The following is a 144,179-nucleotide window of genomic DNA, read 5'->3' as shown; positions in this document are numbered from 1 at the left end:
GTAAATTAGACCGCCTGTTAGATGGCATTGAAGAAGAATATGCCGAGTAGGATTGACTCTGTAAAAATGACATAAAAATGTCCTCTAGCCGGATTGTAGACCGTTTGTCATTGCGGACCTTTTCGCTTCGACCTCTGGACCCTATAGTCTGGAGTGTGTCCGAATGCCCTCTTGGTTATGTAAGAACCGGGAAATGCATGGAGACAAGGCGTAGGGGTCATAAGTGCTTTAGCAGACAAGTGCCCAACTAGTTATGTTATATTACATGGTTAGTAAGAAACATCTTCCAGAGAGAATAGTTCTGTTCGGGGTTCCTTTCCCTGGGAGGCATGCCCTAAAGTACATGTCCGAACTGCCGGAAAGAGCAGAAAAGCATCTCGGGGCAAATGAATAAATACGAAAGATCATCTTTTAGTTCACCGACCGAATATTCCCTTAAGAACGCTAGCTTTCGGCTTCACCCAGTCTAAGTTACACATCCGGCTGACCCGGCAGTAACAATCGCAGAGGTGCTCCCTTTACCACCTAGCCGAATGAACGGGAACATAGAGGTAAGCACAGGAGCCAGGCAACCCAGCTTGGCCAAAACTTAAGTCATATCGATGCATATAATGGTGTATAAAAGGTTCATGCGGAAGAATCACACATGTTTTGGGCATGAGGCCCGTTTTATATAAACTTCTTGGTAGAGAAGCCCCCAGGTATTGTGAGTGCAGGTAGCGCGTCGGGTGCGTGCGAATATTGCACATGCAAGCCCCTAAGGGCTTGTGAGAAAAAAGGGGAGGGAGAAGGAACAAAATCCCGGACTGCCAAAAATAAAAATAAAAAATAAAACAAAGGGACGAGGGAAGGAGACGAACACGGAGTCCGGTGCTAGGCGTAGAACCTTCATAGGCGTGCTGCATTCCATGGGTTCGGCTCGAGTCGGTTGTCCGATGCGCCTCGCAGACGGTACGCTCCGCCGGTCAGTACTTGGTCGATGATGAAGGGGCCCTCCCATTTGGGCTTTAATTTATCCTTTTTCTTGTCCGGCAGGCGTAGAACTAGTTCGCCAACGTTATATGTTTTGGCCCGTACTTCTCTGCTTTGGTATCTTCGAGCCTGCTGTTGATAGAATGCGGAACGAGCCTTTGCCACGTCGCGCTCCTCTTCCAATGCGTCCAAGCTGTCCTGCCGATCGAGCTCGGCTTCTCTTTCTTCGTACATGCGCACTCGAGGTGAGTCATGGATTATGTCGCATGGCAGTACTGCCTGCGCCGTATACCATAAAAAATGGTGTGAATCCGGTAGTGCGATTCGGCGTGGTCCGCAGCCCCCAGAGTACGGAGTCAAGCTCCTCTACCCAGTGCGTGTCAGATTCCTTGAGGGATCGCACTAGTCTGGGTTTGATGCCGCTCATAATGAGACCATTGGCCCGTTCGACTTGACCGTTAGTTTGAGGGTGATAGACTGAAGCATAGTCGAGCTTGATGCCCATGTTTTTGCACCAAAGTTTGACTTCATCGGCCGTGAAGTTTGTGCCGTTGTCGGTTATGATGCTGTGGGGGACGCCGTAACGGTGTACGACCCCAGATATGAAGTCTATCACTGGTCCTGATTCGGCCGTCTTTACAGGCTTGGCTTCTATCCATTTGGTGAATTTGTCCACCATGACCAGTAGGTATTTTTGCTTGTGGGTTCCTCCTTTAAGGGGTCCGACCATGTCAAGCCCCCAGACCGCGAAAGGCCAGGTAATGGGTATAGTTTGTAGGGCGGTAGGCGGCATGTGGCTTTGGTTGGCGAATAACTGGCAACCAACACATCATTGCACTAAGTCCTGAGCGTCTGCCCGGGCCGTTGGCCAATAAAATCTGGTACGGAAGGCCTTGCTTACAAGGGCCCGGGCTGCGGCGTGGTGCCCGCCGAGTCCGGCATGAATTTCAGCCAAAAGGTCTCGCCCTTCTTCTTCAGAGATACACCTTTGAAGGACTCCGGTTGTGCTTTTCTTGTAAAGCTCTCCCTCGTGGACTTTGTAGGCTTTAGATCGCCGCACTATGCAGTGAGCCTCGTTTTGGTCCTCGGGAAGTTCCTGCCTAGTTAGGTAGGCTAGGAATGGTTCTGTCCAATGGGCAATGACTGCCATTATTTCGTGGGCTGACGGTGTTGTTTCGTTGGCGTAGCCCCCAATTGTGTCAGAATGTTCGGTGAGGGGCAGTGTAGTTGTGTCCGGGCTATTGTTTCTGGATTCTCCTTCCCATGATACAGATGGCTTGAACAGCCTTTCTAGGAAGATGTTGGGAGGGACGGCCTCGCGCTTGGCACCGATGCGTGCCAACACGTCTGCTGCTTGGTTATTTTCCCGGGCTATGTGATGAAATTCGAGCCCCTCAAACCGAGCTGACATCTTTAAGATGGTGTTGCAGTAAGCTGCCATTTTTGGGTCCTTGGCGTCGAAGTCTCCATTTATTTGGGATATTGCGAGATTTGAATCCCCGCGGACCTCTATGCGCTGAATGCCCATGGAGACTGCCATTCGGAGGCCATGTAAAAGGGCCTCGTATTCGGCTGCGTTGTTCGAATCCGTGTACATTATCTGAAGTACGTATTGGACTGTGTCCCCGGTTGGGGACGTCAGAACGATGCCAGCCCCCAGGCTAGCCAACATTTTGGAGCCGTCGAAGTGCATGATCCAGTTGGAGTATGCGCCGTATTCTTTAGGGTGTTCGGCTTCAGTCCATTCGGCGATGAAGTCGGCCAAAACCTGCGACTTAATAGCTCGCCTTGGCTTGTAGGTTATGTCGAACGGGAGGAGCTCGATGGCCCATTTGGCAATCCGGCCCGTTGCGTCGCGGTTGTTTATAATGTCATTAAGGGGTACTTCGGATGCCACTGTTATGGAGCACTCTTGAAAGTAGTGTCGCAGCTTACGGGATGCCATGAACACCGCGTATGCTATCTTTTGATAATGCGGGTATCGTGACTTGCATGGAGTTAGCACAGTGGACACGCAGTACACTGGTTTTTGGAGGGGGAACTTGTGTCCGTCCGCTTCTCGTTCGACGACGAGCACCGCGCTTACAACTTGATGGGTTGCCACGATGTATAATAGCATTGGTTCGCCCGTGTTGGGCATGGCCAGGACCGGATTTGTTGCCAATATGGCTTTTATTTCTTCGAGTCCGGCCGTGGCGGCCTCCGTCCACTCGAAGTGGTCGGTGCGCCGCAGGAGGCGATAGAGGGGTAATGCCTTTTCTCCTAAGTGGGAGATAAAGTGGCTTAGAGCTGCCACGCATCCTGTCAGTTTTTGTATTTGTTTGAGGTCCTTTGGGGTATCTAATTGTGACAGAGCTCGGATCTTGGCTGGGTTTGCTTCAATTCCTCTACCGGATACGATGAAGCCCAAGAGCTTTCCGGCTGGTACGCCGAAAACGCATTTTTCCGGGTTGAGCTTAATGTCATATGTTCGGAGATTGTCGAACATGAGCCTCAAGTCATCTACTAGAGTATCGACGTGTTTTGTTTTGACGACCACGTCATCTATGTATGCTTCGACTGTTTTGACGATCTGGTTAGCCAGACATGTCTGAATCATGCGCTGATATGTTGCGTCGGCGTTTTTGAGCCCGAAGGGCATCATGTTGAAGTAGAATGGGCCGTATGGGGTGATGAATGCCGTTGCGGCCTGGTCTGACTCTGCCATCTTGATTTGATGGTAGCCAGAGTATGCATCGAGGAAACACAATGAGTCGTGTCTTGCGGTGGCGTTGATGATTTGATCAATTCGGGGGAGTGGGAAAGGGTCCTTTGGACAGGCCTTGTTTAGATCTTTGAAATCGACACATAGACGCCAAGATTTGTCCTTCTTTGGTACCATCACCAGGTTTGCTAGCCAGTCCGGATGTTTCATGTCTCTGATGAATCCGGCTTCTAGCAGTTTTGCTAGCTCCTCTCCCATGGCTTGTCTCTTAGGTTCGGAAAAGCGCCATAGGGTCTGCTTGACGGATTTAAACCCTTTTATGATGTTCAGGCTGTGCTCGGCCAGCCTGCGTGGGATTCCTGGCATATCCGAGGGGTGCCAGGCGAAAATGTTCCAATTTTCTCGCAGAAAGTCTTTGAGTACGGCGTCTACATCGGGTTTTAATTGTGCCCCGATGGAGGCCATTTTTGTAGGGTCCATTGGATGGACTTGGAATTTTACTATTTCGTCCGCTGGTTTGAAAGAGGTGGACTTGGATCTCTTGTCTAGTATCACATCGTCTCTGTCCATCGTAGAGCGCAACGCCGTCAATTCCTCGGCCGCTAGGGCCTCGGATAATGCCTCCAGGGCCAGTGCGGCTGTCTTCTTTTCAGCGCGAAGCGCTATGTCCGGATCACTTGCGAGAGTGATGATTCCGTTGGGCCCGGGCATTTTGAGCTTCATGTACCCGTAATGGGGTATAGCTTGGAAAATTGTAAATGCTTCTCGCCCTAGCAGAGCGTGGTAGCCGCTGCTGAACGGGGCCACTTGAAACATGACCTCCTCGGATCTGTAATTGTCCGGCGTGCCGAATACCACATCCAGTGTGATTTTTCCTGAACAGCACGCTTCCCGGCTTGGGATTATTCCCCTAAAAGTTGTGTTGCTTCGCTCAATGCGGCTCCAGTCGATTTCCATTTTTTGCAGGGTTTCCTCGTAGATGAGGTTGAGTCCGCTGCCGCCATCCATGAGTACCTTTGTAAGTTGGAAGCCGTCCACTATCGGACTGAGGACCAATGCGGCTGGTGCTCGGGCTGTCCAGAATTTAGGTTCGTCACTGGCATTAAAGGTGATAGCCGTGTCACTCCATGGGTTTATTGTTGCTACTTGGTAGATTTCGGCGAGGTTGCGGAGCGTTCGTTTCCTTGCATTGTTTGATGTGAAGGTCTCGAAGACTGTCGACACCGTACTGGGGAGGTATTCTTCGGGTGCTGGAGTTAAAAGCTCCTCGCCACTTCTGGCTACCTGCCGTAGTATCCAACATGCTCTGAGGCTGTGCGTTGGTGTGGCTTTCCCTGAATTATGAATTTTACAGGGTCCATTGAGCCATCCTTCCAATACGGTCCCGTACCCTGTAGAGGGTTTTTGTTTTTTGATGTTTGGCTCAGATACCTGGCGATAATGCGCCCTTTTGTTTCGGACTCGTGTTATATTCGGGGCCGGATTGTCCCAGAATTTATCTTCGGTTTTCCAAACGCTTTCAGTCGCACAGTACTTTCGTACTATGGATGTCAAGTCGGCAAATCATGTAATTTCGCGGCGACTTATGGCATTGAGGATTCCGATGTCCGTGCAGTTGTTAAAGAAGAGTGAAATTGCTTCTTTCTCCCGGCAGTCCCTTATCCTGTTCATAACCAGGAGGAATCTGGCCCAGTAGTGGTGTACTGTTTCTCCGGACTCTTGTCGTATTAGGGATAAATCCTGTATAGTTGGGTGGGCGGGTGGAAATAAACCCGGAACCCTGCCCGATGTAAGATTCAGGGGCCGAGCGGTTTCCGAATTCGGAAGCTTGCTTTCTCGGATATTATTCAATGAATCGGGCCTGCTGCCTGACTTTAGGTTCAGGGTTCGGGCGACATCCTCCCCTCCGCGGGTATCCGTCTTGGAGGGATCGGGAATCCGGACGCATCTGGTCCTTAGGGCGGGCAAAGACTCGCCGCATTGTTCTTACACCACTTTGACGTGGTGGGTAATCTGGGGAGAGTCAATCTCTCTCTGATCAGGTTTAAGCCCAATCTGGTCGTAATCAGTAGCGACTCCCAGGGCCGCGATGTGATCCAAGAGTTCGTTCAGGGAGAAGAGCTCCATCGGATCTAACTGCTCGGCGAGCTCCGAGCTGATGTGAAGATTGCTTTCGATAGCCCGAGAGGTCATCGTTGGCGCGGCGGCCGGACTGGCGGTCATCAAAAACCTGCCTAGCCGGAGAGTTTGGCCGACAACCAAAGCTCCTTTAGCAACGACGCCGTCTTTAAAGACGGGATGCGGCATCCTTCCTGATGGTGACGACACAATGGAACTCTCAATGAAAGCACCAATGTCGGTGTCAAAACCGGCGGATCTCGGGTAGGGGGTCTGAACACCCCCTAATCTAGGACTCCCTCAATCTCTCTCAAGCAACCCTGCAACCAAATAACAAAGAGTCTCTGGTGTCCCCAACACACCCAATACAATGGTAAATTGTATAGGTGCACTAGTTCAGCGAAGATATGGTGATACAAGTGCAATATGGATGGTACATAAAGGTTTTTGTAATCTGAAAATATAAAAACAGCAAGGTAACTAATGATAAAAGTGAGCGTAAATGGTGTTGCAATGCTAGGAAACAAGGCATAAGGTTCATACTTTCACTAGTGCAAGTTCTCTCAACAATAATAACATACTTGGATCATATAACAATCCCTCAACATGCAACAAAGAGTCACTCCAAAGCCACTAATAGCGGAGAACAAACGAAGAGATTATGGTAGGGTATGAAACCACCTCAAAGTTATTCTTTCGGATCAATCTATTCAAGAGTTCATACTAGAATAACACCTTAAGACACAAATCAACCAAAACCCTAATGTCACCTAGATACTCCATTGCCACCTCAAGTATCCGTGGGCATGATTATACGATATGCATCAAACAATCTCAGATTCGTCTATCCAACCAACACAAAGTACTTCAAAGAATGCCCCAAAGTTTCTAGAATCAAGACGAAAATGCGTGCCAACCCCTATGCATAGGTTCATGGGCGGAACCCGCAAGTGGATCACCAAAACATACATCAAGTGGCACGTGATATCTCATTGTCACCACAGATAAGCACGGCAAGACATACATCAAGTGTTCTCAAATCCTTAAAGACTCAATCCGACAAGATAACTTCAAGAGGAAAACTCAATTCATCACAAGAGAGTAGAGGGGGAGAAACATCATAAGATCCAACTATAATAGCAAAGCTCGCGATACATTAAGATCGTGCCATAGAGAGAACACGAGAGAGAGAGAGAGAGATCAAACACATAGCTACTGGTACATACCCTCAGCCCCGAGGGTGAACTACTCCCTCCTCATCATGGAGAGCGCCGGGATGATGAAGATGGCCACCGGTGATGGGTTCCCCCTCCGGCAGGGTGCCGGAACGGGCTCCCGAGAGGTTTTTGAGTGGCTACAAAGGCTTGCGGCGGCAGAACTCCTGATCTATCTTCCTATTCGATGATTTTAGGTATATGGGAATATATAGGCGAAAGAAGTCGGTTGGGGGAGCCTCGAGGGGCCCACAAGACAGGGGGCGCGCCCAGGGGGGGTGGGCGCGCCCTCCTATCTCCTGGCCTCCTCGAAGCTTCCCTGGCTTGTACTCCAAGTCTCCCGGATCATGTTCGTTCCAAAAATAACGCCCCCGAAGGTTTCATTCCGTTTGGACTCCGTTTGATATCCCTTTTCTTCGAAATACTGAAACATGCAATAAAACAACAATATGGGCCGGGCCTCCGGTTAATAGGTTAGTCCCAAAAGTAATATAAAAGTGTATAATAAAGCCCATAATCATTCAAAACAGATAATAAAATAGCATGAATGCTTCATAAATTATAGATACGTTGGAGACGTATCAGCATCCCCAAGCTTAATTCTTGCTCGTCCTCGAGTAGGTAAATGATAAAAGAAAGAATCTATGAAGTGTGAATGCTAGAGGGTGCACAAGTTTGATCAATGATAATTTCAATCACCTTTTCTAGCATGATTATATGTCATAACAGTAGTTCATCTCATAAAACTTCTCAAGATCAAGTAACAAGCTATTCACATGTTAAAGCATAGACCATAAACTTTCTTGAAAACTAGAAAACTTCATTCTCAGTCATCAAACAATTACAATTCATCTTATTTTCAGGAAGGGTCTATGTCAGAGCTTTGATTTAGCAAACTCCACATACTCAACTATCATATAGTCTTCTACAATTGCTAACACTCACGCAATACTTGTGGTTATGGAGTTTCAATCCGACACTGAGAAAGATAGGGGCTGATGTCTACTACACAACCTTCTTCTTGTAGACGTTGTTGGGCCTGCAAGTGCATAGGTTTGTAGGACAGTAGCAAATTTCCCTCAAGTGGATGACCTAAGGTTTATCAATCCGTAGGAGGCGTAGGATGAAGATGGTCTCTCTCAAGCAACCCTGCAACCAAATAACAAAGAGTCTCTTGTGTCCCCAACGCACCCAATACAATGGTAAATTGTATAGGTGCACTAGTTCGGCGAAGAGATGGTGATACAGGTGCAAAATAGATAATAGATATAGGTTTTTGTAATATGAAATAATAAAAACAGCAAGGTAACAAGTGGTAAAAGTGAGCGTAAACGGTATTGCAATGGTAGGAAACAAGGCCTAGGGTTCATACTTTCACTAGTGCAAGTTCTCTCAACAATAATAGCATAGATAGATCATATAACAAGCCCTCAACATGCAACAAAGAGTCACTTCAAAGCCACTAATAGCGGAGAACAAACGTAGAGATTATGGTAGGGTACGAAACCACCTCAAAGTTATTCGTTCGGATCGATCTATAAAAGAGTTCGTACTAGAATAACACCTTAAGACACAAATCAACCAAAACCCTAATGTCACCTAGATACTTCATTGTCACCTCAAGTATGTGTGGGCATGATTATACGATATGCATCACACAATCTCAGATTCATCCAACCAACATAAAAGTACTTCAAAGAGTGCCCCAAAGCTACTACCGGAGAGTCAAGAACGTGTGCCAACCCCTATGTATAGGTTCCCAATGTCATGAAACCCGCAAGTTGATCACCAAAGCATACATCAAGTGGCACATGATATCCCATTGTCACCACAGATAATCACGGCAAGACATACATCAAGTGTTCTCATAAAAGACTCAATCTGATAAAATAACTTCAAAGGGGAAACTCAATTCATCACAAGAGAGTAGAGGGGGAGAAACATCATAAGATCCAACTACAATAGCAAAGTTCGGGATACATCAAGATCATGCCATAGAGGGAACATGAGAGAGAGATCAAACACATAGCTGCTGGTACATACCCTCAGCCCCGAGGGTGAACTACTCCCTCCTCATCATGGATAGCGCCGGGATGATGAAGATGGCCACCGGTGATGGGATCCCCCTCCGGTAGGGTGCCGGAACAGGGCCCCGATTGGTTTTTGGTGGCTACAGAGGCTTGCGGCGGCGGAACTCCCGATCTATCTTCTTTTCTGGAAGTTTTAGGGTACGTAGGTATATATGGGTGAAAGGAGAACGTCGGTGGAGCTACGGGGGCCCCACGAGGCAGGGGGGTGCGCATAGGGGGGGGGGGGGGCGCCCCCACCCTCGTGAGCACCTCCCGTATCTTCTGACGTGGGGTCCAAGTCCATCAGGTGGGTTTCCTTCCAAAAATAACTTCTCCAGTTGATCTCGTTCCGTTTTGACTCCGTTTGATATTCCTTTTCTTCGAAACACTGAAATAGGCATAAAACAACAAATCTGGGCTGGGCCTCTGGTTAATAGGTTAGTCCCAAAAATAATATAAAAGTGGATAATAAAGCCCAATATTGCCTAAAACAGTAGATAAAGTAGCATGGAGCAATCAAAAATTATAGATACATTGGAGACGTATCAAACATCCCCAAGCTTAATTCCTGCTCGTCCTCGAGTAGGTAAATGATAAAAAAGAATTTTTGATGCGGAGTGATACTTTGGCATAATTCCAATGTAAATCTTCTTAATTGTGGCATGAATATTTAGATCCGAAAGATTCAAGACAAAAGTTCATATTGACATAAAAGTAATAATACTTCAAGTATACTAATCAAAGCAATCATCTCTTCTCAAAATAACATGGCAAAAGAAAGTTCATCCCTACAAAATCATATAGTTATGCTATGCTTCATTTTCGTCACACAAAGATGTTCCCAACTTCTATACCCCCGATGACAAGCCAAGCGCGCCATGGATATAGCACTATGGGTGGAATAGAATATGATGATGGGGATTGTGTGGAGAAGATAAAAAAAGAGGAAGTCTCACATCGACAAGGATAATCAACGGGCTATGGAGATGCCCATCAATTGATGTCAACATGAGGAGTAGGGATTGCCATGCAACAGATGCACTAGAGCTATGAATGCTCAACAAAAGAAAACTAGTGGGTGTGCATCCAACTTGCTTGCTCACGAAGACCTAGGGCATTTGAGGAAGCCCATCGTAGGAATATACAAGCCAAGTTCTATAATGAAAAATTCCCACTAGTATATGAAAGTGATAACACATGAGACTCTCTACATGAAAAGCATGGTGCTACTTTGAAGCACAATATATGAGACTCACTACATGAAGAACAAGGTGCTACTTTGAAGCACAAGTGTGGAAAAAGAGATAGTAGCATTGCCCTTTTTATTTATTTTCTTTTTTTGGGCCTTCTTTTTTTTGGCCTTTCTCTTTTTTTTGATTGGGCAATGCTCTAATAATGATGATCATCACACTTCTATTGATTACAACATAAGGATTACAACTCAAAACTTAGAACAAGATATGACTCTATATGAATGCCTCCAGCGGAGTACCGGGATGGTGCAATGAATCAAGAGTGACATGTATGAAAAATAATGCATGCTGGCCTTGCCACAAATATGATGTCAACTACATGATCATGCAATGACAATATGACAAAAGTAATGTATGTCATGATGATGATGATGGAAGTTGCATGGCAATATATCTCGAAATGGCTATGGAAATACCATAATAGGTAGGTATGGTGGCTGTTTTGAGGAAGATATATGGAGGTTTATGTGTGATAGAGTGTATCATATCATGGGGTTTGGATGCACTGGTGAAGTTTGCACCAACTCTCAAGGTGAGAAAGGGCAATGCACGGTACCGAAGAGGCTAGCAAAGGTGGAAAGGTGAGAGTGCGTATAATCCAATGGACTCAACATTAGTCAAAAGAACTCATATACTTATTGCAAAAATTTAGAAGTCATCAAAAATCAAGTACTACGCGCATGCTCCTAGGGGGATAGATTGGTAGGAAAAGACCATCGCTCGTCCCCGACCGCCACTCATAAGGATGCACAAGCCAGGTACACTTCATGTTTCAAATTTGTTAGACAACTTTAACCATACGTGCATGCTACGGGACTTGCAAAATTCAACACAAGCATTTCCCAAATTCACAATTACTCAACTAGCACGACTTTGATATTATCACCTCCACATCTCAAAACAATTATCAAGCATCAAACTTTTCTTAGTATTCAACACACTCATAAGAAAGTTTCACATATCCTGAATACCAAGTATATTAATATTAAGAAAATTACCATGCTATTAATGACTCTCAAAATAATCTAAGTGAAGCATGAGAGATCAAGAGTTTCTTTAAAACAAATCCACCACCGTGCTCTAAAATATATAAGTGAAGTACTAGAGCAATAAAAAAACTACTCTGAAAGATATAAGTGAAGATCAATGAGTAGTCGAATAATTATGCAACTATGTGAAGACTCTCCCATTTAAAGGATTTCAGATCTTGATACTTTATTCAAACAGCAAGCAAAGCTAAAGAAAACTACATTGCAAGGATAGCACAACTCATGTGAAGAAGCAAAAACTTAGGCTCAACCGATACTAACCGATAGTTGTTGAAGAAGAAAGGTGGGATGCCTACCGGGGCATCCCCAAGCTTAGATGCTCTAGACTTCTTGAAATATTATCTTGGGGTGCCTTGGGCATCCCCAAGCTTGAACTTTTGTGTCTCCTTAATTCCTCTCATATCATGGTTTCTCCTTTTATCAAAAGCTTCATTCACAACAAACTCAACAAGAACTCGTGAGATAGGTTAGTATAAACCAATGCAAAACCTTATCATTTTCTACTGTAACAAATCACTAAAATTATTATTCAACATTGCATACTAAATGTCTCTGCATATTTAGTACTCCTATCCTCAAATAGAATCATTAAACAAGCAAGCATATGCAAACAATGCAAACATAACAGCAATCTACCAAAACAGTACAGTCTGTAAAGAATGCAAGAGTATCCATACTTCCCTGACTCCAAAAATTATGAACTAAAATTCCCACTGTAATAAATTTATCAGAGCTTAATATGAAAACAGATTCAATGTGAGACCATTCTCTTACTTTTCTAGGGAATTTTTGCAACAGCGGTAAACTTTCTGTTTTCAAACAGCAACATGTATACTAGCAAAATAAGCATGGTAAAGGCTATCCTTGACTCTTTTATTTAACCTAAAGATGCAAAACATTATTCTAACTAACAGCAAGAAAAAACTAACAAGATATAATGATGCTCCAAGCAAAACACATATCATGTGGTGAATAAAAATATAGCTCCAAGTAAAGTTACCGATGAACAAAGACGAAAGAGGGGATGCCTTCCGGGGCATCCCCAAGCTTAGGCTATTGGTTGTCCTTGAATATTACCTTGGGGTGCCTTGGGAATCCCCAAGCTTAGGCTCTTTCCACTCCTTATTCCATAGTCCATCGAATCTTTACCCAAAACTTGAAAACTTCAACCACACAAAACTCAAAACAAAACTCGTAAGCTCCGTTAGTATAAGAAATTAAAACCACCACTTAGGTACTGTAATGAACTCATTCTAAATTCATATTGGTGTTAAACCTACTGTACTTCAAGTTATCTATGGTTCATACCCTCCGATACTACTCATAGATTCATCAAAATAAGCAAACAACACATAGAAAACAGAATCTGTCAAAAACAGAATAGTCTGTAGTAATTTGTATAAAACGTATACTTCTGGAATCCCAAAAATCATGAAATAAATTTCTGGACCTGAGAAATTTGTCTATTAATCATGTTCAAAAAGAATCAACCTAAAAGCACTCTCCAGTAAAAAATGGCAGCTAATCTCGTGAGCACTAAAGTTTCTGTTTTTCACAGCAAGATCACATAAACTTCACCCAAGTCTTCCCAAAGGTTCTGCTTGGCACTTTATTGAAACAAAAGCTATAAGACATGATTACTACAGTATCATAATCATGTGGACACACAAAAAACAGTAAGGATAAATATTGGGTTGTCTCCCAACAAGCGCTTTTTTTTAACGTCTTTCTAGCTAGGCATGATGATGACAATGATGCTCACATAAAAGATAAGAATTGAAACATAACGGGAGCATCATGAAGCATATGACTAGCACATTTAAGTCTAACCCACTTCCTATGCATAGGGATTTTTTGAGCAAACAACTTATGGGAACAATAAGCAACTAGCATAGGAAGGTAACACAAGCATAGCTTCAAGAATTTAAGCACATAGGGAGGAAACTTGACATTATTGCAATTCCTACAAGCATATATTCCTCCCTCATAATAAATTTCAGTAGCATCATGAATGAATTCAACAATATAACCTGCACCTAAAGCATTCTTTTCATGATCTACAAGCATAGAATTTTTAATACTCTCCACATAAGCAAAATTCTTCTCATTCGGAATAGTAGTGGGAGCAAACTCAACAAAATAACTATCATGTAATTGAAAATTAAGATCAAGATGACACGTTTCATGGTTATCTTTATTCTTTAAAACATACGTGTCATCACAATAATCATCATAGATAGGAGGCATGCTTTCATCATAGTAAATTTGCTCATCAAATCTTGGGGGACAAAAAATATCATCTCCATCAAACATAGCTTCCCCAAGCTTCTGGCTTTGCATATCATTAGCATCATGGGTATTCAGGGAATTCATACTAACAAGATTGCAATCATGCTCATCATTCACATATTTTATGCCAAGAATTCGATGTAATTCTTCTTCTAGTACTTGAGCACAATTTTCCTTATCATCATTCTCACGAAAGATATTAAAAAGATGAAGCATATGAGGCAAACTTAACTCCATTTTTTTGTAGTTTTCTTTTATAAACTGAACTAGTGATAAAACAAGAAACAAAAAAAGATTCGATTGCAATATCTAAAGATATACCTTCAAGCGCTAACCTCCCCGGCAACGGCGCCAGAAACTGCTTGATGTCTACTACACAACCTTCTTCTTGTAGACGTTGTTGGGCCTGCAAGTGCACAGGTTTGTAGGACAGTAGCAAATTTCCCTCAAGTGGATGACCTAAGGTTTATCAATCCGTAGGAGGCATAGGATGAAGATGGTCTCTCTCAAGCAACCCTGCAAGCAAATAACAGAGAGTCTCTTGTGTCCCCAACACACCCAATACAATGGTAAATTGTATAGGTGCACTAGTTCGGCGAAGAGATGGTGATACAGGTGCAAAATAGATAATAGATATAGGTTTTTGTAATCTGAAATAATAAAAACAGCAAGGTAACAAGTGGTAAAAGTGAGCGTAAACGGTATTGCAATGGTAGGAAACAAGGCCTAGGGTTCATACTTTCACTAGTGCAAGTTCCGTCAACAATAATAACATAGATAGATCATATAACAAGCCCTCAACATGCAACAAAGAGTCACTCCAAAGCCACTAATAGCGGAGAACAAACGTAGAGATTATGGTAGGGTACGAAACCACCTCAAAGTTATTCGTTCGGATCGATCTATAAAAGAGTTCGTACTAGAATAACACCTTAAGACACAAATCAACCAAAACCCTAATGTCACCTAGATACTCCATTGTCACCTCAAGTATCCGTGGGCATGATTATACGATATGCATCACACAATCTCAGATTCATCCAACCAACATAAAAGTACTTCAAAGAGTGCCCCAAAGCTACTACCGGAAAGTCAAGAACATGTGCCAACGCCTATGCATAGGTTCCCAATGTCACGAAACCCGCAAGTTGATCACCAAAACATACATCAAGTGGCACATGATATCCCATTGTCACCACAGATAATCACGGCAAGACATACATCAAGTGTTCTCATAAAAGACTCAATCCGATAAAATAACTTCAAAGGGGAAACTCAATTCATCACAAGAGAGTAGAGGGGGAGAAATAGCATAAGATCCAACTACAATAGCAAAGCTCGGGATACATCAAGATCATGCCATAGAGGGAACACGAGAGAGAACACGAGAGAGAGAGATCAATACATACCCTCAGCCCCGAGGCTGAACTACTCCCTCCTCGTCATGGATAGCGCCAGGATGATGAAGATGGCCACCGGTGATGGGATCCCCCTCCGGCAGGGTGCCAGAACAGGGTCCCGATTGGTTTTTGGTGGCTACAGAAGCTTGCGTCGACGGAACTCCCGATCTATCTTCTTTTCTGGAAGTTTTAGGGTACGTAGGTATATATGGGTGAAAGGAGAACGTCGGTGGAGCTACGGGGGCCCCACGAGGCAGGGGGCGCGCCCGGGGGGGCACCCTCGTGAGCACCTCCTGTATCTTCTGACGTGGGGTCCAAGTCCATCAGGTGGGTTTCCTTCCAAAAATAACTTCTCCAGTTGATTTTGTTCCGTTTTGACTCCGTTTGATATTCCTTTTCTTCGAAACACTGAAATAGGCATAAAACAGCAAATCTGGGCTGGGCCTCCGGTTAATAGGTTAGTCCCAAAAATAATATAAAAGTGGATAATAAAGACCAATATTGCCTAAAATAGTAGATAAAGTAGCATGGAGCAATCAAAAATTATAGATACGTTGGAGACGTATCAGGGGCTTATAGTGTTGCCTCCCAACGTATTCACCTTTGGGTGATGTCAACAATAATAGTTCATGCTAACTTACATCCAATTGGATATATATATATATCAGGATCTTTCCAACACGAGGTGCTTGCCAAAGGATAAAATGAAAAAGGGAAAGGTGAAGATCACCTTGACTCTTGCATAACGTAAAAGACATAAAGTAAAAGATAGGCCCTTCATAGAGGGCAGCAGAGGTTGTCATGCACTTTTATGGTTGGATGCACAAAATCTTAATGCAAAAGAACGTCACTTTATATTGCCACTTGTATATGAACCTTTATTATGCAGTCCGTCGCTTTTATTGCTTCCATAACAAGATCGTATAAAGCTTATTTTCTTCACACTAATAGATCATGCATATTTAGAGAGCAATTTTTATTGCTTGCACCGATGACAACTTACTTGAAGGATCTTACTCAATCCATAGGTAGGTATAGTGGACTCTCATGGCAAAACTGGGTTTAAGGATATTTGGAAGCACAAGTAGTATCTCTACTTGGTGCAAGGAATTTGGCTAGCATGAGGGGGAAAGGCAAGCTCAACATGTTTGAATGATCCATGTCAATATACTTTAACCGAGATGTGAGAAAACATAACCCATTACGTTGTCTTCCTTGTCAAACATCAACTCTTTAGCATGTCATACTTAATGAGTGCTCACAATTATAAAAGATGTCTAGGATAGTATATTTATATGTGAAATCTCTCTTCCTTCAATATTCTTTCATGAATTGTTCAAATGACTAATACAATGCTTGCTAACCTTCAATAAATTTACAACCTATACTTTTTAGATGTGAAGTCATTACTCCCCATGGGATAAGCAAATGAGACATATAAAATTTCAGATTTATGACATTCAACTCATTCAACCATTTACTCATAGGATATAAGTGAAGCACACGAGTAAATGACAAACTAGTCCAAAAAGATATAAGTGAAGATCAATGAGTAGCTAAATAATTATGTAACTATGTGAAGACTCTCCCTCATTAAAGAATTTCAGATCTTAAGTACTTTATTCAAGCAGCAAGCCAAGCAAAATAAAATGACATTGCAAGGATAGCACAACTCATGTGAAGAAGCAAAAACTTAGGCTCAACCGATACTAACCGATAGTTGTTGAAGAAGAAAGGTGGGATGCCTACGGGGCATCCCCAAGCTTAGATGCTTGAGACTTCTTGAAATATTATCTTGGGGTGCCTTGGGCATCCCCAAGCTTGAACTTTTGTGTCTCCTTAATTCCTCTCATATCATGGTTTCTCTTTTTATCAAAAGCTTCATCCACACCAAACTCAACAAGAACTCGTGAGATAGTTTAGTATAAACCAATGCAAAACCTTATCATTTTCTACTGTAACAAATCACTAAAATTATTATTCAACATTGCATACTAAATGTCTCTGCATATTTAGTACTCCTATCCTCAAATAGAATCATTAAACAAGCAAGCATATGCAAACAATGCAAACATAACAGCAATCTGCCAGAAGAGTATAGTCTGTAAAGAATGCAAGATTCATCATACCTCCCTAACTCCAAAAATTATAAGAAAAATACTATGCTGTAGAAGATTTATCAGAGCTCAATATGCAAAAAGTTTCAACATTATATCATGCTCCGAATTTTCTAGGGAATTTTTTCAGCAGCGGTAAACTTTCTGTTTTCAAACAAGCAACATGTATACTAGCAAAATAAGCATGGTAAAGGCTATCCTTGACATTTCTATTGAAACTAAAGATACAACACATTATTCTAAATAACATCAAGCAAATACGAACAAGAGAAAATGACGCTCCAAGCAAAACACATATCATGTGGTGAATAAAAATATAGCTCCAAGTAAAGTTACCGATAGACAAAGACGAAAGAGGGGATGCCATCCGGGCCATCCCCAAGCTTAGGCTCTTGGTTGTCCTTGAATATTACCTTGGGGTGCCTTGGGCATACCCAAGCTTAGGCTCTTGCCACTCCTTATTCCATAGTCCATCGAATCTTTACCCAAAACTTGAAAACTCCACAACACAAAACTCAACAGAAAACTCGTATGCTCCGTTAGTATAAGAGAATAAAACCACCACTTAGGTACTGTAATGAAATCATTCTAAATTCATATTGGTGTAATATCTACTGTATTCCAACTTCTCTATGGTTCATTTTCACGCCCAATATGCGATCCTATCCTAAAGGAACTCAAAGGTCCCACCAAGGATAGAAGCGCATATTGGAGACACTTTTGCAAGGTGGATATCATTACATCGTACCATTACATAATAGTTGGGGGATACATACAAGAGGCATACAATGCCACACGAATACAACATCACAATACATAAGAGAAACATCCGACTACGGATGAAACACAAACAGAAACTCAAACGACATCCACCCTGCTAGCCCGGGCTGCCGACCTGGAATCTATCCCCTGATCGAAGAAGAAGCAGAAGAAGAACTCCAAAACAAGCAAGCATCGCTCTCGCGTCACGATCATCGCATAACCTGTACCTGCAACTGTTGTTGTAGTAATCTGTGAGCCACGAGGACTCAGCAATCCCATTACCATGGGTATTAAGACTAGCAAAGCTTAATGGGTAAGGAAGGGGTAAAGTGGTGAGGTTGCAGTAGCGTCTAAGCATATATGGTGGCTAACATATGCAAATAAGAGCGAGAAGAGAGCAAACGGAATGGTCGAGAAGCTAGAAGCGATCAAGAAGTGATCCTGAAACTACTTACGTTCAAACATAACCCAAAACCGTGTTCACTTCCCGGACTCCGCCGAAAAGAGACCATCACGGCTACACACATGGTTGATGCGTTTTAATTTGAATCTGGTGTCAAGTTATCTACAACCGAACATTAACAAATTCCCATCTGCCACATAACCACAGGCACGGCTCTCGAAAGTTTAAACCCTGTAGGGGTGTCCCAACTTAGCCCATCACAAGCTCTCACGGTCAACGAAGGATATTCCTTCTCCCAGGAAGACCCGATCATTCTCGGAATCCCGGTTTACAAGACATTTCGACAATGGCAAAACAAGATCAGCAAAGTTGCCCGATGTGCCGACAAATCCCGATAGGAGTTGCACATATCTCATTCTCAGGGCACACCGGATGAGACAGGCTACGAGTAAAACCAGACCTCAAGTTTCCCCGAGGTGGCCCCGCAGGCGGCTCGGTTCGGACCAACACTCGAAGGAGCACTGGCCCCCGGGGGGGGGGGGTGTTAAATAAAGATGACCCTCGGGCTCCGGAAACCCAAGGGAAAAAGGCTTAGGTAGGCAAATGGTAAAACCAAGGTTGGGCCTTGCTGGAGGAGTTTTATTCAAAGCGAACTGTCAAGGGGGTCCCATAAATCACCCAACCGCGTAAGGAACGTAAAATCAAGAAACATAACACCGGTATGACGGAAACCAAGGCGGCAAGAGTGGAACAAAACACCAGGCATAAGGCCGAGCCTTCCACCCTTTACCAAGTATATAGATGCATTAATTAAATACGAGATATTGTGATATCCCAACATAATCCTGTCCATCATGGAGCAATCTTCAACTTCACCTGCAACTAACAACGCTATAAGAGGGGCTGAGCAAAGCAGTAACATAGCCAAGCAACGGTTTGCTAGGAAGGGTGTAAAAGGTTAGAGGCTGACATGGCAATTTGGGAGGCTTGATGAACAAGTGATAGGTAGCGCAACATAGCGATAGAACGAAGCAACTAGCATAGCAATGATAGTAATGAGATCCAGAGTAATGGTTATCTTTCCTGAAATCCCACAAGGAAGAAGAATGAGTCCATGAAGAAGATGAAGCCACGAAGATGAACCAAGCGTAGACGAACGAATCCTCACGATCGCAACGAAACAGGAACTAACGAGAAGGAGCACAACCGGAAAGAAGCAAACAACAAGGTAAACACACAACACATAGACATGGCATGATGCTCAACCAAGTATGATGCGTGACAAAGGCTACATGAAGCTACTCATGGCAAGAGATGATGCATACGAGATCAACACATCAAAGCAAGTTTAAATGAGGCCGGAAACAACATATGACAAAACCGGAAAGACCCCATATGTAAATTTAGAATTTGGTCCAGATCTGAATAAACCTTATGTTCAAGTTGTTAAACAGCAAGTTAAAATGCACCAAGTTGATCTACACGAAATTCTAGTCAAGTTACATATAAAGTTCATCTAGTTCGGAGCTACGGCCTAGAAGATATGAGCAAAACAAGTTAAACATGGCATTGATGCAAAATGCATTCAAACATCAAGAAAACACTCTCAAAACAAGGATTAAACATGACAAGATGAAACTACATACAAATCTGAGCAAGTTTCATATAAAGCACACTCAAAACGGAGCAACGGTTCAACACATACACATGAAACAAGTTTAAAGGACAAGCTGTCCAAACAACAACTAGGCATCTAGCAAGCATCAAAACAATATTCTACAGTATGTCAACATGAAAAAAAGGCATGGACATGATGTACAGGTAAAGAATGACAAAACATGAACACTGAGCTATCTCCATAAATCACTAGAACATGCTCAAAAGGTCATGGCAAGATGGCAAATAATAACAGTTTCACAGACTTTGCAGAAATCGCTGGACATGGCAGAAATAACATCAGGTTGCAATGTTTAGAGCTATCAAACAATATGCTACAGGACGTTATCATGGCAAACAAAGGCATGGAATGCTAATACTAAAGACAAAGAACAAAACTCCCTTACTCAACTTATTCCAAAGATCAACAGAAAAGATGGTAGCATCCATGCAAACATGGCAAATGATATGACAGATTCAGAATAACAGTACATGGCAGGAACAACAATAAGTAGGCATGTTGGTGAGCTTGTACAGCTCACTAAAGAGCAAAACATGGCATGAGAAGTCAACCAACAGTAATATGACATAATTATAAAGCTATACATGGCAAGAGCAAGTTCATAGGGTGCATGGATCACTAGCAAAACTCATGGCCAAAACTGAACTTAATGTTAACAGGCTGACAAACATTATTTAGCAATTTGGGAGCAAGATTACAACAAGCTACGTCATGTTATAAATGCAACGAAGGCATGGCTGGATAGAGCATGACATTTATAACAAAACATCCTTAGTGCATATCTCCAGATTATGCATATAATGACTTGTAGCAGCAAGTTTACATAGCATCATGATATAGCAGATTCAGCCTAACAAAACAGTAACAACAAGTACCCTACTTCACGAGCTTGATGCACTCACTACAAGACTCACAAAAATGCATGGTTTGCACCTATTTAAAGACGACATGATGTAGCTCAAAACTCATGTAGACATTAAGCTCATAGGATGCACACACAAAATGCAATTAAAAAGACAAAACAGCAAGTTCTGTTAACAAACAGTAGTTAACATCATTTAGCACTCTTGCAACGATGATTAGGGCATCCAGATGAACTCAAACAAGCATGGCATAATGGAACAAAATGAATAACATCTCACAATGAACACTTTGATATATGATACACATGAATCGGAGCATAGAGCATGCAGTTGTGGCATGATGAACATGGGCACATAATGCAAGAAACTGGGGACTTGGTGAGATTTTACCCCGTGAAAAGCCGGACGAGGATGAACTGGGACGGAGGGATCAGGGCATGGGGAAGCCGTTTGGTTGGAGGAACCGATGGATCTGGTCCCGGTTAGCCAGATCCGGGTGAGGACGGCGGCGGGGTTCTCCGGCGAGCGGCGCAGTGGCCGGAGACGACGGGGACGACGACGGGACAACAGCAGGAACGAGGGCGTGGTGCTCCAGCGAGCAGAGGTGGCGCGCAAGGCGGCGGTCGGTGGCGGTGGAGTTCGCGGGGGGCGAGGCCGGCAGTGCACGCGTCGACCGGTGACGAGGCGAAGGCGGCGGCGGCCGGCGGCGTGGGACTCCAGGCGACGAGCGGAGAAGCGGTAGGCGGCGGACGGAGCTTGGCGGCGGGGCTCGCGGGACACGGCGGAGCGGAGCGCGGGGGCGCGGGGGTGCGACTCAGGCCCGGCGCAGGCGCGGGCGGGCCGGCCGTGGGCCTCGCGGGCCGCGACGGTGGAGGACGGCGCAGGGACAAGTGTCGACGCGGGGTTGGTTTGGGACGGCGGTGCGATTTCGTCCGGCGCGGACGGACATGTCCAGCGGCACAGGGGGGGGGAGTTGCTAGGGTTTTGGACGAAAATTTCGGGGGAAGCACCTATTTATAGGTAGAGGGAGGTAGGAGAGTCCAAATGGGGAGCGGTTTTCGCCCACACGATCATGATCGAACGACCGAGAGCATGGAGGGGGTTTGGATGGACTCATTGGGCTGTGGTGAAGAGGGGCTCAGCTGCAAAGAGAGAGGGGTTTTGGTTAGCTCGGTTAACCGTTGGGGCGTCAAACGACCTCCAAATGGAACGAAATTTGATGGGCGGTCTACCGATGATATACCAAGGCCACCTGGCAAATCTCGGCCCATTTCGAGAACGTTTTTCTCCCGCTCAGGAAACAAGGTCTGGGAGGGGCGATGGGTGCGTGTGAGTGTGGTTGGGCTCAGAACGGACAACGGAGAGAACCCGCGGAACCCGAATGAATGCAAGTTTTAAAAAACATGCAGATGAAATGCAGGTGATGACATGGCAAAATGCAACATGCAAGCAAAATACATGGCAACAACGACGAATAACTGGAAGACACCTGGCGCATCGGATTCAGGGCATTACATTCATACCCTCCGATACTACTCATAGATTCATCAAAATAAGCAAACAAAACATAGAAAACAAAATCTGTCAAAAACAGAACAGTCTGTAGTAATCTGTATCAAACGTATATTTCTGGAAGTCCAAAACATCTACCAAATTAGGAAGTCCTAAGCAATTTGTGTACCAATCCAGAGCAGAAATAATCAGATCAAAAGCAGGTTTCTTTGAATTAACAAAACTAATTTACTGGGTGCAAAAGTTTCTGATTTTCAGCAGGATCAACACAACTAGCACCATAAGCTATCCTAAACGTCTTACTTGGCACTTTATTGAAACAAAAGCTATAAAACATGATTACTACAGTAGCATAATCATGTGAACACACAAAAACAGTAGGGATAAATATTGGGTTGTCTCCCAACACGCGCTTTTCTTTAATGCCTTTCTAGCTAGGCATGATGATGGCAATGATGCTCACATAAGAGATAAGAATTGAAACATAATGGGAGCATCAAGAAGCATATGACTAGCACATTTAAATCTAACCCACTTCCTATGCATAGGGATTTTGTGAGCAAACAACTTATGGGAACAATAATCAACTAGCATAGGAAGGCAAAACAAGCATAGCTTCAAGATTTTCAACACATAGAGAGGAAACTTGACATTATTGCAATTCCTACAAGCATATGTTCCTCCCTCATAATAACTTTCAGTAACATCATGAATGAATTCAACAATATAATCAGCACCTAAAGCATTCTTTTCGTGATCTACTTGCATAGAAAATTTACTACTCTCCACATACGCAAATTTCTTCTCATTCGGAATAGTCGGAGTATCATAAGAGACTTGAACACTAAAAATTGTTTCCACATTAAAAGAGTAATGTTCAGAAAAAGGGTAATCATAATCATGACAAATTTTATAAATATAATCATCACTACTTTTTATAGCATAGGTTTCATCACAATAATCATCATAAGTAGCAACTTCGTTCTCATACTCAATTGGAACCTCTTCCGAAATAGTGGAATCATTACTAAATAAAGTTGACACTCTTCCAAATCCACTTTCATGTTCATCACAATAAGATTCAATATCCTCCAAAATAGTGGGATCAATACTTCCTAAAGTTGACACTCTTCCAAACCCACTTTCATCAATATAATCATCATAAATAGGAGGCATGCTTTCATCATAACAAATTTGCTCATCAAAACTTGGGGGACAAAAAATATCATCTTCATCAAACATAGCTTCCCCAAGATTGTGGCTTTGCATATCATTAGCATCATGGATATTCAAGGAATTCAAACTAACAACATAGCAATCATGCTCATCATTCAAAGATTTAGTATCAAACATTCTATAGATTTCTTCTTCTAGCACTTGAGCACAATTTTTCTTATCATCATACTCACAAAAGATATTAAAAAGATGAAGCGTATGAGATAAACTTAACTCCATTTTTTGTAGTTTTCTTTTATAAACTAAACTAGTGATAAAAAAAGAAACAAAAAGATTCAATTGCAAGATCTAAAGATATACCTTCAAGCACTCACCTCCCCGGCAACAGCGCCAGAAAAGAGCTTAGTTAACGGGGTGTGAGTGCCTCTTACCTAGCCTCCCCGGCAACGGCGCCAGAAAAGAGCTTGATGTCTACTACACAACCTTCCTCTTGTAGACGTTGTTGGGCCTGCAAGTGCACATGTTTGTAGGGCAGTAGCAAATTTCCCTCAAGTGGATGACCTAAGGCTAATCAATCCGTGGGAGGAGTAGGATGAAGATGGTCTCTCTCAAGCAACCCTGCAACCAAATAACAAAGAGTCTCTTGTGTCCCCAACACACCTAATACAATGGTAAATTGTATAGGTGCACTAGTTCGGCGAAGAGATGGTGATACAAGTGCAATATGGCTGGTAGATAAAGGTTTTTGTAATCTGAAAATATAAAAACAGCAAGGTAACTAATGATAAAAGTGAGCGTAAACGGTATTGCAATGCTAGGAAACAAGGCATAAGGTTCAAACTTTCACTAGTGCAAGTTCTCTCAACAATAATAACATACTTGGATCATATAACAATCCCTCAACATGCAACAAAGAGTCACTCCAAAGCCACTAATAGCGGAGAACAAATGAAGAGATTATGGTAGGGTACGAAACCACCTCAAAGTTATTCTTTCGGATCAATCTATTCAAGAGTTCGTACTAGAATAACACCTTAAGACACAAATCAACCAAAACCCTAATGTCACCTAGATACTCCATTGTCACCTCAAGTATCCGTGGGCATGATTATGCGATATGCATCACACAATCTCAGATTCATCCAACCAACACAAAGTACTTCAAAGAGTGCCCCAAAGTCTCTACCGGAGAGTCAAGAACGTGTGCCAACCCCTATGCATAGGTTCATGGGCGGAACCCGTAAGTTGATCACCAAAACATACATCAAGTGGCACGTGATATCCCATTGTCACCACAGATTAGCACGGCAAGATATACATCAAGTGTTCTCAAATCCTTAAAGACTCAATCCGACAAGATAACTTCAAGAGGAAAAGTCAATTTATCACAAGAGAGTAGAGGGGGAGAAACATCATAAGATCCAACTATAATAGCAAAGCTCGCGATACATCAAGATCATGCGATAGAGAGAACACGAGAGAGAGAGAGAGAGATCAAACACATAGCTACTGGTACATACCCTCAGCCCCGAGGGTGAACTACTCCCTCCTCGTCATGGAGAGCGCCGGGATGATGAAGATGGCCACCGGTGATGGGTTCCCCCTCCGGCAGGGTGCCGGAATGGGCTCCCGAGAGGGTTTTGGGTGGCTACAGAGGCTTGGGGCAGCGGAACTCCTGATCTATCTTCCTATTTGATGGTTTTAGGGTATATGGGAATATATAGGCGAAAGAAGTCGGTCAGGGAGCCTCGAGGGGCCCACGAGACAGGAGGGCGTGCCCAGTGGGGGTGGGCGTGCCCTCCTATCTCCTGGCCTCCTCGAAGCTTCCCTGTCTTGTACTCCAAGTCTCCCGGATCATGTTCGTTCCAAAAATAACGCTCCTGAAGGTTTCATTCCATTTGGACTCCGTTTGATACTCCTTTTTCTTCGAAATACTGAAATAGGCAATAAAACAACAATATGGGCTGGGCCTCCGGTTAATAGGTTAGTCCCAAAAGTAATATAAAAGTGTATAATAAAGCCCGTAATCATTCAAAATAGATAATAAAATAGCATGAATGCTTCATAAATTATAGATACATTGGAGACGTATCATGTATTTGGCTTGGTTGATGAAGGTTCATTCTCTTCTTTGCTTGATTTCAAACCCGAGAAAAATTTCAACTCTCCCATCATAGACATCTTGAACTTTGAGGTCATGAGTGAGGCAAATTCTTCATTGAAAGCTTTGTTAGGGGAACCAAAAATAATATCATCAACATATAGTTGGCATACAAACAACTCCCCTTTGACCTTCTTAGTAAAAAGAGTGGGCTTGATTTTCCCGATTTCGAGTCCACGATCTTGTAACAACTCCATAAGATGCTCATACCACGCACATGGGGCTTGTCTAAGGCCATAGAGCGCCTTGTGGAGTTGGTACACGTGATCGGGGAAATAGGGATCTTCAAACCCAGGGGGTTGTTTGACATATACCAACTCAATAATGGGACCATTAAGAAAAGCACTCTTCACATCCATTTGTTGCAACGTGAAATTATGATGAGAAGCATAAGCAATCAACAAATGAATAGATTCAAGGCGAGCAACGGGAGCAAAGGTTTCACCATAGTCGATACCCTTGACTTGGGAGTAGCCTTGTGCCACCAAACGAGCCTTGTTGCGAACAATGATCCCATGAGCATCTTGCTTGTTCTTGAATATCCAATTGGTTCCAATGACATTATGATTCCCGGTTGGCCTTGGCACTAATTTGCACACTTGGTTATGCTCGAAGTTGTTGAGTTCTTCATGCATGACATTGAGCTAATCTGGGTCCCCGAGCGCCTCATAAACCTTTTGGGGTTCGACACAAGAAACAAACGCATGATGTTCACAATAGTTTGCTAATTGTCTACGAGTGTTTACCCCCTTTCTTAGGCTTCCAACAACATTCTCCATAAGATGACCCTTGGTGGTGAGCTTGGAAGCGATCTTCATGGCACGACGCTCTAATTCCTACTCGGATGTGAAAAGAGGAGGGGTAACTTGATCATCTTGAGCACCGTCTTGAGCTTGTTCTTGATCTTGAGCTTGCTCTTGATCTTGAACTTGCTCAAAGGGGAGAACTTGACCTTGGGCATCATTCTGTGGTTCACCACCATCTTGAGGTTGATCTTGCCCTTGATCTTGTTCATGAGGTTGAGGGCCTTCACTTTGTTCTTCGGAAGCGTGTGGGTCTTGGGTTGGTGATGGCTCCAGTTGAGTGGAGCATTGTCCTTCTCCTTCGGCCACAAGGGGTTCCTCAATGGGTAGGATATGACCAACACCCATTCTTCTTATGGCTTGGGGAGGAATTTCATCACCTACATCACAAGTACCACTTTGCTCCACTTGGGAGCCATTATTCTCGTCAAACTCTACGTCACATGTCTCCTCAATGAGTCCGGTGGACTTGTTGAGAACACGGTAAACATGAGAGTTTGTAGCATAACCAACAAATATGCCCTCATAAGCTCTAGCCTCAAATTTAGACAAACGAACACCTTTCTTGAGAATGAAACACTTACACCCGAACACCCGGAAGTACTTGAGGTTGGGCTTGTTACTGGTAAGTATTTCATAAGGAGTCTTGTTCAAGCCTTTGTGGAGATAGAGCCGATTGGATGCATGACATGCTGTGTTGATGGCTTCAGACCAAAAGTTGTATGGAGACATGAATTCTGCCACCATGGTCCTTGCCGCATCCATCAACGTCCGGTTCTTCCTCTCCGCGACACCATTTTGTTGAGGGGTATATGGTGCAGAATATTGATGCTTGATCCCCTCATCACTAAGAAACTCATCCAAGGTGTAGTTCTTGAACTCGGTGCCATTGTCACTTCTTATTGTCAAGATCTTTGCATCATATTGACATTGAGCTTCATTTGCAAAGTCGATGACAGTTTGTTGAGTCTCACTCTTCCTCTTGAAGAAGTATACCCAAGTGTATCTTGAATAATCATCCACAATCACCAAGCAATACTTTCTACCTCCAAGACTATCAAAGGATGGAGGCCCAAAGAGATCCATGTGAAGAAGCTCCAAGGGTCTCTTCGAGTAGACGATAGTCGTGGGAGGGTGAGCCTTCTCATGAAGCTTTCCTTCGATACAAGCACTACAAGCACGATCTTTGGCAAAACTAACATTCTTTAGTCCACGGACATGGTACCCCTTGAGAATACTTTAGAAAGATCTCATATTGACGTGGGCTAAACGGCGATGCCAAAGCCATCCCACATCAACTTTAGCCATTAGGCATGTCGCGGTCTTAGTGGGTCGCTCCAAAAAGTTAATCACATAAATAGCATTCTCGACATGCCCAACAAAGGCTACTCTAAGAGTCTTGCTCCACAAGAGGGCCACGGTATCAATATCAAAGAAAGTGGCGAAGCCCATGAGTGCAAGTTGACGAACGGAAAGTAGATTGTAAGCAAGGGACTCAGCAAGCATGACTTTCTCAATCGTTAGATCATGATAAATGACAACCTTGCCAAGACCCAATACCTTAGAAGACGAGGCATCACCCAACTTGATGTTGGTGGGCATAGAAGGGATCTTGTGCACGCCCACCACCAAGTCCTTGCTTCCGGTCATATGATTTGTTGCTCCACTATCGAGCAACCATGATCCCCCACCGCAAGCGAACACCTACAAGATAGGTACCCATTTTGTAATGGGTCCTTTGATGTTAGTAACAAGGGTCTTAGGAACCCAAATAGACCATTCAATGTACTCATAAGGAGAACCAACAAATTTAGCATAAACATGCCCATCACTAGCACGACACAACACATAAGAAGGGTTAAAGTCGCCGGCTTTGTTGGAAGGAGTGGCATTGCCCTTTTTGATATTACCACCATTCACATTGTTCTTCTTCTCCTTAGGAGCACCATCTCCCTCCTTCACAAAAGTTTGCTTGAGAGGGGGAGGTCATTTGGCATTGTCATTCTTCTTCTTGTTCTTGGACTTAGGTACGAACCCAACTCCCTCCTTGGCAACAACTTCCTTTTGATTGCTCAAAAGGTCATTGAGGTTCTTATCACCTTGTATGCACGTCACAAGGCCTTTCTCAAGTTGCTCCTTCAACTTGGCATTCTCCTCCACAAGATGCACATGCTTGCAACACGGGTTAGTGGTATTTGCATTATCAATTAATACCATATGAGGAAAGGTGGTCTTTTCTTTGGTTAGCTTAACTTGGAGTTGACCATGAGACTCCTTGAGGCTAGCATGAGCACCCTTCAAGACCTTGTGGGCCTTGTCGAGTATATCAAACTCCTTCTTGAGTCTAGCATGGTCAACGCCAAGTTTAGCCTTCTCAAAACTTAGCACACGAGACACAACAAGAGCATGATCAAGATCTTTATTTAACTTAGGATGGTCATCGTTGTGTGACTCCTCAAGAGCCAAACGATGCCCACGCTCTTCCTCAAGAGCATTAGAGAGATCTGATATCTCATCAGCATAGTCACGAATATGACCTTCCATCTTAGAGATGGTTTCTTCATGAGCCTCGATCATGTCATTGGCTTCACCAAGTTGTTCCAAGAGAGCAACAAAGTGCTTCTTGGATTTGCCCTTGAGCTTACTCATAAAATACTCAAATTCATTCACTTCCTCATTAGACCCCTCACTTTCATCAATGCCATCCGTCAAGGAGGGATTATTAATGATGGTGGTTTTGATGTTGGGGGTTACCTTGTTGGTGGCTTTAGCCACGAGACACTTGGCGGTGATGTTCTCATTGGGTGAGTCGAAGAGGGACACCCGTGGAGTTGTGGCAATGGCAACGGAGGCCATGGACATGACTTCACTATCTTCATCATCATCGTCATCCTCATGGTATTCTTCTTGAACCACCAACCCTCGAGTAGGAGTCTTTTTGGTGAAGTTGTTCTTGTTGGGGAAGGACTTGGCTTTGTCTTTTCGGATGAGCTTGCCACCATTGTCTTCCCACTTCTCGTAAGGGCAATCCACAACAAAATGGCTCACATTGCCACAATTGTAACATGTTATCACACGTTGCTTGCCCTTGAACCCACTTGAGTTGTTCTTGTTGAAGCTGGGCCTTGTGTTCTTCTTTCTCCAAAATTGCCTTGAAGCAAGAGCCATGTGCTCATGATAATCATATTTAGTATCTTCGGGGTTTCTCTCCTCATCTTCCTCTTCTTCCTCTTCTTCAACAATAACCTTGGCCTTCAAGGCAAGGTTGGGCTTCTTTGCCCTTTGAGAGTGCAACACCGCGTTGTCGGCGGTCTTGTCCAAGATCCTCATTGCCGCAAACTTATCCAACACTTCATTTGAGGTCAAGGGGTGAAAGTCCGGTCTTTGACGGATGACGGAGGACAAAGCTTTGTGGTAGGGCATCATTGCTTTGAGGAACTTGCGCTTGATCCAATTGTCATCCGTGTCCTTGCTCCCATGATCTTGGAGTGAGACCGCAAGTTTGGTTACTCTCCGAAAGAGCTCACGAGGTTCTTCATCTTCTTTCATTACAAACTCATCGGCTTCATCTTTCACCACTTCATAGCTGGAGCGTTGAATGGTTGCGCTTCCCTTATAGTGGGAAACAACACAATGCCATGCATCTTTGGCCATGGCGAAGGGTCGAAGATGAGGGAGATCTTCGGGTAGAACTGCATCTTGAATGATGAAGAGAGCATTCTCATTGAATTTATTATCCACGACTTCTCTAGGGGTGAAGTTGCTTTGGTCATGTGGATGGAAACCTTCTTCAATGATTCTCCAAAGATTATTATTCACATGATTTAAATGGCGCTTGAAGCGATAAGCCCAAGAATCAAGGTCCTCATTTTTCACAATCTTAGGAGGAGGGCCGACATGATTTAAATGAGTAGAAGGAATCGGTCCTCCAAAAATTGGAGGTTCCACATGGGCAAAGATGCCGGTACCATTCCTACCACTAGTAGAAGGACCCTTTTCACTAGTAGCTCCCCCTTATCGGAGTTAGCATCCGTCACCTTGTCAGTGGGATCACCCACTTTCAACGGCGAGGTAGATAGTTTAAGTCCTTCTAAGAATTTATTAAACATGCTTTCAACCTCATTTGTCATGGAGGTTTTCAATGTGTCCAAAGCCACATTGAATTCCTCAGGAGACACCGTGGTTCCCCCATCACCCGTAGACAAGCTCGGATTCACACCAGAGTGCTCCTCCCTACCGTCTACGGTGTCAACCATACTCTTCGGATGGCAAAGTCCTTAATAAAGAGACGAGGCTCTCATACCAATTGAAAGGATCGATATAGTTGACTAGAGGGGGGTGAATAGGCAACTAACAATTTTTAGCTTTTCTTTACCAATTTAAACTTTGCATCAAAGTAGGTTGTCTAGATATGCAACTAGGTGAGCAACCTATATGATGCAACAACAACAAGTACACAAGCAAGCAAGGGATACAACACAAATAAGCTTGCGCAAGTAAAGGCACGAGATAACCAAGAGTGGAGCCGGTGAAGACGAGCATGTGTTACCGAAGTTCCTTCCTTTTGAGGGGAAGTACATCTCTGTTAGAGCGGTGTGGAGGCATAATGCTCCCCAAGAATCCACTAGGGCCACTATATTCTCCTCACGCCCTCACACAATGCGAGATGCCGTGATTCCACTATTGGTGTCCTTGAAGGTGGTGATCAAACCTTTACTAACAAGGTTGGGGCAATGTCCACAACTTAATTGGAGGCTCCCAATGACACCATGAAGCTTCACCACAATGGACTATGGCTCCGTGGTGACCTCAACCGTCTAGGGTTCCCAAACACCCAAGAGTAACAAGATTCGCTAGGGATTAGTGGGGGTATCAAATTTCTCTTGGTGGAAGTCTAGATCGGGGCCTTCTCAACCAACCCCGAGGAAATCAACAAGTTTAATTGGCTAGGGAGAAAGATCGGGCGTAAATGGATCTTAGAGCAACAATGGAGCTTGGGGATGGAAGAGCTAGTAAACTAGAGGAAGAAGACATCCCTTTTATAGTGGAGAGACAAATCCAACTGTTATCCACTTACTTAGCCCGCAACCTGCGGTACTACCGCTCCAGACATGCGGTACTACCACAGGGGCTCACGGTACTACCGCGGCGTACCGCGGTAGTACCGCTACTACGGCAGGAACTAGTCAAGGCCAGAGCCGCAAAGGTTGAGGGCGGTACTGCCGCTGATGCGGTACTACCGCTCCCCCTTGCGGTACTACTGCAAGGCCGGAATGGACTAGCCTGGGAAGGGTGCGGATGAATAAAAATACATCTGTGCCTACTTCCGCTGAAAATCAAATAGTGCAAAAATCCGACATGGTACTACCGCACCTGGCAAGCGGTACTACCGTGCAGGGAGCGGATGTAAAAAATTACATCTGCCCCTACTTCCGCTCGTTTTGCTGTGCCAGACTAGGACTCACGATACTACCGTGCACATGGTGCGGTACTACCGTGTAGGGCGCAGATGTAAAAAATTATGTCCGCCCCTACAGCCACGCGAGTGGCTGAGTCCGGTCTGAGGCCACGGTACTACAGCTCCTTAGGAGCGATACTACCAAGGGCACCTACGGTACTACCTCAAAGGCATGCGGTACTACCGCGGGGGCCTGCGGTACCACCGCTCCTAAGAGCAGTACTACCGCATGCCTCAGATCAACAACACTATTAATCCTTCTCTTTGCAAATATATGAAGAAAACGGAGGAAGCTCCAAAGCGCAAAGGGAAAGGCGGTGCAGAGGGAGTAAACGTGTACATGATGATTCCACCCGAACCTTTCCAATGTGGACCCCTCTTGATAGTACGGCTTTCCTACGACTCAATTTGACCGAAAATAAACATAGAAAAACACCGTCTCCAATAGTCTTCGAGGGGCACCAAATTGTCTTGTGCCTAGTGACGGAACGTCTGAAATACTCAAGGCACACGATTAGTCTGCGAAAGCATTGTCATCAATCACCAAAACACCTTAGGGATAAATATTCCCTGACAATATCTATTAATTTTCTATGTGCATGTGTGAAGTCTCGGGGAACAGTTTGTCCGTTTCAGTTCATTTTACAAGGTGCATGCTAAAAAAATCTGCAATGCATGTTCTCTTACATATTTTGTGAGCTGACTACCATCTTTCTCACTCTAACTTCTGCTATGACCCTTAGCTACACTTGTTGGCATTGGTGTGTCATTGATCTGATTTTCTCTACATCATGACTTCAACAAAATGGGAACTAGTGAAGAATATTCATCATTTTATGTATTAAAGCTGTGTGTTTCATCTTAATGAGTTGGAAAGTGTGCTTATTTATGTTTCTATGACTAACTGGCCCTTTACCAGATATAACAATGCGTACTTCATATGTACTACATGACATGTAAATTAAATGTCTTGGTGTGTTTCATGGTGCTAGTATAATCTTACAAATGAAATGGTGCTAGCAAATTATCAAGTATAAATCAGTTGGCTTGTTAAGCTGACATCTTATCCTATGAATGTATTAAGGCATGGCAAAGAAACAAAGACAGAAAATAGCAATTCAAGTATGCAGAGTGTATGAACTTGAAAGAAATCATTTTAATACTATGAATCATTTTTATGTTGTGTGATCAAAAAGGAAGAGGAGACACCAAAGAACAATAGACATGGGTGGCAACATGAAAACTCAAAACAAAGCCTCTTCCAGTGTTAGATGAGGAACTGATGTTTTTAGCCTTCCATCATGTTCCCATGCTCACCTCTCTTAGGCCCTATTTTTTTCCAATTTATGTCTCATAGTGGAAATCTCATATAACCTAAATATATGCACATATATGTGTTCTTTCCAGCTAAAGAAATTTAACAAGCAAAAAGGAAGAGGAAGGAGCGCATAAGAACGATAGGAATGAGAGGCATCAAGGAATACCAAACAAAATTTCCACCACAACACAAGAGATTAAGAACCAATAAGTTAGGCTTTCCTCTATGTTCTCATTCCCATCGCTCTTAGGCCCTCTATTTCTTCCTCTTCCTAGCTTTCTTTTGAGATCTCACATCGAATATGTGTGCATATATTTTATTTCTATGCTAACGCGACCAAGCAAGCCAAAGAAAAGGAAGGAGTGCTAGAGAACAATAGGAGCAACCAAGCAAGCCAGAGAAAAGGAAGGAGTGCTAGAGAACAATAGGAATAGGAGACATCGGGAAACACCAAACTAAATTCCCACCTCCTACACTAGAGGTGGAAGCAAAACAAGCTAGGGTTTCCTCCATGTTTCCATTGCCTCTGCTCTCAAGCTCTCTTTTCTTCCTCTTCTCGACTAGCCTTGTAGATCTCAGGTTATCTAAGTATGTGCACACATATTTATCGTTTGTGGATTAATCTATTGCACAAGCGAAAAGGAAGAGGAAGGAGTGCTCAAGAACCATAGGGATGGGAGACATTAGGAAAGCACACAACTAAATATTTGCACCTGCAACACTAGAGGTGAAAACATAAGAGTTAAGCTTTCCTCCATGTTCCCATTCCTAGTGCTCTTATGCTCTCTCTTTCTTCCTCTTCCCTGCTTACTATTGAGCCTACAAAAGCTGAAAAAAAAGTACCAGACAATAGGCTTGAAATTGCTGTACTAAGTCTTTCAGCTTTGATGTATAAATAGATGCTCTATGCACTATGTAGAGAACCATAGAAAGATCAACTAATTAATACACCCGATGCATAGTATCACTATACAACCAATGACAACGGGGCCCATTTCCTTGTGCTATACATGTAGATCATGTGAAAGGATATCTTTTGCATTCATACAGCAGGAAATAATTTAGCATTCACGACAGAAAAATAAAAAGATACTCTCCTTCGCCCTGCCAATTACTAGTAGTAGTTGCTACCACCTAACGATGACAATTAACAAACAACTTGGCACGCATATGCACCTCACCTGCCCTCGTTGATGATGGAGGAGAACATCGGTGACGGGTTCCCGGTCGCCGGCATGACATCCCCACCCGCAGCAGGGTCGGCGCTGAAATACTGCTGCATGGTTGACAACGACAGATCGGCCTAGCTGCTCGTGCCCGTGTAGTTGCTGCTGCTCCCGGCCTTGACCTGCCACTCCGTGATGTAGCTCGGCTTGATCACCTCCTCCCCAGCCATGTTGGCATCTCCTGTGAGCATCGACACCACCCTCAAGATGGACAGCCGTCTGTGGGGCGACCCCTGTGTGCAGATGAGCGCGACGCGGATCACCCGGAGCACCTCCTTACTGTTGAATTTTGAGAGCTTGGGGTCCACAAAGTGGAGGGGGGCCCTGCCGTTCTCGTACAGGCCCCACACCTAAAAACATCCAGAGTTTTAGTGATCGTAGTAAAAATTTCAACTGTAGATTTTGCCGACAGCACACCGACCAAAGCACAGTTGTGGCTTTACTTTCTAATATATACTGTGGATTTTAATGACCTTACCTTTTCAAATAGTATAAGTTGTATCCTCTTATTCACCAGCAACAATCTCCAGTGCTACCACACTGAATGCAAACACATCAATCTTCTCAGCCACGTGGCCTCTCATGGCGTACTTAGGTGCAAGGTAGCCACTAGGAGAAGGAAAGCCAACCAACCGCCATGAGAAAATTTACATTTTTGGACAAACTCATGAGAGAAACATCGATGGAGACAAATTAAGACACAATCTAGGAGAGTTAGTGTGAACATCTTAGGATTCCAACAATCAACTTTTTGCATCCATTGGAGAACCTTTATATCCACAGTCTAGATTTCACCGCTTAGCATAGAGGTAAACTGCCAAAGTTTAGGAAGGAATTAGAAGAAAGGGACCTCAGTATTTTCATGTGAATTTGTGATGACAATGATGTTTGAATATTGTGAAGACTGATTTTTACATTGTGAAGGCTGATTTTTACCCAAAGTGTGTGCTCTAAGTATGAACTGCTAGCAACTTGATTAGATTTTTGATACTTCTCCAATGTATCTATAATTTATGAAATATTCATGCCATGTTCACAACAATTTTATATGGTTTTGACATGATTTGATTAAAACTAACTCGGACTAATGCTGTTTTCAGCATAACTACCGTGGTGTCATTTTTATGCAGAAATAAAAGTTCTCGAATTGGCTGAAAATTTATGGTGATTTTTTATGGATGAAAAGAGACCCCCGAAAAGCACCAGAGCTGGGCTAGGAAGTGACCGAGGTGGCCACAAGCTGCCAGGGCGCGCCCTGGGGGGTAGGGCAAGCCCCTACGACTTGTGGGGCCCTCGGGCACCTCCTTGACGTGAGACCCATGCCAAAAATTCTTATAAATGCCAAACCCCCCAAAAAGAACCCTAGATCGGAAGTTCCACCGCTGCAAGCCTCTATAGCCATGAAAAATCAAGCTAGGCCCTCTCTCGCACCCTTCCTGAGGGGGCCATCATCACCAGAGGCCATGGAGGAGGAACTCGGAGGGGCCCATCATCACCATGGAGGCCAAGGACCAGAGGGAGAACCTCTCCCCATCTAGGGGAGGCCATGGAGGAGTAAGCACAAGGGGGAGACCCTCTCCCCCTCTCTCTCGGTGGCGCTGGAGTGCCACCGGGGGAACCATTGCCATGGTGATCATCTTCATCAACATCACCATCTTCATCACCTTCCTCATCTCTTTTAAGCGGTCCACTCTCCCGCACCCCGCTGTCATCCCCTACTTGAACATGGTGCTTTATGCCACATATTATGATCCAATGATGTGTTGCCATCCTATGATGTTTTGAGTAGATTTCTTTTATCTTTTGGGTTGATTGATGATCTAGATTGGTTTGAGTTCTATGTTTTATTTTGGTGTTGTCCTATGGCGCCTTCTGTGCCGCGCACACATGAAGGATTCCCGCTGTAGGGTGTTTCAATACATTCATGATTCGCTTATATTGGGTTGCTAGAGTGACAGAAGCTTAAACCCGAGTAAGGGGGTTGTTGCGTATGGGATAAAGGGGACTTGATACTTTAATGCTATGGTTGGGTTTTACGTTAATGATCTTTAGTAGTTGTGGATGCTTGCTAGAGTTCCAATCATAAGTGCATATGATCCAAGTAGAGAAAGTATGTTAACTTATGCCTCTCCCTCATATAAAATTGCAATAATGATTACCGATCTTTTTAATAATTGCCTCGAATAATTACACACACTGATGCATCACTATTCCACTCTTGCTATTTGTAATATATTATAATGTATTCTAACTTTATGTTAATAACACCTATTTTTTATATTTTAGTTCCCCGATATCATGCAAAGTTATCCTCTTCATACCCACAACATAGTTTTATTTCTCATTTCTAGATGGAAGCAAATGTTCGGTGTACGTAGAGTCGTATCAATGGCAGATAGGACTTGCCAGCATATTGATCTTACCTTTTGCTCCTTATGGGTCCGACACTCCATACTTATCACTTCCACCTTTGGAAATTGCTACAATGATTCCTTGCACTTGGGGATTATCAATTCTACAGTATATTAGTAAACTATAAGGTGAAGTGTTCTGTTCGCGCTTGGATGTATTCCTTGCATCATGATTCTGCCTAGTAAAACCCAATCGGTAGAGAGCGGGGAATGATCAGTAGAAGTAGGGAGTAATAGTCGGCCACTGTATACATGATTTTGCGATCACCAAATTGATAGGCACCATTCATTTATTTTAATTGATTGTTTTGCTTGACAACTCAACTAATACAAATGTAAGCAATTGACCTCTCCAGAGAGAATGAAATGAACTCCCTTGACAAGTCAATGAATGCAACTATTTAGGTTGTTTAGTCCTTTATTTTAGTTTATAATCATAACTTTTTCAATTGTGAACCGATGAAGGCAATTTCCCCTCGCTCTCGGGTTTGGCAGTGGTCTTAATTTGTTTTTCTAAAAGCAAATACCCCTTTTCTTCAAGGTTCATCACTCGTGATAAAATAGCGTTTTGTCCCTCGTGCGCTCATATTTGTTCGTCATCCTATTTGAGTTGATCGTCGTACTGTAATGTTTTACCATATCATTTGGTTATGCATTTAATTTATGAATCATGAATCGTTTCCAGGGAAAGTAGTCTTTTGAGGTTTTGATCAAAATCTTGTCTCAGAGGTACAGTAACTAATATCCACCTAGTAACACCTAAAAGATTAAATCTATGTAATCATGTGACGTGTTGAGTTAAATGTACATAGATATTGTGATTCCTAACGAAGCAACTTCTCTATTGTCATTTCCATGTGCAGAATCTGAACCTAGCAGCTCTAAATTTGAGGTTGAATCAGTAGATGAAATACTGTAGCTGCCAATGGTGAAGATGGTACAACAACTGCAACTTCAACCGTTCCCTTTAGAGTTTCCTCCATGTTCCCATTCCCACTGCTCTCAGGCTCTATTTTCTTCCTCTTCTTAACTACATTCTAGATCTTAGATTATCTAAGTATGTGGACATATATTTATGATTTATGAATTAATATATTGTGCAAGCAAAAGAGAAGCGGAAGGAGTGCTCAAGAACCATAGGAATGGGTGGCATCGGGAAAACACCAAACATAATATTTGCACCCCCAATACTAGAGCTGAAAACAAATAAGTTCGGCTTTCCTCCATATTCCCATTCCTAGCGTCTTAAGATATCTCATTCTTCCTCTTCACAGCTTACTCTCAGTGCTCATGAAACTCTCAAAGAACTAAACACCGAGCTTAAAGTGTTGGACAAAGTGTTTTAGACTATAAATAGACTTTCATTCTATAGAGAACCTTAAGAAGGGCACGCATGGAAGACTCATGGTGCATGGGGCACCATTCTGTAACCAATAACAACGGGACACACAATAACATGGCCTTGTCCTATTGTCATGTACTCTTAATTCATAGCACATGCAGGAAGATCTTTTGCTTACCAACATCCGAAACCTGATATATCATTCTATCAAATTGTGCACTAATATGGAACTAAATGTTATGGGTAAAACATAAGAATAATATGCAGCAAACAAGGTAGCAAGCAAAAGTTATGATGTAAAAGAAAATATGAACTTGTACAAATTAAACATACAAAAACATGAAAGGACAGAAAAGAACATTTCGGTTACAATTGGTACACATGCACTTCATATATTAGCTATACTAGAATAGATGATAATGTGATCAACCCATGATTAAACAGATTACGCAATAGCAAAACTAGAACGGTTGTACAAGTCATTTCGAGATGAAACAATATACACGTTTGTTGTTATGTAAGTAATTTGGAATTCAAATTATGTAGGTTGCACATAGATACATAGAAGGAGATATAGGAAAACAAGAATCATCAGCCACGATCCCTTGGTGGAAGCATATTGGTTGAGTATTTGTCTAAACTCACTATCCACATCAATTCAGCACGGTTCACTTAGGCAATACGCTGCACCACCTAGTATTTTTGGAACAAGGTTCAGACACGAAGGAAGAGTGAGATCCTCAAGATAGCTCGGTACTTCTTCCAGCCGCAATGTACTTCACAGTTACAACCTTGTGGCTCGGCCACCATCCCTTGGATCAAATCACCCAAGTTGTGATGTGAACATGCATTGAGGTTCGAGAATGGGGAAAATAAGTTGTGCGTCTAAACAATATATTAAAAACATAGTGTTATGATCAAGTGTACAAATTCCATTGGAGTTTAGAGTATGTGAAGGTGTTGATGAATTATTTCATATTTATGGTTGCTTCTTGCTAGTATGTGTTACTTATCCATTTTCTATGCCCAAGTGTGAACTCTATAGGAATAGTTTATGCAATTGAAGATCATTTTACAGGGTGGAAGCTAATTAATGTTAAAGGTAATCCGAAATGCATATAATTTACAACTTAAGGGAACAAGTGAAGAATATGTACCATTGCATGTGTTAAAGTTGTGTGTCTCATATTTCTTACCTTGCTAAATTTAAAAAGGTGCTAGTGTATGTTTCTCTAACTATGTGGATTTTCAGATCTAGATGTATATTTAATTTATAATTAATTGCCTTGGAATGATATGGACTCATGTGCAGAATAATCTGGGGCTAAAACACGTTTTGTTCTACTTGTAGAATCTGAAATGTAGTTTAGTATACTATATTATATTTTAAAGTATAAACTTACCATACCATGGATTAAGGAATGCTAGAAAACACCAAAAAATAACACTCCTACTACGTATAGTATATGAACTTGAACCAAATCATGTTATACTATTAATCCTTCTCGTGTTGTGTGATCCAAAAGGAAGAGGAAGGAGCACCAAAGAACAATAGGCATGGGAGGCATCAGGAACAATCAAACCAAAGCATCCTCTAGTGTTAGACGAGAAACGATAGCTTTAGCCTTCCATCATGTTCGCATGCACACTGCTCTTAGGCCCTCGTTACTTCATCTTCCTGTCTCATAGTGGACATCTCATATCATATGAATATATCAACATATATGTTTACTTTATTGCTAAAGAGTCTCACAAACAAACAGTAAGAGGAAGGAGCACCTAAGAACAATAGGAATGAGAGGAATCGAGAAAGATGAAGTAGGATTTCCACCTCAACAAAAGAGGTGAAGAGTAGGTTAGGTTTTTCTATGTGTTATCATTCCCATTGCTATTAAGCTCTGTCTCTTTCTTCCTTTTTCCTAGCTCACTTTTGATATTTCACATTGAAGATGTGCATACACACATATTTGGTTTCTAATCAAAGCAACCAAGAAAGCCAATTTTGTGTGCCACTTACCACCTTTCTCACTTTTATTTCAGCTCATATCTAAGCTACAAAGGATAGCAGTAGTATGTCATTGATGTGGTTTACTCTCCAACATGATTTCAATATAAAGAACCATCCTACGTGTTAAAGTCGTTTGTCTCATCTTGTTAATTCTGAAAATGTGCTTGTTTATGTTTCTACAAAGGCCCTTTTTGGATATAGAGATGTATCTTTATATATATATATATATATATATATATATATATATATATATATAAAATTCCTGATAGGTAAATTAAATGTCTGGACTTGGTAAGGACTCTTCTGCGAAGCCTAAAAAAGGACCCATATGCGGAATAATCTAGAGCTAAATGTGTGTGTCGTTATTGACTAAGGGATGCCAACAAACAAATAAACACAGAAAATATCAATCCAACTTTGTAGGGCTAATGAACTTGAATCAAATCATATTGTACTATGAATTATTTTCATTTTCTATGATCCAAAAGGAAGAGGAAGGAACACCAAAGAATAATAGGGATGGTAGGCATCAGGGAAAGTCAATGAAAGCATCTTGCTTTGTTACACAGGAACTGGGAGGTGAGAGCTTTAGCCTTCCATCATGTTCCCATGCCCACCTTTTGTTCCTCTTCATGTTATGCATATTCATATTTTTGCTAAAGTGATTTAGCAAACAAAAAGGAAGATGAAGGAGTGACTAAGAATGATCGAAATGAGACGCATATGGAAATACCAAACTAAACGTCTGATCCACCTCAAGACTAGAGGTGAAGAACCAGTAATTTAGGCTTTCCTCTATGTTATCACTCCCACTGCTCTTAAGCCCTCTCTTTCTTCTTCTTCCTAGCTCACTATTGACACTCCCACATCAAATATGTGCACACATATGTTTGATTTTTAAGCTTCAACAACCAACCAAGCCAAAAAGGAAGAGGAAGGAGTGCTTGGGAACAATATAGGAATGGGAGCCTCGAGAAACATCAAAGTGATTTCTCACCTCCAACACTAGAGGTGAAAACAAAGCAAATTAGACTTTCCTCCATATGTTCCCACTCCATTGTTCTTATGTTCTCTATTCTAACACTTCTCAGCTCGCCTTCAAGCTCTCAAGTTAACCAAATATGTGGAGTCATGTCTATTGTTTCTCGATCAAAGATTTTATAAGACAAAAGGAAGAGGAAGGGGTGCACAAGGATAATACGAATGAGAGGCATCAAGAAAGGATCCATGCGAAATATTTGCACCTCCAACACTAGAGGTGCAAAAAAACAAGGAGGGATTTCCTTCTCTTCCTACTTACTGTTAGAGCCTTACAAATCTAACCAATCAAAAACTCTCAAAAAACAAGCTTATATTGGTAGACAAATGTTTCATCTTTGAGGTATAAATAACAGGGGGTGCACCATATGGAGAACCATAGGGGAGTGCATGAGGCATAATTGTATTGTCAATGATATTGGGGCCTCATAATCACGGCGCCCTGTCCTATTGTCCTCTACTCATAAATTAGAGCAAGTGAATGAAAATCTCTTTTGCTTACCCTATTACCCATATCTAAAACTAATACATAATATCCATATCGGCATGTGCATTTATACAGTATGAAGAAGTGTAGCAATAAGAAGTCATGAGATAAAATAATATGTACCTGAACAAATTAAACAAGTAAACTTGAAAACAATATAGAACAATGGGGGGGCACTGAAGTGACAACAAATTTTTACACAAGGTATTTCAGAGCTGAGGTACACCATTATAGATGGAAAAATATGATTAGTCCATGATTCTAGAGATATCATATTAGTAAAACCAAATGTACATACGCCGTTTTATCAAGAGAGAAAATGTGTATATGACAATTCTAAAGGGCTATTGTTCTATAAGCAATTTAGTATCGAAATTCTAAAGGTTGTACACAACAACATACATGGAAGGAGGGAAAAAGGAAAATGTATCTCCAAGGAAATCATTAGCCACAACCCCTATGAGGAAAATACATGAAGGTAAAATGATCATATATTCAGTCTAAACTCATTGTAGACAACGGTTCAACATGGATCACCTAGGCAACATGATGAACCACCTTGTATTTTAGGGACAACTTTAAGACATAAAGAACGAGATCCTAAGATATTTCATTACTTCTTCCACCCATCGAAGGACTTCCCAATTACAAACTTGTGCCATGACTTGAAGGATCAAATCTCTATTGCAATGCAAACACCCGCCGAGGTTCAAGAGTGGGGCCTTATCCCGCACATATAAACAATCTATAAAAAACATCATTTTATGAGTGTGTAAAAATTCCATTGGATTTTAGAGTTTTTGAAGTGGTTGTTCCTTGCTAGCCTACGTATATATCCATTAGTTTGCTATGTGCATGTGTGACGTCTTAGGAACAGTTTGCTGATTTAGATCATTTTACAGGGTGGATGCAAAAACAAGCTGCAATGCATGTGTTGTTACATGTTTTATGAGCTGACTATCCTCTTTGCCACTCTAATTTCTGCTATGACTCCTATCTACAGTGGTCGGCATTGGTGTGTCATTGATACGATTTTCTCTACATCATGAGTTCAGTATAAGGGAAGTAGTGAAGAATCTGCATCATTGTATGTATTAAAGTTATGTGTCTCATCTTAACAAGCCTAAAAGTGTGTTTATTTATTTTTATACAACTAACTGGCCCTTTTCCAGATATAGCGATGTGTACTTCATGTATGCACTATCTGACAGGTAAATTAAATGTCTTGGTGTGTTTCATGGTGCAAGTAGAATCTTAAAAATGAAACAATACTACCAAATTATCAAGTATAAAGCAGTTTGCCTGTTAAGATGACATCTTATCTTGTGAATGGTTTAAGGCATTCCCGAGAAATGAAGACAAAAAATAGCAATCTAACTATGCAGGGTGTATGAACTTGAACGAAATCACTTTAATACTAGGAATCCTTTTTATGTTGTGTGGTGAGAGCAAGTAGAATCAAAGAACAATAGGCATGGGTGCCAAGGTTTAAAAAATTGGCATGTGTGGCAACACGAAAACTCAAAACAAAGCCTTTGTTAGACAAGGATCCAAGATCTTTAGACTTCCATCATGTTCCCATGCTCACCGCTCTTAGGCCATTTTTTTCTTCCACTTACTGTCTCACATTGGACATCTCATATAACATGAATATATGCACATATGTGTTTCTGTTTTCTACTAAAGCAATTTAGCAAACAAAAAGGAAGAGGAGGGAGTGCATAAGAACGATAGGAATAATAGGCATCGGGAAATACCAAACCAAATTTCCATCACAAAAAAGAGATGAAGAACCAATAAGTTAGGCTTTCCTCGATGTTCTCATTCCCACCGCTCTTAGGAGCTCTCTTTCTTCCTCTTCCTAGCTCTCTTTTGATATCTCACATCGGATATGTGCGCACATATTTTGTTTCTATGCTAAAGCAACCAAGCAAGCCAAAAGAAAAGGAAGGAGTGCTTGAGAACAATAGGAATAGGAGGCATCGGGAAACACCAAGCTGAATTCTTACCGCCTATACTAGAGATGAAAACAAAGCAAGTTAGGGTTTCATCCATGTTCCCATTCCCACTACTCTCAGGGTCTCTTTTCTTCCTCTTCTCGACTAGCCTTCTAGCTAGATCTCATGTTATTTAAGTATGCACATACATATCTACAATTTGTGCATTTATCTATTACGCAAGCCAAAGCGAAGAGGGAGGAGTGCTCAAGAACCATAGGAATAGGAGACATCAGAAAGCACAAAACTAAATATTTGCACCTCCAACACTAGAGGTGAAAACAAAAGAGTTAAGCTTTCCTCCATGTTCCCATTCCTAGTGCTCTTGTGCTCTGTCTTTCTTCCTCTTCCCTGCTTACTCTCGGAGCCTACAAAATCTGAAGAAAAAGTATCACGTAACAAGCTTCAATTGCTAGACAAAGTGTTTCAGCTTTGATGTATAAATAGATGTGATGTGCACCTACAGAACCATTGGAAGATCAAGTAATTAAGACACCGAGTGCATAGTATCACTGCAAAGTCAATGAGAATGTGGCCCATTGTCTTGTGTTGTACATGTAGAGCATGTGCAAGGAGATCTTCTGCTTACTAAATCTGGGAAGCTATTGCATTCATACAGAAGGAAAATAATTTAGCACTCGCGGCAGAAGAAAATAAAAATACTCTCCTTCGCCCATACTACCACCTGACAAGGACAACTATGTAACAAAAACCTTGGTGCACGCACGCACCTCACTTCCCCTCGTCGATGATGGAGGTGAACATCGGAGAGGGGTTTCCGGTCACCGGCAGGGCATTCCCGCCCACAACAAGTCTAGTGCTAAAAAACTACTACTTGTTCGACGATGATGACAGACCGGCCTGGCTGCTCGTGCCCATGTAGCTGTTGCTGCTCCCAGCCTTGACCTGCCACTCCGTGATGTAGCTCGGCTTGATCACCTCCTCCCCGGCCATGTCAGCGTCTTCCGTGAGCATTGACACCAGCGTCGACATTGATGATTATCGGTTGGGCGACCCCTGGGTGTAGATGAGCGTGACATGGATCACTCGGAGCACCTCCTCGCTAGTTAATTGCGACAAATTCGGATCCACAAAGTCGAGGGGGTTGTCGTTCTTGTACAAGTTCCACATCTAAAAAACCCAGAGTTTCAGTGATCGTAGTAAAAAATTCAACTGTAGATTTTGCTGACAGCATACCGACCAAAGCACGTTGTGGCATACTTTCTAATGTACTTTGGATTTTAATGACCTTACTTTTCGAATATAAGTATAGTGTGATGGTTTGATTCACCAGCAACAATCTCTACCGCTACCATGCCGAACGCAAACACATCAATCAATCTTCTCAGCCATGTGACCTCTCATGGCATACTCAGGTGCAAGGTAGCCACTAGGAGAAGGAAAGCTAGCAAAACACCGTGAGTACATTTACAGTAAAATTTACAAACTCGTGAGGGTGACGTCGATGGAGACAAATTAAGACACAGGCTGGGAGTAAGTGTGAATATCTTAGGACTCCAATGATCAACTTTCTGCATCCATTGGAGAATCTCAATATCCACAAGCTGGATTTCACCGCTTAGCACAGAGGTAAAGTGCAAAAGTTTAGGAAGGAATTAGAAGAAACGGCCCTCAGTATTTTCATGTGAATTTGTGATGACAATGATGTCTGAATATTGTGAAGACTGATTTTTACCTGAAAATTGTGAAGGCTGATTTTTACCCAAAGTGTGTGCTCTAAGTATGAACTGATAGCAATTTGGTTAGATTCTATAGTATATTAGTAACTATAAGGTGAAGTGTTCTGTGCATGCTTGGATGTATTCCTTCCACCATGATTTTGCCTAACAAAATCCAAATGACAGAGAATAGGGAATGATCAATAGAAGTAGGGAGTAATAGGCGGCCATTGTATACATGATTTTGCGATCACCAGATTGACAGGCATCATTCATTAATTTGAATTAATTGGTTTTCTTGACAGCTCAACTGATACAAATGTACACAATTGACCTATCCAAAGAGAACAAAATGAACTCCCTTGAAAACTCAACCGATGCATCTATTTAGGTGCTTTAGTCCTTTATTTTGGTTTATACTCATAACTTTTTTAAATGTGAACCGCTGAAGCCAATTTCCCCTGGCTCTCAGGTGTGGCAGTGGTCTTATATGTTTTCTAAAAGAAAATGCCCGTTTTCTTCAAGGTTCATCACTCGTGATAAAACAACATTTTGTCCCTCGCGCGCTCATACTTGCTTCATCATCCTATTTGAGTTGATCTTCGTACTATAATGTTTTACCATATCATTTGGTTATGCATATAATTTCTGAATCATGAATCTTTTCCAGGGAAAGTAGTCTTTTGAGGTTTTGATTAAAATCTTGTCTCGGAGGTCTAGTAACTAATATCCACCTAGTAACACCTAAAATATTAAATCTATGTAGTCATCTGATGTGTTGAGTTAAATCTACATAGACATTATGGTTCCTGACGAAGCAATTTCTCTATTGTCATTCCCCTGTGTAGAATCTGTACCTAGCAGCTCTGAAGTTGAGGTTGAATCAGTAGATGAAATACAGTAGTGGCCAATGGTGAAGATGGTACGATAGCTGCAACTTCAACCGCTCCCTTTACGGTTTCCTCCATGTTCCCATTCCCACTGCTCTCGGGATCTCTTTTCTTCCTCTTCTCAACTAGCATTCTAGATCTCAGATTATCTAAGTATGTGCACACATGTTTATGATTTATGAAATAATCTATTATGCAAGCGAAAGGGAAGAGGAAGGAGTGCTCAAGAACCATAGGAATGGGAGGCATCGGGAAAACACCAAACGTAATATTTGCACCCCAATACTAGAGGTGAAAACAAATAAGTTTGGCTTTCCTCCATATTACCATTCCTAGCTTCATAAGATCTCTCTTTGTTCCTATTCACAGCTTACTCTCAGTGCTTACGAAACTCTCAAATAAGTAAACACTAATCTTAAAGTGTTGGACAAAGTGTTTCAAACTATAAATAGACTGTAGGTCACTCTATAGAGAACTTAAGAAGAGCAAGCACCGAAGACATGGGGCACCATTCTATAACCAATGATAATGGGTCCACACAACAACTGGGCCTTGTCCTATTGTCATGTACTCTTATTCATATCACATGCAGGGAGATCTTTTTCTTACCAACATCCGAAAGCTGATATATCATTTTATCAAATTGTGCACTTATATAGAACCAAATGTTATGTCTAAAACATAAGAATGATATGAAGCATAAAAGGTAGCAAGCAAAAGTTATGATCTAATAGAAAATATGAACTTGTACAAATTGAACATAGAAAAAAGATGAAAGGACGGAAAAGAACATTCCGATTACAATTGGTACACATGGATTTCATATACTAGCTATACTAGAATTGATGATAATGTGATCAACCCATGATTAAACAGATCACACAATAGCAAAACTAGAACTGTTGTACATGTCGTTTCTAGAGGAAACAATATACATGTCTATTGTTCTATAAGTAATTTGGCATCCAAATTATGTAGGCTGCACACAGATACATAGAATGAGATATAGGAAAACAAGAATCATCAGCCACGATCCCTTGGTGGAAGCATATTGGTCGAGTATTTGTCTAAACTCACTATCCACATCGATTCAGCATGGTTCACCCAGGCAATATGCTACACCACCTAGTATTTTTGGAACAAGGTTCAGACATAAAGGAAGCGTGAGATCCTCAAGATAGCTCGGTACTTCTTCGAGCCGCAAAGTACTTCACAGTTACAACCTTGTGACTTGGCCACCATCCCTTGGATCGAGTCACCCAAGTTGTGATGCGAACATGCATTGAGGTTCGAGAGTGGGGAAAATAAGTTGCGCGTCTAAACAGTATGTTAAAAACACAGTGTTATGATCAAGTGTTCAAATTCCGTTCGAGTTTAGAGTTTGTGAAGCTATCGATGAATCATTTCATAGTTATGGTTGCTTCTTGCTAAAATGTGTTATCCATTTTCTATGCCCATGTGTGAAATCTATAGGAATAGTTTATGTGATTTAGGATCATTTTATAGGGTGGAAGCTAATTGATGCTAAAGGTAGTCTGAAATGCTATAATTTACATGTTATGTTTGCCAATTAAAATCTTTCTCACTCTGATTTCTACTCCTATACTTAGCTTCAATGGTCAAGAGTGGTGAGTCGTTGATCTAATTTATATGTACCATCGTATGTGGTAAAGTAGTGTGTCTAATCTTTCTTACCTTGGTATAAAAAGGTTCTAGTGTATGTTTCTTTTACTATGTGAATTTTTTTCCACATTTAGATGTGTATTTAATTTATAATTAGTTGCCTTGGAATGATATGGACTCATATGCAGAATAATCTGGGGCTAAAACATGTTTTGTTCTACTTGTAGAATTTGAAATGTAGTTTAGTATAGTATACTGTATTTTAAAGTATAAACTAGTTAGCAATCCACAATCTTACCATACCATGGATTAAGGAATGCCAGAAAAACACCAAAAAATAACACTCCTACTACGTAGAGTATATGAACTTGAACTAAATCATGTTATACATGAATCCTTCTCGTGTTGTGTGATACAAAAGGAACAAGAAGGAGCACCAAAGAACAGTAGGCATGGGAGGCATCCGGAAAACTCAGACCAAAGCATCCTCTAGTGTTAGACGAGGAACAAGAACTTTAGCCTTCCATCATGTTCCCATGCACACTGCTCTTAGGCCCTTGTTACTTCCTCTTCCTGTCTCATAGTGGACATCTCATATCATATGAATATATCAATATATATGTTTACTCTATTGCTAAATAATCTAGCAAACAAACATTAAGAGGAAGGAATGCTTAAGAAAAATAGGAATCATAGGCATAAGGAAATATGAAATGGGATTTCCACCTCAACAAAAGAGGTGAAGAACCGGTAGGTTAGGTTTTTCTATGTGTTATCATTCCCATTGCTATTAAGCTCTCTCTTTCTTTCTTTTCCTAGCTCACTTTTGATATTTCACATTGAAGATGTGCACATACACCTATCTGGATTCTAATCAAAGCAACCAAGCAAGCCAATTTTGTGTGCCACTTACCACTTCTCTCACTTTTATTTCACCTCATACTCTAAGCTACAAACGATATCAGTAGTATGTCATTGATGTGGTTTACTCTCCAACATGATCTCGATATAAAGAACCATCCTATGTGTTAAATTCATGTGTCTCATCTTGTTAATTCTAAAAATGTGCTTGTTTATGTTTCTACAAAGGCCCTTTTTGGATATAGAGATGTATACTTCATATATATAATGCCTCATAGGTAAATTAAATGTCTTGACATGATAAGGACTCATCTATGGAAGCCTAAAAAAGGACCCATATGCAGAATAATATGGAGCTAAACATGTGTGTCGTTATGGAATAAGGGATGCCAATTGTCAGTGGGAAACGACACCTATGGTATCACAAGAATCCCTACTACGGTTGCGGGGTGCGGGGTTGTGAGAAGAGCAGGATTGACAATTGACATGAGGATCATTTACCTAGGTTCGAGCCGCGAGGATGCGTAAAACCCTAGTCCTGCTTGGTGGATGTATTAAGCGTTCTTGAGCCCTCGAACTAGATACGGATGCTGTGTGGTTCGAAAGAGCCAAATCCTTTTCCTGTACGCCATGGGCCTCCTTTTATAGGCGAAAGGGGTGCCACAATGGCACACAAGAGGTGGAAAGGCCTACAGTATTGCGAGCTTATCGCTCGTATTACAGGACAAGATGCATTTAATGCATGGCTTAGATGTCCCCCACTTTATCGGGACCAGGAGCAAGGCCCGTCCCATCCGTCGCTGCTCCTCCTCGCTTTGACACGCGCCCTGGCCAGCGATGCGTGCGGTGCCATGTAGGCAGGCAAGCAACTGAGGTGGCGCGGTGGTGGAGCCTCCACGAAGATCTGCATGCCGCCATGCAGGTGTGTGCTGAGTTGGCCTGGAAGCTGCATGTTGCCACGCAGGTACCTGCCCAGCTGGTTGGGCTGGCAGCTTCATGCGAGCGGCGGCGGGGAGTTGGTAGGTGCGGGCCTAGCAGTGGCCCTGCTGTCACCTCCGGCAAGGGTCTTGCCGGGTGGCCCGGCAAGGGTCTTGCCGTGGCACGCTGGCGTCCCCGGCAAGGATCTTGCCGGGTGTCTTGTGTATTTCTTCGGTAAGGATCTTCACTGGGAGTGTCGTCTCCCAATCCTCATCTGATCTTGAGCATTCTATGTCTTCACAAAGATCTGCATGCCACCACGGAGGTGCCTCCTGAACCCTGGCCCAACATGGCTATTGATGTTGGAGGCCGTGGGTCCAAGGGTGGCTTGCTCTGCCGGTGTGGACGAGCTCACCCAGCAAGGGCCTTGCCGGGGCTGCTGAGGTTGCCCCCGACAAGGATCTTGTCAGGGAAACGTGCTTCGTCCATTTGCACTTTGTGGCCTTGGTCCTCGACGTTGCTTTGTTTGTCTCGAGTCTTCAGCTTCTCTCCGGCTTCCCTCCTTTGCCCTGCTATGTGCATCCATGGCGCGTGGCTCCGACTGCCCGTGCACAAGTAAAGGGGTCAAAAGCAGAGCCCCTACTTTTGTTCACCGATAGGAGCCCCCGGGCCTGGGCCATACATAAGCGTGACACGTTGTTGGGCCAGGCCTAGAACGGTGCATGGGCAGGCGGGGCGGATTTTACCGCGATAACTGCTCCATCCACTGCGCTTCCCCATGACTCACGTTGAATGCGCGACGTGGGGGTCGCACGCGTGTGCATGACGGAAGCATGCTGGCGTCATCTTGTGGTGGACAGTAAAGAGGCGGCTTGCGTGTCTCTTCGAGACTGGAGGGCCGCTGCTCATTTACTTCCCTCGCTTGGGAACCGTCGCTCCACGCGTCCCACTACACCCATCCCTTGCGCCACGTTCGCTGCATGCATGATGCAGGGTGAATGACAGGCGCACGGGATGTGGGAAGTCGCGCGTGCGCGTGGGTCGATTCCCACGCGCCTTCAATGGAGCGGGGAGGGCGGTCGACGGCCCCGCTTGCTGTCACTTGAATGGGACGGATTGGCCGAGAGGGGCGGCCGAGCCCCACCCCTACCTCTTTATAAAGAGGGGGGCGGGAGGAATGGCGCCTCTCAATCCTTCGCTATCTGCCTCTCCCCATTCCTGCTTCCTTCTTTCTTCTGCCATGGCGAGGGGGCATGGCGATGCTTCATTAGTGGCGGCGAGGGTTTCGGCTAGGCAACGCATCACCCCTCCCCAAGAGCTCGCCTGTGCCAATGGCCCCTCCTCCGATGGAGGGCCACGTCGGGGACAACCATTGCGAATTCTTTGTCAGGCCTCATGAGAAGTTACGCTTTGAAAAGCTCAACCTTGCGCAAGAGCATGAGTTCTTAAAGGCAACCAATGATGATCTTCGCAAGAAAAGTTCTTCTTACATTGCCAAGCATTTACTCTTATCCACTTACATGCCTTGAGTCAAGTCTAGTAACAATAACAAGGAAGATTCTTCCTCTAGTAGTAACAATAATCATGCTAAATCCAATGTTGTTGCTTCTAGTAGTTCTCTTGATTCCACTAATGATTCTCTTAGCCAAGTTACACTTGAGCAATAAAATAGCTTATTGAAGGGAATTATAGAGAAAGGTGTTTACAAGAGCCTTGCCGAGATTAAGCAATTCGAGGAAATTGTACGCAAGCAAGGAAGTCACCGGAAGAACCAAGGTGTTGGTTTTGAACGAAAGTTCAATGCCAATGGAGTTGAGTGGGAAGAAGATCAATACCCCAAGACAAAGTTTGTTCCTCAGCAAGAGAAGTATGATCCTACTTCCTTCAAAGGGACACAAGCTCAAGATGATCTTCCACCACAAGACCACAAGCAAAAAGGCAAGGATAAGCTTCAAGAGGAGATTGATGCATTTGAAGAAGCTCCTAAGGCCTTGGTCAAGTGGGTTCCCACGACTACATCAAGTTCTACTTCATCAAGTACGACTACAACTCCAAGGATTCCCATCAAGATGATGTGGATCTCGAAGAAGAAGAACTAAATAGTTCTTGAGGGTGACTCCTCCAACATATTTCACTCATATCATTTTGGCAAGGACAAGTGCAATCAACTTCCACATCTTGCACTAGTTCATGGAGTCACAAACCCTCTTGTTGGTAAGACAAGGGACAAGGTAACCTAATGCTTTCATGGACATCATCTTGTGTGTGCATCACTCTATGTCTATGGATATCCTTGTTTGTTCCTTGTGGGACTAACCCGTGTAGGTATTGAAAGTGCAACTCACTCCAAAGGATTGCTCCAAATGATCTACATCAACATTGAGCATCCACATCTTCAACACCTACATGAAGTCATCATCGACAAAACCCAAGGTTAGTTCATCGCTCTTTGGGGAGATCTCACATCTAGGGGGAGCTTTACTCTAAAAATTGAGCTAAAGCAACTCTAATGGTGTGAATACAACAATGCTTTATGTAAAAGTGGTAACCCCACTTGTGCTTAAACGCTGAGTATGACCTATGATCAAATGTTCTCATTTGACTCCTAAGTCAATATACTCAAATATAGATGACCTAGTCATCGCTAAATTGCTTGATAGATGCTAGAATTGGTTGTGCATGCTTTGCCACATATTTCATTTGCCATTTTATTGCGTGAGCATGTTGGTTGCATAATTTACTCATTCGAGGACATCCACTTGTTGCTTTGATTGTTTGGTTTATTTTCTTTTGCCAAGTGGATGGACAAGAATGCCTAAGAACCTTCTCTAGCTATCTATGCTTTTATTATCTCAAACTCTATTCATGCTACATCACAAAATTTGATGAAGTCAGATTCGAACCACTCTGTGTGAGGAGCACTCGGAGTCCCTGATTCGTCATAGACTTAAACTTCCAAAACTTCTTTGTGCGTTTCGGTCTGACCGATTCATCCATTTCGGTCATACCGAGATCAGTAAGTCGATCTAGGTTTTCAATCTCGGTGCAACCGATTTGAACTCTTCGGTCACACCGAGTTGTAGTAACTGCTGGCAGTTATGCATCTCGGTGCCACCGAGTTGTTCCACTCGGTCACACCGACAGGGTCAGGCTATATATATCCCCGAGCAAAAATTTGGAAATTTCTCCAAACCCCTTCGCCCGCACTCAGCCTGCTCTGCGCCCTGGGTCTCCGGATCGTCCTCCTCATCGCCAGCTGCCTCCCGCCGCTGGTCTCTGCTGTCGTCAACGGGAATCATCTCCGCCGTTGCCGCCGTAGCAGGTCCATCACCGCACTTAGGATATGGACTTGATCCTTGTGCTAATCTCACTCCGATTCCTAGCACATTGTTTTGGCATGTATCGTGCCATGATTGAGATCACCCTATCCAGTGAAATCACTCCATAGTTTAGTTGTGATTGAAAATTTAGGGTTAGGTTTCCACCGAAATCACCTCGGACCAACCGAGTTGAAGAAATTGGTTCCACCGATTTGGCTCAGGCTAGTGCACATGTGATTCTCGGTCTGACCGAGAATTGCAAATCGGTGTGACCGAGTTCAGGACTTTGTGAAACCCTTCCAGTCTCGGTGCCACCAAACTATGACTCGGTCTGACCGAGTTCACTAGTTTAGGTTCCAAAAGCTGCTTCGGTATCACCGAGTTTTCAAATCGGTGGATCCGAAATGTTTTCTGTGGAAAACTAAAACTAAGTTTTTGACTCATTCTTTTGCAAAAACCTCTGTATTTTGTGATGCTCATCCTATCTATCTGATCTATATCTATTCACAGGGTCTGCTGTCAGTGTTTGCATCATGTCAGATCAGAGTGACAATCAGAGAAATTTTGAGGAGCAGGTTCAGATGAGTGAGGGCACTAGTCCCTCTAGCAGCTATGATGATGGTAGCAGGAGCACACCCAACAACTTGCCAAAGGCAGCCACCAGGGCCAGAAAGAAGAGAACCTCAGATTCTGAGGATGAAGACTATGTGGCTGTTGAGGATGAGGCCACCTCAAAGAAGAAAGTCCTGAAGAAGGAATATGGCACAACTGCTTCCACTAAGCCAGGAATGCAGAAGAAGGCACCTGCAAGACGGATTCCCACTTCCAAACCTAGGAAGGTTGCCACTGGTGAAACCATGAAGTTCACCATTGAGTCTGAAGATGAAGCTGCTGGCCAAGACAAGAAGAAAAAGAGAGTCAGAACTACCATTGCCAAAGTACTTGGCAAGCCCTCTATGAGGAGAGACTCTGAAGATGAAGAGGAAGAGGTTGCTGCACTAGCACCTAAAGCTCAAAAGCTTATGGGAGATGCTATCAGGTCAGGGGCTGCTCCATCAAAGCCCAAAGAAGCTCCCAAGGCAGCTGCTCCAAAGCCCAAAGTTGCACCCAAGTGGAATACAAGGAATATTCCTACTGGAGAGAAGAACAAGGCCCCAGTGCCTGAAGCTGCTATAGAAGAAGAAGAAGATGATGATGAGTCACATGTCTTGAGGAGGTTGAAGCCCAAAATTCTAGATCACAATGATGTTCATCCAGTAGCTGAGGACATGAAGCTCAGGAAGGATGCAGGACTCAGACAGTGGAGATTGATTGATCCCTATGCAGTTAGGAGAAGAACTACTGTGGACTAGAGGTTCCATACAAAGGAACAACAGGACTTCTATGAGACAGTGTTTCTTGACAAGAAGCCTATAGTCTGTGATATGAGATGGGTGGAATGGAAGTACATCAGGGAAAATGAAGAGCATTATCCTGGAGTCTAGGATAGTTTCAAGTCTTGTGGAGTAGAGGACTTTGTTGGGCAGAAGCTCACAAAGTGGAATGATGAGCTTATTATGCAGTTCTACTCCATAGCTCACTTCTACCCAGATGGAAGGATTGTCTGGATGTCTGAAGGTACTAGGTACCAATCAACAGTTGAAGAATGGGCAAAATTGATCAATGCTCCTAAGGAGAATGAGGATGACTTGGATGTCTATGCCAAGAAGAAGAAGGATCACAACTCCATGGCACATATGTACAGAGAGGTCCCAGATGCTGCTGTTGAGACACACAAATTTGGATCAGTACATTACCTTCTGTCAGGTTTGCCGACAATCAACTGGATCCTTAGGCATACTCTATTGCCAAAGTCAGGTGATCACAAGATGATCAGAGGCCATGCAATTAACTTGCTTCACATATTTGATGTGCCTCAAAAGTTCAAAGTCACGAGCCTAATAGTGGAAACTATAAAGATGACAGCTGCAAATCAGAAGAGAAGTTGTGGGTATGCCCCACAGATCCAGGAGCTAATCAACTCCAAGATGGGCACTGGCACATACCTTTTGGACAAGGAACACATGCCCATCTACCCAGACTTCGGGGACAACACTGTGGTAATGGATGAAAATGAACCATCTTCTGTGCAAGCACAAGAGAAGAAGGAGAATGCAAGGACTGAAAAGGCTGCAAAGATGCCAACCATTGATGAGGCATCTCAGTATTTCCTAAAGAGCAAGCAAGATCAGCTTGGCTACTTGATTGCCTCACCTCTGAGGATTGAGAAGGGATTGGCCACCCTGACTCAAAACCAGGAGAGCTTGGAGAGGATCATGGAGCAGAAGTTCTATGATTTGGATGTGAAGGTCACTAAGATATAGTCAGTTGTTGAGCAACTTCAGGATGAAGTGCAGGAGAAGAAGGGAAAGTCTACCACTGATGCTTTTGCTAGAGTGCCCAGAGTACAGAGATCAGCTATAGTGCCTGTTCTAGACACCAGAGCTACATCATCTGCACCAGCAACAGCTTCAGTGCATCCAGCTCCAGCACCCACTCCACCTGCTCCATCTACATCAACTGATGCCTTCGTCCTTGGCGTTTTATCTACACCACCACCTGAAGACCAAGCCTGAGAGTCGATCTAGCACTATGCATTTTTATGGACTTTTTGGTAACTTGTTTCCAAAGGGGGAGAAAATGTATAGATCATAGGCTTCGAAAGAGAGTGTTGCTTTTTGTTCTCTCTTGTTTTTGGTGGTTGAACTTTGTTATTTGTGCGCTTGATACTTTATGCTTTTGTGTGATACTTGGATGATCATGTGGTTGATCATATACGATGCTACCTTAATGCTTATTGGATGACATTATCCTTTTATATCTCTATATGATCATTCACTTTGCTTGGTGATGAGTGCATGCATTTAATTATTATCATTTTGAGTGCTCCACCAAGATGTATGTGACATGGAAGAGTAACCCATGATCCTAACTCATTGTCCATTTGCATTCCAAAGCAAATCTTAAACTATGCACAAATTTAGGGGGAGCTCTTGCTTTTCACATACTTCTCAAAGCGACAATATTTTTCACTCTTATCATTTGCTGAAGCTTTGATCTATATGTTGTCATCAATTACCAAAAAGGGGGAGATTGAAAGTGCAACTATCCCTAGGTGGTTTTGGTAATTCCTAACAACATATGGCTCATTAAGCTAATGCTATTTCAAGATAAATATTTCAGGAAAGCTCAATGATTGGCATGGAATGGATGAGAAAAGTGGACCCCTCAAAATGCTAAGGACAAAAGGATTGGCTCAAGCTCAAAGCTCAAGACTCTACATTTCCTATTTTAGTGATCCAAGATCACATTGAGTCTATAGGAAAAGCCAATACTATCAAGGAGGGATGAGGTGTTGCTTAATGGCTTTATTGCTCAAAATGCTTAGTGATATGCTCCAAAGCCCTCAACTACTTTTTCACATCCACATATGACCTAAACCAAAAGTCAAACTCGGCCCCACCGATTCTTTCTATCCGGCGCCACCGAGTTCAGATGTCATAGCCACTGCCACAAACCCTAGGCAAATTGGTCTCACCGCTAGGGATCTCGGTCTCACCGAGATGGGATTGTAATCTCTCTGTTTCCCTTTGTAACATTTCGGTCCCACCAAGATTGCAATGTAAACTCTCTGTTTCCCTTTCGTAACATTTCAGTCTCACCAAAATGAGCGAATCGGTCCCACCGAGTTGACCTGACCAACTCTCTGGTTAGCTTATTACCAAAATCGGTATCATCGAGTTTGTGTAATCGGTCTCATCGAGATTATGTTATGCCCTAACCCTAACCATACGGTCCTACCGAGTTGCATGTCGGTCCCACCGAAAATCCTAATGGTCACTAGATTTGCTGAATCGGTCCGACCGAGTTTCTCAATTCGGTCCCACCGAGATTGGTAAGTTGTGTGTAACGGTTAGATTTTGTGTGGAGGCTATATATACCCCGCCACCTCCTCTTCATTCGTGGAGAGAGCCATTAGAACGAACCTACACTTCCAACTTACATTTTCTGAGAGAGAACCACCTACACTTGTGTTGAGACCAAGATATTCCATTCCTACCATATGAATCTTGATCTCTAGCCTTCCCCAAGTTGCTTTCCACTCAAATCTTCTTTCCACCAAATCCAAATCCTGTGAGAGAGAGTTGATTGTTGGGGAGACTATCATTTGAAGCACAAGAGCAAGGAGTTCATCATCAACACACCATTTGTTACTTCTTGGAGAGTGGTGTCTCCTAGATTGGCTAGGTGTCACTTGGGAGCCTCCGACAAGATTGTGGAGTTGAACCAAGGAGTTTGTAAGGGCAAGGAGATCGCCTACTTTGTGAGGATCTACCGCTAGTGAGGCAAGTCCTTCGTGGGCGACGGCCATGGTGGGATAGACAAGGTTGCTTCTTCGTGGACCCTTTGTGGGTGGAGCCCTCCGTGGACTTGCACAACCATTACCCTGCGTGGGTTGAAGTCTCCATCAACGTGGATGTACGATAGCACCACCTATCAGAACCACGACAAAAACATCTATGTCTCCTATTGCGTTTGCACTCTGCAAACCCTTCCCTTTACATTCTTGTAAGTTGCATGCTTTACTTTCCGCTGCTCATATACTCTTTGCATGCCTGCTTGAATTGTGTTAAGATTGCTTGACTTGTCCAAAGTTGCTAAGATCTGCCAAGAACTAAAGTTGGGAAAAGTATAAGTTTTTATTTGGTCAAGTAGTCTAATCACCCCCCTCTAGACATACTTTAGATCCTACAATGGCTCGGTTGGGTTACCCATACCCGTATTGATGAGAATACCGTTATAAGGGGACACGATCTCTGCTTCGACAAGACGCGTCAAGAGAACCGCCTCGCATTACGTGCGGTAGCTGGTTGTGAAAAGCGGTTCGAATAATGACCGGACTGTGGCATGATGTCATGCTATAAAAAGCTGTCAGAAGATTAGATTTGTGGAATATTATAGTCTCTATGGTGGAATATGGAATTTGTTTTGCAGAGACGGACACGATCTTTGTGTTCTAACTCTCTTACGAAGAATTTGGAGAAGGAACCCACCTTGCAATGCCGAAGACAATCTGCATGCCGGACTCATCGTCATTGAAGCCTGGTTCAGGGGCTACTGAGGGAGTCCTGGATTAGGGGGTATCCGGTCAGCTGGACTATATACTTTGGCCGGATTGTTGGACTATGAAGACACAAGATTGAAGACTTCGTCCCGTGTCCGGATGGGACTCTCCTTTGTAGGGAAGGCAAGCTTAGATATTCAGATATGTAGATTTCCTTCTCTGTAACCGACTCTGTGTAACCCTAGCCCCCTCCGGTGTCTATATAAACCGGAGGGTTTAGTCTGTGGGACAAGAACAATCATAATCATAGGCTAGCTTGTAGGGTTTAGCCTCTACGACCTCGTGGTAGATGAACTCTTGTAACACTCATATCATCAAGATCAATGAAGCAGGAAGTAGGGTATTACCTCCATAGAGAGGGCCCGAACCTGGGTAAACATCGTGTTCCCCGCCTCCTGTTACCATTAGCCTTAGACGCACAGTTCGGGACCCCCTACCCGAGATCCACCGATTTTGACACCGAAAGTTGGCGATGTCATTCTGCGTCCGAGGGACATGCTCTGCTTGTATACCGTCAAAGCGCTCCTCCAGTTTCCTCACCTCATCTACATAAGCTTCCATCAATGGGCTTTGATAATCTTTGTTAATCTGCCTGACGATGAGTTGTGAGTCGCCCCTGACGATGAGCTTTTTGACTCCGAGGTCCGCCGCGATCCTAAGACCGGCAAGCAAACCCTCGTACTCGGCGGTGTTGTTAGTTGACATCTCCCGGGGCAAGTGCATCTGGATGACATACTTGAGGTGCTCTCCGGTGGGTGCGACAAGCAGCACACCAGCACTGGCGCCTTGCAGCAAAAAGGCCCCATCAAAGTACATGATCCAGTTGCGGCTTGTTTCCTTGCCGGGGAGAGTGGTCTCCTGCACCTCTTCGTCGGGCGTCGAGGTCCATTCCGCAACAAACTCTGCCAAGACTCTGCTCTGAGTCGTCTAGGTACTTTCAAACTTTAGACTGAAACTTGACAACTCCAGGGTCCATTCCACGATCCTTCTCGTCACATCTGGGTTATGCAGTATCCGCTGCAATGGGAGGCGGGTGACCACCGTGATCTCGTGTGCTTGGAAGTAATGGCGCAGCTTCCTCGAGGCCATAAAAAGCCGAAGAGGAGCTTTTGCACACCTGAGTACCCCGACATAGCCCCCTGCAGGAGCGAGCTGACGAAGTAAACTGAGTGCTGCACCATTTTCTTCTTCTGCGCCTCTTCACCCGGTCGCGTGGGCCCTGTTGCACTGGCGTCAGCCTCTGCCGGGGACCCAGTCTTGCCGGGATTGAGCCCTGCCGGAGAGGGTTCCGGCTTGCCATCTGTTGACTTTTCCACTGCTGCTGCTTCCTCGTCGACCTCTCTCTGCGCCACTAGTGCGACGCTAACCACCCATTTGTTGCCGCTAGATACATTAGCAACGGTTCTTGTGGTTTAGGCACAACTAGCACTGGGGTAGAGGAGAGGTATTTCTTCAAATATTGCAGCACTGCCTCGGCCTCCGGGGTCGACTCCACTGGCCCCGTTTTCTTCAAGATCTTGAAAAAAGGAAGGGCACGCTCTGCGGACTTGGAGATGAATCGTCTCATGCTGGCAACGCAGCCAATGAGCCAACGCACGTCCTTGATCCGTTTGGGTGCCTCAATCTGCTCAATGGCCTTGATCTTATCTGGGTTTGCTTCAATCCCGCGCTGGGACACAAAGAATCCGAGAAGCTTGCCAGACGGGATGCCGAAGACACACTTCTCAGGGTTCAATTTGAGATTGATCTTGCGCAGGTTTGCAAATGTTTCCTCCAGATCTTGCACAAGTGTTGCTTTGTCCATGGTTTTGACCACTATGTCATCCATATAAGCTTACATATTTCTATGTAGCTGGGGCTCAAAACCAATTTGGACCGCTCTTGCAAAGGTTGAGCCAACACTCTTCAACCCGAAAGGCATCCATAAAAAGCAATACATACCACATGGGGTGATGAATGCTGTCTTCTCCTCGTCCTCTTTCATCATGAAGATCTGGTGGTACCCTGAATAGGCGTCGAGGAATGATAACAGGTCACACCCAGCCGCGGAGTCAACAATCTGGTCGATGCGAGGTAAAGGGTAGGGATCCTTTGGACAAGCCTTATTGATGTCTGTGTAATCAATACACAGTCTCCACTTCCCGTTTGCCTTGCGCACCACTACCGGATTGGCCAACCACGTTGGATGGAGTACTCCTCTTTCTGATCTCCTCCGTGATGAACTCCTGCCTTTCCAGAGCTTGCTTCTTGACCTTTTTCTTGACAGGCCGCGCATGAGGATAGACAGCAAGATGGTGCTCAATCACTTCCCTGGGAACACCGAGGATGTCGGAGGCTTGCCATGCAAACACATCGACATTCGCCCGTAGGAAAGTGACGAGCTCACTTTCCTATTTTGCTGTAGAGGGTGGAGCTTATGGTGAAAGCTCCCCCTGAATCGTCCTCCTTGACGGGCACCTTCTTGGTCTCTGGTGGTGCAGCTCTGGATTTCTTACTCTTGCCGGATGTTGGTGGGAAACGACACCTATGGGATCACAAGAATCCCAACTACGGTTGCGGGGCGCGGGGTTGTGAGAAGAGCACGATTGGCAATTGACACGAGGATAGTTTACCCAGGTTCGGGCCGCGAGGATGCGTAAAACCCTAGTCCTGCTTGGTGGATGTATTGAGCATTCTTGAGCCCTTGAACTAGCTACGGACGCTGTGTGGTTCGAAAGAGCCGAATCCTTTTCCTGTACGCCATGGGCCTCCTTTTATGGGCGAAAGGGGCTGCCACAGTGGCACACAGGAGGTGGAAAGGCCAATAGTATTGCGAGCTTATCACTCATTACAGGACAAGATGCATTTAATGCATGGCTTAGGTGTCCCCCACTTTATCGGTGCCGGGAGCGAGGCCCGTCCCGTCCGTCGCCGCTCCTCCTCGCTTTGACACGCGCCCTGGCTAGAGATGTGTGCAGTGGCATGTAGGTAGGTAAGCAACTGAGGTGGCGCGATGGTGGAGCCTCCATGAAGATCTGCATGCCGCGAGTTGGCTTGGAAGCTGCATGTTGCCACGCAGGTGCCTGCCCAGCTGGTTGGGCTGGCAGCTTCATGCGAGCGGCGGAGGGGAGTTGGTAGGTGCGGGCCTGGCAGTGGCCCTGCTGTCACCTCCGGCAAGGGTCTTGCCGGGTGGCCTGGCAAGGGTCTTGCCGTGGCGCGCTAGCGTCCCCGGCAAGGATGTTGCCGGGGGTCTTGTGGATTTCTTCGGTAAGGATCTTCACGAGGAGTGCCGTCTCCCAATCCTCATCTGATCTTGAGCATTCTATGTCTTCACAAAGATCTGCATGCCACCACAGAGGTGCCTCCCGAACCCTGGCCCAACGTGGCTGTTGACGTTGGAGGCCGTGGATCCAAGGGTGGCTTGCTCTGCTGGTGTGGACGAGCTCCCCCGGCAAGGGCCTTGCCGGGGCTGCTGAGGTTGCCCCCGGCAAGGATCTTGTCGGGGAAACCTGCTTTGTCCGTTTGCACTTTGTGGCCTTGGTCCTCGACGTTGCTTTGTTTGTCTCGAGTCTTTGGCTTCTCTCCGGCTTTCCTCCTTTGCCCTGCTATGTGCGGCCATGGCGCATGGCTCCGACTGCCCATGCACAAGTAAAGGGGTCAAAAGGAGAGCCCCTACTTTTGTTCACCGACACCAACAAACAAATAAACATAGAAAATAGCAATCCAACTATGTAGGGCTAATGAATATGAATCAAATCATATTGTACTATGAATCATTTTCATTTTGTACGATCCAACATGAAGAGAAAGGCACACCAAAAAATATAGGGATGGTAGGCATCTAGGGAAGTCAAACAAAGCATCTTGCTTTGTTACACGGGAACTGAGAGGTGAGAGCTTTAGCCTTCCATCATGTTCGCATGCCCACCTTTTGTTCCTCTTCATGTTATAATGCATTTTTTTGCTAAAGCGATTTAGGAAACAAAAAGGAAGAGGAAGGAGTGACTAAGAACGATAGGAATGAGACACACAAGGAAATACCAAACTGAATTTCCACCTCAAGACTAGAGGTGAAGAACCAGTAAGTTAGGCTTTCCTCTATGTTATCACTCCCACTGCTCTTAAGCCCTCTCTTTCTTCCTCTTCCTATCTCACTTTTGACATTCCACATCAAATTTGTGCACACATATGTTTGCTTTTAAAGCTTCAACAAGCAACCATGCCAAAAAGGAATAGGAAGGAGTGCTTGAGAACAATATAGGAATTGGAGCCTCGGGAAACACCGAAGTGAGTTCTCACCTCCAACGGTAGAGGTGAAAACAAAGCAAGCTAGACTTTCCTCCATGTTCCTACTCCCACTGTTCTTATGCTCTCTTTTCTAACACTTCTCGGCTCGCCTTCAAGCTCTCAAGTTAACCAAATATGTGAACTCATGTCTTGTTGGGGATATGACCCCAGGATATACTAGGGTCGGGTCACCAACGGCGACTTACAAGGAGCTGGGCCAGGTGGGCCGTATTCTACTGAAGATCATCAGGAGGAGGATGAGCCGCCCTCCGCTGGGCCGGCTCATCGCACTACAAAAAAAAGACACATCCGTGACATTTTGGGCCAAACGAGTTTTTTTTCTGTCATACATATGACACTTCTATGACGATAATTATGACAAAACTCGGTATCATCATTGATGTGGTGGGCTCCTACTTCTATGACAAAAAATCATGACAGAAAATGGGCTTTTTGTCCTGGGCGGGCGGGAGACGCAGCTGCATGACATTCGTTGGGCCGTCCATGACGGAAAAAATCATGGTAGAAGCGAGGGGGAGGAAAATTTTGGGGAGTTGCTGGTTACGGTGGGAGGTCGGGGGCCAAGCGATGCATGTTTCTCTCATACACGTGCGAGGCGTTGGCTCTAACTGAACCCGAGCGAGGCGTTGGGCTCTAACTGAACCCGAGCGATTACACTGCAGGCTACGCGTTACTGAACCCGAGCGATCGACCGATGGCTGTTAACTGAACCCGATGGAGCGATTCCTTCGCTACTGCTGCTAACTGAAGCCGATCGATTGGATGAACAGTGAGCGTTGCAGGGGGGGGGTTGGATGAACAGTGAGCGGTGGCGTTGCCTCTGGATGAACATGACCCCGTGGTGTGGAGGGTTGGATGAACAGTAGACGGTGGAGGGGTGGCCGTGGAGGGGTGGTTAAACAGGAACCCGTGGTGTGGAGGGCTGGATGAATAGTAGACGGTGGAGGGCTTGATGAACAGTAGACGGTGGAGGGGTGGTTGAACAGTAGCCGGTGGAGTAGTGCACGGTGGAGGCTGGATGAACAGGAGCCCATGGAGGCTGGAGGAGGTCGACGGTAGCCCGTGGAGGCAGGAGGAGGTCGACGGTGGAGATGAACAGTATCCTGTGGAGTCCCGTTTTACGGTACGCCACACCCCTCCCGATGAACAGGACCCCTGTTTCGACCGTAGCGCTCCAACACAAGTCCGTTTCGTCTGTTTTTCGGTATGCCACACCCCTCCCGATGAACAGGACCCCCGTTTCGACCGTAGCGCTCCAACACAAGTCCGTTTCGTTCGTTTTGCGGTATGCCACACCCCTCCCGATCAACAGGACCCCCGTTTCGACCGTAGGAGGTCCGTTTCCTCCGTTTTGCGGTACACCACACCCCTCCCGATCAACAGGATCCCTGTTTCGACCGTAGGAGGTCCGTTTCCTCCGTTTTGCGATACGCCACACCCCTCCCGATCAACAAGACCCTGTTCTAAATGTAGGAGGTCCGTTTCCTCCATTATGCGGTACGCCAGGCCTCGTTTCCATCGCCTGTTCCGTCCAGGCCGGTTGGCTCCCACGCGTTCCGTTGCCTCCCGATGAACACGATGCATTCCGTTGCCTCCACATGAACACGACGCATTCCGTTGCCTCCCCATGAACACGACGACGACGTTGTTTCTCCGTTCCGACCCAGCCATGTACACAAGCCCTGGCCATACGTATGCGCAAGTAGGCATTCGAGACCCTGCCAGTATGTACGTACGTGGCCGTATTTTCTTTCTTGCACCCTCGCCGCTGTATGTACGTACACATGCTACGTGCGCGCCTCTACTACGACACGTGCACGCTTCTACAATGACTAGTATGTTCGTGCACGTTCGCGACTAGAATGACAACTCTACATACGCTTCGACCAGGTGGGTCCCGACTGTCAGGCACTTCCTTGCATGTGAAGATGTAGCTGGTGGGTCCCAGCAGTCAGGGGGGCGAATCAGTTTTTTTGCCCGGACGCACTTCCTTGCGTGCGAAGATGTAGTTGGTGGGTCCCAATAGTCAGTTGGGCGAATCGTTTTTTTGCCCGGACGCACTTCCTTGCGTGCGAAGATGTAGCTGGTGGGTCCCAGCAGTCAGGGGGCGAATCATTTTTTTTTGCCCGGACACACTTCCTTGCATGCGAAGATGCAACTGGTGGGTCCCAGCAGTCAGGGGGAAACGTTTTTTTCACGAAATACGGTGGCCCGTCCGGTGGGTCCCCGTTGTCAAGTGGAGGAATAATTATTTTCTTCGTAATAAGGATGCACTTCCTTGCTGCGACTGTGGACCCAGCTGTCAGCCTCTCCACATACAGTCCACGTCCGATGGAAGTCGTTCCTTGACCACGTTGACCACGCCGCGCCGAGAGCACCAGGGCGGTGGACAACAGCGAGGCCTAGGAAGGGGACGACAGGGAGCCAGGGAAGACGCGGCAGTGGAAGCCCGCATGGAGAGGAGTACGGGGGTTCACTGGTTCGGCTGCGGTGTGAGGCTGCCGTCGCCGCAGGGCCTGGCCAGCGGTGGGAATAGTAGGGGGCGGTGAGGCCTCCACGGCAGCACATCCGGCCACGGGAAGCAGGAGCATGCGGCACGATCGGCGTTGCTTTGGGCGGCTGGAGCAAGAAGACCAGAGGTTGAAGAAGCACTACGGCCTCCGTCCCCGTCAACTTAGTAGGCCCACAAGCCAGCCTCCCACAAAGGTGGGTCCCAGCTAGCAGGGGGTATTCATTTTTTTGTGCGTAATAAGGAGGCACTTCCGGTGGCTCTGAGCTGACAGTAGGGGGAACGTTTTTTTTGCGAAATACGGTGACCCGTCGGGTGGGTCCAAGCAGTCAGGGGCAAACGTTTTTTTCGTGAAATACTGGTAGCCCGTCCGATGGGTCCCTGCTGTCAGGTGGAGGAATAATTATTTTCCACGTAATAAGGAGGCACTTCCTTGCGGCTGCCGTGGACCCAGCTGTCAGCCTCTTCACGTATAGTATTCTTCCGATGGAATTTGGTCGTTGACCACATTGACCACGCCGCGCCGAGAGCACCACGGCGGTGGACGATGGCGAGGCCTGGGAAGGGGATGACGCGGAGCCGGGGAAGACGCGGCAGTGGATGCCCATGCGGAGAGGAGTATGAGGGTTCACTGGTTCGGCTGCGCTGCCGTCGCCGCAGAATAATAGGGGGTGTGGGTGAGTGGAGTGGAGGGATGGCCTGGCCAGCGGTGGGAGTAGTATGGAGGCGGTGAGGCCTCCGCGGCAGCACAGCCGGCCACGGGAGGCAGGAGCAGGCGGCACGACCGGCGCTGCTTTGGGCGGCTAGAGCAAGAAGACCAGAGGTTGAAGAAGCACTACGGCCGTTGGATGGACATCGTACGGTCAGTCGAGATACAATCGTGCATATTGACTAAGTTGACAACGCCCTTCGTCCCCGTCAACTTAGTAGGCCCCGTCAACTTAGTGGACATCGTATGGGGAGTATTCTTTTTTTTGGGCGTAATAAGGAGGCACTTCCTTGCGTGCGAATATATAGCTGGTGGGTCCGAGTTGTCAGCGGCGGTAACGTTTTCTCCGCGAAATACAAAGGCCCTTTCGGTGGGTCCCAGATGTCAGGTGGAGGAATCATTATTTTGCGCGTAACAAGGAGGCATTTCCTTGCGTGCGGCCGTGGACCCAGCTGTCAGCCTCTCCACGTACAGTCCACTTCGGATGCATGTCGGTCGTTGACCACGTTGACCACGCCACGCTGAGAGCACCAGGGCGGTGGACGACGGTGAGGCCTAGGAAGGGGACGACATGGAGGCAGGGAAGACTCGGCAGTTGTTTCCCACATGGAGGGGAGTACGACTATACGAGGGTTTACTGGTTCCTCTGCAGTCGTCGGAGAATAACAACAGGTGTGGGATTGTGGGTGAGTAGAGGGATGGCTAGGCCCGCGATGGGAGTACGGTGGGGCGGTGAGGCCTGCGCGGCAGCACAGCCGGCCACGTGGAGGAGGGAGCAGGTAGTCCCACCGTTGCTTGTTTGAGCGGCTGCAGCAGGTAGAGCAGAGATTGAAGAAGCACGACGGCCGTTGATTGGACATCCAACAGTATACAGGCGATCTGTGGAAAACTTCAAATCGGTGGAAAATAGCATACAGCCCATCTGCCATTATTTCAAATAGTTTACAGCCCATTTGCTAATTCTTAAGGGTTTTTTTGGAGCCCATATTCTTTTTGTTAGCATTACAGCCCATATTGTGGCCACAGTTAAAAAATTATATGAAATTTTGCATATGTCGGTGCGGTCTGAACTGTTTTTAATCCCGAAATTTCGAGTCACATTCAGACTGATTTTCAAAATAAATGTATATCAATATAAAATCCAATACATTGTCCACGCATAAAAATCAATGCAATTTAAAATCTCAAAATGAAAAAAGATATTTGAAACTAATTGCCGGTTTGATGTGTTTTAAAAATGCACGGCCCATTTCTCATTACTGATTGGCCATTTTCTCGGCCAACCGAATGAAGCTCTCCTTGTCTTGAAAGATTTGCAGCCCAACAGGCCTGATATAGCGACTTAGTTGACAAATCACAAAAAAACTGGGCTAGCCATTTTCCGAAAGAAAAAAAACTACTGGGCTAGTCTATGGTAAACATAAAAGAAAAGGCTGTCTAGACAGGCTGGAGTGTCCCGCACAGCCTAGTTGACACCCTGCTTCCATCTCAAAAAAAATTATATAAATGCCACTCCAATTATGGCGATTCATAAAAATGCCACTGCAATTTCCAAACTTTGAAAAATGCCACTGAAATTTTTGCAAACTTTGAAAAACGCCACTGCAGTTTGCAAACTTTGAAAAACGCCACTCCAGACTTCAAAAAATGCCACTAGAAATGGCATGAAATGGCATTTTTCAAAGTTTGGAAATTGCATTGGCATTTCTCGGAGGCATTTATCAAATTAACCCAAAATAAAAATAAATGGGCGAGTTGCTGGGTCCCTGGTGTCAGCCGCTCGTTGTGCAATTCTCTCGTTTATTGACTACGTTGACAATGGCATGGGACCCAGATGTCAGAAATCCACTAGGAGCCATTTTTTTATTGGCTTGAAATAAGGAGGCACTTGCTTGCGTACTGCCATGACCTTGGCAGGTCCCTGCTGTCATCCTCTCCATGTACAATCATCTCCTGATTGTGTATGCATCAACTTGCTAGGCCCACAAGTCAGCCTCTAAACCCGTGGAGGACAAATACAACCCATTTAAAGAAATAACAGCCCATTCCATACGTTCAAACGGAAAGTTCAACATTCAGAGCAAAGTAACAGGTCTGATCCACATATAGAGTACTAAACTTCTATGTTGACAACCATCATAGCCAAGTTAACTATCTACTCCCACTAGACAAGTTCTAACTTCATCTTAGCTAACTAGACGATGCCGACCGCCATCTGTGGTACACACTAAAAGCCGGCACCGGCGTCATGCGCCTCGCCTCAGCCTTGCCAGAGGTGCGATACGGCGCGTTGCTCGCGCGCGTTGGCCCTTTCCATGCCGGCGTGGTCCACCGAAGCTCAGCTTCCAAGCGGGAAACCCACTTGACGAGCTGGTAGTAAAAATCGGCATCGCGAACGCGTGCATGCCCGACAGCCTCCAGGGCTATTTGCCAGGCACCGACCTCCACGTAGTGGGCCCAGTTGCGGGTGCTCTACTCGCGACTCAGAGCGTCGGTGCGCTGCTGCTCCATGTCCCGCTGGCGGCGCAAATCGGTGATACGTTGCTCCTCCGCCAGGTGGTCGCGCTCCAACAACTCCTGCTCCTCCGCCATGCGGTCGCGCTCCAACAACTCCTCGATCTGCGCATTGCCATCTAAAGACAGATAGAATGCCTCCTCCCTCTATCTGCCTTCCGGTGAACAACCGAACACTAGTTCCGGCGGTGACCACCTCCGGCGTTGCCTACCGCGAACGGGCGGGGGCATGGCGGATGTGGCGAGCGACATCGGGCCGGTGGGGGCTTATGAGGATATGGCGTGTTGGGTCACGGTGGCACCGGAGAAGGCCGGGAAATAGTAATTATAGAGGGAAGGTAGCGCGACGGTTATCGGAATTCAATGCATAATGGCTTAGCGCGCCAGCTTGTCGTGGAAAACTAGGGAAACTGAAATTATGACTGTGCCGTCCCGTCCCGTCTGGGTCGCATGCCGGCATGGCGGTCAAACAAGTGCACTCGACTCATCTCCCTCCTTGCAATAATGATTCCACAGATTTAAAAGGCCCGCAACAATTAAAGCGTATCATTTTTCGCCTCAGTTAGCTGCCTTAATTACGGCCGGCTGCATGCAGGCACTCAGAATCGCTCGCAGGCAGTACGCGAAGCAGCATGCAACGAGTCGTAGCCGAGGGCACACATGCAGCCACTTAAATCGCTGGGATTAATTAGGCTTAAACTTCTGCTTGCCGTTAATTATTGCCATGCCTTGGTCTTGCTGCTTTGCTCACGGGACTAATAAACCCAGACGGAGGGAGTACCTTGGTTGGTGAGAGGTTTGAATTAAGCCCTGCAAACCGAAAAGGAGGTACTAGTACGTGCGTGATCCGCTATTTATTCGTGTAGGATCGAGTAGGTCGTCTCTTGAATTGAGCCCTGCAAACCGGAAAGGAGGTAGTACGTGCGTGATCCGCCATTTATTCGTGTAGGATCGAGTAGGTCGTTTCTTGAATTGAGCCCTGCAAACTGGAAATGAGGTAGTACGAGCGTGATCCTCTATTTATCCGTGTAGGATCGATAGTGTAGCTTGTCAGTTTCTTCAGAGGTAGGCATTTTTATCCATGTAGGATCGATAGTGTAGCTTGTCAGTATCTTCAGAGGTAGGCATTTTTATCAAAAAACTGCCACTTCGCATCTTGCGTCGCAAATAAAACTGCCAGGAGCGCATTTGTAGGCTAGCTAGCGATCGATCAGTAACTTGTAAACACTGAGCGAACAGAAATAAGTAATTGTTAATGCATCTCAATGATTCACAGATCATATACAAATATGTAGCTCCAAAAGCAAAGATTAGCCACTTCGGATCTTGCGTCGCAACTAAAACTAACTAGTACGATTCCCATACATAAGATCAACATGTTAATGCATCTCAATGATTCACAGATCATATACAAATATGTAGCTCCAAAAGCAAAGATCTAGAAAAAACATCTGTTCTTCCTACTAACATGGATGCTTCTATTGGCCAACATTCAGTACAGACTGAAAGACAAATTTGTTTGTGAAGTCTACAATTCCTCTTGCAAACGTAAGTGGTTTCACCAACAACTGGAACCATGAGAATGAACCACACATGATGGAGGAACATCCACTGCAATATGATTTGGTCTTCTCTCGATCACACCGCGAGACTATTTTCGGAATACAAACTTTAACTTAGGAAAAATGATGCCCATTGTATAATCAGACCAAAGCAATGAAGCACCAACTGTTGGCCAGTAAATAGTACAGTACTACTTTTCTGCAGTCCATGAAGTGACTATCCAATCTTTGTGTCTATTTTCAAATGGCACTGCATGCAGTGACTATACTATTCTCTTGTGCAGTTCAACCAAAATTGCGGACACTTTGTTTGTTTGCCAAATAGCAACGGGCAGACATCTCTGTCTGCACAAATATCAAGTAGCTAGTAAACATATCAAGCAGCTAGCAAATCACTAGTATTACTATCTAATGACAGTACAAAAAGAGTAGCAAGATAGTAGCAAACCATGTACCTTCGTAATGAATAGCTCATAGTGCCACCAATTGGATATAAAGGTTTGGAAAAAACATGCTCCTAATGTTGAACCAGTTGGACTTTTTGTGCAGCTCCACTAAAATCCAGCATCCATGTTTGCATAGATATTGAAAGTGTGATTACTATAAAAGTGGCACTAGTTGAAGCATAAACTCACAAATATAAGCATTCCAATTTCTTAATGGGAAAAAGTAGCAAGACTGTTTCTAACAATCTATTTGAAGGAATAAATAAAGCAACATCGGCTGATGTCAGGAAGGCATACATAGTTTTTTCTGAAAAACTGAGCCAGTCCTGACCTTTCCTCTTCTTTTAAGCAAATTTTGTGCAGTTCTACTAAAATAAAATGCTATCACCGCCTTGACAATTTAGTGACACTGTACAAAAGGAAATGACTTAACATTACATCATGATGTCAGGTATGTAGTCGAGAGGCATTAGAGACAAACATACAGACCTCCTCCGATAACATAATGAACATTAATTTTAACAAAGGTGTGACTAGCTTTACCGGGATAATTTGAGTGAACTCTACACCATTCGAATACTACAAATATACACTAATCCAGTGGCTAGTGCAACAGTAGAGTAGTTAGTTTATTACATGGTACAGTACAATGGTTTTACTGAATAGATTTCAATAAACTCTAGCACTGGAAGGTTTCTATAAGAATTAACAATACAAAATGTAAAGGTAACAAGTTTCAGCATTGGTATACTAGTGGCATTAGACAAAATGTAAAGGTAACAATACATCCACAATCAACAGCGGACCCTGAAATAATCCACTGACATTAAATGGCATTGCTTAAATTTATCGGTGTCATTAGACTGAGAGCGGCATTAGTTAAATGTGGCTTCACTTTAGTAGTAGCATTGCTTGACTTGACTGCTGGCGTTATACTAACAGCAAAAAATGGCAATAAGAGCATGGGACGCCCATTCGGACAGTGGGCGCACCAGTACGATGTACCTCCACGGACGCAGAGTGGTGAGGGCGGTATGGTTGCCCAGAGCAACAAATATCCAGGCAGCATATGTGGATTACATCCCATTTTTGTTCTCTTTAGCCACCTTTTTCCTATGTGAGGACAACAAACCGATCGACCTGGTCATTCTCTATTGTGTTGTCATGCCTTTCTACCCTTCTTCAACCAAGAGACACGAGACTCGTTCCTTAGCTACTTTTTTTTTGAAACGGACGTTCCTTAGCTACTGATTTTGCCCTTTTCAACCTAGATGCAGGTTCGATGCCTACTTTCTTGGACAGTACAGTCTCCCTTCCTTTCCTTATTCAACCCAGACATGGATTAGTCTGCATGAAGTAGGGTTTCCTTTAATAGTGCAAATTACGGTTTTCGTCTGCGTGGCCAACAGAGCAGAGGATAGCAAATTGGGAAGATGGTGGAGTGGAAAAAAGATCCACATGCAACGACGTGGTAGATGGGGCAATAGAACAAGGGTATAGTTCGAAAATATGTAGCATACCTGAGGGTCGACGGTAAGTGGCTTCGCTCGTGGTCTTCGTCCTCCGCACACACTATGGCAGTGAGCTTAGGGACGAAGGCCATCCCGTGCGGGCGCTAGGTCTGGGAGGATGGCCTTGTCGTCAGTGCGTGACCTCGCTCGCCGACGATGAGTGCGTCAACGCTGCACGTCCTTTTCTTCCCCGGAGGATCTATGACTGTAACGCCCCGAGACCGACGCTCCAGATGCCTTCCTTGTATTCCGAGATTCGTCGTGTGATTCGTTTTGTTCGTGGCATTCACCCTTGCATCATGAGCATTGCATCATGTCATCATGCAACCCCTTTTTAAAACTCAACTAAATAAATTGCATAGATCATTGATCTAGTTAAATTGTGGGAACTCACATGGTGTTTTCTCTTTATAACATATCCTCCCAATATTATTAGGGAGCTATAACAAAGCATTCCATTCTTTGGGAATCACCATAACACACGTGCAAAATAAATCCCATGCCTTTTCTGCTCCGAGTTGACCTCAAAACCTTGTCAATAATTCTTTCTCTGTTTATCGGAGCCCCACCAAGAATCTCAACATTTTTGGACACTTCAAAAACCTAGTCCTAGTTCAAACCCATTTGAATTTCAAATGAGTTTGAATTTAATTCCTGCAATCATGTCCATGCCATTTTTCTTGGACCAAGCGCATTTTTGCGAGTGTGGGAAAATTAACCGCATGCCCAAATTCTTCCTCTAAACCTTCTCTTCTCTCTTTTCCTTTCTTCCAGTTCTCTGTTAATGAAAAGAGTAGAGAGGGAGAGAAGAAGCCCAGCAGCCTTGCAGCCCAGCAACCAGGCCAGCCCATTTGCATCATGGCCCAGTCGCTGCCCTGTTAACCCTAGCCTCCCCTCCGCTTGATCCCCAACTCCCATCGATCATTCCCCCTCCTCATTGTTCCTCAGCGCCGCACTCGATCCCCATCGCACGCACACCCACATCGCTGGATCCCCATCTCTTCCTTCCTCCTCCAGCGCCGCCAGCGCCCGATCCCCTCGCCCACGCTCGATCTCCCTCTCCCCTTGATCCATCTCTCCCTCCAGCACGGCCTCAGCCTCCCTCCTCCTCGATCCCGAGCCCGAGCGTGTCGCCCTACCCGGCACTGCACCTCCTCCTCTGCGTCACAGCCTCGTCACCGCCGGATCCGTCTCCCACGGCCGCACTGTGCCCTGGCCTTCTTCCCTGCCTCCTTGCCTTGGCCGCGTGCCACTCGAGCCAGCAGGCCGCTGCCCTGCGTCGTCGCGCCTGAGCCTCCTCGTGGCTTGCTGCAACCGCGCCAGTAGAGGAGCTCACGCCCGAGCTCCCTGCATCATCTCTCCATGGCGCCCGGCCTCCCGCGCCACCGCCGAAGCAGTCATCCCCGCCCTGACCATGAGCCATCCGGCCATCGCGTTTCCATCTTCCAGCAACCTCACTGCCTTCCTGCACACGCGTGCCCGCTGCTGGTCTCGTGTGAGAGACCCTCCTCATGGTCATGGCGTCCGTCATGGTTGTTTAGTGCCCGCACGTTGCTGCTGCTTCGTCGCCCGCCTCTTCGTTGACCGCCAAGACCAGATGTTGTGCTGCTTCGTTTGGCTTCCCCCAAGCCTCGGTAGACCCGGGGTCTCATTGCACTTGACCGTCGTCGTTCTATTTCTTCTCCGTGAAGACAGAGACTGCCAAGTACATGGACCGCCAAGTTCCGCTCTGAACGTGTACGACTACACCCGGTGATGCGACTAGTACCCCGACAACATGTACATCTACACCACCAAGACCGGACCGACAAGTACCCTGACGTCGTGTGTACAACTACCATCGCTCGGATTCGACAAGACAACATGTACCCCTACCGTCGCCTAGTACGACTACCGCACGGTTACGCCAAGTTCATCTACGAAACGTGTACAACTACTTCCACTACGACCCACGAGTACCACTACTTCCCTCGATGACTCGAACCGCTCCGAAAACGCACGCTTTGAAGGTATAACCAACGAGACGATCACCCGTGGATCGAATGCTTTGTTGTATGAGATGCTCGCGTCTGCACCGTGTCCGAGTTGTCTCTTGCGCGTTCGTTGTTTCCATGCCACCGACATGTGGGACACCCGGTAATCGAGATCACCCCACCATCCTTGCATGACACGCTCTCGTCACACTACCTTTTGCACCGGTATCTCCGTGAGCTATCAGAACCGATATGTTGCTGTGGCATCATTTTCGGATTCGTTGCCGTGGCACCCTTTTCGTTCCGCCATGGCGGCCAAATGCTTCATAACATGCTCATGTCAACATTTTCATAAAATTGCATAAAACTTGCATATGTCATCCGCATCATGATAACAACATTTAAAATGTTTAAAATTGTTGTTTGCATTAAATTGCTAAATGACATGGGGATTTTTCGGAATTGTAGTTTGTTGTTCCAGCCTCATTTAAACTTGCTTAAATTGTTAGTTTAATTATGCGTCACCTCTTGCCATGTTTAACAACATTTAATATTGATGAGTAGCATAAACGAGAGAGAACTAAATGATTGATTGTGGTGTTCCGTCAATATGCAACTCGTTGCATATTGAGCTCCACTTAACTTGTAGTATTGTTTGTTGCACTTTGCCATGCCATGCCTCATTAAACCGGACATGCATCATACTTGATTGTGTATCATGACATGTTTATGCTTGTGTGTTTACCATGTTGTTTGCTTCTTTCCGGTTTGCTTCTCTCGTTAGCTTCGGTTTCGTACCGGAGTTGTGAGGTTTCGTTTGACTATGTCTGTTTGTCTTCTTCATGGACTCGTTCTTCTTCCTTGCGAGATTTCAGGCAAGATGACCATTACCCTCGATATCACTTCTATCTTTGCTTGCTAGTTGCTTTGTTATATCGCTATGCTGCGCTACCTATCACTTGTTTACCATGCCTCCCATATTGCCATGTCAGCCTCTAACCTTTTCACCCTTCCTAGCAAACCGTTGCTTGGCTATGTTACCGCTTTGCTCAGCCCTTCTTATAGCGTTGTTAGTTGCAGGTGAAGTTGAAGATTGCTCCATGATGGCCAGGATTATGTTGGGATATCACAATATCTCTTTTTAATTAATGCATCTATATACTTGGTAAAGGGTGGAAGGCTCGGCCTTATGCCTGGTGTTTTATTCCACTCTCGCCGCCCTAGTTTCTGCCATACCGGTGTCATGTTCCTTGATTTTGCGTTCCTTACATGGTTGGGTGATTTATGGGACCCCCTTGACAGTTCGCTTTGAATAAAACACCTCCAGCAAGGCCCAACCTTGGTTTTAACATTTTCCACCTAAGCCTTTTTCCCTTGGGTTCTGCAGACTCAAGGGTCACCTTTATTTTAACCCCCCCGGGCCAGTGCTCCTTCGAGTGTTGGTCCGAAACGGGCAGACTACGGGGCCACCATGGGGCAACTCGAGGGCTGGTTTTACTCGTAGGCGGACCTATCCGTTGTGCCCTGAGAACGAGATATGTGCAGCTCCTATCAGGATTTGTCGGCACATCGGACGGCTTTGCTGGTCTTGTTTTACTATTATCGAAATGTCTTGTAAACCGGGATTCCAAGACTGATCGGATCTTCCTGGGAGAAGTAATATCCTTCGTTGACCGTGACAGCTTGTGATGGGCTAAGTTGGTACACCCCTGCAGGGTTTAAACTTTCGAAAGCCGTGCCCGCGGTTATGTGGCAGATGGGAATTTGTTAATGTCCGGTTGTAGAGAACTTGACACTTGACTTAATTAAAATGCATCAACCGCGTGCGTAGCCGTGATGGTCTCTTTTCGGCGGAGTCCGGGAAGTGAACACGGTCTTGGTGTTATGTTCGTGCGTAAGCAGTTTCAGGACCACTTCTTGATCACTTCTAGCTTCTCGACCGTTCCGTTGCTTCTCTTCTCGCTCTTATTTGCGTATGTTAGCCACCATATTTGCTTAGTGCTTGCTGCAACTCCACCTCATTACCACTTCCTATCCATAAGCTAAATAGTCTTGATCTCGCGGGTTTTGAGATTGCTGAGTCCTCATGACTCACCAGATACTATCACAACAGTTGGAGGTGCCGATGATACCAGTGTAGGTGATGCAACCGAGCTCAGATGGGAGCTCAACGAAGATCTTGGTCGTTGCTATGTTTCGTTTCATGTTGATCAGTAGTGGAGCCCAGTTGGGACGATCGGGGATCTAGCAGTTGGGTTATCTTCTTTTCTTTTGGCTTCGTCCGTAGTCGGACTATGTGTGTACTCTGAATGATGTATGATTTATTTCAGTACTTGTGTGAAGTGGCGATTGTAAGCCAACTCTTTATCCCAGTCTTGTTCATTACATGGGATTGTGTGAAGATGACCCTTCTTGCGACAAAACCACAATGCGGTTATGCCTCTAAGTCGTGCTTCGACACGTGGGAGATATAACCGCATCGCGGGTGTTACAATGACCACCCGTGAGGAGGGAGAGAGGGGCCGTCTTTTTTAGATCGGGAGAGAGGGTGGTAGTGTGAGAAGCAAGTGGGCAGCCCTTGGCAAGAAAGCGCTGAAGCTCCAGCCTATATATCTTTTTTATACTACTAGTACTAGAGGTGGAGTAGTGGTAGAGTAGTTTATATTTTCTCTGCGTACAGTACCAGTTATTCGTGCTTCAAAACTGAACGACACGCCATTAAAAAAATAAAGGTCGATAACTAATGCGGCACCTCGGGCCAACGCGGCCAGATCGCATTTTCCACGAGAAATTACACACCGTGTTTCGTTGACATGTGGTCCCGTTTCAACATATCAGTGAGACGACGGCGAGCAGTAAGACTGTAGGAGTATTTCCGAACGTACGTGTAGGCCGGGGCACCTCTTCGTGAACCGTGGCAAATTGGCAACCATGCACCGACTCTTCACCTTTCCCTCTCGATTTGGAACTGCTGTCGCACGCTCTTCCTCTCCCTCCTCCATTTTCCTTTAGCCCTTCACCCTTTCGTCTGCCATTGTTTGATCGTCTTCTCCATGAAGAGAACAGGCCGGAAACGACCCCGTTATTCTTGCCCCGATCTGAAAGATGACGTGGTGGAGGAACTCATTGATTGGTGCGACGTCATCACCTCGGCTAGCATGGCAGGTTCGTTCAAACCCATTCTCGACTCAACTAATAACATCATTACAAGGAACCCAAGAGTCAAGGAGCGGTTTGATCTCCCCTATCTTCTTCACCGTGACCCTGATGCCTGGCGCCGGCACGACGGAGGCCTCACCCTATGCAAGTTGATGCCGCTTGATAATGATACGTGTGATGTTAAGATGCCATCGCTTGAGGGCAAGGCTTGGGCAGGTGCAAATGGAGATTGGGTTGTTTACATTGGGTCCAACTGCGAGTGGGAACTTGTGAATGAGTACACTCGTGACCGGGTTCCACTTCCAAAAATCTCAGCAGACTGCCCAGAGGTTGAGCACACCGGTATTGTACACACATTCAAATACAATCATGGTGACTGTCTTCTATGGAAGATAGCAATTTGTCGAGTTCCCAACCGCTCTTGGAATTACAACAACTATGAAGTTGTTGCTATCTTCGACAAGCTTGTTACCGTCCTTGGTGGTTTGACTCGATGGATATTGCTCAAAAATCAGTTTTTGTACATGGATGAGTACTGTGATGCAATTGAATATGAGGGCCTTGTGTTTGTTGCCACCACTCATGGCACTATTTTTGCATGGAATCCTCGTAGTTTCGGTATGTTTGTCTTACACCGTAGTTATAAATTTTTTCATCCACATGCATGCGGGTTAGCAAGTTTCCCTTTACTAATTAACCTTATTCTTGTGTTTCCAAGGTCCTGTGAACATTCCACCACCCATACTTGAAAAAATTATAACCAAGGGGGAGATGACGATGGTGATGATCACGAGCATGAGGACGAGCAGCGCCCATATACTTTGTGGCGCCTAGCAACTAATTCCGATGGATCACCTCTTCTTGTGTGTATACAGCCCACTGATGATGTTACTGCTAAGGAAGCAGGTGTAGTCTCCCACGGTCGCACTCTCCGGACCTATTCAAACACCCGTTGCATGGTATTCGGGATGGATACTAGTGTGCTAGCGCCAACTCCTTCTCCCTAGTATAGAATTGATAGTCTTGGAGAAAACTTGCTCTTCCTTGGACAAAACTATCCAATGATGGTGAAAGGCGATCCAACTGCTATTGACACAACGTTACTACCATTTATGAGAAGCAACTGTGTCTATACCTCGGACATTTGGGTGGTTCCCTACCCTGGTACTGATATAGTAGGTCGCTTCAGCCTGGATGATCAGTCCTGCGTTGGTCTCTAGATCGATGGATGGCCCGTCCCAAAGAATCACTTGTGGTTCAAAGTAAGCGTTTCCAACGCCGAGGAATGGTTGAGTTGAAGTTCATTTCATTGCTTGTTATTTGTTGTGTGGTGAAAACTTTAGTATTTATAATGTATCCTCGTTGTCGATCGATGTGGGTTGATGACCTGTTGTATGTAATGAAATGATATGCATGTGATAAACTTACTAAATTTATGAATGGCTTTCGAGTCGCTTCTGTGAGTGAGTGGTGCGACGAGGCAAAAAAATATTTTCCGAATACATAATTGTACGTGCATTGCAACAGGTTATCGGATGAGGCCAATCAACAATAGTAGTACACTATTTGTAGTAGCTTCACATGCTTCGCGCGTCGTGCGGGTGTTTTTACTGTAGCCATATTGTACTATGTAACCAGCACCTCGAATCCTCGATACTAGTAGTACTATATAGTAAGTAGTAGGAGTAGTAGTGTGTCATGGGCCAGAACAAGCATTCACATCCAGGAGTACGGCACACGCCACCAGCACGACTTCCATCTGACACCATATTTCTTGGAGTCCATGCTAGAGCAATCTCTTCAAACCTCATCGTTTCTCTAACTCAGCCATCGCACGGCGGGCGAGGTGGGGGTTTGCCGATAGTCGGTTTGCTTAACTGCAGTCCCACTTGTAAGGCCAACTGCAACGCACGACCCCAAACGGACCTCCGTTTTGCACGAACTCCAACGATAATTTTGACTACAAAAGCAAGACCAAAGAAAACAAGAACCACAAGAATACATTTTACTACTCCTGTAAGTTGGATTAGTTCCTTCTCGATGCATTCATTGTTGATCTGCAGAGGCTCGATCTTGCGTGCTTCTTTCTTCTTCGAGTGTAAAGAAGTAGACGTTGCTTCCTCGCATCTAGTCTCATGTCTAGCCTCTATTCTAGTACTCCCTCCGGTCCGTTTTTCTCTGTGTCTAAGCAGCAACACGCATACCAACTAGGAGTATCAACAAGTGCACTAATCTCATCTATAGCCTCTATGCTAGCTAAAAGTGATAGAACATCTACTAAATTGCGCTCTATCAATATATGGATGTACTCTTCTTCCCAATACAAAAACTTGCATCCATTCTACTCCCTCCGTTGCACAATACATGCCTTCTATTTGTCAAAAATATATATGTATCTAGACATGTTTTAGTATATAGGTACATCCATTTTTGGAAAAATGGAAGTCAAGTATTTTGGAACGGAGGGAGTACACAATAAATTTTTTAAGTTAGCACAACTAGTCTAATCCGAGAGGACAACTGAAGATTTGGTCGGGTTCTTCCTCCTTTTGCCGACACGTGGGACATCCAGCATCCAGGTCGTGTCATGATAGAAAATAGAGTAGTAGTTGAAGCCACGAGATGTGCATCTTGGGTTAAACTATAAGTAGAATCTTACTACTCTTGAGTAACTCCAAAAGCGGCCACCGAAGATCTTTCTTGGATTTGTTTTTCATCACCAGCACGTCAAGGTGAAAGATGTGCAGGTTTAGTGGGTCCGCTTGCATTTTCACTGACATGCGGGACCGCATGTGAGCAAACAGATGATGGGCTCCGCGCATCCGCTGGCTGGCTGAGAAGAGAGATAGAGGAGGGTTGAGCACGGACTGCAGGAAATTTGTTCTATGTACCTTGATATAGGCTCGATATAGTGGGCTGGCATGGGCCATAACTAGCATTCACGTCTAGCAGTACGGCACACCCCACCAACACGAGTCCCATCTGACACCAATTTTCTTGGAGTCCATGTTACAGCCATCTCTTCTCCCTCCTGTTTTCTCAGCCATCGCGCGGTGGGCGGTGTGGGGGTTTGCTGATAGTCGGTTTGCTCAACTGCGGTCCCACTTGTAAGTGAAAATGCAACACCGCACGCATTCCCGCTTGAGCGGCGTGCGGGACCAACCGTGTGGGGGTGCGACGCGAACACGACAGGCTTTTCCTTTTGAACTCATAACTTGTAAAATTTGGTTCTGCTCCATGGCGTGATCGATAGATAGAAAATAACGATTTTGCCTAGAGTAATGAGAAGTATGGTTCTGGCGCTGTTCATGCATAGAGTACGTACGAAAATTATGAAGTTGATGTGAAAGGTAAGATAATTACTGTAGTATCATATACTACTACATGGATTTGACGGAAAGATAAAAATACATACGGATCCATCAACTACATCCTCACGCCCTAGTGCGCTGGGTCACCAACCGACGTGTGAGGAGCAGCAGCGTTGGCGGCGAGCTCAACGTGCTTCTGAATAGTGCCATCCAAGGTTGCCCTACGGTCCAAGAAGGCCAGCGTCCTATCGTCCTCCTCTTGCTTGTAGTAGTCCTTGTGGATGATTTTCGCGTAGACGTGGGTGATTATGTCGATGGTGTCTTGTTGTGCCAGGCGCTGCGCGGCGAGCGCGACCTCGAGGTGGACATTCTCCGGCGCGACGGCGGGCTGTCGCACGGCCACCAGTGCGTCAAAGAGGTTGTCACCATAGTGGCCGTTGAGGGTGGCGGGCATCGCAGAGCCTGGGTGCATCGGCTGGAGGCTTACGTCAAAGTCATCCGCGAGCTTCTTGACAACGATGAACTTGTCGAGGAAACCGATGAGGACCTCGTTGAACAAGGAGACGAAGCTGTCGTCCAAGCGACACCTCGCCCTAGTGGCCTCAAGCAATACTACCTGGAGACGTTCCTTGTTGCGGGGCCGCAGGCTGGCGTCATGGACCATCTGGCACAGCCGGCTGATGCTCGCGTTCATCATCTCCATGGGTCAACTGCTCTACCGATTCGAGTGATCACTCTTGCCTTTGGTTAGCATGCGTAGGTGCATACGATTTTGTACTACTCCTTGTCCCTCTACTGCACCTGCCTTTCGCTGTATGATAGGTGGGCCAGCCACCCCCTGGGCCCACATGTCATTCACCCAAAGGCAGATGCCGTAAGTCAAAGAAGTTGTGTCCCCCTCTGTGCCGGTGCAGTATAGTCATCTCACCGGACCTCTAGTTGGGTCCAAACGAGAGATGTTTGATATTTACTAGTTTATTGGTCCCCTTTGCATTTTGCGCCAAGTTTTGACCTTTGATTTAACTAATAAAATGTTAATGCATGTAAACAAAAATGTTGTGTAAGTCACATTATGAAAACCAAATAATCCCAAAACACTAGGCATGGTGCATTAACTCCCTCCTTGTTTCTTATTTTGTGACATATCAGCCAATGAGAGATGTGGGCCGTGCATGCTTTCAATGACTTGAGACTACCAAACATGACATGCAGGGGTTGTTTGGTTCTAGGCCTAGCATTGCCACACTTTGCCACACATTTTTGCCAAGCTTGCTAAGGTTAGTTCATCAAAATGAGAGCTACAAGTTGGCAATCCTAAGGGAATCTTGCCACATTTTTTATGTGTATGCCATGTGGGGCCCAAGTGGGGCTTGCCTAAGATGTGGCTTGAACCAAACACTCACCTAAGTTGGTCAATCTTGTCTAACTTTAGGTGTGGAAAGCTTTGGCAAAGTTAGTCACAAACCAAACAGGCCCACAGTGTTTAGTTCATTGCATGTAATCCTATTAGTAGTTAGCAAAAAAACATTAAGTTCTCTCGCCGATAGGAATAAAACACCATGTATTTATTTACAAAGGGAGTAGTACATTTTTTGTGACATGCATTACTACTAGATATTGCTAGTCAAATACTAAAATCCAGATGGACGTGGTAGTACTCCTAAATCCAGACGGTGGTGCTACTAGTACTAGCACTGTACTACCCGTTGGTCAAATTATTACGTGCTGCTCCTCACAGTAAAGTGACAAGACCCTGCGCCGGAGATGACACCTGAGTATAGGCGTCGTTTTTGGCATATACCATAGTCAGCCTCACCGTCTGCAGTCACTATCATCATGGCTGTAGAGCTAGCCTGCTTACAACTAGCCCTGTTCGACATAATTTCCCGTGCGTACATGCCCATGCATTGCACGGAACACCAAGATTGGGGGTGGACGGCTCCGGCAGCGGCCATCGCGCCAGATTTTTCCACCGCCTTCTAGATGTGGTGGGGAGGAGATAAGGTTGATTGTGAGAGACAAGGAGTTGTTTGTAAATAGGGAACAAGTACGGGCATCTTTTTGAAAAAATGGAGAAGCTTGGTTTGTATGCGTCAGATCTAGATCCGACGGCTATTGGTGAAAGATGGGAGGCACAACATCATCACCAACTTAGGACCTGCTTGATTCGCAGGATTTTGAAAACGCAGGAATAGGACATGGCAATATTACAAGTTTCAAACTGATATTACAAATGTTAGGAGTAATGCTACACCTAGGAAGAGGGAATTACTAGGAAGTTTACGTAAGAACTTTCGTTACTTTAGGTGGATGTAGCATTATCATACAAACTAAAATCCACCACCCTGACAAGTTACTAATGGGCAAATAAGTTTTCGAGTCCCTGACCACTTGATGTTTCAAAAAAAAAATCAGCTTCTACGGAGACTTTGTCATTTAAGCTTAGATGCTTGCAGTGATCAGCACGCCATTCATTGTTGCACCAGAGATCGCCAAACCTCATTACCTTGAGCACACTTGCCTCCAGAACAAAGAACCTGGCCAATTTAATCTCAGATGTGCTGCCTCGGTAGTCGATCAAATCAATTTCTGTAAGATGGAGATCAAGGCATTCGATGAGATTGTTATAGTGCAGCACATTTTTCACTTTCGGGTCTTTTTTTATCTGCAAAAGAAGAGAACATATTAGAGCAGCTGGCTGCATAAGATTGTCGTGTCATCAAGAGGTACCAATATCATTCGCTCATACGATAGGGTTGGCTGGCTAGTGATATTTTTTCACTCTCTCTCTCTCTCTCTCTCTCTCTCTCTTTCTGTTTTCTCTCATTTAACTAGGAGCACGTGAAGAGCTTGGGCATTTGTTGCCTTCCACTATGTGGCCGATGCCATATTTCGCAAAAGTATGCCACATAATACGCATCGATGTCAAATCAAAAGATTTTGGCACCGCTCTAGCGACATGAGAGAGTTGGCACCGCTATGCACACAGACCCACATGTATAAACAAATCAATCAAACCAACTACACCAGCCTCTCACTCTCCCAAACAAGTGTTTTTATTGCCTCAGTCCTCTCTCTCTCCCACGCAGTGCTTTTTCATTGCGTGAGTTTATTTGAAACCGGAGCAAAGTAGGTGATCCAGATTGGGGCACCAGGTGAGCAATGGAGGGGCATCGATGCCAAATGCATCACAAGTGAATTTGGCACATGTTTTGGCCTACATAGCCCACTTTTGTACTCCCTCCGTCCCAAAATTCTTCTCTTAAATTTGTCTACATTTTAGTGTTAGATACATCTGTATCTAAACAAATGTAAGACAAGAATTTTGGGATGGGGGGAACTCATATTTAGTATAAAATTTTGACCATAGATTTGCCTAAGAAAATGCCAATGCATGTCACTAAAAATTACACCATTTGAAATTATGTTCAAATATGAATCCAACGATATAGTTCTTAGTGACATGCATTAACATTTTGTCAGTTAAATCTATGGTCAAATTTTGATACTACAAAATTGGAAGAGTAAACCAGGACGGAGGTAGTACTTTCTCTTAGGGTAACCATAGAGTTACTGGAGTAGTCTAAGTTACTTTCCACTATGACTAGCCTAGGCTACTATAGTAGTAGTACAGCATAAAAACGATGCAGGTGATCACGCGAGAAAAAATACTAAAAATATTTCTTTCGGTGCAGTGCGTAGATGCAGTTTTGAACACTACACTTGTCATCGTAATTTGGGAAAATTACGAAAGAAATGAGCTATGTTGTGATTACCATTTACTTATAGGAAAGAAGTTTCACCTCGATGAGTAGCTTCTCCGTGCATGGAAAGCATGTAAGGAATCCAACAACTTGATCCAGATTGGGGCCGACAGTTTTTAGTGCTAAGATCTTCACTGTGCGCATGGACTGTGTCAAGCTTGTGGGAATCATTTTCTGGAAGATGGTCGTAAATACATCAAGAAGAAATTTAAAAATGTGAATTTCAAGAAGACGGAGAAGAAGCTGAGTGCTGTACCTGAACGATTACGAATCCAATAAAGAGTTCGGAGAATTTGGCAGACGAGTACACCAACGCTGTCAATTTCGGCGCGTCAATGACCCTGATTTTTGTTGGACCTTCTAGATCTGATACAAGCAATCTCTCAAGGAAAGGCGCATTCTCAATGACCATAATGTAGAACAGCTGGAATGATCTCTTCCCAATTGATGTCTTCTTGCAGGGCCAGCAAGACACATAAATTCATCGGAGATTCGTCAAGGCGATGTGGAGGCTAATGAACCAGTGGATCTGCTCAAGACGAAGGTACTCCAGCGCAGTACAACTGCGGAGCAGGTGCTCCATAGCCTTCTTCAAGATGACAACATCGAAGAGGTCGAGCTGCTTGAGTTAAGGGAGAAGAAGGGTGGGCGCGGCATTAATCTGGGGAAGATAGCAGGAGCTGAAGCTGGCGCGGCGCAGCGTTGGCGTGAGGTGGAGCGCGGACAGCGGCAGAGAGCGACATCGTCCAGCTTCAAAGCTGAGCTCCTCGAGCTGATCTAGGGCGGGGGATAAGAACCACTCGTCGAACTTGGGTTGGACCTTGCAGTTGGTATTGAACATGCGGATGTCAAGGTGTGTGGCTGGCCCAGGGTGCGATGAAAGGATCTTGGAGACTACGGCCATGCGTTTGCAATCCCCATCGCAGAGGCAGCTGTCGATGGTGAGGTTGAGGGGGACGCAGCGCCAGAGGGGGCACCACCGCCGGGAGAGGAAGGCGGTCCGCACGGCAGATTTGGTGGGGAGGAGGCCGATGATGACGAGCAGCATATCATCGGGGAGGCTGCTGATGAAGTCCAGGCTCGCCGGATGCGGTTTTGGCTCGAGCCGCCTCTGCTTGTTGGCTGCCTCACCGTCCATCTCAACCGGCGGCGACGCCGTTGTACACGTGTGCTGGTGTGTGTTGTGTGCTAGGTGTGCACGAGTGCGTCCTTCTGTGCATGCCGCCGCGCAGTGGTGAATTGTGTGCGAGTGCGTCCCTCGCGTGCAAGAAGTTTGTCCTCAGTGCGCCCTCAATTTACTTGCGTGCGGGGTGCTACCCCGAGTGGTTTCAACTTTGTTTACTTCACCGCGTGTCAGATGGGCCTCTAGTTTACTTATTTTCACCCACTGCCACATGGGCCAGCACACCAAGATACAGAACACGAGCTAACAACACAGCATGTGGATTGGTTGACCGGTCAACTAAACAATATACAGAGCTATAAGCTGACGCGGTGAGCATATAATCCGTCGGTATAGAGAGTTCGAGTGAGAGGGGAGGCCCGTGAGAGATAGCAGAGAGAGAGAAAGAGCTACTCCCTCCGCTCGATAATGTAGTTACAACATTTTTTTAAGTCAAACTTTTGAAACTTTGACCAAGTTTATAAAGAAATTACTTATATCTACAATACCAAAGATAAATGATAGTATGAAGTAAGTACATGTTGTGATGAATCTAATGATCGTTCCAGATGTAAATGTTTTTCTCCACATATACCTAGTCAAACTTTTCTGAGGTAACTTTTCAAAAAATCCATATGCTTATGGACGTGACACAGTCCCTAGAGAGAGAGAGAGAGAGAGAGAGTGAAAAAAGTGTGTGTGCATGTGTGAAAGAGACATGGACAACACATGATAAAAGTAGAGAAAAAGCATGTGTGTCTTATGCAATCATATCACACATGCATCTGCGACAACAGAGGCAAGGTAATGAGATAGTGTGTGGTTGTTTGGAACCGGGAGAGGAAGACCCCTAACACGTGGCCAAGAGGGGTCTGACAAACAAGGGAGAGAGGTCGAGAGAGACGTACAGAGAAAATGCAGACATGGGGAGGAGAGAGTGTATGTTTGTCATAGAGAGATCCCCTGGAGATCGTGATGGGACTACATGGGTGGGAGATCGAGTGACAAGGTGTGTGCGCGATAGAAGATGCCCTGATAGATATCGAGATAGACGTATGGATGGAAGGAGACAATACGTGTGTTCCTGATGGCTAGTAAGAGATAATCGTACTTAGGAGGGGGGGAGTGCTTGCGCCTATGGCCCTGTTTGGATACTCTAACTCAGTTAGAGGTTAGAGTTAGATCCATACCCTGAACTAACTCTAAGTAAAGAGGTGTTTGGATGGCAGGGTTAGATGGAGCACGGACATGGCGAGGCACCTTCACGGGCGGTGCGAGAGGGAGGGAGGGAGAGGACGAGAAGCTTCGAGTAAGTGGGGAGGGATCTGCTGCGGGGAGAGCGAGAGAAAAAAGTGTTTATTAGTGGTCCCGAGAAGAAATAACCCAAATAAGCACCTCTTGGATGGGTTAGTTTTTTTGGATGGGTTAGATGCATGTAACCTAAACTAAGCCTCCTGTTTGGATCTTTTTGGGTTAGTTGACTCCAAACTAACCCAAACTAACTCTAACCCATGGATCCAAACAGAGCCTATGATGGAGTGAGGGATTATGGTACTTAGGGGGTGCGTGTCACATGGAGAGAGAACAAGGGCGGAGAGTGTTGGATGGGTCTATATGTATAGCGCGAGCGAGACATGTGTATGTGTGAACCAGGGAGATATAAGGCCAGTTTGGCTTGCGTCGTGAGCATCTTTTGCGTGGCCTGGGGTTGTGGCTGGATTTCATGCACGCTTGTTTGGTTGCTACCCTGTGAAAAAGAAAGCCCGCCTGGGCTGGGTTCCCTTGCACTTTAATTAGCCTGGCTGAACTCCTGACACTGCAAGTAGCCTGGCCCAAGCGACCGATTTGAACGCCTGGCCGTGCCTGGTTGTGCGGCCACGAGGCTAACAGCAACATGGATGGATATTAGCATTAAATAATTGATGCATGGATTGATTGATGGGACATTGATGCTTTGCCTGGCCCAGGCATGAACCAAACGCTTCAGCACCACACAAGCCTGGCCAGGCAGAAATATTTTACATCTCACGTCCACACCAGGCAGCACCGGCCATCAAGGCATGAGGGTCAGGTCACGAACCAAACTGATCAATAAAGTTTGAGAGAGATTGAGGAGCCCTGATAAGGCTAAGTGGTGCGTCAGATAGCTAAGAGGGGGAAAGATATATTCCATCTGCTCGATAATGTAGTGCATGTAAATTTTTTAGAAGTCAAACTTTGGAAACTTTGATCAGGTTTACGCAAATGTTATTTATATCTACAATACCAAAGATACATCATACAAAACTACATCTCATGGTGAATCTAATGGTATATGTTTGCCGTACTAGATGTAATTGTTTTTCTCCATGCACATGGTCAAACTTTGTGATGTTTGAGTTTTCAATAAATCTATATGCTATGGACGGAGGAGAGTGCCTCAGTCGAGACAGATCAAGTGCGTGTGAAGGAGAATGATTAAGTGTGCAAAAAGAGTATGTGTGTGAAAGAGAAAGTGACAACAAACGATAAATTAGAGAGAGTGTGTGTTTTTTCATTTCTTATGCAAACATATCACGCATGCATCTCCGAGATGGAAAAGTGAGGCGAGGACATACACGAAGATAGCTAGTGTGTGATTGTTTGCAACGGAGAGACACACCCCTGTAGCACATGTCCAATAGAGGTCTGGCCAACAATGAAAAAAGGTCGAGAGGGACACATGGATGGCATGGACGCATGGGGAGGGAGAGAGGGTGTATTTGTGATAGAGAGATCCCCTCGAGATCGTGAGGGGACTATATGGGTGGGAGATCGAGGGAGTGTGTGCGTGATAGAAAGATGCCCCGAGAGAAATCGAGATAGAGCATGCATATGTTTGTGACGGAGACTAAGATTAGCTAGTCATATACATATAGGGGGGACTACGTGTGCCTACAATTGAGTGAGAGACCATCATACTTGGCTAGCTGGGCATGAGATTGTGTGTGTGTGTGTGCGTGTGAGATGGAGAGAGAACAAGGGAGAGAGATAGAGTTTTAGATGGGCCTATCGAGAGCGAGTGAGATATGCATGTGTATGTGTGACCCAGGTGGATGGAGAGTTTGAGAGAGGGGGGGGGGAAGAGCTCCGAGACGACATAGTGGTGCGTGAGAGAGTTACGGGCAAAGAGCCAAGGAATTTGTGTGCGTACGATGAGTGCACCCAAGATATCTAGTTTGGACTAGCTAGAGTATCATACATAGTGTGCGAGAGAGACTTATAGATGGTGTATATATGAATGCGAACTAGAAAGACCCCCCCACACACACACACAAAGAGAGAGATGGAGAGAGAGAGAGAGTGACGATGTCCTGGACTAGGGGGTACTCAACGTGTTGTCTCCCGATCAGTTGGATTGGGCCGAGGACCCCCATGGCCTTATACTCATGGGCCAGTCCGGACAGCTGCCGCATACAAGGAAGAATCCACAAGACTTGGCGATCAAGACAAGGACTCCTCCCCCACCGGCGTATTCGGCTAGGACTCTTGTTATCCTAGGCCTATGGTGCATTATATAAACCGGGGCCAGGCTAGTCGATAGACATACAACAACAATCATACCATAGGCTAGCTTCTAGAGTTTAGCCTCTCTGATCTCGTGGTAGATTAACTCTTGTACTACCCATATCATCAATATTAATCAAGCAGGAGTATGGTTTTACCTCCATCGAGAGGGCCCGAACCTAGGTAAAAACATCGTGTCCCTTGTCTCCTGTTACCATTGATCCTAAGACGCACTGCTTGGGACCCCCTACTCGAGATCCGCCGGTTTTGACACCGACATTGGTGCTTTCATTGAGAGTTCCGCTGTGTGTTCGGCAAAGGGTCGATGGCTCGCCTGCAGATCAACTGCGACTTCGGCATCTTCGTCACCAGCTCGGCTGGTCACCTTGGTTCGACCAAGGACTTCGCCCTGCCTCCGATCGTCATGTTCGGATGAGGGCCTTCATCAACATCAACTCCGATCTCTATCAAGATCATGGAGGAATCATCCAGGGAGCCCGGGGGCTCAACGTCAACACTGTCCTCAGGCGACCGTGTTGTTTTTCTGGACAGCAAACTTGTATCCGCCGCCACCGCCTTCTTGAGTGTCTCTTAAACGGTTACTTCGGTGAAATTATGCGGAATTAAGTCTACAACAACCCTGCAAAAATTTCGTCGAGTTCCGATGGAGGAATCTCCGGCAATCTCCGATATACCGGAGCCCTGTTGAATCTGGACACGAATCCGGACGAGTTTAGGGCGTGGTATCCAGCATCTAGCTCGGATGTCCTTTGGAGGATCCAACTATTGATTTGCTTCGTAATTCCCATATCTACCACCTGCCAAAAATTCAGCTCGATCCAACTGTCCAAACTCCGGGAAACTTCTGATTAGTGCATCACTTTTTGGATCTGTTTTCTGCGCGTGAACGAATCCGACCCGAATTCATGTTCTTTATGAACGGGATCTCGGGCATCCTTTTTGAAGGAAGTTTTCGTATGGGGTGTTGTGTTTTATTCTCAAACACATCCCAGTAGTATTAAAAGTATTCTTACAATATGAACTTCACCGTCGCGCCGTGTCAAACCAGCCCAACAACATCACTCCACGGGCAGCCGACCTGCGTTAGACACGTCGTCGCTTTGTTGAGCCGAGCTCAATTTCTTCGAATCATCATCTCGGCCAGCCGAACAATAGTTCGGCATCGCGAAGGATAAATCGTCACCAACATCGTCGCCCCACGGATTACATGGAGCGGGCACACCTGCATCGCCACACGGTCACTTCATCAAGTGGGCATCGATCACGTCACGACCTGCATCGCTGGACCGGGGGCTTCATCATCTCTTCATCAACCTACTCTGGAGACTTTGACGTCGCTGGCCGACCAGCTCCGTCACGTTAGCTAGACCGAGGGATTTTCCTTGGTGAGCCAACCTTTGCCAGCATCGCCATGCCGTTGCTTTATCGCCCATCAGGCGATAGGTGTGCGGATCGAGTCCCAATTTTGGGAATCACCTTTCTTCGGATTGCTACAACAAATAAGCCAGGTGCTATTAATCCTAGTATTTTTTGCTTGTTAGGGTTCATTTTTTCCAATGAATTATTACTCTGGTTTGTCCGTCATATGTACGCAGGTCTATCAAATGGTGGCCGCATTAACGACGGTCGCATGGTGGTTCGGTCAGTTTCTGTACATAGTCCGGCGAAAGCCGCATCCGGAACTCGAACCGACCTGTGAATTCAGGCCTTGCCATGCCTTTACCGCATCACGCCGCCGCCCTGCATCGGCATTGACTTCGGCGCCAGGCCATATTTCTTTTATTACTCACTTTGCATAAATTATTTGTTATGCAACGAATTTTTTTATTTTTATTATTATTACTATTATCTCCGGTTTGCACTATTTTTTGTGCACAGGAAAATGATCCAGCCGGACTATATCCTTTGGCGTCACCTCGGCTGGACGGGGGGCTTCGTCAACATTTCATTACCCCATGTTGGGGACTTCGGCATCACCCTGCCGTCCTGCATTGACCATGCTATGTCACCACTTCGGAGTGCCGAGCTCTTTGCTCCGCCACCTCAGGACCGGCTCGGGGATGGAACCTTGTCCCGCATCAAGCTCGGACCGCGTCATCAATACTGAACACATTAACCAGCTAAGTTGTCTTCATGCTCAAAGTTTTAATTGACTTGTGTTCGGCTCGGCCAAGCATTATACTTTTTTGGAAAAAAATTGCTTGTAAAAATTTCCTTGTCCAAACTTTGTTTGTGACGTGCAAATTCAAATACCCCGTTTACTTGGGGGCTTCCTTCATGAAGCTTTTTCCTCTTGCATATGGTTATACTTGTACGGCTTCGTTCCTTGTTCGTGTATTACGCCACAATATGCACCATATTGACTTAAGCGATTTGCAAGCTGGGTTGCCTGGCTCCTGTGCTTACCCCTACGTTCCTGATTGTTCGGCTAGGGAGTAAAGGGAGCACCTCTGCGATTGTCACGATCGGGTCACCCGAGCCGAACGTCAGACTGGGTGAAGCCGAAAGCTAGTGCTCTTATTGTTTTCAATCATGGTCTGCACACAACGGAACTCATGAGTAAAAAAAACTATTGCACAAGTCTCATAATAACAATGAGCATCGAAGAAAGGTATCGGTGGGGGTACTATTTTCTTCGAAGATGCTTCTTACACTTCGTAGTAATATAGCATAAGTTCCCTGAGCGCGCTTTGTCTGTTATGGCCTTATGGCCTAATTTCCTGGTTATTGGAAACACCGTCGATATTCTCGACAGATGGAGTACATAACACTTTTCGGTCCTTGACCGAAGAGGGAGAAGACGACAATCGGTTAAGACGCGTTTAAAGTTCGGTTGAACATAGATATGATATAAGTACTTCGGTACATGCAATCATTCTTTTACCCAAGTCACTTGGGGGCTCTTAAATTTATATGAGTCATTTTATGTAAGTGTTTTTTCTTCTTAGTCGTTGCAAAGTTTTTATTATTATTTATCACTCCTTTTTCGACACAAGTGTGCGGTCACTAGCCGGGGAGCCTAATTTCTCTCTCATAGCCGCTAGAGTTTAGTTTACTAAACTGGCCTAGTAAGAAGTACTCCGCCTTCAGAATAGGAGGTTGAAGCCGTAGGCTGACCCGCTTGAAGTTTTGAGATAGGATGTGTCATGTTAAAGCACGGCAGAAGCACCTTTTTTTTCTAAAGTCCAATTTTCGGATTGGCACCGAACACTTGATCTAGTTCGGACATTAACCTTTTGAATAAGTTTTTTGGCTTTTCGAACCCATGGCACTTTTAAACTATTTGTGTGTTTTCAGCACAAGTCTCGCAGTGCAACGCCGGACACCTTTAGAGATTCGGCAAAAACATTCGCGGATATTGCTATATATGCATCGGTTTCGAATTGTGTCTTCGGTCAATAGTTGGGTTGCCCGGCTACTGCGCTTGCCTCCTATGTTCCGCTTTGTTCGGCTAGGTGTGCAAAGCGAGAACCACTGCGATTGTGCTTCTAGCTCACATGGTTAAGCACCTCAGTGGAGAAAGCCCAAAACTGACTGTCACAATAAGCGTAAACTGGTCGGCGATCCGATGACGGCGTTAAACGAGGGCCATTCATAACAATGGCCGAAGTGTTTACGGCTTGACCTCGACTATCGCCGAACACTACCGGGGGCTATTAACTGGCCTCCCAAACTAAATCCTCAATATTTTGCTCTTACATTGGAGCTGAGGTTTCATGATCATGCTTAGAATGACAACCCAAAGAAAGGAACCGATAGCGGGACTATTTTCTTTGGAAGACATTTCTTCTGTTAAACAGTAATATAACATGTCTCTCCATGTACCTTTGTTTATAAAACCGTATGGCCAGATTGCCTTGTTTGTTGTAAATCTTTGCCCTCATAAAGGCTTTATAAAGTAGGACAAACACTCCTCGGCTATTGGTCGAGGAGGTGGAAGCCGATGGTCGGTCAACAAAGTTTTGTACAATGCGGATCCGAGCATTAATGACGTAAAGTACTTGGATACATAGAGTCATTACACATAATTTGTGATTTTACTATGGATATCGATCCTTAATTCGGCCTCCCATGCCCGCATTAAGGCTTGGGGGCTACTGGGCTTCGGGCTTATTATTTACAAATTTTAAAGGGGCACATCAATCCCCTGATCTGGTGTTGCCACCCGACCAGTGTCTCGGGGGCTACTGCATTGCCTGTTCTATGCAGAAAATTTTAAGTGCAATACAGTTTCCGAGGAGATTTTGATCCTCAGGTTGGTCGGCCGCACCCAACCTGAGTCTCGAGGACTGAGCACGCCGCTTTTTGTGTCCCGAAGTATTCTGCTGAGCTAGGACTTGATCCTCAGACCAATTTTGCAAATCAACCTGAGTCTTAGAAGCTACGGGGATCAGCGGTCTTATGTCATCCTTCATGTGCATCTCGGGTTTTAGACCGATACCCACCTTGAGGGCTACTGGCTATGTATCTCGGCAGAGATAAATTGCACCAATAAAAAATATTGACAAAAATTGGCCCACATTCAGGGAGGTGCACCACCTCGGAAGCAGTCCGGCATAAAGCTCGGGCGCTAGTGGCTGGCTCCATAGAGGGCATTTTCGGCATTAAGCTCGGCTAAACTCCTTCAAACTTCTTTGAACCAAGGTGATTTACGACACCTCGGATACAGTCCAGCGTTGGAGCTCGGATACATAGTCCGGCATTGGAGCTCGGATACAGTTTGGTGTTAGAGCTCGGATACATAGTCCGGCGTTGGTGCTCGGATACATTCCGGCGTTAGAGCCGGGAAGCAGTCCGGCATTGGTGCTCGGCTGCGAGAGATACCTTGAATGCAGTCCGGCGTTGGAGCTCGGATGCAAGAGGACACTGCCTCTCGGGAACAACTCCGAACCCGAGGTGTGGCATAAAAATAACAAGGCATTGATAAAGGCTGGAAACTTAAAGGGGCTCCTCAGATACCCGACGTGTAAACTCATCGAATGCATTTCGGTGATCCTCAAGATAGAAGATGAGAAGATTTGTTGAACCAGTTTTCAAGACCGGCAACCGAAGATGAAGAACAGCTCGGAAGAATCAAGGAGTGTCCCTAACTTGAAGACCGGTTCATGGGGCTACTGACGGTGTCCTGGACTAGGGGGTACTCAATGCGTCGTCTCCCGATCAGTTGGATTGGGCCGAGGACCCCCATGGCCGTATACTCATGGGCCAGTCCGGACAGCTGCCGCATACAAGGAAGAATCCACAAGACTTGGCGATCAAGACAAGGACTCCTCCCCCACTGGCGTATTCGGCTAGGACTCTTGTTATCCTAGGCCTCTCGTGCATTATATAAAGGGTTATTTAAATCTATGCGCCTCGTCTCTTAGTTGTGCTCACTTTTCCCCATTCGTTAACTTTTTACTCACTTTTCCCCATGACTCAAAATTTTTGCCTTCACATTTTCCTCACCTTTGCCCCTGAAAAAGTGCTCAAAACCAAGGCAAAAGATTAGCTAGTCATATACATATAGGGGGGACTGCGTGTGCCTACAATTGAGTGAGAGACCATCATACTTGGCTAGCTAGTCATGAGATTGTGTGTGTGTGTGTGCGTGTGAGATGGAGAGAGAACGAGGGAGAGAGATAGAGTTTTAGATGGGCCTATCGAGAGCGAGTGAGATATGCATGTGTATGTGTGACCCAGGTGGATGGAGAGTTTGAGAGGGGGGGGGGAAGAGCTCCGAGACGACATAGTGGTGCGTGAGAGAGTTACGGGCAAAGAGCCAAGGAATTTGTGTGCGTACGATGAGTGCACCCAAGATATCTAGTTTGGACTAGCTAGAGTATCATACATAGTGTGCGAGAGAGACTTATAGATGGTGTATATATGAATGCGAACTAGAAAGACCCCCCCCCCACACACACACACAAAGAGAGAGATGAAGAGAGAGAGAGAGAGTGACGGTGTCCTGGACTAGGGGGTACTCAACGCGTTGTCTCCCGATCAGTTGGATTGGGTCGAGGACCCCCATGGCCTTATACTCATGGGCCAGTCCGGACAGCTGCCGCATACAAGGAAGAATCCACAAGACTTGGCGATCAAGACAAGGACTCCTCCCCCACCGGCGTATTCGGCTAGGACTCTTGTTATCCTAGGCCTCTGGTGCATTATATAAAGGGTTATTTAAATCTATGCCCCTCGTCTCTTAGGTGTGCTCACTTTTCCCCATTCGTTAACTTTTTACTCACTTTTCCCCATGACTCAAAATTTTTGCCTTCACATTTTCCTCACTTTTGCCCCTGAAAAAGTGCTCAAAACCAAGGCAAAATGAGCGAGTGGGGAAAACTGAGCACAACTAAGGAATTGCGGGCACATATGGAATAATCCCTTATATAAACCGGGGCCAGGCTAGTCGATAGACATACAACAACAATCATACCATAGGCTAGCTTCTAGGGTTTAGCCTCTCTGATCTCGTGGTAGATTAACTCTTGTACTGCCCATATCATCAATATTAATCAAGCAGGAGTAGGGTTTTACCTCCATCGAGAGGGCCCGAACCTGGGGAAAAACATCGTGTCCCTTGTCTCCTGTTACCATTGATCCTAAGATGCACTGCTTGGGAGCCCACACCCGAGATCCGCCGGTTTTGACACCGACAGAGAGAGATAGAGAGAGAGAGAGAGAGAGAGAGAGAGAGAGAGAGAGAGAGATGGAGAGAAAGGGAGTGGGACCAACAAGGTTTTTGTGTTGGATGCATGCGACAGAATTGAAGATTGTCGGCGAGAGAGTGAGAGAGAGAGAGAGAGAGAACAGGTGTCCGGGAGAGGGGGACGTCGCGTTTTATGCATCAAAGACTGATATAAACCATGTTTCGATATAAACTTGCATGCAAATATTTAAATTGGAGAACATGTTGTCTGCAATCCACACATGAACGGATATATGCGTATATCAAACAAGTTCATTAATTTGACTTTCAACATGTTCATGGAGTACTATAATACTGTACAACATGCTACTCGATTGAGGTGTTCAATTTTGGATTTAGTTCACTATTTTGACCTACTGAACGAGCTAGTTCATTGAATTGAGATATTTCATTTTGGGTTTGATTCGCGTTTTTGAGTGGGTCAACTATGTGTCATATAGTAAATCGCTAGCAACGAGCATGTAAAAACACATTACTCCCGAGCATCATCTCTCCATCTAAAAAAGAAGTGGCAAGCTAATATTTCAAAATTTGATTCGAATCGACTTGGTAAGGTAGACGTGGATGCTCGTTCTCCCAAAATTTGAACGAACCGTTAAACATCCTCTCTGCTTGGTGCAATTCGCCCGAGCAAATAAATGGGAGACGCGAAATTACCGTCCTATGTGGGTCACGCATCAATTGGCCCGTTGTACATCGAGGGTAGGTTCGTAACTTCATCCAAGTGCGCCTTCTCCTCGGCCAAAATGACATGTGCCGAATAATTCATAAACCATGGTCGGCAAAACACGCTCTCCTCGCCCGAAATAGCTCGCGGTCACTATTTCAAAACACGCTCTCCTCGCCCAAAATCGCTCGCACCCACTATAGTTCAAAACATGCCCTCCTCGCCCGAAATCGCTCTCGCTCACTATTTGGGGAGAAGCAAAGTTACTCTACTATCCCTGACCCTCAGTACACAAACCCAAGCCGAGAAGCCTATAGGAAAGGGTAGAACTGTAACTCCCCCTCACATTTCAGACAAATGCGTCAGTAAGACATGGTTCCACTCCCCTCCCAATCTCCCCCCCCTCGCCCCCCCCATTCATACCTTGTGGGCGCCAAATCACCTTCTCCCCGAGAAGCTCCCTTCTCCCGAGCCGCGAAACCTCAACCCCACCTCCATGGCGCCCCCACCGCACCAATTTCACAGCCGCCCTCCTCCCTAATGCCGGAGACGCTGTACTTTTGTCGTCGTGCACTGGGATGTGTGCCTCTTACTCCGTGCTGCTGGTGCTGCCTCGACGACGGCCGCGTGAACCATACCGGAGCCGATTCACCCCCGCCGTTGTTCACGGCGCCGGAGCGGCTCCAACTTCGGATCTGTCCAGAGTCCTGGCGCTGCTTCCGCGTAGCCGTCGACCGTCGCGACATCGCTCTTTCCCTGCCGCCGGTCGCCACAACAACCGCGCCGGCCTCACCGACTCGGCAGCTGGACTTGCCTACTTCACCATGCCGCTAGATAGGTCACACCCTCATCTCAAATCACTTTATTTAGGCGTCAGTTGTCTGAATTTTTATTGTGGGCCAATTGATTCCCAATGGGAAGCAGCACCCCTCGAGGCGGCGGAGCTCCTAGGCTGCCGGTTGGCTGGTGTCTAACGTAAGGGTGCGGGGCCGCAAGTTCACCGTGGAAGCAGCGCTTAGATGGCTATCTTTTAGAGTGGCGTGGGTTGAAGGTACTGCCGCCGCCGGATCTGTATGACGGGGAGTCTTTGTGGATTGGCCCGGGGGAGGCGCAACCACGGCAGTGCGGTGGGGCGGGGAGCGGAGTTTTGGCCGGGGCCACAGACGACAGAGGCAGGCTGCTCAGCCGTTGGTCGCTGGCTCTTCGGGGAAGATTCTGAATAGTGTTAGCCGGGAGGCACAAGACGGCCATCAAGCCATCCGGCGTAGATCGGACAGTACCAAAATAAAATAAAATCATGTGACCGCAATTTAGTCTTCAGTCAACAGACGTGTGACCACTCTCGTACCTTGCTGTTGATCTCTTAGTGTATTTCTTCAGATCAAAGAGATATGTCGTTCTTAACATTATGCGTTATCTGCATCTTCAGACACACCGTCTTCCGACTCACCGCAGCTGCTCCAACAAGGGAAGCATACACCAGAAGGGAGCTATAGTCCCCACTCAATAGTTCCCTGCATCGAATGCGCGTGCCCGACATGGACAGCCACAACAACTGCAGGGCCATCGACAAGTCAGCACATGATGCTCACTCCTATGGATGGCAGCCAGATAGGTTGTACCCTCATCTTACTTGTGTGCAACATTTATGGCTTTGTTATTCATCTAAGCATGGAAAATAGATCATCACATTTCACTGTATATTCATGCTGATCTCTTACGGGTCTTGTTCAGGAGTTCACGTTGTTCCATAGTTCAGCTAAGATACTTGTTCTTTAGGTAACACTGTTCCATAGTTATCATCCATCAGCCAAGGCTATCCCACAGGCTGGTGATTATAGTATTATACCACTTCTAGTATTACCTATGTTGTTCTTTAATACTTTTGTGTGCCATCTAGTTAATCTCGAGTACAAACGATACATATTCTGTAGCTTTCATCTGTGTTCTCCCTTTAGTTTATGAGACCTGTTGCTGCTAGTTAACCCCAGTCCTACTATTTATGTCGTCTCCTACAGGCACTCATTACATAAATCTAACTACTAGTTGTCTTCCATGCATGTCAGATATAATTGCACACACTGATATATCCACAAGAACCTCACGGAGCAATGTAAAGGCCAATAAACTTGATGTCAATGATACCCAATATGATGGAACATGTAAAGGCAGTTCTTCAGAAGACTTGCAGAAAGATGATGAATCCTCTTCACCCCACAAGGTCCTTGCTCTAACTTGGCCTGTGATATGGGTACAACATGCATATAATGTCCTGGAGTGTATCTACTCTGTTGCAATGCCATGTGCTTAGCATGCTGATCATGCATGTAAATATGTCATGCCTTCCTGTTTTTCAGTACCTATTCCATTCATGATAACATGTTTTCAAATTCAAGTACTGTCATTCTACTCTATCGCAATGCCATCTGCTTAATTTGGACATCATGCTTCTGAATATCTTATGCATTGTTATTCATCAGTATGTACTTCATCTGTCTGCCATACCATGTTTTTTTACATTGAAGTGTTGTTCTAGTGCTCTGTTGCAATGCCATCTTATTTTCCCAATCATACACGTGTATGTTGCCTTAGTTATTTCTGTACGTATTCCGCTAGCATATAGTTTTACATTCAACTAGTGTTTTTTTGCTGTGTTGTCCTGTCGTATCCCTAGCTCTTACACCATACTCCCTCCGTCCGGATTACATGTTGCCGAAATGGATAAAAAAGGATGTATCTAGAACTGAAATACGCCTAGACCCATCCATTTTTTTCCGGATGGAGGGAATACATGTCAATATGTCATGCCTTTCTATTCTTCAGTACCTATTCCATCTCTCTGCTGTCGCATGTTTTATAATTAAAGCACCATTCTTCTATACAAGGCATGCAAGGGGAAGACGACTATGTTAGAATCTGAAGGGTTACAAACAAGGCCTTTGCAAAAGATCCAAACGCCAGGAGATAATAAACCAACTCCAGTTTTTATAGATACTGCTCCAGCACAGAGAAACCCAACTCCTACTGATAATAAGCAGATTCCAGTGGCCAAAGAACTAGTCCGCTCCAGTCCAGCAAAAATATGTCAACTCAATTCTAAGAAGCGTGTGCGTATCCTTGCATCATGAAATTTTATAGCATGCTGATCATATTTTCTACATGTTTCTTACCCATCTCTCTTTTAGAAAATAAGCTTAACAGATAGAAGAATTTCTGCAATGGTATCGTTTATGAGGAAAGATTCTTGCAGGAATTCTCTGTGCTCCAATGTAGATGTAAGTACCTGTTGTATATCACTATATTTTTACATCAGCATGTATTTTGTTAATCGGCGTGAATCCAACCTTTATCTGATCTAAATTTAGTTGTAGCAAAATGTATGATTAAAGGCCACAATGTTGATTTTTGTAAGGAAAACTGCCTGGTAGTTTTGCATCCTGAGCTGCATGAGTGTACTATCTCATATCAGTGGGTTTGAATACTTTGGTTCTGCAGTGGGTTTTTCAGTGTTTTTTTACTGTGTTGTCCTGTCGTATCCCTAGCTCTTACATCATACTCCCTCCGTCCGGATTAAATGTCGCAGAAATGGATAAAACTGGATGTATCTAGAACTGAAATACGCCTAGACCCATCCATTTATTTCCGGATGGAGGGAATACATGTCAATATGTCATGCCTTTCTATTCTTCAGTACCTATTCCATCTCTGCTGTAGCATGTTTTATAACTGAATCGCCATTCTTCTATATAAGGCATGCAAGGGGAAGACGGCTATGTTAGAATCTGAAGGGTTACAAACCAGGTCTTTGCAAAAGATCCAAACGCCAGGAGATAATAAACCAACTCCATTTTTCATAGATACTGCTCCAGCATAGAGAAACCCAACTCCCACTGATAATAAGCAGATTCCAGTGGCCAAAGAACTAGTCCGCTCCAGTCCAGCAAAAGAATGTCAACTCCATTCTAAGAAGTGTGTGCGTATCCTCGCATCATGAAATTTTATAGCATTCTGATCATATTTTCTACATGTTTCTTACCCATCTCTCTTTTAGAAAATAAGGTTAAACGATAGAAGACTTCCTCCATTGGGATCGTATTCGAGGAAAATATCTTGCGGGAATTCTCTGTGCTCCAATGCTGATGTAAGTACCTGTTGTATATCACTATATTTTTACATCAACATGTATTTTGTTAATCGGCGTGAATCTAACCTTTATCTGATCTAAAATTAGTTGTAGCAAAATGTTAAAGGCGCCAATGTTGATTTTTGTAAGGAAAACTGCCTGGTAGTTTTGCATACTGAGCTGCATGAATGTACTATCTCATATCACGCACATTACTGAATTGTAGTGCTTCTCTGGTTGCCCATTCATTCATTGTGTCAATGTTGCTTTCGTACTACCTTACCTGGCTGATGATAGTTGTGCCATATTGTGTTAATTTGGTGTAGGCTAGTTGCCCAAACGTTCGTTGTGTCAATGTTGCTTTCCTATTATCTGACTTGGCCAATGATAGCAATGCTAGTGTGTTAATTTTGTGCAGGCTGCTGAAGATAAGAAGACAAACTCTGAAAACAGCAAGGCAACCCCATTGTTTCTTTCCAGTAAATCTAGGCCAGGTAATATGGCAATAACTCATGATTAATCTGTTTGGTTCCCGTCCTAATTTATGTTATGATGCAGTGGTCGAGACACTCTCCACTATCAATAATACAAGCCTGCCAAAATCGCCATCTGAATCTGTTCAGTATCCTCTGTCTCGAATGCAACGGAATAAATGTATGTTTGTGAACCAATTAATGGCTGAAGCAATGATGGAAATGGTGGATGAATCAGAGGTGCAGAGTCGTGCGACACAACAACTGATCAATGTTTTCAGAGACAGTGTAGCAAAGCAGCAAGAACTTGCCCACATGCTTATGGGCGTCATCTGTGCTGAGGTTGCAGATTGTGACGTTGTAGATGGTTAGGTTCTGCTCATTTATTTGCACTGGCATCAATCTTTGATTGCCCAGTGGATGTAATTTCCTGTAATATATGCTGGATGTGCAACGTTATTCCCTGTATGCCGTACCTTTGCTTGATCGGTTTTGGTCCTGTGCATAATTGCTCGTCGTAATGGGCTCAAATTATCTAATTTGGCCTAAAGACATGTACGAACTTTAGTGGGCCCATTAAGTTAATGGGCCGTTACTAGGCCGAAAGTTAATGGTCGGCCCTCTTACCTCCCGGGTCGTTAACAGGCCGACATCGAAGCGGGCAACAGGTGGCCCCAATTTATTTCACGGGCCGTTAACAGGCCGTTACTAAGTTTGGGCTACATATGGCCCAACTATACTGTAGGCCTTTAGCAGGCCGAAAGAGACAGCGTGCTTGTACTGGACCATGAAGAGCATGGGCCGCTAAGAGGCCGAAAGTCAGGCCGTATTGTAAATGGCCCAACTGTGTTGTGGGCCTTTAGTAGGTCGAAAGAGAAACCGGGCTGGTATTGGATCATGAAGGGCATGGGCCGTTAAAAGGCCAAAACTAAGGTCCGGCTGCAAATGGCCCAACTCATTTATGGTCCGTTAACAGGCCGAAAGGCACACAGGCCGGGAATTTGCCCAACACTTAAATGGGTCGCTAAAGGCCAAAACTCAGGTCCGACTACAAATGCCCAACTGATTTATGGGCCGTCAACAGGCTGAAAATGACACCGGGCCAGAAATTGTCCCAACACTTAAATGGGCCGCTAAAAGGCCGAAACTCAGGTCCGACAACAAATGGCCCATCAGATTTATGGGCCGTCAATAGGCTGAAAGACACACCGGGCCGGAAATTAGCCCAACATTTAAATGGGTCGCTAAAAGGCCGAAAGATGTACATCTTGAAGATTGGCCCATCCATTAAATGGGTCGTTAACAGGCCGAAATCTCATCGGGCCGATATTGAGCCCAAATATATAGCGGGCTGTTAATGGGCTCAAACTGATGATGGGCTACAATGGTGTCAAATCTTTAACGGGCCGTTGATGGGCCGAATTAGCACATCTCGTATGGGCCGTGGGCTTAAATGGACCTGACACAAGTAGGCCTTATATGGGCTGGCCTGCTAATTTTTACTGGGCTGGCCTTTTCAAAGGAATGGGCCTCTATTGGGTCATGCCACGTGTCGACGTATCATAGGCGCCTTCCATCCAATGAGTGGATGACATCTGTCCCAACGATGAGCCGACACGTGTTTCCTCCAGCCAATGATGATTTTACATGTGGAAAATCCTCATTGGTCGGGGCTGTTAACGGGTTATCGGTTCAAAACCCGACCCGATAGCTTAACTGCGTTCCGTTACGGTGGATGCCACGTGTCGGTCACCCTTGACGAAAGCACTTCTGTGACGCGCGATTTATCGTCATGGAAGTGGACACTTCCGTGATGATAATTTTGGTAATGTCATGGAACACTTCTACGACAGCACATGTATCACTATCTTGATTCTGTCATAAATTTGTCATGGATGTACATGCATGACAAAAAACGCGACCTACTGTGACAAACACGTATCATCACGGGAGTGTATTTTTTTTGTAGTGTCACGTGCTGGCCTAGGCTTGTTTGTAAACTGCCATGTATGTGTTTTCTTTACTTAGGGAACAAGTTGTAGACTCGTTCTCAGCTTAGATTCTCATGTACGACCCGGGCCTCTACCTATATATAGAGGGGAGCCCCATGTTGGAGGGGTCAACTGACAATCTCTCAAGCTTTAGGGTTGGCCTAGCGCACCTGAGCCTTGAGATCATAATCGATACACCCAAAATAGGACGTTGGCTTTTACCTCTCCACGCAGGGCCAAACCTGTATAAACCCTCGTGCCCTTCGTGTCCACTTAACCCCTTCGATCTACCACTTGACGTGATGGCCTCGCGACTAAGTTCTATGAGGACATTTGCTTCTGAAATACCACGACAGTTGGCACCCACCGTAGGGCTGTCGCACGGTGGTTTTGAGTTTTTAAAGGGCCCTCCTCCGGAACTCAAATGGTACATCATCGACCGCATGACCAAGAGTCATCGCGGCAAGCTCTACATCAATGATTCAACTTGGGGCCCCGAGGCCGACTCAATCGAGTATGGGTACCGGGTCCCCTTTGGCAGAATCCATGTCTTCATCGGCAAGCGTGGCGGATCTAAGCCTTAGCCGGATGCCCCCGACGAGATCATCGAGTCGGCCCGCGTTCACGACCCGCCATTGCTAGGGCTGCTGAGAGACCCATCGTACCTCACGCGATTCACAGATCCAAACCTGGGCCGGATGTCTTCACCAACCTCATCAAGCCGGCTCAGGACAAGCGACCCGCTCGACCGAAGTGTGTGTTTGTCTGCTTTATCCAAGGAGATGATAACCCCGATGGCTCAGCTTCCAACGGCGACACGCTCATCCACTCTAAAGAAGATTTTGCCTCGAGCGATGGTGAGTCAATCTTCCCGCTCCACGATGGTCTGCTTGGAGGGGGTGTTGGAGGCGGAGCGACCCAAGACTCTCCTGACCCACCCTCTCGATCCATGGACTAGATGGCAGGGGCAACTCTCATGGTTGACCCAGAGGCGGCGGCCGCCACGGCCGACATGAGAACCTCTAACCCTGCATAAGTGTCATCGCCGGTGCATGCCTTGACGGGGCTGGCCGCGTCTCTCACCGCGCTCCTCGCCACGCCAGTGACGCCTGAGAACCAGGCCGAACGCAATGCCGAGATAACCAAGCTTCACGATCAGATGACCAAGATCCAGGCTAACATCGACGCAGAGAACACTCGCCTGGCGGGTGTACAGTCTGAGATGAGGGCTGAGGCCGAACGACTAAGGGCACTAGAACAACACCGGAGTGCTTTGAAGGCGGTTCACAAGCGGAGGCATCGTCACCTTCCACCTAGCCTCGAGCCCACTCAACTGTTTGCCACCCCTCAAGATACGTGCCTTCGTGACCAGGAGGATGACGCGTCGAGGTCACCCGCCATGCGACAAAACCCTGGAGTTCATCCCACAGCATGCCGCGCTGCCCAACAAACGCTGCAGCCACAGCGGGAGCCTGATAGGTCTCCAACATATCTATAATTTATGAAGTATTCATGCTATTATATTATCCATCTTGGATGTTTTAGATGCATTTATATGCTATTTTATATGATTTTTGGGACTAATCTATTAACCTAGAGCCCAGTGTGTTGGTTGAAAATGACACCTATGGGATCACTGGAATCCCTACTATGGTCGGCAGGCGCGAGGTTGTGGAAAGAGAGGGTCTAGGAGTCAGCACAAAGATCGTTTACCCAGGTTCGGGCTGTGAGGTTGCGTAATACCCGAGTCCTGCTTTGGTGTATATTTGAGTGTTCCTGAGTTCTCGAACTAGCTACAGTGTGTGGCTTGTTCAAAAGATCTGAATCCCTCCTCAGTATGCCTTGGGCATCCTTTTATAGTTTAAAGGGGACGCCACAGTGGCACACAAGAGGAGGAAAGTGTATACAGTGTACAAGCTTATTTCCTGACATCACAGGACAAAACACATTAGCTACTTAGGTGTCCCCTTGCTTTATCGGGGATGGCAATGAAGCCCGTCCCATCCGTCACCGCTTCGCCTTGCTTCAACACGCGTCCAGGCCAATGAGGCATGCAACACCATGTAAGCTGGCAGGCTGCTAAGCTGGTGTGGTGGTAGGGTCTTCACGAAGATCTGCATGCCACCACGCAGGTGCTTGACTGGTTGGCTTAGGAGCCATGTACTGCCACATGGGTACTTGCTTATTTGGTGGGTCGGTCGCTGAGCTGGGTCAGCGACGGGGCGGCAAAGCCTTGCTGCGGTCTTGCTAATATTCTTGGCAAGGGTCTTGCCGGGGCTTTGCGAGCGCCCTCAGCAAGAGTCTTGTCGGGGCCTCGTGGGTATTTTCGGCAGGGGTCTTGCTGGGGCCTCGTGGGCATCCTCGGCAAGGAGTCTTGCTGTCGTTTTGTCTTTTGGTTCCTATCTAGGCCTTCCAGGCCCTTTGTCTTCACAAAGATCTGCATGCCACTATGCAGGCCCCCTCCCAAGCTTTGGTTCCAATGTTGTCGATGGTGTCGGAACTCTCAGGCTCAAGGGTGGCGGCCTTGCTGGCATTGGGTAAGTTGCCTCGGTAAGGCTCTTGCCGGGGCTGCGTAGGCCGCCCCGGCAAGGGTCTTGCCGGTGGAAGCCCATCTTGTCGCTTTACCTTTTGCGCCCCTGGTTTGAGCGCCGGTTTGGTAGTCTTGTACTTTTGCTTCCTTCCTCTGCCCCGCTAAGCATGGCCACATGTGCGGCTCTGACTGCCCGTGTACAAGTAAAAGGGGTACCAAGAGGGCCCCTACTTTTGTACACCGACAGGAGCCCCCGGGCATGGGCCATACATTAGCGCGATGCGTTGTTCGGCTAGGCCCAGAACGGTGCGCGGGCATGCATGGCAGAGTTTTACTGCAGTAATTCCATCGCCAGTTGTGCTTCTCCACGACCCATGTCAAATGCGTGACGTGGGGGTCGTGCGGGGGGTGACCGCAGCATGCTTGTATCAGCCCGTGGTTAATAGTAAACAGGCGGTCCGCATCCTCCCCATAAAAATAGAGGAAGCCGCAGGGGCGTTGCTCATTTACTTAGTGGACTCGGTCCGTGGCCATTAAGGCACCCGCACCCCATGATCACGGGGCGTGAAACGGCCGTTCCACTTGCCATCTGAATCCTAGCTTGCCCGCCACGTGTGCTCCATGCCTCGGGGAGGGCAGGCGCTGGACACAGAGGGTACGGCTTTAATGTCGGGGCGGGGGGCCAGGCGCCGCCGATTGGAGCAGCGGGTCGGTCATGTCTCCTTGCGCCCCTGGCGGCTGGATTGGTTGATTGGGGCGGTCGCCTTCAGTGCCGCTCGGCCCCATCTCCCTATAAAAAGGGATGAGGGACAATGTCTTCCCGCATCCGTATTCTCCAGTTTGGTCGCTTTTCTTCCCTTGTCATGGCGAGAGGGCGCTGTTGTGGTCGTCCCTCTATGGAGGCGATTAGGTCTTCCTCTCGCCAGAGAGCCGTGGTGGTTAAGGAAGAGCCGGACGCCCAAGGTGAAGGCCACGCTCGAGGCGGAGGCGCCAGACTGGGTCGCGGCCGGCAAGGCGGTCGAGGCAGAGGTGGGCGCGGAAGGGGGATACCCGCGTCGCCATCGTCTTTGTCGCCATCTCCTCCACCATCTCCTCCTGCTTCATCGAATGGCCATGTTGGGGACACGACGCTGGAGTTTATCCTGCAGTTGCGTGAGCCGCCGCGCAGCCGCCTTCATCTTCCCGAGGCGTTTGCGAGGGTGCTAGAGATTGACCAGCCACCGACGTTGAGGCTTCACATGAAGGGGTGTTGCAATGGCAACATGTGGGTGAACACAAGGTTCCCCGTCCCTCACGTGATGCTCCTCCATCGGGGTTGGAAAACCTTCGCACGTGCCCACTACTTGATGAAGGGGCGCGTTCTCCACTTCAAATTAGTGGAGATCGATTTGCTCTCCGTCAAGGTCTTTGGGCGCTCTGGAATCAGGTTAGGGTGCTGCACGGAGAGCTCGACCGACGAAGAAAGCTCCTCCTCGAGTGATAGAGACGAGGAGGACACCGGTGGGGAAGATGACGAGGACGGGTCCGACTAGGCATCGGACACACTGTCCTCGGGCGATGCCGGTAGCACCATCATCTGCACCTGGTCTTTCCCCCGGCAGAGCGATTTGCTGGGGGCGGGGATAGCTCCTTGAACTTCTCGGGATCGCCTCCTTGGGCGGATGGCGTGGGAAGGCCGGAGAAGAAGAAGAAGGCGGGTGGCGGACCGTCAAGTCAGAGTATGATGGCACCAATGCCTTCGTCTCGTATTGCTGGCCTGCTGCCTCATCTTTCGGCTCTTCTTGCGGCACCATCATCACCAGCCCTCTTCCGGATGGCCACCGGGATGTTCTCTTGGTGTCTTCTGCTGCTCGTACCTCGCCTAGGCACTCTTTTTGCCCTCCTGCCATCTTGTTCCATTTCCTGGGGAGAGGGACAAGAAAGGGATTACGGGCACCTTATCTCTTTTTACTTTTTAAGCCTACGGGCACTTGTCAGATTTGAACCTTGTAATCCCCTTGGTCATGTTTACATTCCGTACGAACTGTAACTATATGGGACATATTAATGAAAAAAGGGTGCTTACCGGGCTCTTTGTGAGTGAGCGAAGCCCATGCCAAGGAATGAATCCTTGTTATTTTTAAGATAAACATCATCGCCTAGTAACAGGCCTTGCCGTCCCCTTACTTCATTTGACCATACTCACGCTCTTGGCGGAGGCAGGGAGAAGTAGCATTAGGCCCTTCATATGCTACCTTGTCACCGCGACTACAACCAAGTTCCGACCCAGGGGATAGTTCTTGGGTACGGGAAAAGGGGAGCACGGTAGCCTAGGAATAAAACGAGGTTACATATGTCCCAATTCCATACGGAAATGCACAACAGGGGATAAAGGACTTATCTGAATCTGCAGCCCCCCGGCAACCTTGGCTTGTCGTGGTTGGACCCTTGTGTCTGCAGCCCCCGGCAACCTTGGCTTGCCGGGACCGGAGCGCCGGCTTGTTCTCTTTCTTCCAAATAGCTCGGCAGAAATGTCCATGTACCCTGTGAACCAAAGAGGACGGAAAGGAACAGAGAGACGCACACTCAACCTCTATGCTAGGGGTTAGTCGCCGCTAAGCACTATCAACCCTAACCGAGGGAGAGACTCAACCTAGCATGCATGCTATAACTTAAGGCGTCGGCGCTTCATTTATTTATGCTCAAGGTCTGCACCTAGCTTTGTACAGAGGGTTACATGCCTTGCTGGCAAGTCTATTACAAAAGGTGGTCTGCCGAGGGGCCCGGCAACCGCGTATTATGGGTAAAACTTGCAAAGATGTTCGATGTTCCAGGAGTTACTCACTGGAATGGCATCTTCGGTATCCAGGCGAACTGCGCCAGGCCTAGTGACTCGTATTACCTGATAAGGGCCTTCCCACTTTGCGCCAACTTGTTGGAATTCCTGGCTGATTGAACGCGCCGAAGAACAAGGTCGCCTTCCTCAAAGCTCCGGGCATGAACCTTGCGGCTATGGTAGCGGCGCAAGGCTTGCTGGTAGCGTGCTGCTCTCACAGCCGCCCGGAGAAGATCTTCCTCGAGGAGTGTTGCGTCATCTTGCCGCAATCGCTCTTGCTCAAGGTCGTCATAAGTGAGCACTCGAGGTAACCCGTATGTGAGTTCTATGGGGAGAACTGCCTCTGCCCCGTATACCAGGGCAAAGGGTGTCTGGCCAGTGGCTCGATTTGGCGTCGTTCCGATCGACCAAAGAACCGTCGGCAACTCATCAATCTAGCGCCTTCCGCTCTTGTACAGCCTGTCAAAAGTCTTTGTCCTCAGGCCTCGCAGTACTTCAGCATTTGCCCTCTCCGCCTGGCCATTGCTCCATGGGTGCGCCATGGAAGCGAAACAGACCTTGCTGCCGAGGTCTTGGGTGTACTGCATGAAGGTGTGGCTTGTGAACTGCGTGCCGTTGTCGGTGATGACTCTGTTTGGCACACCAAAACGGCAGACTAGCCGCTTGAAGAATTTGACGGTTGACTGTGTTGTCACCTTCCCCACTGCTTCCACCTCCGACCACTTTGTGATCTTGTCGATTGCAACATACAAGTACTCCAAGCCCCCGACATCGCGGGGTAAAGGGTCTCGTATGTCGAGCCCCCAGACCTAAAATGGCCAGGAGAGAGGGATTGTTTGAAGGGCTTGATCTGGATGATGAAGCTTCTTTGAATGGAACTGACATGCTTCACACTTGGTTACTAGTGACATTGCATCCTGGAGGGTAGTGGGCCAGAAGAAACCTTGCCGGAAGGCCTTGCCGGCAAGGGCCCTCGACCCTATGTTGGAGCCACATATGCCTCCATGTATCTCCGCCAACAACTCCAGTCCTTCCTCCACGGGAATGCACTTCAATTTCACACCGTTTGGTCTTATTCTATACAGAACATTGTCAACAAACTGATACATGGCAGACCGACAGGCTACTTTCTCCGCTTCTTCCTTCTCCTCGGGAAGCTCCCCTGTTTGAAGGAATCGAACAGTATGTTGTGCCCATACTGGAGCCTAGGGCTCGATGGCAAGGACTAAAGGAATTTCCTCTGCCATGGGAGTGGCTGTCTCTACGGCCAGAGCTTGACGCCCTGTTGGCGTCGGTTGCCCCATGGCAGGCTCAGTGTCCATGGCAACATCTCTGCCAGCGGCTCCTGGGAGCTTGCTGGGGAAGTACTTATCGGGGCCTGAGTTCCTCTGGTCGATGGTCCAATGGATGGTTGAGTTAAACGAAGCACAAAAGTACATGGTTCCATAGGTAGTTTGAAGGCAGCACGCTTCGACAGGTAGTCGGCGATGGCGTTCTCCACTCAGGGAATGTGCTCCACCTATATACCATCAAAACGCTCCTCTAGCTTCCTCACCTCATATACGTAGGTATCCATCAACGGGCTTTGATAATCCTTGTTGACTTGCCTGACGACAAGCTGTGAATCACCCCTGATGATGAGCTTCTTGATCCCGAGGTCTGTCACGATCCTGAGACCGGCAAGCAACCCCTCGTATTCAACAGTGTTGTTCATTGACATCTCCCTGGGAAAGTGCATCTAGATCACATACTTGAGGTGCTCTCCGGTGGGTGCGATGAGCTGCACACCAGCACCGGCGCCTTGCAGTGAGGAAGCCCCGTCAAAGTACATAGCCCAGTTGCGACTTGTTTCCTTGCCGGGAAGAGTGGTCTCCTGGATCTCTTCGTCGGGCGTCGAGGTCCATTCTGCAATGAAATCTGCCAAGACTCTGCTATGGATCATCGAAGTAATTTCAAACTTCAAACCAAAGCTCGACAGCTCCAAGGCCCATTCCACAATCCTCCTGGTTGCGTCCGGGTTATGCAGGATCTGTTGCAACGGGAGGCAGGTGACGACAGTGATCTCGTGCACTTGGAAGTAATGACGCAGCTTCCTCGAGGCCATAAGGAGGCCGAAGAGCAATTTCTGCACACCGGAGTACCTTGACCTAGCCCCCTGCAAGAGGGAGCTGACAAAGTAAACCGGGTGCTGCATCATCTTCTTCTCCACCACTTCATTTTGTTGCGCAGACCCTGTCCTGCCAGCGTCAGACCCTGCCGGGGGCCTCGCCTTGCCGATACCAGGCCCTGCCGGGGGGAGCTCTGGCTCGCCATCCGCCAGTCCTGTCATTGCCACTTCCCCTTTGTCGACCTCCCTCTGCGCCACTAGCGCGGCACTGACCACTTAATTCGTTGCCGCTAGATACAGCAGCAGTGGCTCTTGTGGTTTAGGCGCAACCAGTATCGGTGTGGAGGAGAGGTACTTCTTCAAATCCTGTAGCGCTGCTTCGGCCTCTGGGGTCCATTACATTGGGCCCGCCTTTTTCAAGATTTTAGAAAAGGGAAGGGCATGCTCAGCAAACTTGGAGATGAATCTGCTCATGGAGGCAACGCAGCCAGTGAGCCGACGCTCGTCCTTGATCCGCCTAGGCGCCTCAATCTGCTCAATGGCCTTGATCTTGTCTGGATTCTCCTCGATCCCACATTGTGACACAAAGAACCTGAGAAGTTTTTCATACGGAACACCGAAGACACTTCTCAGGGTTCAGCTTGAGGTTGATCTAGGCGCAAATTTGCAAACGTCTCTTCCAAATCTTGCACAAGTGTTGCCTTGTCCTTGGTTTTCACCACTATGTCATCCATATAAGCTTCCATATTTCTATGTAGCTAGGGCTCAAAACCAATTTGGACTGCTCTTGCAAACGTTGAGCCAGCACTCTTCGACCCGAAAGGCATCCGTAAAAAGCAATACGTACCACACGGGGTGATGAATGTTGTCTTCTCTTCATCTTCTCTTGTCATGAAAATCTGGTGGTATCCTAAGTAGGCATCAAGGAATGATAACAAATCACACTCGGCCGTGGTGTCAAAAATCTGGTCAATGTGTGGCAATGGGAAAGGGTCCTTTGGACAGGCCTTATTGATATCTGTGTAATCAATACACAGCCTCCACATCCCATTTGCCTTGCGCTCCACCACCGGATTGGCCAACCACGTTGGATGGAGTACTCCTCTCACCAAGCCTGCCGCTTCCAGCTTCCTAATCTCCTCTGTAATGAACTCCTGCCTTTCCAAAGCTTGCTTCGTGACCTTTTGCTTGACGGGTCGCGCATGAGGACATACAACAAGATGGTGCTCAATCACCTCCCTGGAAACGCAGGGGATGTCGGATGCTTGCCATGCAAACACATCGACATTCGCCCACAGGAAAGTGATGAGCGCGCCTTCCTATTTGCTATCGAGGGTGGTGCTTATGGTGAAAGCCCCTCCCGTGCCATCCTCCTTGATAGACACCTTCTTGGTCTCTGGTGGCGCAGCTCTGGATTTCTTGCTCTTGCCGGTGGAGCTCTCTGGCATGTCCACGACGGGAGCACAACACTCCGAAGAGGTGCGCTTGTCGGAGTGGGTGCAAGAGGTCTTGTCGGTCTTCTTCCCTCCCGGGGCTTCGGCGGCAGGAGCAAGTGCCTTGGCGGCAGTCGCCGCAACTGCTTCTCAGTAGAGTTAGTCAGCACAGATCAGCCTGTCCTTCTTGTCGAAGGGGACAGTGATGATGGTCATCGGCCCAGGCATCTTCAGCGTGTTATAGGCATAGTGTGAAGCCGCCATGAACTTGGCTAGTGCTGGGCGGCCAAGGATCCCGTTGTAGGGCAAGGGGATCTCGGCTACATCTAAGACAGTCCTCTCCATCGTGTATTTCAACTAGCCTCCAAACGTCATGGGTAGCGTGACCTTACCTTTCAACTGACTCCTTCCCGGGTTGACCCCTTGAAACGTGCCCGTCTCTTCGAGGTCTCCGTCAGGAATCTGCAGCCTTTTGATCACAACAGGCGAGATCAAGTTCAAACCGGCCCCGCTGTCAACTAGCATCTTCGTCACCTTGAGGTTGCGTATTGTTGGTGAAACCAACAACGGCAGACACCCGACTGCGGTTGTGCGATCAGGGTGGTCCTTAGTGTCAAACATGATAAGCATGCTAGACCACTTCAGTGGCTTCTAGGCATCGAATGATGGCTCCGCTGCTGCGATCTCACGCGCCCATTGCTTGAGCTGGCATTGAGAGGTGTGCAGCGAGGCACCACCATCGACGCACATGGCCTCCGTAGCTTTCTGAAACTCATGCTCGGCGGACTCCTCGTCCTTGTCATGATCATCGTCTTCCTGCTTCTTGTCGCGGCCCCGGGCAGGCCTCTCTTGCTGGTTATCCTTGCCGCGGCGGCCTCCTTGGCCGCCACGCTTCTTGCCGGATCCTTCGTCACTGTTGTGACCCTTCTCCTTGTCCCGCCTCTCATACTCAGCTTTTTGTTTCTCAGCAAGCAGCTCAACTTGTCGGAAGTTCTGGAGGTCATGGCCCTTGGTGCGGTGGATCTTGCAGTACTACTTGTCGGAGCTTCCTGGCTTGTCGGCAGCCGCCAAGGCCCGGCAAGTGGTGCACCCGGCAATTTCCTTGTCGGGGTCGCTTGCCTTGGCCTTCTTGGCAGCGCTGGCGTCGTCGAATTCCTCAACGGCAAGCACGGCCTTGCCCTTGCGCTTTCTGTTGCAGCGCCAGCCCTTCTTTGTCGGGGCGTCGGTGTCCTCATCTATGGACTCAGTTTCCGCACCAGCATCCTCGCCGGGGTACTTCCTCCCCTCTTCAGCTCGAGCGCACCTATCGGCCAGAACATAAAGTTCAGCCACATCCTTGACCTTGTTCATCGCCAGCTCTTCATGCATCTTGCGGTTGCGCACATTCTGATGTAAGGCGCTGATCATGGTGGTGGGGTGAATGTCTGGGATGTTGTACTGCACCAAGCTGAACCTCTGTATGTACTTGCGCAGGTTTTCACCTTCCTTCTGGGGGATGATATGCAAATCGCTTGCCTGGCCATGAGCTTGATGGCCCCCGGTGAGGGCGCCAACGAACTCATGACACAAATCCGACCAAGAAGAAATTGAATCCGCCGGAAAGTGCATCAACCATGACATGACATTGGGCTTAAGTGCCAACGGGAAGTAATTGGCAAGCACCTTGTCATCGCGGGCTCCAGCAGCTTGCATCGCAATGGTGTAGATGCTAAGGAACTCCGACATTGAGTCTTCCCATTGTACTTGTCGCCAACGTCGGGCTTGAACATGTGGTGGGAGGGCCACTGGAACCGCCACAGCTCACGGGTAAAGGCTGGGCAAACCACCTCATAGGGTAGGCCACCATAGCCTCCCAGTGCCAGGTGGTCCATAGTGGGCCCTGGCCACCTATCTGACTAGTGGCGCGCTTCATGCCGTCGTTCGATGGTGGTTCGAGCGTCTTCAAGGGCTCGCTCCCGAAGAACTTGGCGCTGATCGCGGTGGGTCCGTGGGTCGGACGACGCTATGGAAATGTTATCACAAGCGTCATCACAATGTACCGACACCCGTGGTAACTGGCGTGGGGGAGGGCTGCATCACCTCCGGCCCTTCACCACTGGCATGCAGTGGCTCGATGGAGCGTCGGCCTAAGGTCCCCACTGGTCGCGGCTCATCATTGTTGACGACGCCAACGAGGCTACGGATGGTGGCTCTCCACTCATCGAGCTTTTCCGCGACAGGAGGAAAGTCGAGGAGCAGCTGCGCGCGTGCCAAAGCTTCTGCTGGCGTGGGCGGCGGTGAAAGCTGTGTGGACCGTGTCGCGCTCTGACTTCTAACCACATTATAAGGAGCTCTATCATGGCCTTGCGACTTCAGCGTGAATGCTGGCCTCCTTCGTCCCCCGAAGGATGCACAGGACTCTTCCCACGGCGGCGCCCGGGGTCACCAGCGTGGTGACACTGCTCATCATGCACAACTTGGGAAGGGCACGTCATGGGCACCGGCGTAGGTGTCTTGGAGGTCGCCGTGCCGCCCTTCGAGGGTCCCGCGCCTCCTGCGGGGGGCCCAGCTCCGTCTTTGGATTTAGCGGTGTGCGGCCCATCGTCTTGCGCGCGAATGAGGCCGCTCGCCAGGCTTTGACTGCCAGAGCGATGTGGGTGTTCGCGGGACGCGCCTCAACTTCCATCCGCAGCTGCCCCGCTACTTGTCGGCACTGGTACGGGCCGTCCGGCTCCAGATGAACCGATCACCGTCGTCATCTTCATCTTGGGAGCCATGTCGATGAATAACTTCCAAACTAGCTGGTAGACCGGATTTTCACAACTGTGTCCCCTACCTGGCGCGCCAAAGATGTCGGTGGAAAACGACACCTATGGGATCACTGTAATCCCTACTACGGTCGACGAGCACGAGGTTGTGGAAGGAGCGGGTCTACGAGTCAGCACAAAGATCGTCTACCCAGGTTCGGGCCACGAGGATGTGTAATACCCTAGTCCTGCTTTGGTGTATATTTGAGTGTTCTTGAGTTCTTGAACTAGCTATGGCGTGTGGCTTGTTCAAAAGATTCGAATCCCTCCTCAGTATGCATCGGGCCTCCTTTTATAGTTCAAAGGGGTGCCACAGTGGCACACATGAAGCGGAAAGTGTATATAGTGTACAAGCTTATCGCCTGACATCACAGGACAAAACACATTAAATGCGCTACTTAGGTGTCCCCATACTTTATCGGGGATGGAAACGAAGCCCATCCCATCCATCGCTGCTTTGCCTTGCTTCGACACGCGTCCAGGCCAACGAGGCGTGCAGCACCATGTAAGCTGGCAGGCTGCTAGCTGGTGTGGTGGCAGGGTCTTCACGAAGATTTGCATGCCACCACACAGGTGCTTTGACTGGTTGGCTTAGGAGCCACATACTGCCACGTGGGTACTTGCTTAGTTGGTGGGTCGGTTGCTGAGCTGGGTCGACGACAGGGCGGCAAAGCCTTGCCGCGGTCTTGCTAATATTCCCGACAAGGGTCTTGCTGGGGCTTTGTGAGCGCCCTCGGCAAGAGTCTTGCCGGGGCCTCGTGGGTATTTTCGGCACGGGCCATGTCGGGGCCTCGTGGGCATCCTCGGCAAGGAGCCTTGCTATCGTTTTGTTTTCTGGTTCCTATCTAGGCCTTACAGGCCCTTCGTCTTCACAAATATTTGCATGCCACTATGCAGGGCCCCTCCCAAGCTTTGGTTCCAATGTTGTGATGGTGTCGGAACTCTTAGGCTCAAGGGTGGTGGCCTTGCTGGCTTTGGGTAAGTTTCCCCGGCAAGGCTCTTTCCAGGGCTGTGTAGGCTGCCCCGGCAAGGGTCTTCTCGGGGGAAGCCCATCTTGTCGCTTTACCTTTTGCGCCCCTGGTTTGAGTGCCGCTTCGGTAGTCTTGTACTTTTGCTTCCTTCCTCTGCCCCGCTAAGCATGGCCACAGGTGCGGCTCTGACTGCCCATGCACAAGTAAAGGGGTACAAAGAGGGCCCCTACTTTTGTACACTGACACAGTGCCAGTTTCTATTTTTCCTTGTTTTTGTGTATCGCAGAAAAGGAATATCAAACGAAGTCCAATTGATCTGAAAATTTATGGAGATTATTTTTGGACCAGAAGAAGCCCATGGAGCATCGGAGATGGACTAGAAGAGTCCTGAGGCCACCACGAGGTGGAGGGCACGCCCTACCCCCGTAGGCGGCCCCTACCTCATGGTTGTCTCGTGGACCCCCCTGACTTGTTCCCAATGCCAACACCTCTTATATATCCCCAAACTTCCAGAACAGAACCTAGATCGGGAGTCTCATCGCCGCAAGCCTCTGTAGCCATGAAAAACCAATCGGGACCCTGTTCCGGCACCCTGCCGGAGGGGGGGGGGGAATCATCACCGGCGGCCATCTTCATCATCCCGATGCTCTCCATGACGAGGAGGGAGTAGTTCACCCTCGGGGCTGAGGTTATGTACCAGTAGCTATGTGTTTGATCTCTCTCTCTCTCTCTCATGTTCTTGAGATGGCACGATCTTGATGTACCGTGATCTTTGCTATTATAGTTGGATCTTGTGATGTTTCTCCCCCTCTACTTTCTTGTAATGGATTTATTTTTCCCTTTGAAGTTATCTTATCAGATTGAGTCTTTAAGAATTTGAGAACACTTGATGTATGTCTTGCATGTGCTTATCTGTGGTGACAATGGGATATTCACGTGATCCACTTGATGCATGTTTTGGTGATCAACTTGCGGGTTTAGTGACCTTGTGAACTTATGCATAGGGGTTGGCACATGTTTTCGTCTTGACACTCCGGTAGAAACTTTCGGGCACTTTTTGAAGTTCTTTGTGTTGGTTTGAATAGTAGAATCTGAGATTGTGTGATGCATATCATACAATCATACCCGTGGATACTTGTGGTGACATTGGAGTATCTAGGTGACATTAGGGTTTTGTTTGATGTGTGTCTTAAGGAGTTATTTTACTACAAACTCTAGGGCTGTTAGTGACACTTATAGGAATAGCCCAATGGATTGATCGGAAAGAATAACTTTGAGGTGGTTTCATACCCTACAATAATCTCTTCGTTTGGTCTCTGCTATTAGTGGCTTTGGAGTGACTCTTTGTTGCACGTTGAGGGGTTGTTATATGTTCTAATTATGCTATCATTGTTGAGAGAACTTGCACTAGTGAAAATATGAACCCTAGGCCTTGTTTCAAAGCATTGCAATATTGTTTTCGCTCACTTTTGTTACTTTCTACCTTGCTATTTTTTATAATTTCGGATTACAAAAACCTATATCTACCTACCATATTGCACTTGTATCACCATCTCTTCGCCGAACTAGTGCACCTATACAATTTACCATTGTATTGGGTGTGTTGGGGACACAAGAGACTCTTTGTTATTTTTTTGCAGGGTTGTTTGAGAGAGACCATCTTCATCCTATGCCTCCCACAGGTTGATAAACCTTAGGTCATCCACTTGAGGGAAATTTGCTACTGTCCTACAAACCTGGCACTTGCAGGCCCAACAATGTCTACAAGAAGAAGGTTGTGTAGTAGACATCAAGCTCTTTTCTGGCGCCGTTGCCGGGGAGGTGAGTGCTTGAAGGTACATCTTTAGATCTTGCAATCGAATCTTTTAGTTTCTTGTTTTATCACTAGTTTAGTCTATAAAAGAAAACTACAAAAAATGGAATCGAGGTTGTCTCATATGCTTCATATTTTTAATGTCTTTCGTGAAAATAAGGATTCCGATAATTGTGCCAAAGTGTTAGAATAAGAATGCATTAAAATGTTTGGCACTAAATCTTTGAATGATGAGCATGATTGCAATGTTGTTAGTATGAATTATTTGAATATCCATGATGCTAATGATATAAAAAGCTACAAGCTTGGGGATTCTATGTTTGATGAAGATGATATTTCAAGTCCCCCAAGTTTGGATGAGAAAATTTATTATGATGATAGCATGCCCCCTATTTATGATGATTATGTTGATCAAAGTGGTTTTGGAGAGGTCATGACTTTATTTAGTGATGAATCCACTATTTCGGAAGAGGTTCCAATTGATTATGATAACAAAGTTGCTACCTATGATGATTATTGTGATGACATGTATGCCATAAATAATAATGATAACCATGAAACTTGTCATCATGATTTTAATTTTCAATTGGATTATGCCTCACATGATAGTTATTTTGTTCAGTTTTCTCCCACTATTCTGAATGAGAATAGTTTTGCTTATGTGGAGAGTAGTAATTTATATGCGTGTGCATCATGAGAATAATGCTTTATGTGATGGTTATATTGTTGAATTCATTCATGAAGCTACTAAAAATTATTATGAGAGAGGAACATGTTCTCTTACATATTGCAATAATATCAAGTTTCCTCTCTATGTGTTGAAATTCTTGAAGTTTTGCTTGTTTTACCTTCCTATGCTAGTTGATTCTTATTCCCATAAGTTGTTTGCTCACAAAATCCCTATGCATACGAAGTGGGTTAGACTTAAATGTGCTGGTCATATGCTTCATGATGCTCCCATTTTGTATCAATTCTTATCTTTTATACGAGCATAATAGAAATCATCATGCCTAGCTAAATGGCATTAAAGAAAACCACTTGTTGGGAGACAACCCAATATTTACTGTAACATCCCAAAATTCTAAATTTTGGAATGTTATAAACAAATAGATTGTTTTGATTGATTGTTTGATTGTTGTGTGATTGACTGAAATTTGAAACTTTTTGAAAGTTAAATGAGAGGGAATAAAAGGACTTTCCCAAACTTTCATTTTTTTGCTTTTATGATCCTCATCATTTCAAATTCTTTTCATCACAAAAACCCTGGAGAGAAGATGACATGACTTCTTCCATTTATTAAATGACAAGGGGTGTTGAAAATATTTGAATGTCATTTGAGAATATTTCCAATTCATAAACCTCACGCAACTCAATGATTTTCATGAGAGAAGATAAAATGACTTCTTCAAAACATATGAAATATGAGTTGGGAGTTTAAAAGAATTAAATTCAAAGTTCTTTTGAATTTATTTTCAATTTAGAGTTATTTGAGTTGTATTCAAACTATTTTCTCCAAAAATAAAATATATGGAAAATAGGGTAACATGATTCCCTACATCAGAAAATTGGAGAGAAATAAATTTGAATTAAATTTTGTATTTTTAAAATGATTTTTACTGGATTTTATTAGAGCAGTAGCACTGTTTGTTTTATTTAAATTTGTGTGTATTTTATTTGATCTTAAAAAATGTTCAAATAGTAGAAATTCTTTTTTTGAAAATTTTGATATATTATATGCCTATATAATAGCTTTAGTTATTTTGTTTTTATTATTTTAGTTCTCTGGAAATTTGTTTAAAAAAAACTCTTCGAACAGTGCCAGGCCGAAGCCCAGCACTGCTCTCTCTCTCTCTCCACGCCAGGCCAGCCGGCCCAGCCCAGTGCGCCGTCTCTCCCGCAGGAGTCCGCCGCCGCCACGACAGCCGCCGCCGCCTCAACGCCCGTGCCGCCACCGGGCTCTCCCCGCCGCCTAGCCCCTTGCCCACGCCACCCCTCGGCCCCTCCTTTAAAACCACAGGCCCCGGGCCCCGTTCCTCTCCTCCCCGAGCCATCGCCGCCGCCCCCGCCGGAGCTTCCGCCCCGACGAGATCCGCCACTGTTGCGCCTCGCTCCACCGCCGCCTACGCCCGACGCCACCACCCCCTTTGGACTCGCCTCGCCGAGCCGCTCCTCCCCATCTACTCCGCCGACACCGCCGAGCCCCGGAGCCGCCGTTCCGTTCGATCCGAGCCGCCGTCGCTGCCGTTTTCCTCGCCACCGACATAGTCAGCCACCGCGGTAACCGCCACCTGCCCTCGTCCGTCCGATCTGGATCCAACGGTCTAGATCGAGGTGTTTTTTTTTCTTTCTCTGAAACGTTTTGTTTTATTTAATGGACGTTCGCTGGTTTAGCCTCTGTAGTGAACGGTCTTCGTCAGTTAGCGTTCGGCAGCGAACGTTCTTTCTGTAGAGCTTTTCTTTTTCTTTTATTTTCGCTCAGGGACCCGTCTGTGAATATTTTATTTACAAATTAGCCCCTGGACTTCAAACGACCACTATTTTTTACTCGTTAGTCCAAATCCAACGAAACCAACGCCCACTTCTTCGTTATGGTCCCCTCTATCCAGTAAAACAACTCAAACATGTTTTTGAAAGTTTAAAATTTGAATTAGATCAGTTTTGTATTTGAACTTTGTTTGATCGTAACTTGAGTTTTATAACTCCGATTTGAGTGATTCTTTTTGCATTTTGAAGCTCTTGACCTAAGCTTTCTGATAAGGCCAAATTCACACAATTTTGGTAATGTTAGAAATTGTTTTATGTTGCAAGAGTTTTTGACTTGGGTTTGAAGTTTTACGAATTGTTTTCTTCGTTCTTTCTGGTCTTTTGAGTGATTGCTTATGTGTGATTACTATTGTTTGCTTACGATAGATTGAACGGAGTGAGACGAGTAGAACTATCAAGAGTTTTGAGTGCGAATCATCTTCATCAACATTGCAGGCAAGTTCACACTTTGATCATATCCCTTTTCATACCCAGTTTTTATGCATTAGATCAATCCTCAAACATTGCATGATTAGGATCTAATTAAATTGTGGGATGGGAAGTAGATGAGGTAGTACCTATTACCTGTGTTACTTATGAAACCTTTGGGAGTTACTTCTGCATTTGCTTATTATGCCATGCTATGCTAGTAGACGTGGATTGGGTGAGTGAATATCCATGACAGATGTGAGATTGTTAATTAATGGTTTATCTAAGGTGGAAACTTAAATACACACCTGGGTGGATTGAGGCACCTGGGGTATCCAGTGATTGCCTGTTTTTTTGGAAATCCCGGGGTTACCGTGTGATTTTCCTATGGACCGCCACCCAGGCTCAAAGGGATCATAAGATAATTCATGCTAGTAACTTCCGTGTGCAACCACAAGCCATTATGGGCTCTGGCATAGTTGACTAAGTCGTGCGAACTCTTATAGTGGCGGACTAGCAGATGTAGGGGATGTAGGTGTACCGGTCTACCCATCGTAAGGTGCTAGCTCTTCTGAAAGACTATGTCTCGGTCATCCGTTTCTCAAACACCCTGTAGTGCGAGAAACCAAACGGAGGCGATCGAGTCTTGTGGGGAAAAGTGTGCAAACCTCTGCAGAGTGTACAAACTAATCATGATTAGCCGTGTCCCCGGTTATGGACATTTTGAGTATCTAGTACTTGGATTATCCTGTTGATCTCATCATGTTACTATAATCAATATTGTTGGGTTTTAATGAGTACTTTTAATTGGGATTGAGAATGCTGTCAACCATTCTCAATGTTTAACAACCACCATGATAGTTAAATAAATGTATTCCTTTGCAGTAGGGAAAATTGGCTTTACGCAAAACTGTAACCATAGAGCTTTTTCCACCAGCCAGATATGCATGTAGTGATAGCTCTTATTCATCATTGCTCTATGGTGTGAATTTGCCAGTACATTCAATGTACTGACCCTTTGTGGCTGCAACGTCGCATGTTGCAGGATCTTACGACGAGTAAGTGATACGTTAGGGTTACGATTTCCTATACTCAACTTTGCCATTGGTGTTGATGGGAATCCACAACCTTGTTGCTTCCGCTATTTTGGATTGAGGTAATAGTTTTTACATTATTTTGTACATGTGATTTACCTCTGTTATAAATCCTCGAGTACTGTGTGTGTCAGCATACCGATCCAGGGATGACACGTAAGCACAGAGACTTGACCCATTCGGGTCGGGTCGCTACAATATGGTATGAGAGCACATGTTGACTGTAGGACGTGACCCTAGAAACTGGCAAGCCCATAGGAAAGATTTTTCTCTACAACTTTCTTCTCAAAAGAATGTTTTACCTCTCTTCTCTTCTGAGCTATTTCAAAAATTCCTTTTAGTGAGACCATACCCCTTTCCCCTTTTGACCCCTCGAAGATTCGACTGATGAGACCACTCCAAGAAGGACCAGATATCAGACAACTAAGACCACTTCGGAATGAAGAGGATTTTTTTGAGGATTATAATGATGGAAACTACGACAGATAAAGACCAGGAGAATATGAATGCTCTGAAGATTTTCTAGATTGGTATGACCAAGGAAGGCTACACTTATGGAAATTGTCAGACCATTGAAGCTGTCAATACCCGAGATCAAGGTGTATCGGAGAAAGACTAAAACATGGAGCATTGGAACTCAAGTTTTGTCAAGAAAATCCTAAGGCAGGAGATATTAACTATGGAATAAAAGTTCATGGAAATGACAAGAGCAGAAGCACGGCTATCCAAGGTGTTATTACCCGTTATGCTATTGTCACCGTGCGAAGTTAAGCATGCAGATGCAAGGAAAGATTTGATGGTATAAGGCTGATGGAGCACCTATCAGCAAGGTGAAGTTTTAACTTTAGCTGGTGTATCGCCAGGATCTGGAGTATTACATCAAGGATTTTAAGATGGACTTTAGGAAGTCATATTTGACAAGGAGGCTATTCGTGAAGAACTCAGGAACCAGAAGATGAAGTAGCCAAGCTGGAGGAGCTAAAACCTCGAGATACCGAAGATTCATTTGGAACTGAAGGACAGAAGGACATGGTTCATACCAAGGATGTTGAAACCCAGAAGTTTAGAGCGCAACCCCAGAAATATTAAAGGATGTCATGAGAGACTTCGCATCAACAGAGATGATTTGGCAAAAGAACTTGAGAAGGACAAGCATGATCAGAAGGAGCCATCGGAGACATGACCAAGACTTGAAGAGTTTGATGACGTTGAGATTTATTGACCTTTAGAAGACCAAACCCCTGTTATATACTTACGTTAGATGCGATGATTGTGAGCTGTCATTTGTTTGTTGTTTTTTCGACGGCCACAATAAAATCTGTCTTTTCAAAAAATTTGTTTGTATTGTGTGTATCCCTCTCGACCTTTCCTATCCCACCCCAAACCCATGGAACCAATAGAGGATGAATGGAGATGAGCTCATATTTTCTCGACCGATGGGTCAATTGGAGACGAACCGATGGATTGAGAACTTGGAAGAATCAAATGGAGAATAACCCTATAGTCAGAAAGGATATGACCCAGCATGCTCTTCGGTGCTTTGTAAGAGTTGCTGCTACTTGGTGGAGGATGTACCAAACCATCAATGGGTGGCAAGGAGTAACCACTTGGAAAGAATTTAAGTTGACTCTGCTAAAGTCTCAGCTTGTGTCCCAGGAGATGAAGCCTTATGGAAGTCATATGAAGAAACTCTGTGCATGCAAGCTTTGTGGAGAAATGGGACACAACCATAAAGAACACCAGGATGAATACCCTCATAAGTGGGGGATTACCAAAGGAGTTAGCCGAGGATCTCAGGGAACTTCAGTTTAGATTGTTCCCAAAGGTTTTGTTGCAGCAATGGAAGTTCAGTCTACATTGTTGGGAAAGATTCGTGAAGCTCAGAAGTATAACAAAGAGATTGCTGAGTTAAAAGAAAGGATGAGCAAAGGAAAGACCAAAGGTTTTCGTAAGGATGAGCATGACACCTTATGGTTCAAGGATCGTGTATATGTGCCTAATAATGCAAAGATCAAGAAGTTAATACTTCAGGAGGCTCATGACTCACCATACTCGATTCGCCCTAGAAACACCAAGAAGTATTTGGATTTGAAGGAGCGTTTCTGGTGGACTGGTATGAAGAAGGATATTGCGGAGTATGTAGCTGTATGTGATGTATGTCAGAGAGTAAAGGCAGAGCATCAGAAGCCAGTCGGATTACTACAGCCTATGCTGATACCTGAATGGAAGCAGGATAAGCTTGGCATGGATTTCATTACCATATTTCCCAGAACACGAACGGGATATGATTCTATCTGGGTAGTAGTTTATTCGCTTGACCAAAGTGGCTCACTTTACCCCAGTGAAAACCACCTATATAAGTGCAAAGTTGGCCAAGATATATTTGACAAAGATCGTATGTCTGCATGGAGTTCCGAGGACCGTTGTAGAGGAACCCAGTTTACTTCAAAGTTTAGGATTCAGTTGCGTGAAACTTTGGGTACTAGGCTAGAGTTCAGTACAGCCTTCATCCACAGACAGATGGATAAACCGAGAGAGTCAAACGGATTCTGGAGGACATGTTGAGAGCGTGTGTGTTAGGTTATGGATCTAGTAGTGATGATGATCTACCTTACGCGGAGTTCTCATACAACAACAATTACCCATCCAGTTTGAAAATGGCCCCTTTTGAAGTTTTGTATGGGAGAAGGAGCCAGACACCATAGATATGGGATGAAGTTGGAGACCGTCAGTTGTTTGGACCAAATGTGATCAAGGAGTCAGAAGAGAATGTTAAGTTGAATTGAGATAGACTGAAGGTGGCTCAGTCCAGGCAGAATAGTTATGCAGACTCAAAAACACAAGAAGGTAGTCTATGAAATTGGAGACAGAGCATGTCCTCGTATGTCCCCTCTGCGAGGAGTTAAAAAAACGATTTGGAGTTAAGGGAATTTAGCCCCGAGATTTGTAGGACCATAGCGAGTTTGGAACGTATGGGAGAATAGGCTAACAAGTTGGAGTCACCAGAAGGACTGTCAGGAGTTCATGATGTGTTTCACGTTTCCAGTTGAAGAAGTGCCATGCAGAGATGGCCAATATTCCCCTATAAGGACGCTTGACCCTGGAAAGGATAATGATGTTCCATGAAGTGGAGTATGGACTTCATTAGTATAAGTTTTTATCACGGAAGGTGGGATATCCCACGAGGATGAAGAGATGAATTACTATGGGGTATAAAGGAGGTATGATGTTGGAAATATGGATCAATGGAAATTCCATGATGAGTCTAAGTAATCATTTCCTAGTTTGGTGCCAATAGAAGGAAGGAAGACAGTATAATTGGATGGATTTAAGTATGCCAGGAAGTTGGATGTTGGGATAATGATCAGTTGCCCAGATGATGTGTTCAAGGATTTTAAGTGATGAGATGGGCCATAACCCACAGGCCCCAGGACCTGCCAAGAAGCAAGCACACTCTTGCTGAAGGAAAACCCTTGGAAGAGGATATGCCTTTACCCACCAACGATTTTATAGGAGCAACGCAAAACCTGAGAGTTGTGAAGACACGATAGATGTTGTTTGGCTTGCAGAATCAATGGATTTATCCGAACTTGGTTCGTTGACAAGAGAAATTCTGCAATGCTTGTGAGGATGACCGAGTGTTAGATTACGAGATTCACTAAACCATATACAGGGTAATGATTTGGGTGCGGGATGGATTGATCACCATACCGACTTACTCTTATTATTCGCCTTGCTATGTGGGATGGTAAATCTGAGTGACTTACCTATAGTAGAGAGACGACGATCAAAACCTTGTTTAAACCTTAGAATGGTATAGGTATTTTCCCCTGTACAAGGCAGTTGTTGCCAATCGTAGGATATACAGTGAGGTTCAGCCCAGACCCGTTTTCTGCAGGAGAAACCATAAATTGATGACCACCATGAGATATTGATAGTTGTTTAGAATTGGCGCCAGACCCGTCAGCTATGAAGACCCAATCTCGGAATAACCTTACCAAGAGGAAAGGATAAAAGAATTGAGGAAAAGGTTAATGCCACTACCGGAAGGGCCTAGAGAAGGAATTATCCTTAGATCTAAGAAGATCGACACTGCCAACAATAAGGATGGAGTATATGAGTTTTGATGGAACCGTAACGATGCTTCTAAGGGTGGTAGCACCCGTGACCCCTGAGACGATCGATGGATTTTGTGAAGACCACCAAATCCTAACCTATTTCTTTCTAGCCTCTCCGAATCTCGAGGACGAGATTCCTTTTAAGGGTGGTAGTTTTGTAACATCCCAAAATTCTAAATTTTGGAATGTTATAAACAAATAGATTGTTTTGATTGATTGTTTGATTGTTGTGTGATTGATTGAAATTTGAAACTTTTTGAAAGTTAAATGAGAGGGAATAAAAGGACTTTCCCAAACTTTCATTTTTTTGCTTTTATGATCCTCATGAATTCAAATTCTTTTCATCACAAAAACCCTGGAGAGAAGATGACATGACTTCTTCCATTTATTAAATGACAAGGGGTGTTGAAAATATTTGAATGTCATTTGAGAATATTTCCAATTCATAAACTTCACGCAACTCAATGATTTTCATGAGAGAAGATAAAATGACTTCTTCAAAACATATGAAATATGAGTTGGGAGTTTAAAAGAATTAAATTCAAAGTTCTTTTGAATTTATTTTCAATTTAGAGTTATTTGAGTTGTATTCATACTATTTTCTCCAAAAATAAAATATATGGAAAATAGGGTAACATGATTCCCTACATCAGAAAATTGGAGAGAAATAAATTTGAATTAAATTTTGTATTTTTAAAATGATTTTTACTAGATTTTATTAGAGCAGTAGCACTGTTTGTTTTATTTAAATTTGTGTGTATTTTATTTGATCCTAAAAAAATGTTCAGATAGTAGAAATTCTTTTTCTAAAAATTTTGATATATTATATGCCTATATAATAGCTTTAGTTATTTTGTTTTTATTATTTTAGTTCTCTGGAAATTTGTTTAAAAAAAAACTCTTCGAACAGTGCCAGGCCGAAGCCCAGCACTGCTCTCTCTCTCTCTTCGCGCCAGCCCAGCCGGCCTAGCCCAGCAGCGGCCCAGCCTAGTGCGCCGTCTCTCCCGCAGGAGTCCGCCGCCGCCACGACAGCCGCCACCGCCTCAACGTCCGTGCCGCCACCGGGCTCTCCCCGCCGCCTAGCCCCTTGCCCACGCCACCCCTCGGCCCCTCCTTTAAAACCCGAGGCCCCGGGCCCCGTTCCTCTCCTCCCCGAGCCATCGCCCCCGCCCCCGCAGGAGCTTCCGCCCCGACGAGATCCGCCGCCGTTGCGCCTCACTCCACCGCCGCCTACGCCCGACGCCACCACCCCCTTCGGACTCGCCTCGCCGAGCCGCTCCTCCCCATCTACTTCGCCGGCGCCGCCGAGCCCCAGAGCCGCCGTTCCGTTCGATCCGAGCCGCCGTCGCTGCCGTTTTCCTCGTCGCCGACGTCGTCAGCCACCGCGGTAACCGCCACCTACCCTCGTCCGTCCGATCTGGATCCAACGGTCCAGATCGAGGTGTTTTTTTTCTTTCTCTGAAACGTTTTGTTTTATTTAATGGACGTTCGCTGGTTTAGCCTCTATAGTGAACGGTCTTTGTCAGTTAGCGTTCGGCAGCGAACGTTCTTTCTTTAGAGCTTTTCTTTTTCTTTTATTTTCGCTCAGGGACCCGTCTGTGAATATTTTATTTATAGATTAGCCCCTGGACTTCAAACGACCACTACTTTTTACTCGTTAGTCCAAATCCAACGAAACCAACGCCCACTTCTTCGTTATGGTCCCCTCTATCCAGTAAAACAACTCAAACATGTTTTTGAAAGTTTAAAATTTGAATTAGATCAGTTTTGTATTTGAACTTCGTTTGATCGTAACTTGAGTTTTATAACTCCGATTTCGAAGCTCTTGACCTAAGCTTTATGATAAGGCCAAATTCACACAATTTTGGTACTGTTAGAAATTGTTTTATGTTGCAAGAGTTTTTGACTTGGGTTTGAAGTTTTACGAATTGTTTTCTTCGTTCTTTCTGGTCTTTTGAGTGATTGCTTATGTGTGGTTACTATTGTTTGCTTACGATAGATTGAACGGAGTGAGACGAGTAGAACTATCAAGAGTTTTGAGTATGAATCATCTTCATCAACATTGCAGGCAAGTTCACACTTTGATCATATCCCTTTTCATACCCAGTTTTTATGCATTAGATCAATCCTCAAATATTGCATGATTAGGATCTAATTAAATTGTGGGATGGGAAGTAGATGAGGTAGTACCTATTACCTGTGTTACTTATGAATCCTTTGGGAGTTACTTCTGCGTTTGCTTATTATGCCATGCTATGCTAGTAGACGTGGATTGGGTGAGTGAATATCCATGACAGATGTGAGATTGTTAATTAATGGTTTATCTAAGGTGGCAACTTAAATACACACCTGGGTGGATTGAGGCACCTGGGGTATCCAGTGATTGCCTGTTTTTTTGGAAATCCCGGGGTTACCGTGTGATTTTCCTATGGACCGCCGCCCAGGCTCAAAGGGATCATAAGATAATTCATGCTAGTAACTTCCGTGTGCAGCCACAAGCCATTATGGGCTCTGGCATAGTTTACTAAGTCGTGCGAACTCTTATAGTGGTGGACTAGCAGATGTCGGGGATGTAGGTGTACTGGTCTACCCATCGTAAGGTGCTAGCGCTTCTGAAAGACTATGTCTCGGTCATCCATTTCTCAAACACCATGTAGTGCGAGAAACCAAATGGAGGCGATCGAGTCTTGTGGGGAAAAGTGCGCAAACCTCTGCAGAGTGTACAAACTAATCATGATTAGCCGTGTCCCCGATTATGGACATTTTGAGTATCTAGTACTTGGATTATCCTGTTGATCTCATCATGTTACTATAATCAATATTGTTGGGTTTTAATGAGTACTTTAATTGGGATTGAGAATGCTGTCAACCATTCTCAATGTTTAACAACCACCATGATAGTTAAATAAATGTATTCCTTTGCAGTAGGGAAAAATTGGCTTTACGCAAAACTGTAACCACAGAGCTTTTTCCACCAGCCAGATATGCATGTAGTGATAGCTCTTATTCATCATTGCTCTATGGTGTGAATTTGCCAGTACATTCAATGTACTGACCCTCTGTGGCTGCAACGTCTCATGTTGCAGGATCTTACGACGAGTAAGTGATACGTTAGGGTTACGATTTCCTATACTCAACTTTGCCGTTGGTGTTGATGGGAATCCACAACCTTGTTGCTTCCGCTATTTTGGATTGAGGTAATAGTTTTTACATTATTTTGTACATGTGATTTACCTCTGTTATAAATCCTCGAGTACTGTGTGTGTCAGCATACTGATCCAGGGATGACACGTAAGCACAGAGACTTGACCCATTCGGGTCGGGTCGCTACATTTACCCCTAATGTTTGTGTGTTCACATGATTAAGATATTGTAGTAATCATGTTTTATAGCTTTTGTTTCAATAAAGCATAGTTAGAGAAAGCTCTAGGCGTTAATTATGCGTTTGGCCACCTACTTGCGCTTTTCTAGCTTAGGCGTGATTAGGCGCAATTAGGCGCAATTATGCGTTTTCTATATAATTGTACGGATATGGGCAAAAAAGAGCAATTTGACATAAAAAAGTGCTAGAATGTAAACTAGAGGTACAATTATAAGTTTATAACCTTGTTCTCTCTCCAATATGTTGCCCCTGCCTCTTTGTATGTTGTACTCTGATCGTCTCCCTCCAATGCATTGTGCAACAGCTAAATACATCATAGAGAAGATGACAAGATGTTAGCAGCAGCAACCAACAAGCAAGGAGCAAGCAAAGCATTATATATCAGATTCATCATTCATATTTGTAAAATGTAATGTAATAGGCAGAACATATCACAAGTTCACAACTTGAATGAGCAATCAAAGCAAACTAGCAAAGTAGCAAACAAGCAATGTAATAGGCAGAACATATCACAAGTTCACAACTTCACAAGCAAGCATATTACATAACAAATAAAAGTCTTAAACTTGCTTAGTGCTACCAAACCAAAGTACCACGCCCACGATCCACAATAGTCTCTCCCGTGAACACTCCATCATAGTCTCTTACATAACAAATAATAAACAAAAGACAATTGCATGAATGCAAATGCATGATAACTTGATCACTTAATGGCATGGTGCTGCCAACCATCATGCAATGAGCCAATGATCACTAGCTCAAATGCTCAATGCCTCTCAATCATCCTCATACTCAATCTCATCTTCATCCACTATCTCATCATCATGATCGGATTCAAACTCATCCTCCTCAAGGTATCTCACTCTTGCACTCCTCCGATGTTGGAGTTGCTCTTGTGCTCCCATTGCTTCACCAAGTAGATCCCATGATATCCCCGTACCCGGATGAACATCTCCATCCTCCTCATCAAGATAAACAACACTTGCATAATCATCCCCCCCTTCAAATAGAAATCCTTGAGCTTCGGTAGCATCGGTGCTAATGAGCACATCCCATTTCTTCTTCTCTAGGAGCGTTTGTTTCCTAGACAACATCCTATTATTGAACCTTATGAAGACCAAATTGTTGCATCGCTCCGTTGTGAGCCTATTTCTTCTCTTGGTATGTATCTACATATTAAACATCATTTTGCATGAGCATATTTAAAAACAAAAACGAGAGACAAATGAGGAGACAAAATTGAGAGAAGAGGTATACCGATTCAAATGCACTCCAGTTTCTTTCACAACCAGAAGAGCTAGAGGTCAGAGAGAGGATTCTCATAGCCATTTCTTTCAAATTTGGTGTTTCTCCTCCATAAAGCTTCCACCAACCAACTAGAAATCGGAGAACATATAGCAGTAGCAAGTTAGTAGTAGTAGCAGCAGCAAGGTAGCAGCAGCAAAAAACAGCAGTAGCATGGTAGCAGGAGCAGTAGCATGGTAGCAGCAGCAGCAGGAAGCAAGCATCAATAGCAGCAGCAACAGCAAGAAACAAGCATCAATAGCAGCAGCAGCAGCAAGAAACAAGCATCAATAGCAGCAGCAAGAAAAGAGTAGCAACTAGTGGGCAGGAGCAAGCAAGTATACCGGGGCTGTAGCTTTTATTTTCACATGCTTTTGCAAGCTTCTTTCCAAAAGTTCCTTCTTTGTTTTCATATTTCAGAAACTCGTCATTGACAACCAGCATGCAAGTATCATGATCATTTGCATAGTATTGTTCAGCACACTCCTGAAATCCTTCATTTGCAGTGGTAAAGACGGAGCTATTTGCATAACTGTAGTGTGGGTTCAACACATATGCGGCCATGTGCAGTGGAGAATCTAGCCTTCCATTCATCTTCTTTTCAACAATGCCCATAGTATCTTTGTAGTTCCTCTCCAAGTTGTTAAATGCCTCCTTCATCTCCCTCTTTGCATTCACCAACTCTCCATACAACCAAGCCATTGATGGCTTAATATCCCCATCAACCAAACGAAGAACTCTCAACAATGGCTCAAACACCTTTATGCATAGGAGCACACCTTTCCAAAAGTTAGCATCCATCACCGTTGCCATTGCATCCTTGCCTTTCTTTGTTTTCACATGACTCATATCTTCCCAAGCTCTTTCAACCACCATATACCTTAAAGCATCTTTCTTCTCCAACAAACTTTGCAAAGTGAGAAAAGCGGAAGCAAATCTAGTCACCCCCGACCTTATGATATCTCTCCTTTTTGTAGCAACCCTCATCAATGCCAAAGTCTTGTGATGCGCATAGATGAAGATGGTGAGGTGCTTTGCTTGATCAATTATTGTTTTGAATCTCTTGAGGCTGCCAATTCCTTGGAGCATCAAGTTGATAGTGTGAGTTGCACAAGAGCTCCAAAAGATCTTCGGCCTCTTCTCAAGCAACATTTTCTTGGCTCCCATGTTATTGGAAGCATTGTTGGTCACCACTTGCATCACATGCTCTGCCGCTACCTCCTGAATTGCGCTTTCCACTAGCTGAAATATGACTTCACTTGTATGTGACACATCGGATGTTTCCTTTGATTTGAGAAAACTTGTCCCCCCACTACAATGCATGCACAAATTTATTATGCTCCTCCTCTTCATGTCCGTCCATGCATCTGTCATGATGGTGCACCCAAGCTTTATCTTCTCCTTCTCACGTTCATCTAACAAACTCTTGGTCATTGCATATTCATCACTCAACAACTTCTCCCTAAGCTCATATTGAGTAGGAGGCTCATATCCAGGACCAAATTTGCCTATGGCCTCACACATTTGACAAAACTCATCATTGTCAAGAGCATTAAATGGTATGCCTACAAGCAAAGGAACAAAACAATGCAATCAAGCAATCATTTCAAGCACAAGCAAGCAAAGAAATGAAGGACTTCAGAATTACCATGTGAATACACCCATCTAGCAACATATGGTGAACATTGACCTCTTCTCTCCTTGAATAGTGCTTCATTCATACTTAGCTGCTTCAAGGCTTCCTCTTTGCTTGATTTACCATCAATAGGACGCACAAACTTGTCCATTGGTCCTAATTTGTTGGGCTCCGATGATGTGCTTCCAACACAAACAGATTCTCTACCATCCCTTGCTTCATTTAGGGCTATAACATGCACATCAGCCCTCACTTCTGCCATATGTTTTTTCTTCGCCACCTTCTTTGCCTCATATGCATCAAGAGCTCTCTGGTATATTGCTTTAGCCTCCGGAGTTGATCTTAAACATGAAAGAACACTTGAGGTGGTGCATGTGATGTGTAGCTTGAAACGGTTAATTCCTCCGGTGCTAATATGGCCACAGAAGTCACACTTCACCCTCTCCTTGTTTGTGACATCACATAGTTTCCCATAGTTCCATCCAACATCATTGGATTTCCTCTTAAGAGCTATCGGCCTTTCGGACTCTGTTTCGGCGGTGGTGTTCTCTGATGTTGACATCCTACAACAACAAGTCAACAACACAAATTAGCAGCTAATAGCCACAGACAGCAGCAGCAAACAAGCAGCAGCAGCTAGCATTAGCAACAAACAAGTAGCAGCAGCAGCTAGCATCAGCATCAACTAGCATCAGCAGCAAACAAGTAGTAGCAGCATCAAACAGCAGTAGCAGCTAGCAGCAGCAAATTAACAGCAATAGGCAACAGCACCAAGTACTACTACTTTTACTCTACTAGTAAACAACACCACTAACTACCACCAGCAGCAGCTAACATCACTTCAGCCGCAACTAGTAGCACCAGCAAAGCAGCAACAGACAGAAGCTAGCAGGAGAAGGTAGGCTCGATGAGGATCTGGGGGCTCACCTGCCTGAAGAGAAGAAGACCAGGCCGCGAGATCCACGGCGGGATGAGGTCGAAGGCCAGCAACCGGAGGTGCGGGGGAGGGCCCGAGCAGGAGAGGCACGAGGAGGAGCTTCAGATCCATGGCGGAGGGCGTGCTGCTACCGGCGGCGCGAGGAGAGTCCGGCGGCCACAAGGAGAGTCCGGCGGCGTGAGGAATGGAGGAGAGGAGACCCTAACCCTAACACGGGCTCGATTTTGACCCTCTGCCTTTCATCCCGTGCCTCCCTGCCTCTTTATCCCGATTCCCCGATGGATCCCCTCTCGTCGTTCTGCGCCATTAAGCGCCCGTTCTGCGCTGTTCCGCGCGCTTAATCTCGCCTCAGCGAGAAAAGCGCTCCTCCTAGGCGCGCGTCGCGCCTTTACGAGCGCACATGGCCTATGCGAGGCGGTAGGCCAGCGCCTTGCGTGTAGGCGCGCATAAGCGCTCGATTAAGCGCGCTTTCCCGAACTTTGCAATAAAGTGCCAAGTAAGACCTTTGGGATGATCTATGGTGATATTGATTTGATCTTGCTAGAAAACAAAAACTTTTGCGCTCAGGAAAACAATTCTCATTTTTAAAAGAAGCGTGATAAATGCTGATTCTTTTTGAAGAAGATTAATAAACAAATTTCTTAGGTTGTACTAATTTTTCAGAATTTTTGGAGTAGCGGAAGTATGGTTGTTGTTCAGATCATTACGGGTTGTTCTGTCTTTGACAGATTCTGTTTTTAACGCATAGTTTGCTTGTTTTAGTGTTCCCGTAGCTTATATTAAGTAACATAAATGGTGGGAATGATATAGTACAATAGTCATTATTTGGAAAAAAAATATGAATCTTGTCTTGGCAGTACCAAAGTTAATGATTTGTCTTTATCATACTAACATATCTCACGAAGTTCCGTTAAGTTTTGTGTTGTGAAGTTTTCAAGTTTTGGGTAAAGTTTCGATGGACTAAGGAATAAGGAGTGGCAAGAGCCTAAGCTCGGGGATTACCAAGGCACCCCAAGGTAATATTCAATGACAACCAAGCAACTAAGCTTGGGGATGCCCCAGATGGCATCCCCTCTTTCGTCTTTGTTCATCAGTAACTTTACTTGAGGCTATATTTTTATTTACCACATGATATGTGTTTTTCCTAGAGAGTCATTTTCTTTTGTTTATATTTTCTTTCTGCTATTTAGAATAAGGTTTTGTATCTTTTATTTCAATAAAAGTGTCAAGGATAGCCTTCACCATGCACAATTTGCAAGTATGTGAGTTGCTGTTTCAAAACAGAAAGTTTGTCGCTATTGCAAAAATTCCCTAGAAAAGTCAGTATGTGATAAAATTTTGAAATTTTTTGCAGAATAAGCTATGATAAATTCTCTACAATGTGGTAAATTTTCAGAATTTTTTGAGTTAAATAAGTATGATTTATCTTGCATTCTTTACAGACTGTTCTGTTTAGACAGATTGGTGTTATGTTTGCATTGTTTGCATATGTTTGCTTGTTTAATGATTCTATTTGAGGATAGGAGAGTTAAATATTCAGAGGCATTTAGTAGGCAATATCAAATAATAATTTTAGTGATTTTGTACAGTAGAGAATGATAAGGTTTTTCATGGATTTATATTAACTTATCTCACGAGTTCTTGTTGAGTTTTGTGTGGATCAAGTTTTTAAGATTCTAGGAAACTATGATATGAAAGGAATTAAGGAGACACAAAATCTCAAGCTTGAGGATGCCCAAGGCATAGCTAATTAATATTTCAAGAAGTCTCAAACATCTAAGCTTGGGGATGCCCCGGTTGGCATCCCACCTTTCTTCATCAACAATCATCGGTTACCCTCGGTTGAGCCTAAGTTTTTGCTTATTCACATGATATGTGCTATCCTTGGAATGTCATTTCATTTTGTTTTGCTTTCTGTTTGTATAAAGTACTTAAGATCTAAATTTTCCTTATGGGAGAAAGTCTTCACATAGCTACATAATTATTCAACTACTCATTGATCTTCACTTATATCTCTTTGGAGTAGTTTTTCATTTACTTTTGTGCTTCACTTACATCCTATGAGTAAATGGTTGAATGAATTGAACATCATAAATCTGAAATTATATATGTTTTATATGCTTATCCCATGGGGAATAATGACTTCTCATATAAGAATTAGAGGTGGTAAATTTATTGAAGGTTAGCAAACATAGTATTGGTGAACACTTCATGAAAGAATATTGAAGGAAGAGAGATTTCACATATAAATATACTATCTTGGACATCTTCTATGATTGTGAGACCCATTAATTATTTTCAAACTTGATCAAATTAGTTGAAGTTGGACAAGGAAGACAACTTAATGAGTTATGTTTGGGTATATTTGTATAGAAGTTATATTGTTATAGATCCTCCAACATGTGGTGCTTACTATTTAGAATCCTTTGCTAGCCAAAATTTATGTACTAAGCGGGAAAACTGCTTGTGCATCCAAAATCCTTGAACCAAGTTTCTTCCATGAGTGTCCACCATATCTACCTATATGCGGTATTTACCTGCCGTTCCAAGTAAATTTGCAAGTTCCAAACTCTAAACCTTCAAATAATATTCTGTTTTGTATGCCCAAATGCTCATGTGGCGACTAGGGGCTGTCAGTATCTTCCGTGCTAGGTGGGTTATTCTCACGATGAGTGGACTCCACTCATCATTCACGAGAAAATGGCTGGTAATTGGGATGCCCAGTCCTATGATCAAAAAACAAAATTGCAAATAATTAAACAGAAATCCCCCAGGATTGTTGATAGTTGGATGGTACCCGTTGTTTCAGACCAGCCGTGGAATGTGATTGTTGGTGGAGGGGGAGTAAAAACTTTACCTTTCTGTTTGGGAACTGCCTATAATGTATCTAGTATGGAAGATATTGGGAACTCTTGGTTGTTATGTTGACAATGAAAGCATACCTCTCAAAATTATTTTCATCTCTGTTTTAAAAGCTTCAAGCTCTGGCACCTCTGCAAATCCCTGCTTCCCTCTGTGAAGGGCCTATCTTTTACTTTTATGCAAGAGTCAATAGTATTCCTTCTCATTCCAACCTACTCTTTAGTTGGCAAGCATCATGTGATGGGGAAAGATCTAAGCATATATGGCCATTCAAATATATTTGATCATGAATTATTATTGTTTACAATTATCTATATGATAAATAATTTGGGAGGCGAAACATTAAGCCCCTATCTTTCTCTGTGTTCGATGGATGCTATTTGTTCTAAAAATATGCTTTGAGTGGTAGCAATCATGGAAGACTATATGATAGTTGAGTATGTGGGATTTGCTACATCAAAGCTCTTACATAGACCCTTTCTGAAAATAAGATGAATTGCAACTGTTGATGACTGAGAACATATTTTGTTAGTTTTCAAGAAAGTTTGTGGTATATGCTTTAACTTGTGAATAGCTTGTTACTTGATCATGAGAAGCTCTATGATATGAGTTACTGTTATGATATATAATGATGCTAGAAAAAGTTATTGAAATTATCATTGATCAAACTTATGCAGTTGCTAGCATTCACACTTCATAAATTATTTCTTTTATCATTTACCTACTCAAGGACGAGCAGGAATTAAGCTTGGGGATGCTGATACGTCTCCAACATATCTATAATTATGAAGTATTCATGCTATTATATTATCCATCTTGGATGCTTTATATGCATTTATATGCTATTTTATATAATTTTGGGGACTAACCTATTAACCTAGAGCCCAGTGCCATTTTCTGTTTAGTATCATAGAAAAGGAATATCAAACGGAGTCCAATTGACCTGAAAATTTACGGAGAACATTTTTGGACCAGAAGAAGCCCACGGAGCATCGGGGATGGACTGGAAGAGTCTCGAGGCCACCACGAGGGTGGAGAGCACGCCCTACCCCCTGGGCGTGCCCCCTACCTCGTGGCTGCCTCATGGACCCCCTGGCTTGTTCCCAACACCAACACCTCTTATATATCCCCAAACTTCCAGAACAGAACCTAGATTGGGAGTTCCGCCACCGCATGCCTTTGTAGCCACGAAAAACCAATGGGACCCTGTTTCGGCACCCTACCGGAGGGGGGGAACCATCACCGGTGACCATCTTCATCATCCCGACACTCTCCATGACAAGCAGGGAGTAGTTCACCCTCGGGGATGAGGGTATGTACCAGTAGCTATGTGTTAGATCTCTCTCTCTCTCTCTCTCTCGTGTTCTTGATATGGCACGATCTTGATGTACCACGAGCTGTGCTATTATAGTTGGATCTTATGATGTTTCTTCCCCTCTACTTTTTTGTAATGGATTGAGGTTTCCCTTTGAAGTTATCTTATCGGATTGAGTATTTAAGGATTTGAGAACACTTGATGTATGTCTTGCATGTGCTTATCTCTGGTGACAATGGGATATTCACGTGATCCACTTGATGTATGTTTTGGTGATCAACTTGCGGGTTCAGTGACCTTGTGAACTTATGCATAGGGGTCGTCTTGACTCTCAGGTAGAAACTTTGGGGCACTCTTTGAAATTATTTGTGTTGGTTTGAATAGATGAATCATAGATTGTGTGATGCATATCGTATAATTATACCCACAGATACTTATGGAGACATTGGAGTATCTAGGTGACATTAGGGTTTTGGTTCATGTGTGTCTTAAGGTGTTATTTTACTACGAACTCTAGGGCTGTTTGTGACACTTATAGGAATAGCCCAATGGATTGATCAGAAAGAATAACTTTGAGGTGATTTCGTACCCTACAATATTCTCTTCGTTTGTTCTCCGCTATTAGTGACTTTGGAGTGACTCTTTGTTGCACGTTGAGAGATTGTTATATGATCTAATTATGTTATCATTGTTGAGAGAACTTGCACTAGTGAAAGTATGAACCCTAGGCCTTGTTTCGAAGCATTGCGATACCGTTTTCTCTCACTTTTGTTACTTACTACCTTGCTATGTTCATAATTTCAGATTACAAAAACCTATATCCACCATCCATATTGCACTTGTGTCACCATCTCTTCGCCGAACTAGTGCACCTATACAATTTACCATTGTATTGGGTGTGTTGGGGACACAAGGGACTCTTTGTTATTTGGTTGCAGGGTTGTTTGAGAGAGACCATCTTCATCATACGCCTCCCACGGATTGATAAACCTTAGGTCATCCACTTGAGGGAAATTTGCTACTGTCCTACAAACCTCTGCACTTGGAGGCCCAACAACGTCTACAAGAAGAATGTTGACGCCACCCCCCCCCCCCCGCCCCTTCTTCACATTGGTGGGTCACTTCACTAACCCGGTGGAAAACCTTCTCGCCGCAATGACCAACTTGGCGGTGCTCCCCATTACGGGACAGTCCATCGAGATTGAGGCGTGCAATGCCATCAAGATGTTAAAATAGCGGTGACTCATCAGGGCAACTATTCTTATAGAAGGGAGTGCCTTCATTCTACCCTGACCCCGAGCAGGAGCAGAAGCCACCACGCCAACTCACCAGTTGTATCCAGCAGCACCCCGACCCCGAGTCTTGCCGCACATGAGATCTCCCAATGCTCAAGACATCATTGACTCCGCACGTGCCCAACGGGCGGCTGAGGTGGCAAACGATGCGGCTCTGCCTCCACCAGTCGCAACCCAATTAACCCACACTAGGAGGACCCTCGGTATACCTTGCCTGGCTCCGGCTCTATGCAATGAGCGCATGCCCAAGGACTTCAAGGGTCCTAGGAAGGTCCCTAACTACACGGCAGACCTTGAGCCGGCGTCGTACATAGAGAGCTATGAGCTCGCCATGGACATGTTGGACATCAGTGACATGGTATGCACAAAATATCTGACAATGATGTTGGTGGAGTCGGCCCGTACTTGGTTAAAAACCTTGCCCCCCAACTCCATCAACATGTGGGCTGAGTTGAAGGAGCGTTTTATTAAGAACTTCCAAGTCACTTGCAAGCGTCCCAAAACCATCGCCGACCTCCAAAACTGCATTCAGCGCGACAATGAGTCGGCCCACCATTTGGTGGGCCGGGTGGCAGAGATCATCCACTCTTCAAACAACAGCACAGCGGCTCAGGCAGTCTTGATATTAGAGCAGAACTGTCACTTCGACCCCCTTGTCCAGAAGCTTGGGTGCCTCAAGAGGAGCGTCACGGACATGGGAGAGCTCATGAATGCCCTCACCCAAGTACGCGGAGTCTGATTCCACTAAGGACCCTGGTGTTGACGAAGCTCCAAATGGTAAAGGGAAGAAGGGAAACGACGGTAAGGGCCACCAGCAGGGTAGTGGTGGCAACGATGGAAGACACAAGAACCTAGAAGGCGGGTCAGACCTTGTCGCAAACACCAACACAGGGCCCAAATATCAGAAAAGGGTTAGCGCTGGAAAGAATTTCAAACCCAAACTTTTTGATGAAGCCCTAGAGGGCCATGTCCAAAACATAGCCTCCCTAATAAGGCGGCCACCCACTCATGGGAAGACTGCATCATTATGAGGGATTTTTCGCAGCGGTTCTAGAACAACCAAGGAGTTGGCGGCGGTGACCCAGGATCATCTAGTAGCGGGTCAATGGGTGGATACCACCAACAAAATTTCCAAGGGTCCGTCGGCTCGGGCGGAAGTTACCAGGGACATGGAGGAAACAATCACCAACAGGGGAACCAGCAACAAGGAAAATAGACAGGTTACCAGAGTAACCCCAAACAGCTAAACAACGGCCAGTGCCATGTGTTTGATACAAATAGGATAGGAGAGACCGCAAGCTTAAGAAACGCCTGATCAACATAGTTGAACCAGCGGTATCGCAGTACCTGACATGGTCAGAGCACCCAATAACCTAGAGTGGGGAGGATCACCTGCCTCGGGTCAAAAATCCGGGTCATCTGGCCTTAGTGGTGGAGCCTCTCTCACCAAGGTGCTTATGGACGGGGAAGCAGTATTAAAATTCTCTATTACGACACTCTTCGGCGTGTGGGCTTGTCTGAGAAAGACCTCTCCCCATCCACTACCGTTTTTCACGGAATCGTCCCTGGCAAGTCAGCCTATCCGATTGGCAGGGTCAAGTTGGATGTGTCCTTTGGGTCAGACACCAATTACAGATGTGAGTCCTTGTCCTTCGAGGTGGTCAAGATTAAGAGTCCATACCACACCCTCTTCGGTCGGCCGGCCTATGCTAAATTCATGGCCCGACCCTGCTACATCTACCTTAAGCTCAAAATGCCAAGCCCTCGTGGCACCATTATGGTCAATGGTGATAGGAAGATTGCCCTCGAATGCGAAGAGGGTGACGCCGCATATGTAGAGGTGGCTTGCGCCACAGAAGAACTCAAGTTTTACACTAAAAATATAGACTTGGCTGATATAACGCCTCTCAAAAACCCAACCACTGAAGCTGACCCGCCACTCAAGTTCAAATCAGCCAAAGATACCAGGGACATTGAGTTCGTTCCTGGGGACTCATCCAAGAAGTTCACTATCGGGGCTGACTTGGACCCCAAATAGGAAAGTGCGCTCGTCAAGTTTATCCGTGAGAACTAGGACATATTTGCATGGAAACCTTCTGACATGCTGGGTGTACCGAGAAACATTGTCAAGCACCACCTTAATGTGGACTCCAAGTTTAAACCAGTCAAGGAATACCTCCGTTGTTTTAACGAGGAGAGATGCAAAGCAATTGGTGAAGAGGTGGCCCGGCTCCTAGCTACCGGGTTCATCGTTGAAGTTTTTCATACCGAGTGACTAGCTAACCTAGTGCTTGTTCTCAAGAAAAATGGCACTTGGCGTATGTTTATTGACTACACAGACCTCAATAAAGCCTGCCCCAATGACCCTTTCGCCCCCCACACACATTGATCAAATCATCGATGCCACTGCAGGCTACGGAACCCTCTGTTTCTTGGATGCTTACTCCGGCTATCATCAGATTAAGATGGCCGTTGAGGACCAAGAGAAGATGGCTTTCATCACCCCCTTTGGATCCTTCTGTTATGCCTCCATGCCGTTTGGGCTCAAAAGCGTTGGGGCTACTTACCAGCATTGTGTTCAAAATTGTTTCCACAGTCAGATCGGATGCAACATTCACGCATATGTTGATGACATTGTGGTCAAATCAGCCAAGAAGGCAACTCTGCTGGATGACCTTAGGGAGACCTTTGCAAATCTTCGCACATATCAGATGAAACTTAACCCGGACAAGTGTGTCTTTAGAGTCCCTGCTGGCAAGTTACTTGGTTTCCTGGTATACGAGCGTGGCATTGAAGATAACCCGAAGAAGATCCAAGCAATCACTTCAGTTACTGAGCCCAAGAATCTCAATGACGCTCAACGCTTGGCAGGTCGAATTGTGTCTTTGAGTCGGTTTATAAGGTGCCTCGGCAAGAAAGCAATTCCTTTTTACCAGATGCTCAAGAAAACAAACAACTTCAAGTGGAGTGCTACTTCCAACGACGCCCTGGAGGCCCTCAAGAAGCAACTAGCTGAGCCGCCTGTCCTTGCTGCTCCGATCACCAAAGAGCCTATGCTCTTGCAAATTAATGCTAACAATAAGGCAGTCAGTGTTGTGGTTGTGGTGGAATGAAAAGAGGTGGGTAAAGAGTACCAAGTTCAGAGGCCAGTGTATTATGTCAGCGAAGTCTTGACACTATCCAAGCAACGTTACCCTCACTGGCAGAAACTTTTTTTTGGTGTCTTTTGGCAAGTCGGAAGCTGAGTCATTACTTCTTGGAACATCCCATCATAGTGGTTAGTTCGGCTCCCCTAGGTGATATTATTCACAACAGGGAGGCAACTGGTCGGGTCACCAATTGGGCCATCGAGCTTGGTCCACATAACATCAAGTATGTCCCTCGTACAACTATTAAATCTCAAGCCCCGGTGGATTTCATCAACGATTGGGCTGAGCTTCAGGCACCTGAGGAGAAACCAGACAACACGTATTGGACTATACACTTTGATGGATCTAGGTAGCTTGAGGGCTCGGGGGCTGGAACCGTCTTATCTTCCCCTCGAGGTGACAAGTTTGGTTATGTGTCGAGACTTATGTTTCCCTGTACTAACAATGCAGCTGAGTACGAGGCCCTTCTTCATGGCCTCCGTATTGCTAAGGAGATGAACCTCAGTCGAGTCAGATGCTTGGGCGACTCAGACCAGGTGGCTCAACAAGTTTCTGGCACTCGGGACTCAAAAGATCCCCTCATGGTGGTTTACCGACAAGCGGTCATCAATGTTGCTAGTAACTTCAAAGGTTACTAGGTGGATCATATAGATCGACAACAGAATGAGACGGCTGATGCTCTATCCCGCCTCGGCTCGCAACGTAAGCCGGGTCCTCCCAATGTTTTCCTCGACGTCCTTCATAACCCGCCAGTCAAACTGCCATCGAAAGAGGATCTTGCCATTCCTGACCCGGAGGCTGAACTTGTGGCGGCTCTGCATGCTATCCTAGATTGGGCAATCCCTTACCTGAATTACTTGACCCGTGGTGTGCTCCCTGATGATGAGCTTACGGCTCGCTTGATTGTCTGATGTTCCAAGTCTATGTCAATCGTTAACGGCGAGTTACACAGGAGAAGCATCACATGAGCGTTCCAACATTGTGTTTCCCTGAGAAAGGCCATCAAATACTCGATGAGATTCAATCTGGTGATTGTGGCCACCATGACGGCTCAAAGTCCTTGGTGGCAAAGGATTTTCAACCCAGTTTTTTCTGGCTCATGGCTCATGATGACGTAGAGGACATAGTCAAATGGTGTGATGGATGTCAGAAGTTCGCATGTCAGGCTCATGTGCCGGCTCAGGAACTCAGGATGATCCCAATAACTTGGCCCTTTGCGATCTGGGGGCTCGACATGGTTGGTCCGTTTAAACCATCCCAAGATAAGAAAACCCACCTGTTGGTTGCTATCGATAAGTTTACCAAGTGGGTCGAAGCAGAGCCTATTAGGAATTGTGATGCAGCTACAGCAGTCAAGTTCTTGAAAAAGTTAATTTTCAATGGCTTTCCACACGGCATCATTATCGATAACTGAGAAAACCTTTCTAAGGGAGCTATGGCATAGTTCTATCAAAGAGAGCACATCCGGCTTGATGTGGCGTCTGTTGCGCACCCACAGTCCAATGGTCAAGTTGAATGCGCTAACCAAGAGATACTACAAGGCATCAAACCTCGACTCATGTTTCCTCTCTAGCGCACGCCAGGTTGTTGGGTGGAAGAGCTTCCTTCTTGAAGGAAATATGCCCTAGAGGCAATAATAAAGTTGTTATTTATATTTCCTTATATCATGATAAATGTTTATTATTCATGCTAGAATTGTATTAACTAGAAATTTGATAGATGTGTGAATACATAGACAAATCAAAGTGTCCCTAGTAAGCCTCTAGTAGACTAGCTTGTTAATGAAAGATGGTTAAGTTTCCTGACCATAGACATGTGTTGTCATTTGATGAAAGGGATCACATCATTAGGAGAATGATGTGATGGACAAGACCCATCCGTTAGCTTAGCATATTGATCGTTAAGTTTTATTGCTATTGCTTTCTTCATGACATATACAGATTCCTCTGACTATGATATTATGCAACTCCCAAATACTGGAGTTACACCTTGTGTGCTATCAAACGTCACAATGTAACTGTGTGATTATAAAGATGCTCTACAGGTGTCTCCAAAGGTGTTTGTTGGGTTGCCATAGATCGAGATTAGGATTTGTCACTCCGTGTATCAAAGAGGTATCTCTGGGCCCTCTCGGTAATGCTCATAACTATAATCCTTGCAAGCAATGTGACTAATGGGTTAGTTATAGGATGATGCATTATGGAATGAGTAAAGAGACTTTCTAGTAACGATATTGAACTAGGTATGATGATACCGACGATCGAATCTCGGGCAAGTAACATAACGATGACAAAGGGAATACCGTATGTTGTTATGAGGTTTGACCGATAAAGATCTTCATAGAATATGTAGGAACCAATATGAGAATCCAAGTTCCTCTATTGGTTATTGACCGGAGATGTGTCTCGGTCATGTCTACATAGTTCTCGAACCCGTAGGGTCCGCACGCTTAACGTTCGATGATGATTTGTATTATGATTTATGTGTTTTGGTGAATGAAGTTTGTTCGGAGTCCCAAATGAGATCATGGACATGACGAGGAGTCTTGAAATGGTCGAGAGGTAAAGATTGATATAATGGAAGGTGGTATTCGGACACCGGAAGTGTTCATGAGTGTATCGGGTACATACCGAAGTACCGGAGGGGTTACCGGAACCCCTCGGGGAAAGATATGGGCCATATGGGCCATAGGAGGGAGGCTAACCAGCCCCCCCCCCCCCACACACACAAGGGAGGAGGCCGAATTGGACTAGGGAAAGGGGGCGTCACCTGATACGTCTCCAATGTATCTATAATTTTTGATTGTTCCATGCTATTATATTACCCCTTTTGGATGTTTGTGGGCTTTATTTTACACTTTTATATCATTTTTGGGACTAACCTACTAACCGGAGGCCCAACCCGTATTGTTGTTTTTTTGCCTATTTCAGTATTTCAAAGAAAAGGAATATCAAACGGAGTCCAAACGGAATGAAACCTTCGGGAGCGTGATTTTTGGAACGAACGTGATCCGGAGAGC

The 144,179-nt window shown here is 45.5% G+C and overlaps 2 pseudogenes; one reads left to right on the top strand and one right to left on the bottom strand.

The window, feature by feature from the left end:
- Nucleotides 1-34,622: 34,622 nt before the first annotated feature.
- Nucleotides 34,623-35,129, bottom strand: LOC123039344 (probable LRR receptor-like serine/threonine-protein kinase At1g56130; annotated as a pseudogene).
- An 18,847-nt stretch (nt 35,130-53,976) lies between these two features.
- Nucleotides 53,977-141,614, top strand: LOC123039343 (uncharacterized; annotated as a pseudogene).
- The last annotated feature ends 2,565 nt before the right edge of the window (nt 141,615-144,179 follow it).

This window comes from Triticum aestivum, chromosome 2B (genome assembly GCF_018294505.1).
Source record: "Triticum aestivum cultivar Chinese Spring chromosome 2B, IWGSC CS RefSeq v2.1, whole genome shotgun sequence".
In the NCBI taxonomy this organism is placed as follows: Eukaryota; Viridiplantae; Streptophyta; class Magnoliopsida; order Poales; family Poaceae; genus Triticum; species Triticum aestivum.
The sequence above is the reverse complement of the archived record's forward strand: the minus strand, read 5'-3'. Positions and strand labels throughout refer to the sequence as shown.